The sequence below is a fragment of the Pararge aegeria genome, chromosome 13 (assembly GCF_905163445.1).
Source record: "Pararge aegeria chromosome 13, ilParAegt1.1, whole genome shotgun sequence".
Taxonomy (NCBI): domain Eukaryota; kingdom Metazoa; phylum Arthropoda; class Insecta; order Lepidoptera; family Nymphalidae; genus Pararge; species Pararge aegeria.
Window position 1 is genome coordinate 15,636,990 of NC_053192.1, and position 144,179 is coordinate 15,781,168.

A 144,179-nucleotide genomic window follows, 5' to 3' on the forward strand; every position below is an offset into this window, starting at 1 on the left:
AACCGACAGTTCTCCTGGGAATTTTTTGTAGGTTATAATAAGTACTTTAATCATGTAGTGCATAAATTTGATGTAACATCAATATATTTCACAGCACACACCGAATAATGAAGTTCATAATTTTATAGTGTTTTTTACTACACTAGGAAAATTATATATATATTTTTTTAAAGAGAATCGCAGGTTCGGGCTCTTTAGTTTCCAAAATTTTAATGTAAGTAGATACATTTAAAAAAAAATTGTAAAAAATATTTTTTATAGGCAACATTTTACTACATTAGGTAACATTATTGTAACTTTCTTAAGGATCTTAAACTTTTTTTGGATATTGGTACTACTGAAGTTTCGGAGCCAATTGGGTAAATCAAAAAAAAAATCATGTTAATATGACTACCATACCTCTAACACCTCGTTACCATTAAACATGTATTTTTAACACTATCTTATAGTAATATCAGTTGCAGAGTTAAAAAATCCGGCATAACTATTCTCACGTTCCATCATAAATACTTTATTGCACTCAAGAACAAAACAGAAAAAAATAAAAAGAACAAAGGCACAAGTCTTATAAATTTGTGTAACTTATAGTGATTTCTTCCAGGCACCCATAATGAGGAATTGCTTCACATATGAATCCTTATTGCGGTGCGCAAAACTCTCAGAATATATACATATTAATAATTACAAAAACAGTACATATTTAAAACCAGCTTTTGCCCACGGCTTCGCTCACGTGAAGTTCGTTCATTTTTGATTTGGTAAATTTAACTAAAAAGGTTTAAAAAAATGTCTTGCTGCTAAAAGAACTATACGAACGTAAATTACTTATTAAATCCAGAAACTTTCATATCAATTTTTTGCCCCCTATTTGATGCCTTTGGAGTTGGAATTTTTAAAATTTGTGAAATACGTATTTCTTTATTTCTAATGGAAAACCTAAAATCAAAGTTTCATAGATTCAAACTTGAAATATAAATTGAAAATGAAGGATTTTGTACAAAATTTTCATCCCCTTTTAGGGTTGGAATTTTTAAAAATCCTTTCTTAGCGGATGCCTACATTGTTATAACTATCTGTGTGCAAAATTTCAGCCCGATCCGTCAAGTGGTTAGAGCTGTGCGTTGATAGATCAGTAACCTTTGCCTTTTATATATATAGATAAATAATATAAACTAATACATATTCCCCTTACTAAAAACATATATAATAATGTTAACAGAAAGTCAATGTGGAATATAATAATCATAATATAGGTATTGGCGTGCATAGAGGGTATTCACAGGGTATACAGATGATATAAAATGAAGAAAATCTTCAGTACGAGTCATAAAAAACTTAAGGATAGGCGAACGAATTGTAAGAGTAATAAAAAGCCTACCCTTAAGTATTTATAACTCGTACTGGGGATTTTCTTCATTTTATCTCATCTGCATACCCTGTGCATACCCTCTATGCACGCCACTGACTATACGTACGACACTATAGTACATACGCGTAACGCCACTATTATTTGCTATGCCTACTCTTAAAGTGTAAAAGATTTTATACCGAATACTCTCAAAGTCTTAAGTTCCGGATGTTAACCCTCTACGTGTTGAGCTTACGAGGTTATAAGCCAGCGACTAACTTACATTGTACCAACTAGACGTCTAGAATACTAGGAAGCTTAAGCCGCTTAGTGGAAACTTCTAGTGAAAGGCTCATAAAGTTTTAATTATTTTTAGCGGATTATAACATGAACAATATTGTCTTTTTGTCATTCCATTTGTCATTCCACATCCTCATCATCATTCTCCTGGCACTTTCATACGGTCTTGTGTCATTTCTGGCGTTAGGCCCAGAGATTTCATGTCATTGAAAACGGTTCTATGAAAACTTTGGGCCTAACCTCTCTCATACCATATCACCAGATATGTATTTAGTTTATTATTTGTATTAACGCGGTAAGGTTTGGACTTCGGCTTCACTTTCGGGGGCAGTTCGAATCCCAGTCCATACCTCTATTTTTTTTATAAAGTTATGTGCGTGTTTAAGTAATTAAAATATCACTTGCTTCAACGGTGAATGAAAACATCGTAAGGAAATCTGCATGCGTCAAAGTTCTCTATAATGTTCTCCAAGGCTTGTGAAGTCTAACAATCCCCACTGGGCTAGCGTATTGGACTACGGCCTTAACCCCTTATCATTGTGGGAGAAGACTCGTATCCTGTAGTGGGCGGGTAAGTAATGGGTTGAGACCTTTGAGAACATTATGTAGTACTCTCAGGCATGCAGGTTTCCTCACGATGTTTTGCTTCACCGTTAAAGCAAGTGATTTTTTTGATTACTTAAAATGCACATAACTTAAAGTTAAGTTGGAGCAGCGTGCTAGGATTCCAACTCGGCCCCCCGAAAATAAAGTCCAGCTCTGGGCTATCAACGCATCAAGTTCATGTTATCTCTTTTATATATACAAAAAAAAAAGTGACCTTTCACTTTTATATATGTATTAAAAGTTCTAAATAAAATAATATTAAGTTTCTCGGATAATTTCTATAATCCATAGCAGTTTATTTTTCGATTAAATAAATCAGTTTATAAGCTTTGTCTTAACCAGATGGTCTCTTTCCACGTAATAGTTTACGACGCTGTTATCCAGTGGCTGCTACATTGTGCGACTCAGACCCCAACTTTATAGTCTTCACAAACCACGTTTCCTTATTCATAAAAGCTCAGCGAAGACTTAATTGACTCTACCGATTTGATCTTATTACTCCTATTCCTGAATTTACTGCAGTCTGACTTTATGAAACTTTGGCGCAATCTATGTATATATATGAGAAAAGATTTCATATGCAATGTATATTCATATTCAAATTCAAAATTTCTTTATTAATGTAGGCCTTTCACAGGCACTTATGAAGCGTTCATACATATACCTATGTTTACTATATAATACTATAGAGGTATATATATTAAAAAATAAATATCAATTACTAAACTGATTTTAATATGTCTTTTGGCTTCTATAACGCTATATTCTCGGTTAGTAAAATATTCTATATTTTATTTCAATATTCTATATTCAATATTCTATAGTACAAACAATGGTATTCGTAAAGAAATCGTTGACTAAATTGTCCAAAAAAGGTAAATACCGCGTAAAACAAATATTTTCTTTACTATAATTGATCTTAATGAAGTCCGAGGGAACTACGAGTATATATATGGGTTTTGACAGTCGATTGTCGCTGGGGGCAGCGATCCTGCTTTCTGGGTCTACGGCCGTGGGTTCGAATAAAAAAATTTTGTGTGATGAACATGAATGTTTTTCAGTGTCTGGGTGTATTATAAGTATTTATGTATATTATTCATTAAAATATTGATTCTGTTTAATTTAATTCCAAGTTGTGTACACATACTTTGGGTTGTAGCTTAGAACAAAACTTGTTATTACTTATATTTAGATCTACTTTTAGTTATTAACTGTTTTGTGTACTTAATAACAATAAAGAATAAAGAATAAAGAATCATCTTAGTATCCACAACACAAGCTACGATTACTTTGGGGCTAGATTGCGATGTGTGTATTGTCGTAGTATATTTAATTTGTAAGGAATTAAATAGGATTTTGGATAGCTTTTTATTGCTTTACGAAGACAAAACACCAAATAAGTTCGTCGCTCTCCAGTCAAAGATTTTCCAAAAAAGTCAAGTTTAAAGACAAATACATGGAACCGGAAACAGAACTTCTCGGTGAAAAAATCTACTTTAGTTATTTAATTACTTAGCCGTCTAGAGCTAACTTATCTACGAATAAATATTCAGAGTATTATCATTTATATCAGAGTATCAAAATAAACGAAGTAGTATTTCGCAGTCGCAATGCTAAAATCCTCTTTAAAAGGCAGTCTTTATAAAGTCGTCTACGTAATTATCAGAATTTCCTAATTTAAAGGCTCGGATGTTTCAAATTGTTGCAAACGGAGCGTTTAATCCTTTTGCCCGAACTCGGACACGATAGTCTGCGAGCTGGTGACTAAAGTTATTAAATCTGTGCTAATTGTTTATTTACATGTAATCGCAATTATGCATGAAACATATTTTTACATGAATTCCCACCCATTCCTTTTTTTTTCTTGTGGGGAAATCCTTATGTTTACCACAACAGGACGGCGAGGTGTAGTGGTTATACCGACTAAAAAACCACGGTGTTCCAACTCGTCGCCTTTGGGACATTGAAACGCTTTTGCAAATAACTGCAACCCAACACCATCGAAGGTACACCAGGTACACGGTGTGCCTTTCAACTCGAGGACTTATCTCCGGGTGACAGAATCCCTGTATCTGTCGTACACATTCTTACCCTAAAGAAGTGGGTGTGCGGGTTAATTATATAAAATGCTCGTTGCACCCACTGAAAAGCCAGTGGGTACACAGATAGCTTCCCCTATATTGTGATGCCCAAGAGTTTTCTTATTGGTACTAGTTTCTGAATATTAACGACTAGCTGTTAACCTTGTTCTTGGTCCGAGTTTATTATTATTATTACGGTTTTTTACGAATCCTGTGGAAACCGTTACTTTTCCCTTTAATAAGTAGCCTATGTTACTAAGCGTTGGTTCAACTATGCCAAAAATCAAGTTGATGGTCGTTAGTTAGGGCATGAAGGAAGGACAAACTGACAAAACAAACACTTTCGCATTTATAATATAAGTATGGATAGGCTAGCGCTTGGCGATAATCGTGCATCATGCAGTTGCCCAGAAAATGCTTATTCACTCTTTTGCCATGAAGGTATTCCAGTTATAGGTGAATAAAAACAGTTGTCCGGATGGCGCTCCACATATTAGCGGTTTATATCAGAAACTTGGATAAAAACGTTTACCCTTGACTGCAATGCGTGATGTCGAATGATGATGCGGTCTCAGATGGTATCAGACTAACATTTTGTATGGCAGTTCCGGATTCGCAAACTGGCAGGTGAAATTTAGGAAATTAAAAATTTCGGAAGTCTCTCTGGTTTCGCCAGGCCGGTGGATTCAGCCGTCGCTAGTTAGCTGTCACCGCTCTGACACGCAGAAATCGTTTAGGGGTAATGGTTTAATCATCATCACCCGCAGCCTATTAACATCCCACTACTTTGCACGGCTTAAGAGCATCGACCCACTACGCTGCTTCAATATGTTTAACAAAACTACGATACTCCTAACAGGTTAGCCCGTTATCATCTTAGACTGCAACGTCATTAAAACCAGATAAGTTGCAGTGGAGGGCTAACTTGTAGTAGTTTAAACGTAAAAAAAATAAAAATCATATCTCAATTGCCTAGAGGGATCTAGGTATCATCTCTTTGCCTATAAACCTCTCAGGCGGGTTCTTTGGGTGAATTTAATTAATTTGTCGCTAGAAAACCAACGCTTTTACAAGTTTAGTTTAGTTCTTTTTCAATCTCTTTGTGTCATGCTGTTAACTTTAATACACAGTATAATGGAATAAATAGCTTCCGCGTTTTACCACGTTGTCTCCACAGACTTCTAATATAGTTTTACAAGAATTTTATTTGAAATTTTTACTCTTTGGCAATCTTTTCTTCATTTGTATTATATTATATGAGTTATTAAATGAATCTTAATACCTTTTAACATCAAATTTCAAATTAAAGTTCAAAATTTCTTTATTCATGTAGGCCTATCACAGGCACTTATGAAGCGTTCATACATAGGTATATGTTTACATTATTGTAAAGGAATGGTGATAACTTCGTTCACCAACTTAAACTTCAAGGGTTCCAAATGCGCCCTGGTTTAAGAAGAGCCCACAACAATCTTAGCCGGGTAATTTTTTTTTGTTATCACCATCTAGATTAAATTAATATTAAGCTATGAAGTTAGAATCAACATCATCATGTCAACCCATTACCGGCCCACCATAGGGAACGGGTTAGAACCCAAAGAACCCTGAGAGAATGGGTTAAGGCCGTAGTCCAATACGCTGGCACAGTGCGGAATGGTGGACTCCACACACCTTTAAGAACATTATAGAGAACTCTCAGGTATGCAGGTTTCCTCACGATGTTTTCCTTCAACGTTGAAACAAGTGATATTTGAATTGCTAAAACGTACATTACTTAGAAAAGTTAGAGGCTCTATTTCATGTATAAATGTTTATATATAATCTGAATCTTGGAAACGACTGCAACGATTTTCATGAAATTGTGTATGCAGGGGGTTACGAGGGCGATAAATGGATGTAGCCAGGTTAATAGAATCATAGGTATAAAATCTTCCTGGCATTTAAAAAATCTTGATTGTTCTGTGTCTGATTTGTTCACTCGCAATCGATGAGTCGTTTTCGAGTTTGGAAATACTTGAATATCGGAGTAAAATGGACCTTATCGATATTGAATTAGAGCTTATATTTGGCTACTATTCTTTAGCTTTTTTGGCAGAAAGTAAAACGAATATCAGTATAGGATTTGCGACTCTAAAACGAGTCTTATTAGGTCCAGTTTACTTTGACGATACAGAGGTTGATATGCGAAAACAAGTCTAGTTCTAAGGCTAGTGTATAGGTAGTGGAGACGTGTTTAATTGAACACACATATAATTTGTCTGTGGTTAATGCGGTTGGCGGCTGCCCGCATATCGACAGCGCCGTCTAACTGCCTAACAATTAACAATTAATGACCCTTGAAAGTTCTAACTATCCCATTTATACAGTAGACAGGCTGTCCGACTACGGAATACGAGGTGCTAGGTTCGATTATCGGATCGGACCTTAAATTGTTAAAAAGTTGGTTTTTCTGTCGAAATTCTTATACAATGTGTGAATGAAAACTTAAGTAATACTTCACAGGATTTAGAGGTACATTATGTACTGTATCTAAGACTTATCTATGAAACCGAAAACCTAATTGTTTTTGAGTAAACAACTGCCATAGTTTTTACTGAAAGAAATCAGATGCAACTCTAACATCACATGCATAATTAAATTCATGTGACTCCTGTCACTTTGTTACGCGTCGCGTAGCGTAGGTAGGTGCTAACTATGCGCGCGGTCTTTTATCTTCAATAGGGTTGTCATAAGTAAACACTTAGAATGTTTTGAATTCGTTTGTATGGGAAAAGAAATATGATTCTTTTGATTTAATTAATTAAATTATATTTTTTTTTTCATGTCGATAATAAGTATTTTGTTTATCTCTAAAATATAATTTTTATTAATACATAACTATAACCTAAAATAAACTATTTAAAAACAAAATAAAATCTAAAACGTCCCCGAAACCACCGCAGCGAGGCACAGTTCCTAAGATGCTGAATTAATATAATATATTTACTTTGATTTAATATACATATTTACCACCAGACCGTGGAAAATTCAGAAATTATAAATTCCCAAAAATCCCCTGCCGGGAGTCGAACCCGGGATGAGGATGATTTAAGCTACGCTGGTCAAGTGCAGATTGGTGGACTTCACACGCCTTAGAGAACTCTTGAGAACTCTCATGCAGGTTTCCTCACGGTGTTAACATTCACAGTTAAAGCAAGTTATATTGCATGACTTAAACGCACTTAAGTTAGAAAAGCCTAAGTTGCGTCAAAGGGTTCAGGGCTCCCCCCAAAATTGAAGCTGAAATCCTAACCAATATGCTTACACCCAATGATGACGATTACAATATCAAAATTTAAAAAAGATGCGCTTTACTTATTGTTTGTTCTTCAGATTATTTCCACACTTTTGATGATAATAACACCCAAGATTATAGTGATAAGCGCGAAGCTTTTATTATTCTAGCAAAAAAAAAAGAGTGTCTGCTTGTGAAAATACAGCTCTTTTTACACCTAAAATGTACGTCAAAATAATAAAAAACCGCAAAAATGTGAAGCCGCGCCGGTGTCATAAGTCAGGGTAACCAAATTAATTCACGGTACATTTTATTTTATATTCGTAGCATGTAAGCTTCTGACACAGTGAGGAAAAAAATAACTTGTAATGGCCGCCATTTTGGATTTGTTATCACCTGATCATATCTAGTGTATGACGAACGCGACTTTTTGGTTATTCTTGAAAGTTTTGCTTAGTTACTTACCATCTGCATTGTTATTATCAAACTGAAGGGCACATATCACTCTTCAAAGACCTTTAACCACCACGCCGAATCAATGCGGGATGGCAGGCTTAGATAAAAAACTATATATTCAGTATCCATTACCGACGGCACTGAATTAAAAATATACAGAACCCACATAAAAATATACAGCCATTACTTCTTGCAGTGCATTCTGTCCAAAACCAGTTAAAACGCCCCGCGTATTTCTCACTTTAGGTACACCCGCGGAATAATGCTCACAAACTTCCATTCTGTTTACTTTTTTTACTTTTCCATTTTATGGTAAACGTTCAGAACACTGTCAACTGCTAAATGGAAAGAAGTGACTGACCGCCTGTTCGAGGAACTCTACTAAAGTAGAGTGGTTTGTTGAGTGTACACGGTTTCTGTATTTTCTTGATTCTATGGCCTACGGATGTTTTACCCGATTGCTGAGTTGGTTACTCAGTGGGTTGTGCGCAGTGGGCAAATATTGAGGAAATTATAATTCAGCTTTCTGAGTCCAAGGCTGTGGGTTTGATTTCCACAACTGGAAAATGTTTATGTGATAAACATTAATGTTTCTCACAGAAACATTTGTTACAGTAAATTTATAAAGTGGGTAAATAATTAAACTTTTGATAACTATAAATTCATATTTGCCAGATATTTTATTAAATAGTTAATAGATGGTAGAAACAATTAAAATTATATTTGATTAACAACAAATGTTCATGTCATTGAGTTGGTGGGTATTTTGATACAAATACGACTGCATTATCGGTGCACCTCAGTCCTACATGGACTCGAACGATGCAAAGATACCTCTCGGTGTCTTAGTCGTTTAACACATTAGTGGAGCGTTAATCCCCTTTTTCACCAATCACAGGAATCGCCTAAGTCGAGTTTTTTTATTTCATTTCGTGGGTGAAATCTCTTTATGAGATACCCGGCTTCTTGGGGGGTTAGCGCGGGTTATGAGGTATTCTACCACTAAAACCATTGGGTGGCCACCCTCCGCACGTGTTGGGAAGCTCGGTGGCTTGAAAATCTGGGTGTTGACCACTTGGACATAACGTAACATACATTACACTAACCTTTTTTTTTTTTCGTGGTGTAAAAGCTTTATGGCTACCTTTTGGGCAGGACAGAGGTTATGTGGGACTCGTTTACCCGAACTAAAAACCACCACGGCATGTCCCTCTCGTTTACTTTAGTGGACGTACGGGGAACCCTTTGTTGTATACTTCCCAGACGTCTACATTAAACTAGCCTAGGGTTAGAATGTTAATTATAAGTGCCGCCTAAATAAACCCTTCTCATTGTGGGAGAAGACCCGTGCCCTAGTAGGTCGGTAATGGGTTGATATGATGATGATATGACTGTAGTTACAGTGGGGGGGTAGAAACCGCACGAGGGGCGCTATGCCCCGAACATGCTTTCCCACATCCGTACGGGTACATGCTAGAAAATAGGAGATAAATGATAAAAATGATTTATTGTAAACTCAACATTTCCTGATGATGCTTCGGTGTCGGAGCCAAACGTGCGTAGATTATACATTGCTGAAGATCTGTTTGGTGTGGAGTATAAATATTGAGGAAATTATAAATAACACCATACAGATTCTCCTGCTTTCCGCGGAGTATAGCAAATTAGGCTTAAGAACTACTTCCTATTGTTACGGTCGAGCGTTGCGCGGTAACCCTAATAAACCCTTCGATCAAGAGGGGAATTTAGTTCACCAGTTCAGACAAATCGATAACACAGGCGAAACCCAGCACAGACGCAATGTTGCCAGTTTATCGGTTTTTTACCGGATATACTTCGGTGAGTGTGCTCAGGAACTTCGCAATCTTGTTCCTCCTTTCCCGTTCTACCACAGAACAGCGAGACACCGTGAGCGGTGGCATCCTTATGTGGTTGATATTCCATCAACACACACGAAACGTTTTTTATTCACGTTTCTGATAAGATGTGGAACGCCCTCCCGGCAACTGTGTTTCCTGCCACGTATAATTTGAGTACCTTCAAGGCTAGAGTGAATAGCCTTTTTCTAGGCAAGCGTGCTCCAACCTAGACCTCATCATTGCTTTCTAACGGGCATGATTATCGTCAAGCGCTAGCCTATCGTTAATAATAAAAAAAGACTATTTAAAAACGCTTTATTAATTATATATTTTTGAATTATAATGATGCACCAGAAAGCATTGCGATAAAATTTGACTCTATTATTCTCCGTAAACGACCCGCAGGTGAAATAGTCTCGGCCGAGTATTGAAACAACGTGAACCTTCCCCACGGTATAATTTAAATTTCAAATATCAGGAACAAATATAGCGCGGCCTTGTTTTTACCCCCGAAACCTCGAAAACAAGTTGAGGTCGCAAATAACGGCTCTTACTTCCAGCTGTAATTTACAGTAAAAAAGTTTGTTTGCGAACAGAGAGTGGGATTGAGCTGAACGCGCATTTTACCTTCCTGCATTCGAATTAAATTCCATTAAGTTCATTGTTTATATTTATAGCAACACAATAAGCATAAGAACATGAAGCCCAGTCATGGGTCGATTGGCGCAGTGGGCAGCAAACCTGCTTTTGAAGCAAGGCCGTGGGTTCGATTCCTTCGACTGGAAAAAGTTTGTGTAATGAACATGAATGTTTTTCAGTGTCTGGGTGTTTTTATGTTTATTATAAGTATTACTAAATTATATTATTCATAAAAATATTCATTAGTGATCTTAGTACCCATAACACAAGCAACTTACTTTGGGGCTAGATGGTGTTGTGTGTATTGTCGTAGTATATTTATTTATTTATTTAATGAATGGTTCAAGGCCCGCTGATCCACTTCAGAGCTACTTAGTGGGTTTAAGCTTTAACTGACTCTTAAACTAGGAAGGCTTTACCCAACAGTGAGACGTTATGAGGTCCGAGATAAAGATGATGATGACGATAAGGTACCATTTTGATGAAGATTCGATAAAAATAGTGCTACAAATAACCGTAATACTAGAAACGTAAAGTAGCGTAGGTATTTAAAGTACTTATAAAAGTACCTACTTTGCAACAATGTAATTCTAACAATGGGCGAACTTCTAAACGTGTCTAGATCGTTCCTTTTGTTTACTTCCTTGCGATTTCCGGGAAAAGAATGGTGTAGGGCTCCGAAGCGATATAAATAACTGACGTTCGACGCTACCGAGTTTTCTTACCCCCCTGATTTTTTACGATTTTTACGTCCTGCCTGATTTCAGTTTATATATTGATACTAGCTGACCCCAGCGCCATCTGTCGGGCTGATTTGTGAATCTAAACAATCCACGGTGCCTCCCAAACGCATACCGAAAAATTCATTCAAATTGGTCCAGCCGTCTAGGAGGAGTTCAGTGGCATACACGCACATAAGAAATATATATATAAAGATATATATATTGATATTTATATATATATATGTATATATATGTTATTCACATAATTAGCAAATTTGCATATATCCCGTTTCATGTAACATGTTTCTTCAACCGGAGGTTGTCTGGAGGAGATCGCTTCAAGCGATAAGGCCGCCTTTGCGCATATATTTTGTATTATAGCTTGTTTTGTTAACCTAGCTTTCTATGTTTATGTGCAATAATCTTCTTCTTCTTATGTTACCCCCGATTTCTTATGTCACCCAGACGGGGGTCTCATTCACGGCCACGGGGGCGTACGGAATAATCACCTACCGATAAGTCCACCAAATTCGACTTCCGCATAAGTGAAGGTCCGAGTCTCGGAGAAGCCCCAAGGAGGACTTCCGCCCGATATTACTCAAGCCCTGGGGCTCCAAATCCTTTATCAGGCGGGGCTACGCGATCGCCCTTACCCTTAGGGCCCCGGTGAAGCTGTCGAAACCAATAAGAATACCAGCTGCTAACATTCCGAATCCACACACACACAAGCGACAGAGTCAGTCTACTTTGAGAGCGAACTGAAGTTATTCCGAAGTCAGTTACTTTAGTGAAACAAGTGTTAAATGTGAAACATCTCACCACCTCGGCTACCATTCTGGACTAAGATTGACCTGCGATTGAAAGTGTGTTCTGGAACTTTATTCTGCATAAAATAAGTCTTTCATGAGTAATCGGGTTTTGATGACCTCCCTGGCGCAATGGTGAGCGCAGTGAATTTAAGTAGGAGGTCCTGGGTTCGATTCCCGGTAGGGGTTATTTGGGAATTTATATTTCTGAATTTTCTCTGGTCTGGTCTGGTGAGAGGCTTTGGCCGTGCCTAGTTACCGCCCTATCGACAAAGACGTGCCGCTAAGCGTTTTACTGACTTCCTTACTGTCTAACATGTTAGACCGCTTCCACCCTAGACTGTATTATAACCACCATGTGACATTGCAGTCAGGGCTAACCTGCAGTCGAATAAAAAAAACAGGTGTCCTTAACCTGTTTTTTTATTTGTACCCCAGATCGTAAAAATAATTCATCAAATCCTCATCAAAATGGAGGATAGAACTCCAAACTCCTCTGAATCAATCAGCGAATGTATTTGATTAGTACTTTTGACTTTACTCAATATATTAATCATTAGTTGTTAAAAATACTTTTCAACGGTTTTGATCCCATCGTTACATACTCGTAGTTAAGTGAACTAACAAAAAATCTAGTTCAAAGTTTTTATACAATATGCCTGAGAAGGCACGCGTATCTTTAATATTTCAGCAACTATTCGGAACTATTTCGAGCTGAAAATTCCCGCCCGAAGTTCACCAGTTTGTTCCGTACACTGCCACTAAATATTTTGAAGTTTTTGACAGCGGTTCAAAACGGTTTTAGGGATATTAAATCTCTCCCTACCATTATAAATTATAATTGCAATAGTTTGTTTGGTTGAGTTGAACCCAATATTAAGTTTTACATCAAAATTAGATACCTAATATGAACATAGTATGAAGTGGACAATCATGGAAGATTTAATATGTTATTTTTACTCAGTGTGCAGCGGTCTGTGAAGCGGTGATAGCGCATTGGGTAGGAGCTCGAATTCACGTTCGGCGGGCCGAGTTCGAATTCCAGCATGGAACTTTAACTATTCTAAGTTATATTTGTTTTAAGTAATAAAAATATCACTTGCTTTAACGGTAAAGGAAAACATCGTGAGGAAACCTGCAAGCCTGAGAATGCTACATAATGTTCTCAAAGGTGTGTGGAGTCCACCAATCCGCACTGGGCCAGCGTGGTAGAATACGGCCTTAACCCATTCTCATTGTGGGAGAAGACTCGTGCCCTGTAGTTGGTCGGTAATGGGTTGATATGATGGCTCAGTGTGTGTTATATTAATTTTTTTTTTTGTTTAACTGTGCTATAATTCTCTTGGAAAGCCGAATTGGAACACTTTTATGCCTCTTTCGATTTGAATGATTGAACTTCTGGCAATCCGTGCACTAAGATCATCTTCCTGCCTCGACAGAAGTTGAAGCCGAAGTTGAAGGTTCTCCAGGGCTGTCGTCACAAAAGCCCGGAATGTGGTGAATTGGGCATTTATGTTCCAGGCGGGGCTTGTTGCTGGGATGCAAGTCCTGACCTCCCTCTGAAATTCATCCATCCGTGCAGTGAATGTGACCGCCAGCTCCTCCACAGTCTTTTTCAACAAATCCATGTTAAATTATTTATAAGTGCTTGTTGTGTTTAATTGTATAGTATAGTCTAGTGACAGATGATGTGGCAAAATAAATGTATATGGAAAAAAAGGAAAAAAGGGCTTAAAGTATTCACAGGTATATATTTAATACTATTTTAATTATTGTTACTTTTTTTAAAAGAAGATAAACCAGGAGCTAGTTTACGTTCACTGTCCGTATGTTTTTTTATAGCAACAATTGACACACCAAGCAAATGGCCCAACTGATGGTATGTGGCTATAGTACTTCCCCGAACGAGCTCTGTTACAATAATCTCTACTACTCTCTCTTCGGAGAGAGAGTTTGTAGAGCATTGATCAACCAAACTGCTCCAATACGAGTTGTCGAGTTTGTAACGTGTAATATACGTCAGAGTTATTTTCATTAAACTTATTAAACCTTCCTATCACAATGAATTTCAGCGCTGGCTGATTAGCAAATTGTTTAACGATGTGATTTCGATCAGTTCACGTGGAATTTCGCCATATTAGCTTTGCAGCTTTAATTCATTGGTAGATAACTTAACTAGTTGTGACCGGTGATTTTGTCCGTGACCAAATGGCTTATTTGGTGCATATAGTATTAGTTTTATACGCTCGCAATAAGGGAGTCGTGACGCTAAACTAAAGTGGACTTTATTGAACTGGTTTTAGAGTCACTTATTTATAAAATAGGCTTTGTCCTCATGTGTCTGTAATCACACCCACAACTAGGCCCTTCACACCGAAATAAAACAATGCTGCTTGGAGGCAGAAATAAGCATGGCTTCTATCCCCGGACGAACGCTGTGCCAGGGAAAGTAAAACAATTAACACTGAATCCAGTTTATATTCAGTTCTTCTTTATTTATCTAAGAAGTGAATATTCTCCAGGGAGTACACAATATAGAGCTGACTATACCAAGAAATATAGTGAAATCAGTTGTCAATCTGAGATGTAAGTGTAAAGCCCCACCCGAAAAGATGCGCCCAGACCGGAACACAGCATTGCAACAAAGTTGCGTAGCAGCAGAAATAAGCGTAACAAACATCCCCGGACGAGCCCTGTGACAAAAAGCATTACTAAAAGGTACCCGTAAGCTAGATAGGTAGGTATAGTAAAAAAAAATTAACACTGAATCCAGTTTATATTCAGTTCTTCTTTATTTATCTAAGAAGTGAATATTCTCCAAGGAGTATACAATATAACGAGCTGACTACTCTAAGAAATACAGTGAAATCAGTTGTCACCGTTATTGCAGAGGTCGGAATGTTGAACCACAATTTATTTGCGACGTCTGTCTCGACAGATGGGCTTCCTTGGGCGTGTACATGTTGTTGAAGAAATAGCGGTTATATCTTGTCAGTTTGTGGAGAATTTATACTAATAATTCGTTATTTTTCTTTTTATTTTTACTATAAAGGACTACGTAATCGATAAAAAAGCTTAGGTTTGAATTATTGCTTTAACCAGGTTGCTCTCCTAATCATTTTAAATGTCAATGTGAGATGGTGATAACAAAAAAAAAACCTGCTAAATTTGGCTTCTTCGTAGATCGGAGGCGTTCGGAATGCTACTAGCATTTCGAAGTTTAGTTTTAAGTATACGAATATGGTTATCGCCATTATCTCATTACCGTGTACTTCTCATGTAGTGTACGCATAAAACGTGCCACCTGTGGGCCTACTTAATCTACATCTAATATACATCAACCGGGACGTACAGACTTAGTTTATTACGGTTTCCCGTGGGAACCGTTTGTTTTCTAGGTATATAAAAATTTCGAATTTTCGGTAATCTAATCTTTACCAGACTATCGACTAAGTCGTGCAAAGCGATTAGCGTTCCGCTACGCTATCGCGTAAAAACCGATTATGGTACCTTTAATATGTCTATACTACTAACAGGTTAAACCGTATTAGACTGCATCAAGGCTTATCACCAGATGAGATTGCATTCAACGGTTAACTTGCATGGACATTGAAAAAGAATAATAATGTATGAACGAATGAATGAATGAATACACTTTTATTGTACACAACAGAGAAAATTTACAGAGATACAAATAAAACAGCACAAAAAGGTAGAACGTACAATTTGGCGACCTTATCGCTAAATAGCGATCTCTTCCAGGCAACCAATATGTACTTAAGCAAGCTTGGCTTCAAATTAATGTCCTGATTATTATATTATAACTACGTTTGCAACGCCCTGACAGGGACTCATGTACCTACATACTAGCAAACTATATGAAATAAAAATTATAAATTTTAATTAATTTTTTTATGAATTAGTGTACCAAAATATTTTTAGAAACCCAAAATTTGCTCGGACGAAGGCGCGGACAACAGCTATTTTTGTGGTTACTTATCTTCATTTATGATATTATATAATAATATCTAATTGAAATCGTTGATAATATGAAAATGAAAATGATACATTTTATAGATACCGTAAAACTTACGACATACGACATAATATAGTAATAATTATGCAACTGTTGTATAAGAAGGGGTATTAAAACACAAATGTCATTATTAAACAATAAAAATATTAAAGAAAAAATTGTGTTATTCTTAATTATATCGTCCGTTTGAATGAGAATATATTGGGACGTTGGTTTTCAGTTTCAGAATCTTTCATCGAGGATTTAAATCATGGGAGTATAGATAAAATTAATTTTAATTCAATCATACTAAATTGTAAAATCGCCTAAGATTTGAAACTAAGATTTTCGTCGTTAATCAACTTTTCATAAATATAGTTCAACGGGTACATACCACGATAATATGATGGGATTTGTGTTGATATTTCGACCCAGTTGCATGGATCGTGGTCACGACGGAACAGCGGAGGTACGAGATGTTCCATAATATAATTTGGAATGTACCCGTTGAACTATATAAATATTATTATATTATATATATTATATATTATGTTAAGATTATTTAAAAAAAAAAAGCTACACTATTGCATTAGGTTTAAGTATTCTGTAATGATAGTGTTAGAATAAGAATATAAATAAATAAATAAATATTTGTGAAATGTAAATCGCTATCTCTTAACCACAATGACCCGATAATCTTTCCTAAGGACTGTCGGGGAATAAGAAAAAATGGTTGAGACGCATGCCCATTTCCCCGTGACGGGGGTCGGAGTGTCTTTTCAGTTTTATCTCGACGCTTTGTCTCAACAAAACCATTTCTTATCAAAGTCCTGTATGACATAGGCGATGAGTTCGCGAATTGTTTCTTTATCATTCGTTTATCGGGTGTCAATCAATAATATTATAGGTTTGAGCGGGGTATTCCATTATCCTTGGCATTATGCTCTCGATATTAAACTACCTCGTTGGTTGGTATGTTTAACCACGGTACACGCGGTCTTGACACCGAAAACCATTCATGTTCATCACATTTTCCAGTTGAGGGAATCGAACCCACGGCCTAGGACTATTTCTAGGGTTTTTCTAGGCAAGCGGGCTCCCACCTAAACCACATAATTGCTTTCTAACGGGCAAGATTGTCGTTAAGCGCTGGCCATCGCTCATAAAAAAAGAGAGATTAAATATCAAATTTAAGATAGCCGATACTGTGTCGGTGGTTTTTTAACTTTTAATTTAATAGTGAGCCGCAGGACCGTGGATTGTGGAACTACAAAAGCCTATGTCCAACTGTGGGCGTCAATTGGTTGAGGTGATGATGAAGATGATGATATGATAAATATTAAATGTATATGATAAGAATATATGATAAGAACTCTTACACTTTAGCAGTCCTATTTTTGTTTTTCAAAACACTTTCAATTCAACTTTTACTATAATTCCCACGCAAAATATGCTCGAATAATAAAATAATTTTTGAGTTGCCATTATTGTTTACTTCATTATATTAACTCTGTGATTGACAGAAAGAGAAAGCACGAGGAAAGCGGCTGTTTCGTGGAAATGATTTAATAAAACCTCCTTATGGGAATTTGATTCGCGTTTCGATTAGACACCGTTTAACGAGCATCCATAAAACGTTTACTGCGAATTTGGAAGTAGGAATATTTACTATCTATTCTTAATACAATATGCGTTGTATTGTATGTTTTTTTTTAAATCGTAGGTAATAATTAACAGACGAAGACGGAAAAAGCTGTACTAATACTACGTTAGCGTTTGCTCCCCCTGGCTGATACCTACGCTACGCCATAAACATGTTGTGACGTCACTACAAGATTCATTAATATAGAATTGCTTTAATAGTTCCATGTTGCTTTATATAATTCGTAATATTACGCCGATCGTGCCGCCACGCACCAGAACAGTCTTCGGCGCAAACTCCACTATCCCTCGGTTATGTAAATTATACAATAAATTCAGTCAAAATTCAGTCAGTCAATGACATTAACTTTAAGTTAAGTTACTGATAATATTTAACGATTAGTGCTATACTAATCGTTAAATATTATCAGTAACTTAACCAGTCTGTCATCCCGAGTTTAATAGTATCTTAATCATTGTTTATTTTTTATAATTAGTCTCTTTAGTATGTAGAGTAGTTAAACATAGTTCTAATTTTAATTTTAATTTTAATCATAACTTCTTTAATAATAATAATTTATGTTTTTCCGTTTGTAACTGTTTCGGCTTTTGTTGTTGTTCTTTTTATTCGTTTTTATTTATTCGCTTTGATAGCGAACTTAGCATGTAGTGTTTACCTGTATGGTTTTGCATACTCTGTGTAATATTTATATGATAAGTAATATTATTTTTATTTATGTAAAATCGCTGGTAGACCCAATAAATAAATAAATTATAATACTTGTGTATATACAAGCGCCGCAATAACGTAGTCATTACAAATAACGGAATATTTACGGCGCTTAAGCAATTGAGCAGATTCGGCAGCTGCTGCCGCTTGCGTTTGAGACTCTAGGGCATGGTCTTCGAGACACGAAAAATTTGATTAACATAGTGTCACAAAAATTGGTCCTTATAGCGCAGTGGGCAGCGACCCTGCTTTTTGAGTCCAAGGCCGTGGGTTCGATTCCCACAACTGGAAAATGTTTGTGTGATGAACATGATTGTTTTTCAGTGTCTGGGTATTTATCTGTATATTATAAGTATTTATATGTATTATATTCATGAAGATATTCAACAGCTATCTTAGTACCCATAACACAAGCTACGCTTACTTTGGGGCTCGATGGTGATGTGTGTATTGTCGTAGTATATTTATTTATTTTATAATCAAAATTTTGGTTCGTGGCAACATCCCTCTTGCAACGCCTTCGTTATTTGAACAAACTTGGGTAATTTGAAGTTTCGTTTGCGAATTAATTTAGGAAGAAACATATTTAATTAGTGAGTTAATCAATCAAAGTTACATATTGAACGCACAATTGATTTAGTTAAATTAAAAATCTAACCGACATTAAAGTGGTTTGAAAAGAGTATATAAACACTACGTTGTTAATGTTAAGCCTCGAGTCGAGGGCGAGGGCTGATCTTTAAAGTAGTGGATTCAAAATTCAAAATTCATCTTTTTCAAGTAGACCTGTAAAGTCTGTCTGTTTGTAGTGTCTCTACCACCGGAAGGCAGATTCTACCGAGAAGAAGCCGGCAAGAAACTCAGCAGTTGCTCTTTTCTAACATCAACTATTTACATTTTAACATTCATTTTTCTATCGTCATCATTATTCATCAATAGTATAGTAACCTTGCTGTAATATATATGTTTTAACATATTCATTAAAATTATGCATTTGTAGGTCCAAAATTATTTTAGGAATCATATTTAGAAGCGTATACTCAATTCCACAAATGACTTCTGTACCACCTATCGTAGACGATATGCAGATGACACTAATTTATGAGCATTTCTTGTGAGTCCACTATCCACTTTTTTGTTTATATAGAATAATATGCTTCTTACAAATACTATATTATTATAAATATATTGTGAAGCAACAGTAAGTATACCTATTTCTTTAAACTTCTCACGGAGGGACTTGGGTGATTTAAGTTTATATATTGATTGTACAGCTCTGCAAAATAAATATAGTTTTGACACAAAAGCTTTGCCACATAGCAAGATCCAGTAGGACATCACATTATAAAAGTACGCGAAATAAACAAGCCTAGCCTATTTCAACGTCAGTAATCTGCCTAATTTTTCTAACTGCATAAGCGCTGAGCTTAGTTTACCCGCTAGTGTATCTATATGGGCCCAGAAAAACTTTGCAGGATAAAATGGCTTTTCACTGAAATCCCTCGTAATTTTGTCTACGTCCATTTAATGAATTTGCTTAGTTGTATAATCGCTGTATTGTAGGTACTTGATGAACCAATCGTAAACAAATAAATAAATAAATATAGTACGACAATACACAAATCGCCATCTAGCCTCAAAGTAAGCGTAGTTTGTGTTATGGGTACTAAGATGGCTGAAGAATATTTTTATCAATAGCATACATAAATAGGGTAAAAAAAAATTTGTTGCAAACCCAATTTACATAAATTAGGTTTGCAGCAAAAAAAAAGTTGACGATGAAATAAATATCCTTGTTATACTTCAAAAAAAAAAAAACTTATTTTATACTGATAAACAGCCAGACACTGAAAAACATTCATGTTCATCACACAAACATGTTCCATTGAGAATCGAACCCACAGCCACGGACTCAGAAAGCAGGGTAGCTGCCAACTGCTGTATATCTAATCATGTTTATCAAGTAAGTTTGTAGGCTACATAACAACACACTACTACTAAACGGCGCGGAATAAAAATGAATAAAAATGTTGCAATACGGGAAAAAATATTCGTTTTGAGAGCTTCCGATGACTGCGCAGCGTAAACGGTTAAAGTTACACGAGTAAGTAAAGTAAATGTAAGACGGTGCCGTGTTGCTTCTCTCCGTAGTTATTCCGAATTGAGACTCTGTGTAGCGGTCTCCACATTACCGAACTAAATGGCGCCACAAAAATCCAGCATTGCGCTAGCGCTCGGAGCGTCACAAAGATTTAAGCTTCCAAAGATGAATGCTCGGACCTCGGTCCCCGAGCACGATCACCCGCTCGGAGGAAGAACTTACTATTGTTACAGTCTAGCGTATCAACATAGCTCCCGCACACTCTGTTTATCAAAATGGGTCTAATAGTTAGTGGGGTGACAAAAGTAAGTTTATAAAGAAAGAAACTAAGTTGCCGGAGGTTTAAAATATAAAATACGTTGTCACATACTCCCAGTGAAAGTATAATCTTGTTAACGTATTCTTATCAGAAAAAGTCAGTAAAAACTTTTAATGATTTCCTACGTATAGCGGAACTCATATGCATAATATTCCTGAACGTTCTTGCTCAGTATGTGACATTTTCAGAGAATACTTTTCGTGTCATTAACGTGAAATATACAATGTGTTCAACTACCTCTTTGGTGAAGTGGTTGGCATCACAAGTACGGATCACTTTGTGTTCCTGCCCCGGGCATAGACTAAAATTTAGACTTAGAAAAAATTGAGTAGGTATACTATGCAGGGCATGCAAATGTTACCAAATCTGTCTTTGTATGTACATGTAGTTAAAGATAAAAAGGTAGTTTTGTTCAGACTGGTCCAAAATTATCTATAGTCTATGGTCGGTATAGTTTGGATTAGGAATTCAAAATGACAGGAACCCAGATAAAAAAAAGAAAGGTCATATAAAATGGCGGGAATAATAGAGGTACAGAGGAGTACGGACAGAAGTTTCAACGGAAGATTGAAGAAGTTATCTCTTTGTAGATAATTAAAAGTATGCTATTAAATTTTAATATTTTTTTAATTTTTTGCATTATTTGCAATTTAAATTTGATCTAAGTTAGTATTGATTTGCTTATTTTCACATTATTTGTTTGTATTTTTTTTTTAATTTTGTCATTTTTGTCATATGGGTATTTGGCCTGAATTAAAGCATTTATTATTATTATTATTCGAGATTTACTCTCACGCCCGTGTACAAAATAAATACATAAAAAGAGCCAAAACAACATTAATATACTTACTTAGATACATAGAGATTAATACACTTAAATATATATTTCATAAATACATACTTGCACCCGGCAGGGGAGACCAGACGGCCGGGGGTCAGCGCGACAGGCTTAGGAATCGGCGGACTATCCTAGCCGAGTCCAGCAACACCACTTTCTGCATCTTGGCTGCCAGTGAATTGCCACGGAACCCCAGTCGCCTTAGATGGTGTTCTAGGCTAACTGGGATTAAACCATTTGCAGATATAACTATAGGGATGATTTCAGCGGACTCCACGTGCCACATGGCGGTAACCTCGTGAGTATGATAAGTTCAGATAGATTGATGTTTGAGTTTATAATGTGCCACGTTGTAATTAGAGATACTAAAACGATTAAACGTTGTAAAATATGAATATGGGGTTTTTTCTACCAGGAAAACGTCTTGCAGTTTGAAGTGTCAGTGTAAGTCTGCATTTCTCTGGTCTGGCCTAGTGGGCGGCTTCAGTCGTAGCTAGTTACCACACTACGGATAAAGACGTGCAGCTAAGCGATTTAGGGTTCCGGTAAGATGTCGCATAGAAAACGATAAGTGGTATGGGTTGAATATATCCCTAGTATTTGTTGTGTGTTTTTGCAGAAACAATGCTGGAAAATCCATGCGTAGAATTGACACTGACTCTGACACTTTTAGTAAAAATTTCTCAAACATTGACATCTTCATTCTATCTGAATTTAGCTACAAAAAAAACTATTAACTAACTAACTATTAACTCTTCAAGCTAATTGAAATATTCGTATTATTTACTTCTACTTCATCAATACTTATTAATATTATTTTCTCTGATTAGTAATTCAGTCTTCTAAGTTAAATGTGTGTTTTCTTTCTTTTCTTTTATATCAATCAATCAATTAGTTTTACTATTCCTTTGTTTTTTTTTTGTTTCTTTTTTTAGTAGCACTAGAGGTTTTTCCATTACTTGCTGTGACAGCTAATTTTTTATTTTTGATCATGTACTTTAGGTACCTACAGTTAACATTATCTGTCATAGTAAGTGTTACTTGTATGTACATTGTATCGCCCTATTGCTCTTTACAATATTTTTTTTTTGTTTAGATTTAGGAGCTATTGTTGTAATATGTAATTGTTTTCTGTCCCAAATAAATAAAAATAAAAATAAAATAAAACTGCCGTGAGCCTGCTACCATCTTATACTGGGCTAAATTGTAAAGGAAAAAGAATCGGATGAAGGAGGGAGAGAAAGTAAGTAGTAAGACTATCTATCACCTCACGAATGCGAGCAATAAACATTTATAGTTCACCTTTATTGTTTATTTTTCATCCGCGAAGATTTCCTCTATGGATAAAGCGTGTACAAATAAGAAATGATTTATTGTTACACCATTTATTTCCTTTCCAGCTATATCTTCAACGCTATGACTGGTTCACATTATTCATAGACAGTAGTAATATAAATTTGAATAATCTGATAATTCCAATAGGTTCACCAAAAAGTTTTAATTTTCGTGTAATTATTTGTATTATTAAGAAAGCCCTACTAATATTATAAATGTCAATGTAAGTTTCTTTGTTACGCTTTCACGCAAAAACTACTTAACCGTTCCTCATGAAACTTTGTACACATATTCTTGGAAGTTCTAACACTAATATAGAATACTTTTTATCCCGACATTATTTTTGCACTATATATACTGTTTACACACACAATATTGTGTATATATATATATATATATATATATATATATATATATATATATATATATAATATTGTGTGTTTAATTTTGCCCAAACTGTGGTTGGAGATAGAGGACAGAACTCCTCAGCAGACAGCAGCAAACCCCTCATTTAAGGCTTAGCGATACTGAATACTCAAATTTTCAATTTTTAAAATCAAACGCAGACGAAGTCGCTGGCAACAGCTATTTTATAATTCGAATGGCCCAGTGCGAATTGGTGGACTCCACACACCTTTGAGAACATTATGGAGAATTCTCAGGCATGGTTCAGGTTTCCTTACGATGTTTTCCTTCATCGTTGGAGAAAGTGCTATTTTGAGTACTTAAAACGTACATAACTTTAAAAAGTTAGAGGTGCGTGCATTCGAACTCGCACCCCCGAAATTTAAGTCGAGCTGTCACCGCTTTATTTGTTCTTCCTGATCGATTTCGGCCGCTGTGGTTAAACATGGGTTCATTCTCGATTGTCTTACTCTCATAGTACGATGGGACTGCAGATCCGACGCGAACCTTGAATCAACGCCAATTTTCAAACTCCGGGTAAATACTAAAATGCTGATATTGTAATAGAAAAACCCAATACTATTACGGTACCAATACCCATTGGTTGTTTACGGCCGATAAACGCAGTGGGCAGCGAATCTGCTTTCTGTGTCCAAGGCTGTGGATTCGATTCCCACAACTGGACAATGTTTGTGTGATGAACATGAAGGTTTTTGGGTGTTTATCTGGCATCATCATAATCAACAGCCTACATGCGTCCACTGCTGAACATAGGCCTTTCCAAGAGCGCGCCACCACACACGGTCCTCCGCCTTTCTCATCCAGCCGCTTCCAGCCACCTTTTTAAGGTCATCTGACCAGCGGGCTGGAGGTCGTCCTACACTGCGCTTACCGATTCGCGGTTTCCACTCTAGAACACGTCTGCTCCAACGGCCATCGGTCCTACGACAGACATGACCCGCCCACTGCCAATTCAACTTGCTTATCCTTTGAGCTATGTCGGTGACCTTGGTTCTTCTACGGATTTCGTCGTTGCGAATTCTATCCCGAAGAGAGACTCCCAACATAGCTCGCTCCATACTGCGTTGCGCAACTTTAAATTTGTGGATCAGGTCGACTGTTAGTGTCCACGTCTCGGCTCCATATGTCATTAATTTGTGTTTATATGTATATGAGAAGAATTTATGTATATTATTCATAAAAAGATTTATCAGCTATCTTAGTACCCTTAACGCCAGCCAAAGTAAGCGTACTTTAGGACTAGATGACGACGTATGTATTTAAATATATTTATTTATTTACTGGCCCAACAAGAGAATCAATGGTTCATCATCAATTGGGGATTGTCAAATTATATTTAAGGTTTCTTTAGTATGAAAACTGTCAATCATTACAGTTTTTAATCCTACTAATATTATAAATGTGAATGTTTGTAAAGATGGATTGATGGATGTTTGTTACTCTTTCACGCAAAAAATACTGAACCAATATGGCTGAATTTTGGAATGGAGATACATTATACCCTGGATTAACACATAGGTGCTTTATATCCCGGGAAAATGTATGATTTTCGCACGATTCATGGAAAACGAAGAACAGCTGGTTGGAGTTATTTCTCTAAATATACTGTTTAATAGACGGCACTCCACATGACCTTGAAATCTGGCAGTTTTCCGTGACTTAGTTTTCGCATAATTTCTTTTTTACTTTTTCCGTGAGCGCAACTTTTGCCTAGAACACTGCTTTTAAATTCTCCTTCCCGAATAACTAAAAAAGGCCGTCGACATCAGTGCAGTTTTTGTCGTGGCTAAAAATAGTCGGCCGGCATAAAAACTACGGAACCGAAGTTCGGCCGACTCAAAAATACTTGTTCAACTAAATGTATCACTTTCTAGTGGCCATTGTTTTCAAAAAGTTATGACTTTAAAACGAAAATTTATGAAAGACAATACTTGGTAAGGTCATCCTCGTTATTAATCCATAACCAGTCCTCAGGTCACAGGACTTATTTTAGGTAGAAAAGGTTTAAGATCTGATGGGCCACGCTGGCCCAGTGCGGTTTGGTGGACACACACACCTTTGAGAACATTATGGAGAACTCTCAGGCATACAAGTTTCCTCACGATGTTTTTCTTTACCGTTGAAGCAAGTGATATTTTAATTACTTAAAACGCCCCGAAGTGAGGTCGAGCTCCTACCAACTGGGCTATCACCGCTTCAAACATACATAATTATAATGGCGGGTTTACCTCAGGTACTTAATTCAGTTTTATAGCTTTAATAAGTAGATGATATATTAATATCGTATTTATTACGTTCGATAATACAATAATTACTTTTTATCCATTAACGGGGGCAAAGTATCAGAAATAAGAGCTCGTATGGAATTAACGAGCGGCAGTATTCCAGGGGGATAATAAAAGTCTTTTATGTGATATAATTTGAATATTTATTTCGTAATGTCACTGGAAACAACGCAAGAGCGGGCGACGGTGTCGCGTCGGACTCTGGAGCGACGCCGTCGCGGCTACATAAACTATAAAAACACAATTCCCAACATTGCAATCGCATAATATATCTTTATATTATTTACAACTTTAGCTAACTTATATTTACACTACCTACAGATGTCGAAGTATGTATAACATACATAATGCTAAGTCTCCACGCGTATGCAAGAGGTTAATTCAAGCGAAAATTCAAATCAAATACAGAATTTGTGGACGCAACTTCGAGCAATATGCATAATGCTCAAAGCAACTTAAACTAAAGTATATATGTAGCCTGCTTGTCGCGCATATACTTGTGTGGAAACCTACTGCTTACATAACTGGGTTCCTCAATATGGACGCACTTGGGGAAGCTAGAGCTAGTGTGTGAGGTCTCAAGGTTTGTTGGTCGTAAAGTTCATTCTAGCAAATTCGTTGTTTGGACGCAACGCCAATTGCTAAGGTCTGCTTAAAGTTTCTTGGCCAGCATGTATACGCGTGGTTACTCAGCTTAAAGCCGAAATATAATACAAGAAGAGGATAAAATATAGTCCATTCAAAGAGGCTTACATCTGGATTATATACACAGTTATGTCATTTTCGTTAGAATTTTTTATTACGACCACGGCGATGAGTGCCGAATAGTATCCGGGCGAAAGCTTGCCGAAAGTCAGGACTGAATATGGTGTAAATCACAGGGTTGAGGGTTGAATTGAAGTAGCCTAGCCAGAGGAAAAAGCTCGCGAGGTAATCACTGATTACACATGACTGGCAAATCGGCATCACTAATGCCATTATAAAGAACGGCAACCAGCAAAAGACGAACGCTCCAGTGATTATTGCGAGCGTCTTTGCAGCTTTTCTTTCCCTCTTTGCTTCGAGAGATTCCTTCTTCTCTTTCTGAGATGGAGCAGATGCTATAGCTCGTTCCGGTTTCGATCCATTCGTGACGGTCGAAGAAGTCTTTTCGGGAGACACCGATGGTGCCACCTTTTCGTTGATCGTGAACGCTGTCGTGCGCGGCTCTTCATCCAGGGTATCTACTGTCGATGTACTCTGACCTTCTGTTAACAATAGAGCTGCAGCTAAGGTCTCAGCTCGTGTTCGTTGATTGCATTTCTTCAAATTTAGGAATCTCTTTTTAACAAATCGCCTGTCTCTTGCAGATTGTACCGGTCGTCCAGAAGGTGGAGCGCCATCCGCTGACGTTGGTCTTGGGGGAGGCGGATCCCTTCTTCTCCTTATACGTCTCCGTGCTGTTTGAAATATCTTCCAATACAGTATGAGTATCACGGCTAGTGGGACATAGAAGGTTGAGCACGTTGCGAAGATCTGATAAGCTAGATCTTGACTGACGAGGCACTTTTGCTGTTGGGTTATCCTCGCGAGGTAGTCGGGGTCTTTCCAGCCCAACTGCGGAGCTAGGGAGACAACGAGCGCCGCAGCCCATACAAGGAAGATCATTGTGAAGATTCTTTTCTCGTTTCTTATGTGAATATAGTCAACGTCTGTTACAGCCCAATACCTGCGGAGAAAATTATATTTCAATCCCCAATGGAAATGGTGGAAAAAGTACTAAAAATGTACACATCTATAAGCGTAAAACGCTTAATTTGTGCAAAGGTATGGTTAATAAACACAGATCCACAACGAAACCTTCCGTGTTCTCTCCTCGACCTTTCAGGAGGTAGCTAGATCCCAAAATTAATCTCTTATGTACGAAGTAGGTCCGTTGGGCAATCCCATTAACGATCGTGCTTCGTTAAAAATGTCTCCAACTATAGATAGCATGGATCATAAAATGTCTACTTAATAAAACAATGGTATACATACCTATCAGTAGCAATAGCAACAAGGTGAAGGATAGAGGCAGAGCTGCAGAGAACGTCGCTAGAAGTCCACATATCACAGAGCTCAGGTCCTAGAATCCAACCTTGACTGACCTGGTGGAGAAATTTATCGTCATTATCTTTATCAAACTATTTCTCATTCTGAGAGAAAATCCAAACCCTGTAGTGGGCCGGTGCACTACACTGATAAACATTACACGCATTTGAAAACATTACGGAGAATTCTCAGGCAAACAGGTTTCCTCACGATCTTTTTCTTCACCATTTAAACTCCGAAACTTTAGAGTTGCTTGAAAAAGGTCCCTGCATGAGTGGATAGCAAAACAGGACTCTATTAGGATCACGTGTCTTTCTAAGCCTATTTTTTGGAAATTTATATTTGGGGCGGCCAAAACTTTTACGATTGTACGAGTACAAGAGGCAGACTGTGGAAAAGCAATTTTAAAAAGATCTAATATTAAAGGTACATCAGGTTACAGCAGTACTTACCTCATAAACTGCTCCAAGAGGCATGACGAGGCAAGCCACCATAAGGTCGGCCACCGCCAACGAAGCGACCAGGTAGTTGGCGACGTTCTGCAGATTCCTCTCTATTATGATCGCTGCTATCACGAACACATTACCTGTGTGTTAAAAACAAATATTGTTAAAAACATAATTATAAAACTTATATATTTAATATACTGTTCTGTAGTAAAGACTTTCATAGATAAAATAAAATTAAAATATTGTGTGTGTAATTCGAAAGTAGAAGAATTAGTGCTTACAGACACAACATGAGGGTCTGAGAGTAGGAGAAGTAATAAAATTCTTCTTTCAGGTTTTTTTATCAAGTTACTATCTCGTTGGTATAGTTTTTAGCATTACGATCACGAGGACCTGGATTCGTTTTCGTTTCGGTCGGGCTGAAAGTTGTAAGGTTAGTTAGTTGTAAATTTAGGGAAAAAAATGTCTATTCCCGTGCCCCGGAACGATGACGTTGAGCCAGTTGTCGCGTTTGTTATAACTTACATAAATTCTTTAGGTTTATTATTAGACCAGATCTAATTAGTATACAAGGTATGCCAGCGAGGAATAATGCCAATAACGCTGGATGTATTTCCGCGCTGAAGATCTCTGATCCTTTAACAATTAAGTTATAAAAATGTTGATTATTTAAAGGAAATTAGAGTTGAATTTTGAACTTCCCACAAGAGAGATGCAATTACCGGAATCAACGGATTAACACGCTCTCCGAGGGAGGTTCACGTAGCTCAATTTGCGCTTATAGAAACTGACTAATGTTTTTTTTTTTTTGAACCAACGAAAAATATATTCTTCTAGGGAAATTATAATTACAAACTAAAATGGTTTTATTATAGAGCTGCTGAGATTTTCGGCATAGTCTGAAGCCTACACCGAACTGTCGCGATGGTGGATTCACAATGAACATGTTTCGATAGGACTTCATCTCATCTAGGTAATAGGCGACCCACCACAGAGCACGGGTCTTCTCCCAATGAGAAGGGTTTAGACTTCAGGATTCAATTAAATTAAGTGGCTCTATGTAAAGTCGTTTCCATATTCATGGCGACGCGAGTATTTGTCGGCGAGTACCTTTATGTTTTAAATATAATTAGATTTAAGGTTTACAGCGTGCTTAGGTAATTTAATTTCGCTATTTACAAACGACTTTTTTATCTTTACTAATATTATAAATGCGAAAATGGGTTTGTTTGTTTGTCATTTCTGTAAGCCTTAATTACGCAACCAATCAACTTTGTAGAGTTAGTTGAAAGAACGTAGTAATCGTCATCATCATCATCCCATTACCAACCCATTACCGGCCCACTACAGGGCACGGGTTTCCCCCCATAATGAGAAGGGTTTAGACCGTAGACCACCACGCTGGCCGAGTGCAGATTGACGGACTTTACACACATTTGAGAACAATATGGAGAACTCTCGGGAATGCAGGTTTCCTTACGATGTTTTCCCTCATCGTTGAAGCAAGTGATATTTGAATTGTAACTAAATTTTTTGGTATTTATGTATCAACACTCTTGGCACTATCCCGTTCTCTTGCTGTAAGTCCTATCTACAAAGGTTGCCTGTAAAAGATTGCTTGCAGTAAGGCCGCCTTTGCATGTCTACATTGTGTACTGTATACTCCTAACTGTTTCTTTTCCTGTATGTTATACTTGCAAAGTGCAAAGTGTTTATTCTTCTTCTTCTTCTAAAATATAACTGATATACCCCTAACAGGTTACCCAATTACCATCTTAGATTGCATCATCAGTATTTTCGTTTTTGTCTCTCTGTCTGTCAATGTGTCTTTATGTGTCAAATTTCATTAAGATTGATACTGTGGTTTGGCCGAATAAAGGTAACAAAGAAGTTAACCCGCCAAATCGCGTTTATAATAATAGCAAAGATGCATTTTCATAAAAAAAGTAAATTTTAAAAACTATACAAATATGAATGCATTAGCAAATCAGAGACAGTATGCCATAAAAACTAGTACACAACTGTTCTAGTGAAACCCTTTTGTATTATAAATTAATCAGGTTAAAATATACGGCCCCCAACTAGGCGTATTCAGCTTTGAAACATTAAACAGGATCTGTTTATTATCCTAACACAACTGACAGACCACAATTTTAAGGTCCCCGTTCACAGACAGACATTCTATCGCAGAAACCGATTGCACGCAGATCGTAGCGATCCATTGCTTCAAAACTGCCGTCCACACACAAGCAATCGGACGCTGCTATCGATTGTTATACATTACTTCAGTTCGTGCAAGTAGAATGCACCAGTCAGCTTTTGCAAGTAGTTCGTGTTTTTCATTAATAGATAATAACCAATGAACCAAGCAGATGACCATCCAATTGTACGTGAATGAAATAGTCAAAGTCAAAGTCAAAAATATATTTATTCAAGTAGTAGAAGTATTTGGTAGGCCCATAGGTGGCACTTTTGATGCGTACATTACATGAGAATTACACGGTAGTGAGATGATGGCGATAACCATATTTCTAAACTTAAAACTTAATCTACGAGAGTTCCAAACGCGTCCCAAAGAAAAAGTACAACAAACTTAGCGGGGTGTTTTTTTCATATAGTCATCTCATATAGTCATTTAAAATTATCATTTTTAATAATAACCTATCTTTATTTTAAATTTTAGTTTAATATTACTTATCAATCTGTCTGTACGAATCAGTAGTCTGATTCGTATTTGCATTATCATTTTTAATAAATTTTAGTTAAATACTTATTTAAGTTTTTATTTTTTATATTTTGACCACAGATAATAATGATAGTGCTCAATCCAGCATAATTGATTACTGTAATCGCACTAGACAGAATTTGTAATTCTAAAAAATTTTTGTCTTATGAATAAATAAATTAATTTTTTCATAAATACGTTTATTTATTTAAATTATCCATGTATTCCTATACAATATACATTGTATAGTATATATATTAATTGTTAATCGAAAAGCTTCTTATTAGAGTTCTTAGTAGTTCATGCAAGGAACAGGTCATATAAAGGGCCGCCCTGTGTTCATCAATATGAGGCGTTGTTAAGCCTCATCATCGCCAGTCATCCAATGAGCGTCCACTGCTGGTCACAGGTCTTTGGTAGGCACTTTCACAAGTCTTGTGCCCATTGGGTCCAGCGGCTCCCTGCGACTCGGTTGTTGTCATCTGTCCACCTCGTCGGTGGTCTACCGACGCTGCGATTAACGCGGCCATGCCATCAGCTTGGGAACCTTGTGCCGTTTGTGCTGCTTGGTTCCAGTGGCTACCTGCGACGCGCTTAATATCTGTGGTCTGTCCACCTCGTTGGGGGTCGACCAACTCTGCGTTTACCAGTGAGTTTCTGCACCTTGGGACACCCCAATATTACCCCGTCCATATGCCACTTCAGCTCCGCGACTCGTTGAGCTATGTTGGTAACTCTGGTTCTTCTACGGATCTCGACATTCTCAATTTGATCACGTGATCCGTTGAGCTATGTCGGTAACTCTAGTTCTTCTACCGATCTTTACATTCTCGTTCACGTAGAGATACTCCGATACTCATCAACATCGCTCGTTAAGTGACCATGAGTATTCTTATTAGACGCATAGTTAGTTACCACGTTTGTTTAGCCTCATGGGCCTTATTACATTGGTGACCACGCCTTGATTAAGGCCGTAACACATACATGATGTTAGAATGGTATCGCAGGAGTTACACGAGTGTTAGACTTAGTTGGAGACGTGTAAGTTCCCATAAAAACCCTGAAATGACCTGTGTCGTAGGTTCAAGGAAAAATACTTGCAATCCGTCGCTTGAAAAGCTACTATTGACAAGCGAGAAATTGCCCTGTGTATAGACCCCTTTAATCTGAACGATCAATGCGTGACTTATGTAATCCGTGCAGGATAATTTTTTTTTCTTTTCGCACACCATAATGACTTAACACCAACTCTACTCAAATTTATATTTAGCATTGAAATGTAACGGTTATATCACAGAATTAAGATCACACAGAATCCTCATTGAGCTTTTATTGTATGCAGTGCATTGTGTCCAAAAACAGTGAAAACGCCCCGCTCACGTTTCAATTTACACCCGTGGAATGTAGCACACAAACTTTTTCTCATTTTATGGCAAACGTTAGAACATTAGAGATTAATAACTACCTTCAACTGCTAAATGGTATGAAGTGTCTAACCGTTTGTTCGAGACACAACTCTAAAGTGGAGAGGTTTTTAATGCAATCAATGAGTCTTGTACTCGGGTTCTGTATGTTCTTAATTCTGTGGTTTATATTAAAGCCTCAGACCGGTAACACGGATATGGAAATACCTACGAGATTTTTTACAGGTAAGACTGAAATTTCTGTATTCATACTAACTATTCTAATATTTAAATGCGAAAGAGTTTATGTTTGTTTGTATGTTACCTATATGTCAGGGTGCATCGCTAATCTTGATGAAATAATTATGGCACAAAGCTTGTACCCAAAAATCGAGATTTGAGATAGCAAAGAAGTGGTTTGCATCCTCAACATTGATTTTGGATACTTTTTGCATTGGGAGCATTAACGTTTTCCGTTAATTTCAGTGACACAACAAATGATACTAAAAATATTGCTGTCCTTTTCACTCTGTATGCACTGGAAAAGGATAGTACGAATGACATGTCTGTTTAGGTTAATTTACAGATTCATTTTCAGACATCGAATTCGTTGTGAGATAGAGAACATACCATTGAATGAATGAATTAATGAATGAATACACCCAAGCTTTTTTATCGTTTAAGTAATCCTTAATATTATAATAGGATTTTTCTGTAAGCTTACATTTTATATAAACTTTTAACTTATTGAGAGACATCTCAAAGATTAAATTCGGTAATTTGTTATCAACTTATAGACAATTGCCTTTGAATGAATTAGCAATGTTATGTAGCCTAGTAAACTGCACAGCGAGTTCATTTTTGCTTCTCATATTTTTTTTATTGCAGTCCATTTTCATTTTTAATTTAGTTATATTTTTATGGACATAAATTAAATTTTCAAATATGTAAAATCTTCAAAGGCATATAGTAATATCAGTGAATTATCTAGTACAAACAGAAAAGGTTAAACGTAATAGGACTTTCAACACGAGGTTTGGGCCAACGCTATTATGATAATCTAGACGCGAGAAAATCTCGCAAGAAGTAGCCATTTAACCAATAAAGGACAGCAAAAGGAAACTTTTCCTCTTTTCCATCGCCGGCGAGGCTAAGAGTTGGCGACGTGACTTCCCATTTTGTATCGGGGTTATGGACTTGCGGCTTAGAGATTTAACTTAAGAGTAGAGCGCCTATGAATATAATTTATAAAGCACTTACTATTTGCATTCATATAAAACTGTTCACTGTGACCGTTACTATATTGGACATGAGACGTTGAGTTGCATTCAAATTCTCGCTGCACATAAAATAAACATACGTTGTAAAGTGAAATATAATTATAAAACCCTTACAAAATGAAAGTTTATATTTTTGTAGAACTCTGTCGATTTTGAAATCACAACCATGAAACTTTGCATCGCTCTTAGATTAAAATAAACGAGCTGACCCGTGCTACTTCGTGTGCACCAAATCGGTTATTACCGGAAAACACAAATAAAATGACATTTTCTAAAAATGAATCGCCCGCGAAACCCCCTGTATACTAAATTTCATTTCATGAAATTCGTTGGAGCCGATTCCGAGATTCCAATTATACAATACAAGAATTGCTCGTTTAAAGATATAAGATGAATATGTATTTCGCAGTCTTTGGAAATTCCCAAAAGGGTTAAATAAGGAATGAAATATCTTATATATCTATATATATAAAAGAAAGTTGTGTTAGTTACACGATTTATAACTCAAGAACGGCTGGACCATTTTTTATGAAATTTGATTTTTTGGATTATTCTTAGTCCTGATTAGGATAAAAAGTATTAAAATATAGTTAAAAAAAAAAATTGTTTGGCATTACGAAGTTCGCCCGGACAGCTGGTAGTATATAAAATTCAAAGTCCTGCCCGACTAACAAATCACCGGACAGACTAAATCACTGGGATTAGAAATTTGTAATAAAATGGGGCTAACCTAACCTAACCCAACAGCGTCTTAAACTTTTAAATACATTCTGAGGCATTCATGACCTAGTAACAAAAGATTTAGAAAGGTCAACATGAATATCAAATAAGTACTTAATATTAGCTTCTGCCCGCGACTTCGTCCGCGTGGACTTCAAACAATTTTTTATCTACCACGGGAACTATTTGAGAGAACGGTATAGAAAGTACATGTCCTTTTCCATAGCATAGGTGACATGGGTACTAAATTTCAAAGCTGTCTGCCCGTGGCTTAGCTCGTAAACAATTTTCAATTTTCCTGAACTTGTTAAGAAATTCAAACGGGATACAAGGTAACCTATGTTCTTTTGCATGTCAAAGGCTACATGCATGCCAAATTTCATACAAATCCTTTCAGCCGTTTCTGCGCGATCGAGTAACAAACATCAACACTTTCACATTTATAATATTACTAGCTATCCCCGCGAATTTCATTTCGCCTTAGTTTATTTCACATCTCAATGTCTTTATAAAGTACAATACATAAAACTCATCTTACTCCGGAACCTCTCTATAGGTCACATCAACAGTTTTACGATTAGGTATAGACAACTTGACGTGCGCTGTCAATTGTGTTTTGTTACTAATGAACGGCTAGATAATTGTTTTGATTTTAAATTTAAAAAAAAAATTGTATTTTTATACTTATTCTCCTATTCCGGATTAACAGGAATCAAAGAAATCAAAAATAATGAAAATCGGTCCATCCGTTCTCAAGTTATAAATGGTGTAACTAACACGACTTTGTTTTATAGATGTAGAATATAGATATATATATAAGGACTGTCGAAAGGGATAAACAGTATCCTATGTCCGTCTCCTGGCTCTAAGCTACCCACCTACCAATTTTCAGCCATATCTGTACAGCCGTTCTTGAGTTATAAGTAGTGTAACTAACACGACTTTCTTTTATATATATAGATTTTATATTATATATAATATTTATATATATTAAGATATAGTAGGATGATGACATTATATTCGTTTATTTAATCATCCTATCCCACCTGGCCAACAAGCATATCTAATGTTAATTTTACAATTAGATAATGACTTATTTAGACTTGAAATAAAGCTTCGTAAAAATAACCATTTTATTACAGAGGAAAACGTCGCCAGGTGGTTTTTTATTTCTCTTCTACTTGGCTTGACAAGGCGGCAGAACAAACCGATTTGAAAAAAAATTTAATCGAATTATATGGACTATGCTCTATATACTAACTGATTTTATTGATTTTAAGGCATTTTCTGGTGTCTGTTGAGGAGCTCTTGACATACTTTATAAATTTAATAGAATCGAGTATTTAGATTACACAAGCTTTTATAAAACTTGGTTTTCACGGAGATGTAGACAAAAAATAAACGAACCCTTTTGGATTTCAATTTCAAGTTTAAATATCTCTGACCAGCAGACAGTTCTGGGTAAATATTGTAGTTCGCATGGAAATTGCATTACGGGCGAAATCAAGGAATGAATTTTAAAACACAATTCTACCCTTATCCATTAAACGTTAAGCCACTGGCAGATGAGAAGGGAAATGGGAATATGTGAACCCGACTACGTTCCCTCGAGGATATACCTTGTTATGCAGTGATAATAAGCATACCCTTGTTATAAGGTAATTTTGAGTAAGTAGGTATACGATTATGCGGACATCCACGTTATAATATGTATGACAAATTTTGACAAAATCCGTCCAGTCGTTTTACCAGGAGCCATTTGAGAGACTGCTATTGCAATTGTGTAAGTGGTTGGTCAACCAATTACCGGCCCACCACAGAGCACGTGTCTCCCACAATAAGAAGGGGTTAAGGCCGTAGTCTAACTACGCTGACCTACCGCGGATCGGTGGACTCCAAACACCTTTGAGAACATTATGTAGAACTCTCAAGCATGCAGGTTTCCTCACGACGTTTTTCCTTCACCGTTGGAGCAAGTGATTTTTTAATTACTCAAAAACGCACATAACTCAATGCAAGTTATAGGTGTGTGCTGGGATTCGAACTCGGTCCCCCGAAATCGAAGTCGAGTCAAGCGTTCCCATAAAAATATATTATTTATTGAATGCCAAGTTCCATATTTAGAATAATTTATTTTTAAGAACACAACACATTCTAAAAATTTCAACAGACGAATTATCTACAAAAAGCAGAACATTTAGGATCAATCGAATATATAAATGTTGGCAATGGGCTGGCTGTTTCAAAATCTTTAATAGAGGATTTAAAGCAATGGGAGTAGATAAAAATGTTTATTTTTTTTCATTGTACGATACTGGCACACAATTATTGTAATTAGCAGACGAGTCCATTGCGTTGATAGACCAGCCAGCTACCTTTTAGTTACACAACAGATAAAGATAATTATCAAAGCTTGAAAACGTTTTTACCTATCGGTTACCTAGAGCCAACTTAAAGAACTTAGAACTTTTTGCTTAACGCTTGAAACGTTTATATCAAGTGAGGCGTTTAGAGACTCATTGATCTAACGGTTTCACTGTATAGTGTGTGCTTGGAGTTCAACTTTTTTGTTGCATACAACAGTTTTCAAAGGCGGCATGCTGTTATTTTGTGGTTTATCTGATTTATATATATGTATATATTTAAGTTCTTGTGCAGCTAAATGGCCCACTATGGTCGAAGAAGGCAAAGGAAAGGAAGACATGGAGAGAGCTGGGGGAGGCCTACGCCATTAAGGTGACTTCTACCGTAACCGTACGCACGACAACCGTCAACATCTCCTGAGGATGCTCCGGGTTCGGAGCGAAACGTGCGTAGAGGGTACATTGCCGAAGATCTCTTTGGTGTGGAGTATAAGGATTGAAGAAATTATAAATTACACCATACAGATTCTCCTGCTTTTCGCGGACTATAGCAAATTAAGCTTAATTTTCATAATATATCATGGATTTCCGTAAAGTAACGCCTGTTGTGAGTGCTAAACCTGATTTCACTAACTTTAATTTCAGTTCTTTTTGTGATTCGAATAAATAAACGGTGAAAATGAATGTGTTTCAGTGTCTGGGTGTTTATCAGTATATTATAAGTATTTATGTTTATAATTCACAAGCCATATTTTTCAGTAATCTTAGCACCCATAATACAAGCTACGCTTACTTTGGGGCTAGATGGCGGTGTGTGTATTGTCGTAGTATATTTATTTATTATTATTATTTAACATTTCCAAGAATATGTGTACAAAGTTTCATGAGGATCGGTTAAGTAGTTTATGCGTGAAAGCGTAACAAACAAACTTACATTGACATTTATAATATTAGTAGGGATAGGGATAGGGATAAGGAAGTAGGGATTTAATATTTCACAAACTATAGAGTTTAACAAAAAGTCGTAGGATAAAAGTTGATAGTTTGAATGTAAACAACTACAGGCCGAGAGTTGTATGTTATTTTTCATTTAACCCTGTTGTAAACAAATATCCAACTGGCCACTATGACTTTTACTGGCTATTTGACGACTAAAACAAAACAGCTATGAGTGTTTTGTGCAATTTGCGTTGTAGTATCGATTCCATAAATGCAATGTTGTTTCTATTGTTATGAGTTTTACTAGATGCACTTGCATCTATAAAAATTGTTATAACCTGAACTGCAGCGTCGGAACGCTTTAACAACAGAAATGTAGAAAACTTTTTCCATAAAATACTTGAGATAAAAATACTAAAAAGAGTTTTCTAAAATATTTTTGTGTTACACGTAGGTACAAAAGTTTATTAAATTACTGTCCCCTAACGAGGTGGACATCGGGCGAGTAGCTGGGAGACGCTGGAGGCAAGCGGCCCAGGACCGTGTATTGTGGAACTCCCTACAAAAGACCTATGGCCAGCAGTGGGCGTCGATTGGCGTGAGATGATGACTATGATGATGATTTTGGTGTGTTTACATTACTGGCCCACCACAGGGCACGGGTCCCCTTCCACAATGAGAAGGGGTTAAGGTAAAGTGTTGCTCTGTTTATGGCGAGGATTTTCGACTGTAAGTCCGTCAATTATTTAAAAAAAAAAAACGATTCAGTATTCATGCGTACGTATTTATCGCGCAAAGGAGTAGCTTGGTCAAAAAACTAAAGTCATTCCGGACATTGGACTATGATCTTCGACATAAGTGACGCACGCATTAAATTTGACCTTTTCACAAAATCATCATAATAAATATTTCCATGAGACATTATGTCACTAGACAGAATGTTGGAGTTAATTATTCCATGGAACAATTAACTTTTCAAAGCGGGTAATTACCTGCTTTTCACAGGCAGGTCGCACCGCGCGGTTGCAAAATGGAACCATTAAAACCGAAGATTAAAACAATGGATTCAACTAAGTGTTTAATGTCTATAAAGCTGAACTCACATTTATTCCGCAGCAACGTATTTGACCAACTTCAAAGACTGTTTGAACTAAAATAGTGGATTTATAAAAAATATTGACTAAGTGAAACTGAGCTGACTCGTGTAGATTTTGCCATCGGTTCGTCTGTTATAATTCTAAATTATAGAATGTAGTAATTTTAAACATGCTTAAAAAATTATGGAACTGTCTGGATTTTAACCTGGGACTTTTTGGCAATTGCAGTCTGAGAGCTTTGACAACTATGCATTTTTTTATCAATCTTATAGCGTAAATATCATTGTAAGGACCTTTGAAAAATTGTTAGAAACTACAATGTTTCCTACTAGATTTTTAATTTTTTTATATATTAATAGCGGGTTAACGAGAAAGTGGGTCACCTGATGTTAATTGATCACCACCTCCCATAAACATCTGCAGCACCAGCACGGCTAGCATGGGCAGGAGTCAATTTCAATTATATCCCCGGGGAAAGGGTATAAACTTATCTTCTCTCGCAGTTTTATCAACTCTCAGAGCACAGGCTCACAAGTGGAAATAATGTCCAAATACACGTGTAATAAAACGGGGGTAAACTTCTACTTTTCATATTAACGTGTCCACCTACACGTTAATTATATCCCCTGGCAGGGGAACCCACGCAGTTTTAGGTTTAAATTGGCGAACGAACTTATCACCATCCCCTTACAATTATGTAAACAAATATGTATGAACGCTTCATAAGTGCATTTGATAGGCCTACATGAATAAAGAAATTTTGAATTTGAATTTACTCAAGGGGTAGGGTAAAAACTTTGACCTTACCATTTTACCAACTTATCAGAAGTAAGAAGAAAATTCGTAAATTTAATTGCAATATTTATATTTGTTGTATGTTTTATTAACTAAAATATTTGACTATAAGCTCAAAACGGATTGTACTCTATTTAAGTTCTTTTAAACTCAACAAGCCTACCTTGGTGCGCTTAAGTTTTTTTTTTAATCCGCTACTAGTTATCCCTCACTGCATTCCCATCTTCTAAGTTGGAAAAAGGGTATGGTCCAAACTTTTTACCCTACCACTTGAGTAAATTAAAAAAAAAAAAATTCGTTTTTAATTCATGTAGGCCTATCACAGGCACTTATGAAGCGTTCAAACATATATGTTTACATAATTGTAAGGGGATGATGATAACTTCGTTCGCCAACTTAAACCTAAAGCTACGAGTGTTCCCCTGGTCCGCCCTGGTCTAAGAAGAGCCCACAACAAACTTAGCAGGGTAATTTTTTCTTTTGTTATCATCATCTCACAGTAAATTGATATTAAGATATGAAGTTAGAGCAATTCACACCAAGTTTTTTTATCGTTTAAGAAATCCTTAACATTATAATAGGAAAAATTCTTTAACAAGGTATGCATTAAACCCAAACCTATGTCAGTTTGACGGCCGTCTGGCGCAGTGGGCAGCGACCCTGCTTTCTGCGTCCAAGGCCGAGGGTTCGATTTCCAATTTGTTCCGAAAATTTTTGTGTGATGAACATGAATATTTTCAGTGTCTGGGTATTTATAAGTATTTATGTATATTATTCATAAAAATATTCATCAGTCATCTTAGTACCCATAACACAAGCTACGCTTAGGTACTTTGTGGCTAGATGGTGATTTGTCGTAGTTCATTTGTTTGTTTATTTGAGTATCAAGGTAAATTATAAAAAAAAAAAAAATTGTATGTATCTCCCTATCCTCTCGGTGTAAAATAAGTAATGAATACTCGAAAAGAAATCTACAATAGCGGATCTATTTTGATACCGATCTTCAACACAGAAAGCGAACGTATGGGAAACTCGCGAAAGCCTTCCGCCTTTGAAATACCTTAGTTTGGGGAAATTGAATTTGAATAATTCAAAAAAGCTCGCGCGTCTGAAAAATAGGTAACTTTGTTACCGCCATTGTTTTAATCACTTCTGCTACGTGCGCGGCCAAAAGAATTTAATTATCCACATTGAATTATTCCGTACGTGTTAATTAACTTTTCCGTCATTAGGAGTGAATTGGCATTTCCCCGCATTAAGGCGGGGTGTTGCTCTTAGGAACGTCGTTCTGTTTGTTAAATTGATTATATTGGATTCTATATATGTAACAATGTTTATATATGGGTAATTTTTTTTTAAATGCAACGGCTCACAGGTCTTTAAAAATTTGTGTGTTCTATCGACTCTATAATGGAGAGGGTTCCGAAGAGTTGTTTGCGTTGATACCTCCTTCCCTGTTCTCTGACCGCAACACGTCGTAGAAATAAATTCCACCCTCATCATCTGGATGCCTGGTATCCTTCTACTGTTCGAAATACCAGATCATTTCTACCGCGCACTTGCAAACTGTGGAACAATCTCCCATCTGATGTGTTTCCTCAAAAATTCAATCTAGGGTTATTCAAGATGCGGATAAACAAATTCCTTAAAAGCCGGCAACGCATCGGTGGCTCCTCTGGTGCTGCAAATGTTTATGGGCGGCGGTGATCACTTACCATCAGGTGACCCACTTGCTCGTTTGCCCGCTATTAATATAAAAAAAAAAAAAAAAGAAAAACAAAGCAAATGATTAAATTTAACAAATTCTACTAAGCAATAATGTTGCACTATGGCCTAAATCTTTCTCTTTCTGGAATGAGAACCGTATCGTGTAGTTGGTCGGTAATGTGTTGATATTGATGATATGCTTTACAGTATCAACGCAGGCCTAATTTAGTCCGCCATATTGTTTTTAAAGTTAAATGAAATGGCGTGCACAGAAAACAACGCTTGGCTGTTACAACAAGGATCGCGCGATGTTTTGCGAAGGCAATTTCACCCGGATTCCCATTCTCGTTACTAATTTGGAAGAATGCCAGCATGCCGCTGCCAAATTTTGTATTGATATCAATATGATTAGATGAATATAGGCTCCGTATAAACAATTTTATGGAGTGTTCTCAAATGACTTTTTCATTCTCCCAGAATTCGATAAAGGCAAGATGGCAACGTAACTTTTTTATTATAGAAAGTGATGTTTTGAAACTCGACTTCCCTGGTTTAGGAAGGAGCAATTTATTCAGTTAATATTACTTTTTGGGCGTAGACTCACTAGCTGAACTGACTGAAATGAGTGGCGAATGGAAATTAAAAAGGGTGTAGGTTCTGAGCTTACTGATTAAGAGACATAAAAACTCCTCATTTTAAGTAAGCTAAGCCGTATTTGTACTATCCACTGAAATTAAATTTTTTTGGGAAATATCGATAAATCCTATTCCATACCCACGTATATATACAACGTGTCACAAAGCAGATCTAACATGGTAGACCTGCTTTGTGCGCACCGCGCCGCGTTAACTTATGAATGATTGTCAGTAAACTACTTCGTGGGTGACTTACCGACAATAGTAGCCAAGATGATGAGCGCGAGGACAATGGACGTGACCGCCATGAGGACGAGCGACGTGACGTCGCGTCGGTGGTCGTCGCGTTGAGCGGCTGCGATACGGTAAGCGAGCAAAGGTAGACCCAAAACACCGTGTCAACTTATGAACAATTGTCAGTAAACTACTTGGTGGGCAGGTATGCGACTCACCGACAATAGTAGCCAAGTGGATGAGCGCGAGGACAAGGGAAGTAGCCGCCATGAGAACGAGCGAGCAGTCGCGTTGTGCGGCTGCGTTACGTTAAGCGAGCAGGGTAGACCCGAGACACCGCGTTAACTTATGAACAGTTTTCAGTAAACTACTTCGTGGGTGACTTACCGACAATAGTAGCCAAGATGATGAGCGCGAGGACAACGGACGTGACCGCCATGAGGACGAGCGACGTGACGTCGGTGGTCGTCGCGTTGAGCGGCTGCGTCACGTTGAGCGAGCTGTTGCAGCCCCACGACACCGCGTCCACCCACGAGCAGTTGTCGGCGAACCACTCGGTGGGCGGGTATGTGACTTCATCTGCGAAACGAGACACAAGTTTAAATATCATTGAAGGTTTAATTGGGCCAATTGGGAGCAGTGGCGTGCATAGGGTTTTTGAAATAGAAAAATTCCCCTCCAATACGAGTTATATAAGATAATTTGGGTATGCAGTGCTTTTGTGCATGTATGAAGTGCACGCCACTGATGGGAGATAGGATTTCTAAATAAATAAATTGCGCGTGTAAAAAGAACACTGTGGTATGGCTATAAAAATTAATACCTGGCTTAATCGTGGAAATGTTCTTAGACCTTGGAATCCTTATAGCTTTAGTTCTTATTGGCTATTTGAACAAATAATGGTCGACCCGACTTGAGATGTGCAGTAGATATCTGTTTAGAAAATATATGAGGCTATCGGACCCCCTTATTAGTGGTAATGAATAGTGAAGACATAGATAGTGTAATTATTTGTGTCACAAATTGAGATACTTCCGAATACCCGCCCAAGGTTCCGGGCCCCATCGGGACACCGTCGGATATACATTTTACACAAATTGGGGGACGAATTTCCTACACCAATTTATGAAATTGGCGCATACAATTCTTTGACGTTTTAAAAGGAGTATGGGTTCTAACTAGTAAGGAGTAAGCCAAATATAAAATAAGAATTAAGTAAAACATGAGTAGAGTAAAGTGTACGAACGAATGATGATTTACTAAGGGTACAATATGATTGCATATTTATTTATTTAATGAAAAATATACATTTTTTTTTATGTTAACATAACAATATCTGTTACGGCGTAACAAAAACCCAGACGGGTTTATCCGTACACCGGTATTCATCATTAAGCGCTCGGAATTATAAGTAGGTACAGTATTTTAAAGCTACATACAAAATATGATATATGACGGGTAGTTCCAAAAAAAAAAATATAAAAAATAATGATCGCGTTTCAACCAGTTCCACATATCGCACTTTATCGTTTGAGTAAACTTTACACAGGATGTTCCAGCTATTTATTATTACATTTATTAGTTTGAAAGAAAAATGTTTTAAGTTTCTCCTTTATGTTTTTAGAGTTTATTTCCTGCTTTAGTTTATAAGGCAAGCTGTTCAGCAAAGTCGGCACTAGACAATCCTTCCGTAGCCTTCCGTACAAATTGTTACTTTGGGGAATAATGAGTTGGGCGTTTGACATACTGCGCGTTATTATTGGTAGTTTAATCTGCTTTTGGAGATTTTTCTTGAAAAAGTTCTCCATTAATAAGGTATATTTAATTTTATCGTGTATTAGCATGATTTTACAGTACGAGAATAATTCATGGTAATTACCTCTAAAATTGTTTTTGACTTTGTATGGTACAACGGTTTTTAGCAAGCGCATTTGGAGCTGGTAAATGGTATCTAAATGTGATTTACATGTTCTCCCATAACTACTAAGACCATAGGCAATAGTTGATTCGGCAAGAGCTTTGTAAAGCGATAAGCGTATACTATAAGGAATTCTAATTTTTATAAGAGTAAATTTTGCCAACATGGATCGTAATTTATCACACACGTGGTTTATGTGTGCTGTCCACTCAAGACGATCGTCAATTACGACACCAAGGTATTTATGGTAACTAACCAAGTCAACAGGACCACAATTACACGGATTTATGGTAGCATGTAGGCACGCATGGCTATGGGCAATCAGGTATGGAGTTACAGTACTTCTGTTTTGACTGGAGCTGATATACATTAGTTTCGTCTTTCTTGCATTTAGCACAAGCCCCATGTCATGAGACCACTTAGTTAGTAAATTAAAATCGGTTTGCAGTTTCAGAAGAGCTATATTTATATTCTCGCCCGCTGCTATAAGACATGTGTCATCAGCAAACTGGTAAATTTCACAATTTTTAATCAACCCAGTGGCGTCATTGACATAGGTTATGTAGTGCAACGGTCCTAATACTGATCCCTGTGCTGTACCTTCTGCAACAGGCATTCTGCTACTTAATTCATTTCCAACTTTAACTTGGTATGATCGTTCCTTTAAATAGTTTTTACACCAGTTTTTTAGAGGTCCCCTTATGCCACAATCATCAAGCTTTTCCAACAGAACATCATGCCGTAGTGTATCAAATGTCTTACTATAATCTATGAATACTATAAGTATATGTTGTTTTACATTTAGGTGCTTAAAAATTGTGTTAGTGAAGTTAGAGAGTAGTTGGGTTGTACTTTTTTGGGTTTGAAATCCATATTGGGTGTCGTTTATGATATTATTATCATCGTAAAATTTAGATATTTGGTTACCTATAAATTTTTCGATAATTTTATTAATTGTAGGTAGAATCGTTATGGGTCGGTAATTTTCATATTCTTTACGACTTCCGGTTTTATGGACCGGTCTGACTATACCAGATTTTAGTTCAACTGGGTATTCTCCTGTTTGGACTGATGCGTTTATCAGCTTTGTTAAAACTGGTAATATTTTTTGGCCTATATGTCTTAGGTCCAATGCTCTCACGCCATCTACACCTAGCGCTTTATCGCATCTTAATGATTTTATTATCTTTAAGACTGTTGCAGGTGTTGCTTTTTTGAATCGCATTGAAACATTAGCGGGATGAGCATAAGTAGATTTATCTAGTAGTGTAGTGTTACAATTTGGTATAATCTTTTTAACATTGTCGTAAAATTTTATTGCAAATTTTTTTGCAATTTCTTTAGTATCAGTATGTATATTTTGTAGTGCATTTAATATTATATTATCTAAAAATTGTTTAATTCTACCCGTAATTTCATTGAGTATTTGCCATAATATTTTTGGGTTCCTTTTATTCTCAATAATTTTTGCTTTTATTTGATTATCTTTATTTTTTTGGATTATTTTATTAGCATAATTTCTTGATTTATTATATTTAAGTTTTAATATTTTATCACCAGGGTCTTTAAGCCACTGCATAAAAAGCCTATCTCTATGGGCGCATGCGTTTTTAATTTTATTATTTATGTTAAATGAATTAGTAGTGCATTTATGTCTGTCATAATTTCTTACTTTAATTTCCGATTTTTTATAACACGATTTAATATTATTTATTATTATGTTATATATTTCATAGGGACATATAATATTCTTAATAGGCTGCCAATCTATTTCATCAAGATATTTATAAAGATTTTTATTGTTATATGTAATTCTAAATTTCGGAACATCCTGTATCCGCTGTGGTCCAATGCATGCGAATGCAATAGCGCGATGATCGGCCAGAGAAGTTCCGAGCGCTGCCGTGTAAACTTCTTGTGAGCGGAATCTAGCGAAAATGTGATCAATACATGACTTAGTTAGTTTGTCTTTATATAGTTCTATACGCGTATATTCTGAGATCCCGCACACAAGGCCGTGACCATACATAACAGTGCTATATTTATGCTTTATAGGGCAGTTGGATTTTAAATGTTAATGTCTCCTAACACAAATAGGTCTTTATTTCGCTCGACTTTACTGAGAAATGTGCTAAGTTCCGCAGTAAATAAATGCTTACTCTGACTTGGTGGTCTATATATTGCACACAGAGTGGCGGTGTAACCCAATGAAGTAGTAATTTGGCCAGAAAGGAGTTCAAAGTGTATTGATTTATAAATTTTCTTAGTGAATTTGTGTTTTTTCTTAATATATATAATTATCCCACCTCCTTTGCGTCCAGTACGCAGCTCTGTGTGCATTTCGTACCCCTGAATATTATATAAACGACTTAATGAGTCGGATATATTAGCCTCTGTGACAACGATAACATCGGGAGTATTTGAGCATTGTTGAATGCATTGCTCTAGCGATGTGAAATTTTTAATTATAGATCTAATATTTATGTGAATACATAACAGATTTGTTCTAGAAGGTATATAATCGATAAAGTTTTGTAGGTTTTTACAATCTGACACTTCGGATATATCTTCCTTATAGCTATCTAGGTTTAAATTCATTTCAGTATTAGGAATTAGTTACTATAAATAGGTTTAAAGTAGTAAGTATTATAATAAGTATCGAAATAAAGTTGTTATTTTAGATTTTTAACGTCAACGCTTGACCGAATTATTATCGCTTTTTCTTTTTCACCTTCTTTGCGAACGCGTATGATACCTTTTTTGATCCATATGTATTTGAAGGTGCTGCTGAGCTCTGATTTACAAAACCACAGCAGGTATTTCTTATAGGGTGTCAGGGCTTCTCTTAGGTACACTATTTTACTATTCTGAGTTGCAGGATAAACACGTATTTAAATTATTTTAGGATTAAAATATCAAGGATATAAGCACTAAGTGTCCCCCATAGTACGTAAAAGCTAAATAGAAAAAAAAATCCTAAAATGAAGAGATTTTCGAACAGTTTCATCAAATAAAGAACAGAAAACTAATTTATGAAAAGTTGGATGTCGGACATTTTGTGCCGAACTTTTTGGAGCTTAATTGAAAAGAAGTCCAATAAATTAGGTGTATTATGTGATTCGCTTCAACTGTGGCTTATTCCTTAAATACATAGGGCCTTATTAATTAAAGTAGGATAACATACGAAATAGTTATGTTTTGTCACGCTCTTTCATTTGAAAGTTGGTCAGTATGAGATATTTTGAAATACGATTTTGACAATCGAACTCTGTAACGTCAGAGTAAAATAAAATTTATTCCTCTCGTTTTAAAGCTCAAATTAATTCTAACTTCTTCAACAAGCGATTTTGTAAAATAAAAAACAGGATTGCACAGTTTGCGACTCTAACATGTTACTCGTGGCTAATGGTCTTTTGCCTTTGATGCTCTCATGTTTCCAAAGCTAACTACTATTTATATGCTATCGAGCTCTGGGAAAGGAGGCCTCACTCCAACAGTGGTGTGAGAAAAAATTTCAATCCCAATATATCATTAAACTAATGGCCAAAAGTCCAGATAGCAAGCCTGTAATAAAACTTCGCCAAAGCCTTCATAAATATAATGCCATAAACAGAAGTAGACAGAAACAATAAAATGTCAGCCAGTTATTCTCGACTTAAATGACCCTTGTAAAGTTCGCAATAAGAGATATCTTTTCTGAGTCTTTTAGTGCACTTTTAATTTGTCTCGTCCAGAAGTTCTCAAAGTTATACAGCCTGCCACTTCTTTTACGGCTTGTTTATATTGTTCCAGCCACTGGATCTAAGATGGTGATTTTAAGATTGTAATTAATGTTGACGTAGCAATTCTTAGGTCATTAGGTTGCAACAACTATGAACTGAAGTCTAAATTTTATATAAATTAGCGCTATTCGTGATAGTTCGCGTAAATAAGTTGTGTAGATGAAGGTAACCTTACCTTACTAAATAAATAACTACAATAAATTAATAACAACGAACCACGACATACTGAATGTATTAGTTCGATTTGTTTTAAATCATCGATGTTTAATTAATGAAGTCGTTGTTTTAAACAACCACAAGTTTTCGCACGCACAACGCACAACATCGCACAACATACATTACTGCATATGCATACTGATCTCAGAAAATCTTCACTAAAACCTCATTACTACATCAGACAAAATAGGTGGTTAAATTGTTTAATAACAATTTGAGGGAAATATGGATTTGCTTGAACTGTCCATCCAGTTTCTGGACTAAGCTGGTGTTACCAGTATAACACTACTGGAATAAAAACGCTACTGGAAAAATATGAACTACCATTTATAAAATGCGACAACTTCGTTCTCATTCAACTTCTGATAAGTTTTGTCCCATATAAACTTCGTTCAATTATATCTATTTATTGCTTTTATTTATAGCGCACAATACTGACACATTATTAGGAAGATAGGCACATGAACACTAAGCTACGCTAGGGCACTGACATATGGTTGAAGTTATTATTGAGGTTTTTTTTTAATATTATTAAAGTTATTTCGTGTAGATCTAAAAAAAAAACCAGTTAAATTTTTAATCAGCTTTCTGAGTCCTAGGCCGTGGGTTTCGATTCCCACTACTGGAAAATGTTTGTGTGATGAGCATGAATGTTTTTCAATGTCTGGGTGTTTATATGTAAATTCTTAGTATTTATGTATATTATTTATAAAAAACATTCATCAGTCATCTTAGCACCCATAACACAAGCTACGCTTACTTTGGAGCTAGATGGCGATGTGTGTATTGTCGTTGTAAATGTATGTATGTATATGTATGTTAAATAGGAAAAAAATTATCAAGAATATTATTTAATAATATTTAAATATCAGCTTATTTATCATAAATATGTAAGATAATGTAATGCTAGATAACGGCATTTTAGTGTTTAAATTACAATACTTTTATATTGCGACACACCGCGTTGCATTGGCCGCTTGTTGCCCAACTATTAACTATCGTAATATAATAGCATTTAACCTGTATCTATCAAAAATAAAAAAAGATTTTCGAAAATCCGATTGGCAGTTAAACAGTCACACTCGTCCAAAAAAATAAATAAACAAAAGCTTCGTCTTAAGATTTATTTATAATAAATCACACATTTTTATAGCGAAGTTCGGTTTATTTTCTTACTATTAAGTGTTCTTTTCTATATTATGAAATTTGCTGTCACCCGCGTTTTTCATCCGCGTTTATTACTTTTTTTCAAATATCGATGACGACGATGATAGTTCCATGATTCTTGTTCACCCAAAACGATGTAAGAAGTTTTTAATTAAAAAACTGATTACTTATTTTTATACTTGATGCAGTTTAGTTCAATAAAGGGATGATATAAAATCGGTCGAATTTCAGGCAATATTGACGGTTGCCCGTCGAATCACTCCGTGCAGTCAAAGAGTTCATAACCGTTTGCGAGAAAGGCGACTGCATACGCAAACTCTGAATCATATTTGAAGACTGTTTATTACGGTGTACATCACCATCATTATCATATCAACCCATTACCGGTCTCCTCTCACAGTGAGTAGGCAGTTGTCCACCATGCTTGCCCAGTGCGGATTGATGGACTTCATACGCCTTAGAAAACATTATGGTTAACTCTCAGGTTTGTTCCCTGGGCGTCTAACAAAGCCAACCAGAGGGACATGCCGTGGTGATTTTTAGTTTGGGTATACCTTTAGAGGGGGGAGTCCCACATAACCTCCTAGGGGTCAGAGGTAGCAATAAAGCTTTTCCACCACGCCAAAAAAAGGGTATGCAGGTTTTCTTATGACCGTTAAAGCATGGAATATTTAATTACTTAAATTAAAAACGCTTATAACTCCAAAAAGTCAGTGGTGTATGCCGGAGATCGTACTCAGTCCACCCAGAAGGGAAGACGAACCTTTACTCAAACGCAAACTATTTCGTAACGTACAAATAATAGATAATAACGAATGAATCAATATACTACGACAATACACAAATCGCTATCGAGTCCTAAATTTAAACGTTAAACAACATGATATGGTGTTTGACGTTTAAACACATTCATATAATTTAAAGAATCAAACATAGCAATTTAATTGGTGGATTTTGGTTATCGGGACAGGTTCTTATTGCCGAACTCGTCTAATTGCTACAACTAGCAACTTATAAATTCGTTGAAACTGTATCAACTGTCTCAAATTGTTGGTTTCTACCAGCAACCGCAAAGCGTCGGAGGGCGATAGTTCATTGAGGTACCTTCGAAGTCTCACTCGTATCGTCATGTTTCTTGCCTGAAACTTTCAGCAATCGTTCTTAAATAATAATGGTTTCGGTAATGTTTTCGATTGCATGTACCGCCAATTATTTAACCTGTAGCTTAAATAGGTTGTTATTTTTTTATTAATAGAGTATCGTAGGGTCTTAGTTGAAGGAGTATTACCAAATTTGTGGTGTAATAAATGAAATATGTATCACAAAAGTTGTCTTTTCTTTTGGCATGGCTAAATATGATTCGCAACGAGTTTTTATATTTTGATTAATAAGATTACCGCCTTTTAAAAAGGCCTACCTACTGCCAAGCAATTTATCATTCTAGTATAGAGCTGCGTAGAAATAAATTAGGGGAATGGCTTTAGTACAGCTATGACAGCTAGCTGTCATCCCTAACAGCTTATCCCACTAAAATCTTAGACTGCATCATCACTTACCATCAGGTGATATTGTTATTGAAGGTTAACTTGTAGAAGAAAAATATATATTATTATGGGCCGGGCTATTATTGCAAAAAACTACGCTGGCAAAATTAAAATTTTTTTCTGATAAGCGATTAGATTAAGTGATTTAATGTCGTCTCTATTCAATCTCTCCGTCACAAGGTAAACTTTTATAAAACGTGCATACGTCCCATAATGACATACGCCAGTGTTGTATTCGCCCATCGCCCTCACAGCTCTAACAAGAGCTTACAAGTTCTACAGAATAAGTTTAAGCCTGGGCGGCGACGTCCGAAGCATGTCCTTTACGACCCTGACAATCAAATAACTACCGACAATGTGTCCCAACAGCACAAAACACACAGCCAACACAGCGTCTTAACCGGCGAAGACGAGGGCCCCGATTTCTGACGGGCGTTCGGACTAAACAATTGGTCCAAAACTCCACTAACCCTCAGATTAACATCGAACCGAGCCGAGGTCCGAGCCCTCGCAGGAGGCACCCTCGGGTCAACGTCTCCCACTTCACCTTCCGATGTCCTGGAGCCCGGGGACTCCTCGCCCCATGGCCCCGGTGACGCTGTAGCAACCCCTTAGGTGGTTATCGGCAAGTGTCCATCCGAAGATCGATTTAAAGTTATATGTTTACCAGTCAGGTCTCTATACCATTTAAATTTGAATGGTTTTGTTGTTAGTACTAACAACCGTTCGGGAATGTTGACATTTGCTTCCACTTTGCTAGTTGCTACGTGTGCAAAGAGCCTTAACCTTTGAAAAAGCTTTTTCGATTGGGAATTGCGTCAGGTATAAAACCGGTCAAATAGCGAACCTGGAATGCAAATTCAACTTCGAATTCGGAAAAACAAATAGGTAGCTTTAATTGACTTAAAGAGGTTTTTTAATTGCACGTCTTTGAATAAATACACATAGTTAGGCACACGGAATTTCTAGGCTGCTTTGAATGATAATATTTCTTATTCCATATAGAATGATTCCATTAGAAGCAAAAATAAACTCGTTTTGCAGTTTACTAGGCTTCACAAAATGGCAAATTAGTTGTATATTATTTTATAACAAATTACCAAATGAATTTGAGATGTCTCTCAATAAGTTCAAAGTTTATATAAAACGTAAGCGTACAGAAAAATCCTATTATAATATTAAAGATTACTTAAACGATAAAAAAACTTGGGTGTGAATTGCTCTAGCTTCATAGCTTAATATAAACTTACTGTGAGATGGTGGTAACAAAAAAAATACCCGGCAAAGTTTGTTGTGGGCTCTTCTTAGACCAGGGCGCGTTTGGAACCCTTTTAGCTTTAGGTTTAAGTTGGCGAACAAAGTTATCACCATCCCCTTACAATTATGTAAGCATTTATGTATGAACGCTTCATAAGTGCCTGTGATAGGCCTACATGTATAAAGAAATTCTTAAATTTTGATAGCTGAACACTGGCCTCATAAAATTATATATTTATTTATATAGCACGGATAGCTTATATAAACTGTTTGTAAGGGAAATGGACTTATTTAAATGTAATATAATTTTGATTGATGGCCGTGATTGTAAATTATTTTATGAAAAAATAAAACAAAAACAATAAGGAATGTTTATCATTAAAAAGTAGCTTTTTATCTAATAATTGTGCATTGGAATAAACTTAACGGAAAAAATAGTACGTTCATATTAAATAAATTTATTTCGAATATATTTAGGTGAATTATAACCCCTATTTCGCCGCCTTAGAAGTGGATTTCAATTTTAATTCGTAGTAATGGTTACTTATCCATTAATACGAATTGAATACGAAGGTTCAGTGAAAATAAGTATTTTTAATCAAATAAAAAAAAAAAGTAACTAGAGCCAACTAAGTAAGTGCATTCTGTGGTCCAGTGAGGTATTTTACTTGGTATGATGACAAAACAAATACCCGGCTAAGATTATTGTTGGCTTCATTTTGACTTAATCTTAGACCAGTAGGCGTTTGGAAACCTCGTAGTTTCAAGTTATCCCTACTTAATATTATAAATGTCAATGTAAGTTTGTTTGTTACGCTTTCAGGCAAACTTAACCGATCCTCATGAAACTTTGTACACATATTCTTGAAAGTGTTAGAAGTAATATAGGATACTTTTTATCCCGACATTAAGCTCGGTTCCTTTGGGAGAGGGAATGAAAGTGTTTGACGATTTTACACCATAACTCCGACAAATTATATCCGATTTAAATAATTATTTTTGTGCTATAGAGGTTATAATATGTGTTTAATTTTCACCAAACTTTGTGTAGATCTGAATGTGGTTGGAGATAGAGGACAGAACTCCTCATTTAAGGCTTAGCGATACTGAATACTTTAAATGTTTTTTTTAACTACAACTTAATTGAATGCCATATCAAACAACAAAATCAAACACAGACGAAGTCGCGGGTAACAGCTAGTATTTATATTTATATAATGTACACATTATAACTTTACTTAATTTAGTTAAATAATATATGGACTCTTAATATAAAATTATTCTTAAACAGAAGACAATATTTAACTTATTATTTGTTTAATTATTTTTTCTCTTCATATTATAAGTTGTACTTTAGGCTTTTAAGTAGGCGTGTCAAAGTAAATTTAATGCATTTGTGCATAAAAGTATATACTTATATAATGTAATGTATTTAAAAAGTCAATGCTCAGAAACTAATAGGTACCTATGTAGATGTTTTTTTTTAAAATCTACTTTTATGTATACTTTCATCTCTCACAAGAAAAAGAGAAAGAATGTTAAAATGTAAAATGTAAATTGTTGATGTGGCTTCTTGGTAGAATCTGCCTTCCGAACCGGTGGTAGAGTCACTACAAACAGACAGAGTTGAAGTTCAAAAAGTGCCTATACTAGGCCTACTTAAAATAAATCAATTTTGATTTTGAATTATTTTGAGTTATTTTGTTTGTTTTAGAAATAATTTATTTGTATTTCCAATATTTTATTTTAAGGTGAAACCATCTCTGATAAAACGGCTTTGGGATCTAATATTCATCGTTTTAGATAAGTTTTATGGATTGATATAATGTATAGATACATCACATTTTCGTTAACAAAGCCCAGATTTCCAATTATAAACCACCCCGCTTTTGCGTAAATTCTACAAGTATCCATAAAGTGGTTAATAGCAGGTGAAAGTGGAAGATAATGGGACTCGAAGCTATAACAGCTTTGTTATAAATACGGTATAATCAGTTTACTATGACTCCGCCTTTAATAACCAACCGTTTATTATAACGTAAGTGTGTAGTCCAAGATGAACGTTGCTTGATACAGATTCACATAAGATAAATTAGTCCACCGTGAAATTAGTATTTCGTTGGTCTAGTGGATGGAAAGTACGTGGGTTGAAGAGCACGTAAAGCCGATGGAAAGATGGATGGTTATAATGTATTTATCGTATTTGTGTATGTATTACTTACAGATGTTTTATTCTTTTTTTATTCTTACCTTCAATTCCTTAAATTCTAACCTTAAACAATGCTTCGCCTGACCCGAGAATCTTAACCAAAACCTCATGATTCGTTATTGATCTCTTTAACTTCTTGATCAACGACGCAATAGCTATATCCATGAGGCAGTTACTAGACCAACGAGGCAGTTACTATATCAACGAGGCAGTTACTATATCAACGAGGTAGTTACCACGTCAACGAGGCAGATACTAAACCAACTAGGCAGTTAATAGACCAACTGGTCAGTTACTACGCCAACAAGGCATAATCATTTATTTTTATCACATTTTACAAAAGTGCGTTATATATTTTTTTGTCCCTAACAGTGTATGTAGTTCGTAAACTTAATACATGGATTAAACTCTTGTTAGCTCGTTTGAAATTTTCACCGTGTATGAATATACACTCTGATAAATAAAGATGCCAAGTTTAAACAAATATAAACGGCGGGAAACAGAATATTTTTCTAGACTCCATTTTAACTGCGCTCGAAACTTGGCATTTTTTCAAAGTTAAGCTCTTTTGTTCTATGTTAAATAATGGGTTGAAACATTTTAACTCGTTTTTAAAAAGATTACGTTTTCATCTAATTTATTTCTAAAATGTGAACATCGAAGCAAAATGCAAAATATCCTAAGAGAGAATATAGTATAAACTCGTTTAAAAATTTCCATAATATTGGTATTTTATATTAAAAGCTGCGCATGAAAACAATGCCAAATGTTCCAATTTGTTTGCAAAATTATCTTATTTAAACCTTTAAATAAAGATCAACTATAACTGGTGATCATATAAACTGCCTCGCTGGAGTCTTCAGTGCCTCGGAGGTTAATCTATTCTGCGCCTGATTTCTTTCCAGTCGTGTCTGACTATCAGAGTAGCGGGAATAGAGAGTAACCTAGTTGCGATCACACTTTTATTTATTTATTAGGTTTACTTACAAACACTTACACTATTCTATTTATAAGTGTAATGTTTTCTTAAAATTAAACACAGCCACATCACATTAAACACCATATAATGAAAATAAAAGGTATCGTGAATGAGTATATAATAACAAAATATCTCACACACTAAAAAACTAAATCAAGGAACAGCAAATAAGGGTCAAGTGGTCCATAATAAAAATATCTTATCTCTGAACTTATACAACGAGTCAGAGTAAATATAAATTTCAGTGCTAATGTGGTTTAGGGTCTTACAAAATCTTGGAACAGGGGAATCGGCACCAAGAACAGTTCTACGCAACGGAGGACAGAGTGGAGTTATGGGTTTACGGGGATAATTAACAGGTACCCGAAATCTTAAACTGGATAGTAATTTCACTTTTGCACAATTATATCTCCCGCGTAGTTAAAAAAAATAAAAGAGAGGGAAAAGTAGAGGGAAAGAGGGGGAGAGAACGAAACAAATAAAACGAAAGGCTGAGGTAGAAGAAGTTGGAAAATCTCTCTGGAGATTGACCATTGTGGTAAAAATTTGTATACGGTTTTTTATATTCTGCTTCATTACTGTGGTGTGGCTAGATTTTATGATCTTTTTACCTGTGCCCTTACAAACTCTGTATTGCGATGTATTTCTATCTTAATCTACTCTATGTATCCAGCGCTTTGGCATACCAATCGATCTTCGCCCGTCAGGCTGTCAAGGCTAATCCTTTTAAGTTGGCGATATTTAAAAATGCGATTTTATTCATAGGAATATAATTGGCTCACCATAGATGTTGTTAACTGTGTGTGTGTGTGCGTGTGTGTGTGTATGTATGTGTGTGTGTGAATATATGAAAGCCAGAGCGGATAAATTGATTTTGATTTCGTTTTCTCAATTGGATTATCATATTAAAAGTCGGGGTTTTTATCAATTTTAAATTAAAGCTATTTTTGTTTCGCCGTTGTTGTTACTCGAATATTAGGTAAAAAAAAATTAAAAAAACTTACCGCAGTGCGTGTTAGCTCTCTATAAACATCGACAGAATGAACTTAATATTTGAATATACAATCAAGTAATGCGATATTATAAAGCCATACTTTGTCGCAAAACTTTCCAGACTTGTTGAATTGAATATGACAATATTATATTATTCAGATTCAAATATCGCGTTTCAATATATTCTGAAACTATGCTACGCTAGAGTTGGATGGACTTTAAAGGTTGCGATATGAGAAAATAATAAAAAATTGTTATTTGATTTTCAATATTACTTAAACCTAGCTATGTATGTATGTAGTATATATGTATGTAGTATGTGCATTCTCTTTTTCTATCTATTCTCGATTATGCGGATGCAAGCTTTCTTAATCTGACCGAGGATCAGCTTAATAAACTTGAGCGTCTTCAAAATCTGGCTATTCGGTTCATATTTGGCCTTCGCAAATATGACCATGTTTCCGTATTTCGACAAAAACTCAAGTGGCTTCCTATTCGTCGTCGCCGGGATATGCATGTACTTTCTCTTCTGTACTGTGTGTTATTTCATCTAAATACTCCCTCGTATTTAAAAGAGAAGTTCACTTTTCTTGGTGAGCAATCTGGTGTAAGATCGTGCCGTGCGCTGACGCTGTGTATGCCTTATCATAAGACAAAATTTTATAAGCGTTCGTTTAGCGTACGAGCTGTGGAATTGTGGAATGCGCTTCCATTGAGCATACGACGATCCAAATCACTGGCGATATTTAAAAGAGCAGTTAAGGCCCATTATATTGTTAACGACTTTTAATAGTATGTATATATGTACTTACTCATTTATTGTATGTTAAAGTATTTAATTATGTAAGTGTTGTTATTATATATATTAGTTTATTTTTATATTTATTTATTTATTATATTATTTACTTTTTATCTATTTGTGCACACTAGTTTATGTATTGGCATGTAGTTATTTGCATGTCAAAGTCAAAGTCAAAGTCAAAGTCAAAAATATCTTTATTCAAGTAGGCCCACAGGTGGCACTTTTGATGCGTACATAAGAATTACACGGTAGTGAGATGATGGCGATAACCACATTCGTAAATTTAAAACTAAAGCTACGAGGGTTCCAAACGCGTCCCGGTCTAAGAAGAAGCCCACAACAAACTTAGCCAGGTGTTTTTTTTTTTTTTTTTTGTTATCGCCATCTCACAATGTAATTTTAAATTATTAGAAGAGCAACCTGGTTAGAGCAATAATTTACACCCAAGCTTTTTTATCGTTTACGTAGTCCTTTATACTATAATAGGACTTTTCTATAAGCTTACGTTTAATACAAACTTTGAACTTTTTAAGAGACATCTCCAAGATGTCAATTGGTAGTTTATTGTAGAATTGTATGCAATTTCCTTTAAACGAATTATGAATTTTATGTAACCTAGTATATTGCACTGTAAGTTTATTCTTACTTCTAATGTTTAAATTATTGCAGTCACATTTTTTCTTAAATTTAGAAATGTTTTTATGGACGTACATTAAATTTTCAAATATGTACTGACTATACACTGTCATTATTTTAAAATCTTTAAATTTATCTCTCAATGACTCTCTCGGACCCATTTTGTAGATAGAACGAACAGCCCTCTTCTGCAGCACGAAAATAGTGCTAATATCAGCAGCATTACCCCAAAGTAAAATTCCATATGACATAATGCTGTGAAAGTAACTAAAATATACCAGTCTAGCAGTTTCTACGTCGGTCATATGGCGTATCTTCTTTACCGCATAGGCAGCAGAACTAAGCCTGTTCGATAAATTATTTACATGAGGGCCCCATTGAAGTTTAGAATCTAACGTTATTCCTAGAAAAACTGTCGTATCCTCCAGTTTCAGTTCCTCATTATTAAGTAGTACAGTAGTTTTCACGTGTTTAACATTAGGTAAAGTGAATTTTATACACTTGGTTTTTTTTCCGTTAAGAACCAAATTATTAGCTTCAAACCACTGTACCACTTTAGCGAGAGAGTTGTTTACGTCGTCAAAAGCTAGTTCACGTCGATTTATTTTAAAAGTGTATGTATTTTAATATTTGTACCACCAGCAGTCTATTCTCCTCTTCTTTTTTTTTTCCTAATTCTAAGGTTGCCTGGCAGAGATCGCTATTAAGCGATAAGGCCGCCTTTTGTATTACTACTTCTTTCGATGTTTCTGTTTTTGTTACATTTTAAATGTTGTGGTATACAAATAAAGAGTTTAATAATAATAATAATATGTACTATACTGTAGTTTTGTTTACTATTGACATTGTGCGGAGCGAGGCTTTAGGATTACTTCTTTATCATTTCTTATTTTCAGTCTTTTTTAATATATATTAAAACACATTAAACCAATCGTGGTTAATACACGATTGATGAATCATCATCTCCGCTCTCATCTCTCACAAAACATAAAAATTCTAGAGATTGTTAAACTATAAATTTATGTTAGAACAGAGCAATCTGCTGAGTTTCTTGCCGGCTTTTCTCAGTGGAATATATATGTTTATAATCTAATACGTAGAGTAATTAGTTGTATATTGCGATTAACCAGGCGATGCTTCACGATTTCGGATCAAGTCAAATTAACTTTGAATCTCCGTTTTACAGTACCGAAGCTAGTGGTAAATTTACGGTAGATGCTTGAAAACGTTAAGCTAAGTGTGGCGTTGTTGCGACCGACAGTGCGAAAGTAAATGCCTATTTGTGCCCAAGTTTAAGTGAAGTTACTTGTGTTAAAAATGGCTGTGTGACGGAATATCAGAATACAGTTGTCACCATCTCTCCTCTTACCGCGTGTGATTACGGGCGTTGTCTGTGCTTCTAGTCCCATCTACTGTGATCAGCAAACCGTCTGCCCTGTGTGGTGATTATGGGCTAACCCCTCAATTGGGATATGCCTTTGGTCCAGTGACTTTTCTGTGTGTGTCTGTGTGTGTGTTCAAATGAAAGGGCTTGACTAGTAGAATAATGTACAGTATATTCTTATTCGGGGTTTTTTTTTAAATACATTGAAGGTTAGTTACAATACAATCCAAACCATTAACTATTGTTGGAAATTTTAAGAAGAAGAAAGAAGAAGATACACTTTATTGCACGTGTAACATACAGGAAAAGAAACAGTAAGGAGTATACACAATGTAGACATGTAAAGGCGGCCTTATACGTGGCTAGCAATCTCTTACAAACGACCAATTTGTTTATATTTATTAATATTAAATGTTTGTTTATGTATCCTTTGTTACCATATATTTACTTGCTTAAGATTCCCACGAGCTCTCGGGCTATAAGTAGAGTGACTGGTAATTTACGACAGCTATTAGACTGTAGCACTCGTAGATCTTATCTTAAGTTCATTGTTGAGATTAAACCAGGTTTTCGACTTCAAGTCCTTATATGCACGTACGACACATTCGCTTGCGACCTTCTTCCAATATACTTTCCTCTTATGTGACAGGTGGCATGACAATCATTTATTTAATGAATTTGCAGGTTTCAGTGATATTTCAAGTGCTTAAATTTAAAACGCACATAACTCCGAACAGTTAGTGGTGCTTGCCGGAGATCGTGCCAGTATCCTCTAAAAGAAAACCCGAACCGTTACCCACTTGGCTATAATCGCTTTTTGTTTTTTTTTATAATTCAAAATAAACGCAGTCGCGACCACCAGCTAGAAATAGAGAAATAAAATATCGGATAGAAGCAGGCGTTACTATGTGGAATTCCATGATATATTATCAAAATTAAGCTTAATTTGCTACACTCCGCGATAAGCAGGAGAATATGTATGGTGTAATTAATAATTTCTCCAGTCCTTATACTCCACAACAAACAGATCTTCCGCAATGTACCCACTACGCTCGTTTCGCTGCGAAACCGGAGCGTCCTCAGGATCTCCTGACTTCCCAATAAATACATGTACATTACCTGTACATGTTAGCCCTTGACTGCAATCTGGTGGTAAGTGATGATTCAGTCTAAGGTAGCGGGCTAACCTCTTAAGGAGTGCCTATGGTAGTCAAAACCCATAATCGGTTTCCACGCATATCGCACCGGAAGACTAAATCGCTTAGCGGCATTACCCCCTGCCTAAATTCACAGCGCTCACCATTGCGCCAGTGAGGTCGTCAAAGAATTTTAATAATTTATAAGTCAAACAAAAATTAAGTTAGTACACTAGATCCATTTAATCGGGTTTAAGATCAAGCTGTCCGACTTCGGAGAATTCCAAACTAACCACGAAGTTGGAAACTTCGGTACCGCAAACAAGTCGCTTCGCTTTGACGTCGTCGCCTATAACAGCTTCTGAAGAGTTGTTTGAACTTATACCACCTTCCCTGCGCTCTGAATGTACCATATTACGTAGTATAGTTATTTGTTATGCAGTGAGATATTATTATTTATTGTTTGTTTGTAAAATTTATTGGGCATACATTTAATAATACTTAACATTGTAAGACATAGTCTCTGAATAAGTTCAAAGTTTATATAAAACGTAAGCTTACAGAAAATTCGTATTATAATATTAAGGATTACTTAAACGATAATAAAGCTTGACTGTGAATTGCTCTAGCTTCATAGCTTAATATAAATTAACTGGAAGATGGAGATAACAAACAAAAAATTACCCGGCTAAGTTTGTTGTGGGCTCTTCTTAGACCAGGGCGCGTTTGGAACGTAGCTTTAGATATAAGTTGGCGAACGAAGTTATCACCATCCCCTTACAATTATGTACACAAATATGTATGAACGCTTCACAAGTGCCCACATGAATAAAGAAATTTTGAATTTGAATTTTTTGAATTTAGAGGGTCAATAGATAGTCCGGAGTTACTCACTTAATTAGATTTTATTGTACCCTCACGATTGCATGGGTATAAAAAGATTCTGCACATACCTTTAACTAAAACTAAGAACTGATTTAATTATTTTGTAATCCGTGTTTCTCGCCTTCTTAATTCTGTTTAAAATTGATTTATTTTATGGTAATATGAAAATTGTTCGTCGCAACCTATTAGATAAACAGTTGCATGCTAGGAACACTTAATTTTTAGGTATAGTTTTCTGCATTTTTGCTGGGCTCAACTAGGTACCCTTGTTTATATATAACTTATCTGTGGAAGCCTGTTATTAGTTTTCTCTCTCTACGTCGTGTTCCTCATTGCTGAGGGTCATGACCCCTTCCACTTACAACTTTTTGGACGATTTTGTGCCATTTGACTCGGCTTTGAGCAACGTTTAAAGCAGTATGCACTTTGGTGTCGAGAGCAGTGCGGATTTGATCCGACCAACGAATCGGGCTACGTCCTCGAGGTCTCTTTCCTTCCACTTTGCCAGTGACCACTATCTTTCAAGATTGTCTCCATCCCTTCTGGCAATGTGATCGAAGTACTCGAGAATCCTCTTAAGACAGGTGGTCGATAGCCTTCTTGTAATTTTAAGCTGTCTCATAATCGATGCGTTGGTCCTGTGTGCCGTCCACGGGATTCGCAGCATTCTCCTCCAGCGCCACATCTCAAAAGCGTCAATACGTTGTCTATCAGCTGCTTTAATAGTCCATGTCTCAGCTGCATACGTAAATATAGGAAAAAAAAGTGCGCGGACCAGACGCATTTTTGTCTTGATTGATATATTCCTGTCTGTCCAAGTCCTATGTTGCTGTGACATTGCGCTTTTGGCCAATCCGATTCGCCTTCGAGTTTCAGTTATTAGTTTTAAGTCAACCAATTTTTTGACTATTCAGTAATTACAACTGTTTGTTTTCCAATAAAATAAAAATAAAATACATTAAATATATGTCCAATTTCATTGTATACTCTGTATAAAAAATGTATTTATCAATTTTCTCTTTTTTTTAGTTGGTGTACAATAAAGTTGTATTATTTCATTCGTTCAATACAGAAAAAGAAAAAATACAGGCAAAAACTTAACATAAACATTTTGCGCGTAAAGGCACTCCTATCGCTGAAGCGATCTCTCCCAGAATTTTTGGCGAGAGGAAATCCGACAGAACGTATCCGTGCGACATCCATAATGTAGTAGTGTGTTTTTGTGACAGATACCTTCCGAGGAATGAATGATTGAATGAATGGATATACTTTTATTGCACACCACAAAAAGTACAGAAAAAAAGTGTGTGCGTGTAACTTTTATGCGCGATTGAAGTAAAACTTTGATCTTATATCTTTAAACGAGCAATTCTTGTATAAATATATAATTGGAATCTCGGAATCGGCTCCAACGATTTTCATGAAATTTAGTATTCGGGGGCGATAAATAGATCTAGCTAGGATTCACATTTAGAAAATGACATTTTATTTGTGTTTTCCGGTATTAACCGATATTGTGCAGACGAAGTTGCACGGGTCAGCTAGTCTTTAATTAAACTAACTGAAATAGTTATTAAACTTATTTTATATGTCATAGGTTATTTTATTTTCTGTTCCAGTCTCGATGAACAGACAGCCAATAGTCTGATATAGGACTCGGCATACTCTTGCACACGACCCTAAATATTCTATTGTTAGAGTTCCTAATCCTTTCCCAAAAGGTTGCTACACGAGGTCTAACAATACAATAAAAGTCAGGCACGCCCGATTAGGCGAACATTGTCGAAGCGCTGCAATACCGCGGTAGGCCCATGAGTATTCGGAAAGCATCGTTGTATTGCACTCTTATAGCAGAAAATGACTTTTTGAAAAAAGAATAGAATAGAATAGAAAAACTTTATTGCAACACAACACAAAAAATACAAGGAAAATAGTAATAGTACTTAGTGCTAGGGTGCAAAGGCGGCCTTATCACTAAAAGTGATCTTTTAAAGGCAACCTGAGCGTACGAAGCCGATAAAAAAAGTGGAAAGTGGATGGTGCATAAAGTATGTTACAAAAAAATAATATAAACTTACATGAACATACATACTTCATTTACATATTAACTACACAAATACCGATATAAATTTACATATACTATAATAGATATATATGATATATATTTATGTTCAAAGTTGTGCAGAAGCACTGACAGTCAGCGTTAATGTGTTATTTTGACTTCCTTGCTACATTTACCATATCTACGTGCCAGCATGTTACACCGAATTAATGCCTAGCCTGCCTACGAATCGAAGAACCTAGCCATCCGCAGTTAGCAGATGAATTACTACACCTATCAGCCAGTTATAAATATAAATGTTATGCAAATTTATGCATGGAACCGTCTCCTTTTTGCGGTGTTCCCACAAGCTTTAATGCGGGGTAATTCAAGGGTCGGATAAACAAATTCATCAAAAGCCCGCAATGCATTGGCGGTTCTTTTGGCGCTGCAAATTTTCACGGACGGTAATTACGTACTGAAAATGATGTGACCCGCCCGATATACAGACAGCCAAAATTTTAATGTGCAGTATTAAAATAATCACTCGAAACTGCCCCACATTAGTATCGGATTTGCACCCGTGCGACGTCGGAGCGGGTCGCTAGTTATTATATAATTAAATCAACAAACAATAAATAAATATACTACGACAATACACACATCGCCATCTAGCCACAAAGAAAGCGTAGCTTATGTTATGGGTGCTCACATGTTTGGTGGATATATTTTATATGAATAATATACAAAAATACTTGTAATATACATATAAACACCCAGCCAATGAAAAACAATCATGTTATGGGTGCTCACATGTTTGGTGGATATATTTTATATGAATAATATACAAAAATACTTGTAATATACATATAAACACCCAGCCAATGAAAAACAAACATTTTCCAGTTGTGGGAATCGAACCCAAGGCCTTGGACTCAGAAATCTGAAAGAGATTTTCCCATCGAATTTTCCCGCAAAAAAGTATTCTTTCTGTTTCAGCAAAATACACTTGATTTTTTAATTTTCTACTAGGCCCGTTCAAAAATCGTGTTTGACTTCAGCCAATAAGATGGCTTGATTTCAATGGCTAAGTTAAGTTTGGTTCGGCTACGCTAAGAGTTAATTTTCTAGGTGATGCGTGTTAGTTGATACGGTGCTTGGTTGTTACACAAAATCGCTTGCCAATACGTCTTCAGCAAACCTACTGAAGACGTATTACCATACCTTATTAGCTACCGCCGCTAACCGCTAATAAGGTTTGGCAGAAACCTCCCGCAAGAGTAGACCAGAGAAAATAATTCAGATATTAATTTCCCATATTTCGCCTTCTGGAGACAAAACCCAGGACCTTCTACTTGCAATAACTACTACTATAGCATTGGTCTATCGACATTAGTTTTGTTTTAATCTAAATCAAAAAGAAGAAAAAATAAGGAAACAAAATGGCAATTAACAATCAACCCTGATGCACTGCACTTATAATAAGTAGAACAGGAAGTAGATATAGAATAAACAGGTAAAAAAGGTAAAAACAGGTGTGCGATGTGACATAAGACGCCTGGCAGGTGAAAAACATCAGAATTTATATGCATAAAATAACGGAATTACGACAGGAATCACATATGGCATTATGAAAAGATTACAAAGCATTACAAAGGAGAATGCCGGATGTAGTATGGGATTTGGTTTCATATAGTTCTTATAAGGTGCCTTCTTGAAATTTATTTCATTTTGAAGAGTTTAATAATTACAATACATTACCAAAAACATTAAAACTCTAGTTCGCCGGATTTCAGAGTTACATGTAAATGAAGTTCGTGAATTAAGGTTATTTTTAACACATGCGATTATTGTACCTTATTATTGTGCCCTATTGATGGTACTGTTCACAATATATTAGAACCACTAATCTATTTCATTAAAAGATTTTTTAACCGTCGAAGTTAACGATTGGGATTTGAGAGGTTTTTTTTAAAAACAAAACTTAATTTTTGATACCAATTTAAATGAGGCATCAAACGAAACCGTGTTCCGGCATTCTCGTTTGTTCCATAAAATAATGACTATTTATTACATAAAAAATCTTAATTTAAAAAAAATATTTGATACCGCGACAAGTTAACTACGTATAGTAAATTTAAACCATATCCGATCACCACGTCTGACGAAAACGGAACGAACAAAAAAAGACAAAAAAAGAACCAAAAAAAGAACCAAAAAAAAGAACCCGCACTCATTAGACACAAGGCTTACCACTGTGGGACACAAAGGTCGTCAAAATAAAGATTGTTAAATTAACTCTTGTCTACCTATAAGATATAGGAAAACTAGTGAAATTATGTGCTACAAATGGTTAGATACATGTCTTCGTAACTCCAGTTAGCATTGCCAAATTCCGATAAGAAGTTATGCTTATCAGTTTATCTCCACACAGGGTGAGTTTTTGAGACGGCCTTGCTTTTACAGATAGGTTGACTAATCTTGAAATATAGTTTGAGTTTTACAAACTTTTTAAAAATCTCTATATACCTAGTTTTGAGTATATGGAAAATTTTACATTAGATACCTATCTCAGGAACACAAAGATTAAAGTAAGTTTCTGTGAGCTTGATCAAATCAAAGTTAACTGTAATGTGACCTGTCAAAGTTGACAAGCGATTAATTTTTATCAGTTTGTAGAAATGACGATTATTGTATCTTAACGTGACAGCGTTTGAAATACTCAAATAATCAAATTGCTATTAATTTCATTAAGAATCTAATTGTCGCAATGGGAGTGATAATCTGTAATTTAAAAACTATACTTCTTAATTCTTTTTACAATGACCCCGAAATTGACTTATTTTATGGTAATATGAACAGTGTACGTCGCAACTTAGTAGATAAACTGTTGCATGCTAGGTAAACTTAACACTTTCTTATAGTTTGCTGCGTTTTTGCTGGGTTCTATCAGGTAGCCTTGTTTATATAAGACTTATCTGTGGAAATCTGTTATTAGTTTTAAGTCAACCAATTTGTTAACTATTTAGTATCTACAACTGTTGGTTTTCCAATTAAAGAATAAATAAAATAAAATAAACAGAATAAATTTAAGTTAGGAACTAGGAGGAGTACGGGTGGAAAAAAATATTATGATACAAGTACGATATGATATTCATAACCCCAAAAAGTTTTTTGACACAATGATCAGCTACGTCGAAACTTTGGATGAGAGAGTTGTAGGTTCGGGTAAAAAGGTCAAATAAACTTACCTCTGGAGTCATTGATCCCGAGTGTTCGCGACGCGTTCATCATAGCACCCTGTCGCTCGTCCTCCTGTAATAGACGTAAGACAATTTAATGCTCAGGAACTTACATAAAGTTCTTCACGACTAGCGCAAGCAGGAGACAAAAATTGTATCCTGCCAAATTATATCCACTGACAACAAATATAATTTAACTTTCCAAAAAAAAACAGGAGGAAAAAGGAGCGAAAAAAAGGAGACGGTTACCAGCGTCCATGCGTATATTATTTATTTATTTCTTCTTTCTTTATTCATTTCCTCGTGGATGGTAGAGTAAATAATTTATATCTTACGGAAGCTTGTTGGAAATTTTAATCAATTATTTAAAAGAATTCAATATTTATTTGTATATACTTTTTTCCCGTAAACACTTGAAAAACGGTTCTAATATTGAGTTATGAGAAACAATGTTTTATTTTTACATTTTGATGCACTATTTCCATACGACCAGAAAAAATAAGGATTACGGATTCAGACGGATGGATAAACAGACATGAAGAATTTACAAGGATGAATCTGTTATAAAGGAAGAAGGAAATACATTGAGGATACAAACAGTATTATTCCTTGTTAGACTCTAAAACTTTCGCTCTCCTTGGCCTATAATATCGCACACAAGTTAGTTTTTGCTGTAGTTTTGTCAACGCTGAGAGAAACAGTTCCGAAATAGGAATAAATGTAAGCGGAGCGTGAACTGTGCTCATGGGAAAATAAGTTTTTACCCTACTTAGGATCCATGACTTTCATAACTATAGGTCATAAACATAAATGTCTTTCTGGTTTTTTATCATCTGTTTTGGACACATTAAAAGGTACAATACAGCTAATGAAGCATTTAAAATCTTTAATAATTAAACTCTGATAAACTTTGAAGTTTTTAACACCAAGTCGGTAAGTGGATGGGTTATCAATTTTGGAGTATAAATTTGGCCTTTATCTTTCCCTCGTGTGTTAAATAATTAACTGACTAAAAGTTTAACGCCTGGTAATAACATAATAATCGTTAACAAGTTCCGGTTTTGTGTTTTAGCCTCAGTTTGTTTCTTAAGCCCGACAAAGAACTTTGGAGAATAGTCGTTTTGTTCTATGTCACGCTTGACCACAATCTCACTTGATGGAAACGTTATATACCTATTTACTACTTTAAAGTAACCTGACCATAATAATATGCAGACACAGTAATTGAAAGTGTATTCTTAACTCAAGCCATGGGTAAACAAAAGGAAGACTCAAACGGTTTTTTCTAGATTTTCAACATATTAACAGCTTACAGACTAAATTGCGGTTTTCATGTTTTCAAACAGAAAGCCAATGATGATAATAAAACTTTGAAAGTTTCTTTTACTGTCCATTGTCTTGATCAGCCATTCAGTAACTGGGGGTGAAGTTTGTCTACATCTCAAAGAAATTACTTGCTGCAATTTCGCCAAGCTTGGTCAAGTGGAACAGATCCGAAATGGGAGCAAATAAGTAAGTGGAGCGTGAACAGAGTCCCTATGGAACGAGAAGTTTTTGTCTTACTATGTTTATGAGCCTTGACTTCGATAGTAAGAAGTCATAAACATAAGGGGAAATTTTTGTGTTCTGTACCTACCCTCTTTTGCAATATTTTTTTACAGATACGTGAGAAGGAAAAATAATGCAAACGTTGTTTTGGTGCAAAAGCAATCCTGACTTATACTAAAAATGCGGAAGAGTGTTTGATTGTACATCCTACCCTGTCTCTAGGCAACCATTTATCTTGATTTTTTACCAAAGAGTTGAAAGGACGAGACAAAGTTTTTATCCTGCCATTATCCCTATACCTACTTATATTATAAATGTCAATGTAAGTTTGTTTGTTACGCTTTCACACAATAACTACTTAACCGATCCTCATGAAACTTTGTACACATATTCTTGGAAGTGCTAGAAGTAATATAGGATACTTTTTATCCCAACTCGGTTCCTTTTGGAGAGGGAATGAAAGTTTTTGACGATTTTACACCATAACTCCAATTTGTGGTTGGAGATAGAGGACAGAACTCTTCAGCGGACGGCAGCAAACCCCTCATTTAAGGCAAAGCGATACTGAATAGTTAAATTTTTATAGAACTACAACAAAAATTTAATGCCACATCAAAAAACAAAATCAAACGTAGACGAAGTCGCGGGCAACAGCTAGTATACTATATGTGTGGACGGAATGTATCAGTTTTAAGGACAAAAAGTAATAAAGTCTAATTTTTGTCCCATGAATCCAGATGGTCTTTAAAAACTATAAAACGCGCGTGAAGAATTTGGGGAAAGGATTTTCACCGAAACGCGGGATAGTGCAAACTATATAGAATTAAGTTATTTAATTATTGTTAGGTAGAAATCTTGCGACGGCGTTCCAAACTCTAAAGTATCTAGTATGATGAAATTAATCCAGCTCACTAACAAAGTAGTTACTTTATTATTTCATTATTATTATTACTAGATTACTTTAAACACTTATATATATCGGACAACCTTCCTCCGCTAAACCACTGTCAGAATGCCTTATCTTTTTCTTTCCCCCCAATTTACGACTTTCCCAGCAATCCCACTTCCGCGCCAACTCACGTTGACCAATCGGAAGAGAGCTAGGAATTGACGGTTAACTGACTTGACTAAAATTATACAAATTATTTCCGTTTTAAGTCAATACACCATATTAATATTTACAAAATAATTACGAAATTATAGAAATCATTACACTAGTGAACTAATTTTGATCAAATTGTTAAGATTAATATTCAGAACAATTTGATCAAAATAGATGATAAAGCTGATATTCAGTGAATTGATGATAAAGCTGAAATTCAGTGAATATCAGCTTTATCATCACGAACCTATATTATCATTAGCAACTTATTACCGGTCCACTTCAAGGCACGGGTCTCCGCTCAGAATAAAAAGCGCTTAGGACGTGGTCCACCACGCTCGCCAAGTGCGCATTGGTATTTTGTTTTTTATTTTTTATAGCGGGCAAACGAGCAAGTGGGTCACCTGGATGAGTGATCACCGCCGCCAATAAACATCTGCAGCACCAGAATAGCCACCGATGCGTTGCCGGCTTTTAAAATTTATTTGGTAGACTTCAAAGACCTTGAGAACATCGTGGAGAATTTTCAGGCATATACGAGTAGGTTTGCTCACGATGTTTTCCTTCACCGTTGAATTAAGTGATATTAAATTGCTTTAAAGGTAATCCACTGAAAAGTTACTAATAAGATTAAATAAGATTAGTAGGTGTGTTCTAGGTATCGAACAGCGGTGATAGATTAGTGGAAAACCTTTACCCACTAACAGTGGGTTTTCGACTAGGGTATGCATAAAGCAGGAAGATGGCATAAAATGGAAATATTCCCCCCCAATACTAGTTATACAAAATAATTTGGGTATGCAGTGCTTTTGTGCATGTATGAAGTGCACGCCACTGCCCACTAAGCTATCACCGCTTATAGCTTCACAGTTTACGTGGGGTCGCTGAAGCAACGTACGAACGTACGGAATCCGGAAAAGGGCTGGCAAAAGTATTTGGAAATAATATGAGTTATGAGATGTTTCCCTTTTATCATCGAACCCTTAATACGCAAAGGTTTCTTCTACGCTTACGTTATTGCCGTTCCACGAATACCTGCGAAGATTTTCGCTTCCTCGAGTCTAATATGCACGACAAAATGTGGAATGCCCTTTGCGACATCCGTATTTTACCGGCGCAAATAATTATTTGACGGCCGACTGGCGCAGTGGGCAGCGACTCTGCTTTCTGAGTCCAAGGCCGTGGGTTCGATTCCCACAACTGGAAAATATTTGTGTGATGAGCATTAAGTGTTTTTCAGTGTCTGGGTGTTTATATGTATTTTCTAAGTATTTATGTATATATAATTCATAAAAATATTCATCAGTCATCTTAGTACCCATTACACAAGCTACGCTTACTTTGGGGCTAGGTGGCGATGTGTGTATTGTCGTAGTATATTTATTTATTTATTTATTTATTTAAAATTCCCGGTGTTTCAACCTATAGCCGTTTTATATGGGTGAACGAATTTTATATAACGTTAGACTACTTCATCACATCCACCCATTTTACAGCACGGGTCTACTTCCAATACAATGAAAGGGTGTTAAGGCCGTAGCCCACCACGCTGGCCCAGTACGGATTGGTGGACTTCACACACCTTTGAGAACATTATGGAGAAATATCAGGTATGCAGGTTTCCACAAATAAATACGGGTATAAGTTTAATAAAACTGCCAAAACCCTACCAGGTTTTTTTTTTTTTATATATATTAATAGCGGGCAAACGAGCAAGTGGGTCACCTGATGGTATGGCTTTATGGCCCATAAACATCTGTAGCACCAGAGGGGCCATCGATGCGTTGCCGGCTTTAAAAACGGTTAAACGAGCTAACATCTCACACTCATCCCTTCAACATATCAACGTATTACCGGCCCACTACAGCACGCGGGTCTTATCCCAAAATGAGAAGGGGTTAAGACCGTAGTCCACCACGCTGGCCCAGTGCGGATTGGTGGACCTCACCACTTTGAGAACCTTATGGAGAACTCACAGGCATGCAGGTTTCTTCGCGATGTTTACCTTCACCGTTGAAGCAGGTGGTATTTGTACTTAAAAACGCACATAACTTAAAAAGTTACAGGTGCAAAGAAATGATCTCGTATTGCGCATAATAGAAGAATAACAGGCATACAGATGATGAGGGTAGAATTTATTTCTACGGCGTGAGGTGCAGGCAGGCAGGAGGTCCGTTATATTTAGGTTTGTTAAATTGGCAAACTTAATTAAGTAACAAACGTATCCTAGTGAATATGTAGGCCGCCAATTATACAAATTAAGTTAATGTGCCGTTTTATGTCGTTGTTTTATGTGTTTCCTGGTGTGCAACAAGGTATAATTTATTTCTTTCTTTTGTCTTATTTCTTTATCCTTAGAATATTTAACAAAAACGTCTTGTTGGCTAAGAAAGCAAATATACGAAACCCTGCGCAAAATCACATCTTAGATTTTGAATTCAGAACGTTATATTTGTAAAAGCAGGGTTAAAGAAACTGCTGCGCAATATCACACCCCAGAATATTTTTGAATTTAGAACGTTATCTTGCCTCGGAATGGTTATTGAAACTGCTGCGCAAAACCACACGTTAGAATTTGAATTCAGAACGTTATATTAGAAAAACCGCTGCTCAGAACTACACATTAGAATTTCTACCCAGAAAGTTTCATTTGATAAGTAAGCGATTATAAAAACCTCTGCGCAACAAAGGTTATTAATAATACTGGTATATCTTTAAAAAAAAAAACTGTAGCTCGCTATTCCATTGAATGTGGCCGCAGCATAATGCCAACGTTTGATGTCGAGAGTGCTTTGGGGCGTTTACAAAACACTTTTATATAAAAGCGTTTTGGATAATGTTACAAAAACTTCAATGTTTAAATTGAGAGCGCTATAGGATTTAAGTACGTAATGGTTTTAATTTGTTACGAAAAATATCTATGTTTGACCGAAATTGTTCGACTAAATAAAATGCATATTTTTTATGTTTTTGACGACCTCTGTGGCGCAGTGATAGCTGTGATAGCGGGTCTTATAAGCGGAGGTCCCGGGTTGGACACCGGATTAATTATAAACTTAATTTAAAGTTGACTTTACCGTTTTATTTTATTTTTTGTTTTATAATATTAATAGCGCATGGCTGAGGCACTGGTGAGTTTTGATAACTGTTACGTCATTATTGACACTCGCAAGGTTTAGACAAATTGATGTAAGAATCATCAAAGTTGGCATAGATAAAAGCCATTAAAACTAATTGAGTTGAAAATAAAAACAAACCAACAGGCAGCTCCAATGCAGGTTGGTGGGCTACAGTGGCTATTATCACAACTAAGATAATGAGGAACCTACCTATGGCCTACGATGGCAACGTGCACTCGGAAACAAACACATATATGTATACAATAAACTCCCTACTTTGCGATTAGCAGTTGACTACATAAGAAAATCAGCTTCCGTATGTTAGTGTTTGCAAATCTCAAAAAGAATATAATAGATTGACTTGATATTTGTAAAAATAAATTTCATTTTTAATTAAGAGTGTTTCTACATCATTTTGAATATCAATTAAATATACCGCGATGCAAGGCGGGGCTCGGATAGTAAGTAATAAACGTTCAAAGACAGTTCCTTAACGACTGACGTAATAATTAATGGGCGCTTCTGTTTTGTTAAAAAAATATAAAAGCCGCAATGCCCGTCTCGGCGTAATTTAAAATGCCATTCGTCATAACTTTTGCAGAATTGCATACTAACATTTTTATTCTCATTTTGTTATAGGAATAAAAGAATCCTAGTTTCTCTTATAACAAACTACAAAGAAAAGCCATTAGGTTTTTCCCTCATCATTTTAATATTAAACACCTTTCACTGTTTACAAGAAAGGAAATTATGTTGCCTCTTTCTATTTTTCTTTTTTCTCTCTATTCTTTAGTTTCGAAGGTACGGATAAAAGCATTAGGCTTATTTCTGACATGTTTCCGATAAGCCTCTGTTTATAAGCTTTTATTTCAGTCAGTAGTAGGTTACCATATTACTATGTACCTATCGGTGGTCGAATCTTCTCTCAATTTTAAATCCGTTATCCCGATTGAGATGAAATTATGCACGCATTTCGTTTTACAGGAAAAAAGGTACATGTGTTTTAAATTTAATATTGTTTTTGATGGGATCTGACTAACTATTATGTCCAATCGATTCGGTTTTGTTCTTAGTTTTTACAGTTTTTTTTTTGTCTCGTGGGGCTTTCAATTTTTTTTATTTTACTTGTTGGTTGCAGCCTAGCCCTACTCTAAATGTAAAAAAGTAGGAATACTTTACAAACAGAAAAGATTACGAAGCGAACGAAATTGCTAAAGATTTCAAAGATTCCCAATCTTTCAAAGTTCCGAAGCCGATATTAAATTCGTACCATTGGTCCGCGAAATTGGTTCAATCAACGGATAAGGTGTTCGGGTCTGAATTAAGATACTTTATCGAAAAATCAAATTATGAGTTGAGTCCCAATGCGAATCGGAGATTCGATAAAGCGTAGATTGTGATTCTTATTTTGCGCTGATAAAAAATCTACTAAACTGGCGATGTCCACCTTGTTGCCGTCACGCTTAGTGGCGTGCAAAGAGGGTATGCAGATGATATAAAAGGAAGAAAATCTCCCGTACTAGTTATAAATACTTAAGGGTAGGCTTTTTATAACTCTTACAACGCCTATCCTTAATTTTTTTATATCTCTTACCGGAGATTTTCTTTATTTTATATCATCTGCATAACCTCTATGCACGCCACTGGCCACGCTTATCATATTCTATTACGAGGTTACTAAAGTGCTAACATACTTAAACACTTGCGGTGTAAAACGAAAGTGAAGGGTTATAGCGACCATCACTGTTAATTATTTGTGGCATGGTACTGGTAGCTTATTAAAACCTTTTTTTTCTTTTGTTAGTTAAATAGGTGGACCAAAAATTTACCTTCTCCTTTTGAAAATAAAAAAATCGTCTTTAGCTTTCTGAGTTCTCTTCCAGCCATGGTATTCCGGCCGCCGATGCTAAAATTAAGATATGCTTTTGTATCAAAAGATAAATAAATTACATATCCTTTAAGTTACTTTCAAAATAATTAGTACTTTCCATTTTGAAAGTAACTTCTATATATATTCCTATTAATAAAACATTCATTTTGAATTTTGAAAATAGTCAACCATGCGAATACAACTTTAAAGTCTTGGTAAATTTTACTTCACCAAGTTTTCTATCGTTCAGAAACTGATATTAAATTCGCAACATCAATTTCAGAGATTGGTCTAATTAGGGAATAAGAGCGCTGGGTGTTTTGGTTTCAAATTCTCATTATTAATACAGCAATAATTTAAGAGTTTATTTCGTCATTATTGTTTTTACTAGTTTAATAGGTATATCTCCTAAGTACCCTAAGAAAAACTTACTCCTATTTAATCATCATTAATAATCCTTTAACGGCCCTCTACAGGGCACGGTTCTCCTCTAAGAATGAGAAGGGTTTAGGATGTAGAGTACCTTGCCAAGTACGACTGCAACTTGCACCGTGCAACTTCACACATCTTTGAGGACTTTATGGAGGCGTGCAGGTTTAAAACAAGTGATATTTTATTTTCATCATTAAAAAAATGCACATAATTTTGAAAATTTATTGGTGCGTGCTGGGATTCGAACTCTACCCCCCGAAAGTGAAGCCGAAGTCCTAACCACTAAGCTATCAACAACATGTGGCATTAACAATAAAAATATTACCAGTGCCCATTAATTAAAACGCAGAATTCCTAAAATTAATAAATAAATAAATAAATTCCTAAAATTAATAATAATAAAATTGACCAGGCCTTTAACGTCCTACCTACATCCATTCCATTCTATTCATAGTTCATTCATTCATTCGTTATAAGAGCGCACCGTTAACCTCTACGCATGAGATGCCGCTAAGAAGTTTAAATAATGATTGCTCTAATAAGCAAAAAGCAAATATGAATGTTTTTTATTTGCTTCAAAACAATCTGCTAAATAAAACACCACCACATAAAACACTATTACAAATTTGGAAACAAAAAAAAGTCTATCACTTCTCGGCTTGCGGGGCTTTTGAATGCCCAAGCAACCAGCTGCCAGGGCTCCAGAGTGAGGAACCTCTTCACAAAACGCACCGTTTCAAGGATTACTCGGTGAAGTAAAACATCGTGAGGAGACCTTCATGCCTGAGAGTTCTACATAATGTTCTCAAAGGCGGGGAGTCCACCAATCCGCACTGGACCAGCGTGGTGGAACATTGTAGGAGGAGGAGATCCGTGCTATTTAGTGTGCCGGTAATGGGTTGATGTAATGATGATAAGTTGTTCTAACAAAATTAAACTTTATCACAAAGAAAATTCAGTTTATAATGTAAAAAACGCACATAACGAAACCCCTGAAACGGAAGCCGAGTTATAAACTAGCGGGCCATCTTAGCCTAGCCTAGCAGGTATATGGGGCACTGACTCTTACCGCTTAATGCCCCATATACATAGATAGATATAGATAGTTATTAGTTGTACTATGTGGGGCATGTAGTCTACTAAATAACAGTCATCCCAATTATCCAAGTCAATGAGCGAAAATAATTAGGATATAATTAATTTTCCACATCAAGTAACAAACAGCGCACAATTATTTGAAACAGAAGTTTATAAGGCCTTGATGTGAAATTGCGAATATTTGACCTACGTACACGCTTTTTGGGCTAAGCCCAGCAGTGGGAAATCATTGGGAAATGAGGATGATGATATACTTTCTTTTCCAAAAGAACTTCTAGATTTAGAGATTATTTAACGATAATTCCGGTTAAGATTTTTGTCGGCTTAGACCTAGTTGCGTTTGGAATCCTCGCTGCTTTAGTTTGTTTTAAGTTATCAAAATAGAAGAACGCTTCATAGGTGATATGGTTAGTATTATTTTTGAATAAATAATTGTTGTGTGTGTTCTCCGAGAAAAGAGGGCCAAATCGCGTTCTGGTTACAGTTTCCTGGCAGATAATTCAAAAAATACAAATCAAAATTAAAATTTCATTTATTTCAAGTAGGCCTTGTTTATAAGCACTTTTCAAATGTCAAGTCTGTTTGTTTGTAGTGACTCTACCACCAGTTCGGAAAACAGATTCTACCGATAAGAGCCGGCAAGAAACTCAGCAGATAGCTCTTTTTCAACATAATTTTACAGTTTACAATCTTTGGAATTTTACTATCTTGGGAGAGATGAGAGCGGAGCCTTGTCGTTAAGAAATTCATCAATCGTGTAGTAACAACGATTTATTTAATGTGTTTTAACACCTTGTTTGAACTTATGCATTGGTACGTCCAAACTTACATTAAGAATCCCTATCCCTATCCCTACTAATATTATAAATGTGAATGTAAGTTTGTTTGTTACGCTTTCACGCAAAAACTACTGAACAGATCATCATGAAACTTTGTACACTTATTCCTGAAGGTATTAGAAGTAAAATAGAATGCTTTTTATCCCGAAATTAAGCTCAGTTCTTTTGGGAGAGGGTACGAAAGTGTTTGACGATTTTAGACCATAACGCTGTCAAATGATAACCGATTTAAATAATTACTTACTTAATTTTTTATATAAGAATACACAACTTAAAAATTTCTGTAGAATTACACCTGAATTGAATGCCACATGTCTTTCAAAAAACAAAAACAAACGCAGACGAAGTCGCGGGCAACAGCTAGTCATACAATAAAAGCATATACTCAATTCCGCAAATGACTTCAAACCTTTCGCAGACGATATGGAGATGTCACTAACTTACGTCCATTTCGAGTAAGTTCATTTCGAGTAAGTCGGTTGGTCCGCTTTTCGTTTATAAAATGCATTGTTTTGTTGTATATTATTGTTTTTTTTGTATTTAAAACTTACAAAAAATCATTGTTTTTATTTATCTCTGTTTAATTTACTTTCTTGGCTCTATTCTTTTTTTTATGGCGTTTAGGTTCTACTTTTGTTTTATTGGTACTATACATTTATTGTTTATCACGGCATCATGTTTATTGTGTCAATTCTATAACTTTACCAATATTCTAAATAAATAAATAAAAAAAAATAAAAAAATATTGTGTCGTATATTATTTAAAATATATTGTGAAGCTACAGTGAGTATACCTATTTCTTATATTTACAATTTTGACCCAAACCGATAGTCAAACCTAGGACCTCGTCAAACATGTTAACCACTAGACCTACGTGACAGTTAAACGAATTAGCGTGTTAGGTACCTTGTTTACCTGCTGTAAGTGTTGATGCAGTCTCAGATAATTACGGGCTAATCTGTAAGGGGTATAGCAGTTATATAAAACCCATATCCTTATTGCTTACTACATGATATCGAACCAGAACGCTAAATCGCTAACCAACGCGACTTTTTCAATGGGGCGGTAACTAGCCACGACCATAGCCGCTCACCGGACCAGATTAGACAGAGAATTATTATAAAAAGAGAATTATTATAAATTCCAAAATTTCTCCTGCCGGGGATCGAACTCGGGACCTCACTTAGAACCATTGCGCCAAGGAGGTCGTGAAAATTCCTCAAAGAATGTGTTCATGCATGAAAATTTTACGTAAGAGAGTTTGATGCGACTTGGAAATATTATGTTTAGCATTTTTAAAGTCTAACGCAACTTTGTCGGTTAAATGTTCCATGCAATCTTTCTGCTTAACCTTAATGCTTAGAGAATGGAGTGCGCCTTCTACATCACGGAAGCTTCACGCCATTTATTTGCAAATATGTGATGGAGTACCTAAGTAAGTACCATTCCAAGTAGCGCCAAACCGGTCGCTCGTATCTTTTTTTTATGCGGTAACTTTTCTAAAAGTATTGACTGCAGTAATAAGTTGTAGAACAAAATATTTTCATTATTATAAACATTGTAATATCCCATCGCCTTTTTTCCAAGTGGTTGCGCCAAGTTATAATTAAGTCTTAAATAATAATTTAAAAATATCATTGGTGTTCCTATTCTACTAAAACAATCAATTCATTTCCAACCTAAAACAACACGGAACGATTCTTCACGAAGATACCGGCGCCCTCGTACGCCTCAAAAACACAAGAACGCAGAGCTGTCACTAAAATTAACGGAAGCAAACGAAAAAGACGTTTGCGGAAGACTTGCTTTCCGATTGCGAAAAGTAACGGGCAATACGAGTTTACTGGCTGCCTGAAAATAAGCTATAAAATATCATAATATACCTTAGAAGTTTCAATGAGATCCTTTTAAGAATAATTCCTTCATTTATGTGTGTGCCAAAACTATAACATAAGTGGTGGTGTTCGAGAGGAGAGGACTTTGTGAGGAATATTTGGATCAACGGACGGCGTGCTCCTACCGGAGAGCCATGAAAAATAAGGTCAAGTAAGTGCTGTCTTCCTTGTGTCCTTTACATCTTTCTTTCGTACACCAATATACCGCAAAAAATACAATTCACTCATTCGATATAAATATCTTAAATAACTTAATATAACTTGGCGCATACACCAAGTACTACCTGGTTATCATCATCGTTGTCAATACATTACAAGTCTACAACATCGCACGAGCCTCCTCTAAGAATAAAAAGGGTTTACCGCAATCCACCACGCTGGCAAAGTAAAATAATGAATGCACTTTTAAAGTGCACCACAAAAAGTACATAATACGGAAGAACCATTAAAAACGGCATACACAATTTTGCGGCCTTGTCGCTATCGACATCTCAGAGGCAACCGATGATGTAAGAATCACTTACACGCACACACACGAACGAATACTCACACGAACGAACACTCACACACACTTACACTCGCATACACACAATCACACACGCATACACGAGCAAGTACACTAAACAATTGTACTCGTAAGTTGCATTGTTTTAGTTATTAAAGATTTTAAACTAAGATTTTCGTGGTTAATAAGAAATATTTTCTTAAATATAGTTCAACGGGTACATACCACTATATATAAATAAGTAAAATAAATACACTACGACAATACACACATCACCATCTAGCCCCAAAGTAAGCGTAACTCGTGTTATGGGTACTAAGGTGACTGATGAATATTTTTATGAATAACACACATAAATACTTATAATAAACATTCATGTTCATCACACAAACATTTTCCAGTTGTGGGAATCGAACCCACGGCCTTGGACTCATTAAGCAGGGTCGCTGCCCACTGCGCCAATCGGCCGTCTACTACTAACTATATTGTTTAAGTTAGTAGTAATATTTTAATTTTCTTTGTTATTATTATAAATATTTTCATAACTACATAAAAAAGGTGGGTGGTGCATATATACATACTAGTATAAATATATGTCATTACTTAAATAAGTTTCCATAATATATATACAAACAATATTGATAAAGAAATACAAATAAATAAATATATCACTATAGATCAGAGATACTTTCTTCACGATGTTTTCCATCACCGTTAAAGCAAGTGATATTACACTACTCTAATTTGAAACGCCCATAACTCTGGAATGATAAAGGTGCCGAGGATCGAAGTTAGTCTTTAAGTGCTTTAAACGCACAAAGAACCGATTAGTATTTAATTAAAAACAATTCAGCATTTCTAGATAACTTTCAGGTTTCGTTATTACCAAAAGCGCAGCGTCTGCTCCCGCCAAACTACAAATACAATATTCCACCACTCCGTAAATCGTGACTTCAGTAAATATCCAGATAAACCTGAACATCCTTATATTAACCCAATCCCCTAAACGTAAGGTTCACAGTTAAATGGCAAGATTTCAGCAGTAAATGTGAACGATAGCGATGGTAATGGATGGCTGCGAAAGCGTAACACGAGAAATATTCAAGTCTGTAAAGAAAAATTTGCAAAGAAATTTTTTTGTGTAAGGTTTTAGAAGGGCAAATACGTCGCTAGAACGCTGCTTGTCTGGAGGTAAATTGAAATTACGTCAAGAACAGCGCTGTACTTGTCTGAGAGGTTTTTACGTGCGACATAACGTTCGGCGTTAGTTTGTTTATAAGGTACCATAATTAAAAAAAAACAATCAAATGAAGAACTAGTTTCCGACATAGCTCAGCGAGTATCCAAGCTGAAGTGGCAATGGGCATGGCAGCTCGGAGAACCGATGGACGTTGGGGTCTTAAGGTGCTGGAATGGCGACCTCGCACCTGTAAACGCAGCGTAGGTCGGCCCCCAACGAGATGATATATTATGAAAATTAAGCTTAATACAATGAATAATTGTAAAGTCAATATCTTCTGAGGATGCTCCGGTTTCGGAGCGAAACGTGCGTAGAGGGTACATTGCCGAAGATCTGTTTGGTGTGGAGTATAAGGATTGAAGAAATTATAATTTACACCACACAGATTCTCCTGCTTTTCGCGGAGTATAGCAAATTAAGCTTAATTTTCATCGTGGATTTCCCCAAAGTAACGCCTGCTTCTATCCAATACCCAACGAGGTGGACACAAGACATCAGGCGAGTCGCTGGTAGCCGCTGGAGGCAAGCGGCCCAGGACCGTGTATTGTGGAACTCCCTACAAAAGACCTATGTCCAGCAGTGGACGTCAATTGGTTGAAATGATGATGATGATGCATAAAAAGAATAAAAAAATAATATATTTTATGTAGGCTTACTAAAACTTATAAAGTAGGCAGACTTTATAAACGTCAGGTATTAACAAGTAGTTCCCTGCTAAGAAATACGTATGGGTTCCTTAACAAAGAGGTATGGGTCCAATTCCAAAGAGGTTTTTAGAATTTATACCTCGTTGGTAGACGTCCTTGAAGGTAAATATTTGTTTTTTTTCAGTACCTGCCGGGCAAATTCCTCCTAAATATCTTTGAAATCTGTAAAATGAAATCCCGCCAGTTAAACTATCAGACCTCGTATACAATGTGTAACCGAATTACGCAATAAAGTTGAAGGATGCATAAGTACATTTCATAAGGAATCAATCACCCTGTAAATAAATTAAATCTAAAGAAGCATATTGATTTTTCCATACAAATGAATTCAAAACATTCTAAGCGTTTACTTATGACAACCCTATTGAAGATAAAAGACAGATACACGCATAGTACCTACGCTACGCGACGCGTACCTAATAAAGTGAAAGGAATCACATAATTTTAATTTTGCATGTGATGTTAGGGCTGTGTCTGATTTCTTTCGGTGAAAACTATCGCAGTGGTTAAAATACTAACTAATACTCATAAAGTATTAGGTTTTAAGTCTCAGAGACAGTACATAATGTACCTCTAAAACCTTCGAAGTATTATTAGAAGGTTTTCATTCACACGTTGTATATGTGCACTACATTTTTTACCGGGACGAATAACCTCCAAAAACGCTCTTGTGTCCCTTACATAAATTAAAATAGACGTGGCGCTGCATCTTTTTGAGTCTGAGTATAAGGAAGAACGAGATTTCAGTATAACAAGATGGCTGGCGGTGAGGATATATTTTTGGTAATTTAAAACGTGAGCATTTTTACCGGAGGCGAAAATGTTAAAAAAAAGGAACCTTCTCATATCTCTCACATAAATTAAAGCAGACGTGGCACTGCATGTTAATGAGTCTAAGAAAAGGAAATTAATGGTTGATGTACCAGTGTAGTCTAAACCAATCGGGTATAGTTTTGATAATTTCCTTAAATTAAATAGTTTCAATGTTCACTACTATTTTTAGTGTTTATGTTTCCGAATCCTAGCACGCAGCTATATACTTCGATAGTAGTAGTTAGTAGAGTATAGTTTTTGAGACGTTCCGTTTTGAAATTCCCTCTAAAATGACATCAAAACGTCATTTTCATTTTCGTTCAAAAATGGATTTATCGTAAGCCCCGTAATCCAGACGGCACTCAATATAATTGTTGAGGCACGAAGATTTCGTCCCCAGGAGACCTGGTGCCTAGGTTTATTCATTTACCCACCGCACGGTGTGGAATCGTGCGAGCACTCAAAATAATTGTCGGCAAATTGGGAAAATCAACAAAATAGAGGTGCCTCTCTCAAGAGATTTTCAGACACAAGGCCGTAAACAGAATTAAGAAAATACAGAAACCTTGTACACGTCACGTTGAGCACTTGCCGAGAAAATGTGACCACAATAATTTGAACGTTAGAAGCAAAATACACTTGCAGTGCAATATACTAGACTACATAAAATAAGTAATTAATGAAGGAAATTGTACACAATTTTACAATAAATTACCGGTTGATATCTTAGAGATGTATATAACAATGTTTAAGTTAGTATTAAGTGAAAGCTTAAGTCCTATATAAAGGATAGCGTAAACAATAAAAAAGCTGGAATGCGAATTATTGCTCTAGCCAGGTTGCTTCTCAAAATATTTTCAAATAACAATGTGAGATAGTGATAACAAAAAGAACACTCGGCTAAGTTTCTTGTGGGCTTCTTCGTAGACCACGACGCGTTTGAAACCCTCGTAGCTTTAGTTTTAGGTTTACGAATGTAGTTATCGCAATCTCTACTCAGTACAATGTACGTATTTTGTATGTAATGAACGCATCAAAAGTGCCATCCATGTGCCAACTTGAATATAGAAATATTTTACTTTTACTTTGACTTTAGTCAGTTAGTTTAGACAGTTTTTCTCGAATAGGCGGTTAGAACATCATTCCATTTAGGAGTTGACAGTAATTATTTTACCTCTCATTTTGTAAACTTTTACCATAAATTGGGGAAAATGAGAAAAGTTTGTGACCTAGCAACATTCCGCGGGTATGAAGTGAAACGTGCGTTGGGCATTTTCTGGACTTTTTTTGGACACAATACACCGTATGCAATAATGGCTGAATGACGTTCTGTATGTTCTTTAATCTGTGGCCGTATATATGATTAAGACTGCTGTTTCTGATGTTCGTTTGACATTATTGTTATTAAATTATTTTTACCCGACTCTCAAAATGAGTTCTGAATTCTAAGCAATTTGTGTAACGCCAACAGTGATTAAACACAACAACTAGTGATGGCCCCAAGCAGATGTCCTAACTGATTGTCAGTTGAAAACCATTATCTATAAACAAGCAACATCTTATCATCGGTTTACAACGAACATGTCCTATAAGGTGCCACCATGTGTCCATAAACCAGAGGCGTAGGTGTTAAGTAAGTGCCAGGTAATACACCGACAAACAACAAGCAATAGTAATTCCTCGTGTAATCTCTCGTGAGAGTGAGTAACTAGGTCGTATATAATACGATTGAGATACTTCGCCACTCCATGTTTCATATTATTATACAATTATTATGAAAATTAAGCTTAATTTGCTATAGTCCGCGAAAAGCAGGAGAATCTGTATGCTGTAATTAATAATTTCTTCAATCCTTATACTCCACACCGAACAGATCTTCGGCAATTAACCCTCTACGCACGTTTTGCTACAAAACCGGAGCATCCTCAGGAGATCAATCAATAATTGTTAAGTGGACTATACAGATTCTCCTGCTTTTCGCCGACTATAGCAAATTAAGCTTAATTTTCATAATGTATCGTGGATTTCCGCGAAGTAACGCCTGCTTCTATCCAAATACAATTATGTTCATAATGCATGCACATGCATGAATGTTAACAGTAAACAAGACGAGTTCTAGAGGGGTTATTAGGACACCACCCATATAAAATATCACTAATACTCGATTATGAGTGATCACCATCATCATCATTTCAACCAATTGACTTCCACTGCTGGACATAGGTCTTTTGTACGGAGTTCCACAATACACGGTTCTGGGCCGCTTGCCTCCAGCGGCTCCCAGCGACTCGCCTGATGTCATCTGTCCACCTCGTTGAAGGCCGACCTACACTGCGTTTACCGGTGCGGGGTCGCCATTCCAGCACCTTAAGATCCCAACGTCCATCGGTTCTCCGAGCTATGTTCCCTGCCCATTGCCACTCAGCTTCGCATTTCGCTGAGCTATATCGGTAACTCTGGTTCTTCTATGGATCTCCTGTTTTCTGATATGATCACGTAGAGATACTCCTAGCCTAGCTCTCTCCATGGCCCGCTGATCCAAGCTTTCTTATGAGGATAGCATAATGGCAGTGACGCTGGTGCGATTAGTCTAGCCCTGTGATGACCAACCCGCTTGCCCAGCGTGGTCTGCCACCGGGCAAATCTTTGCATGGATGGAGAAATGAAAGCCACAGCCCCTAATCCCCGGCAGCCCCACTATTTCTGGCTCTGGCAGCGATCAAAAGTATTTATTCTAAATTATAAGACATATATATGACCAGATTGAAGACAAGTTTCACACTTAATCTATCTTCTATTCTATATACCTATATAAAAGAGAAAGTGTGTAGTAGTATGCGTATAGATAGGCTCCGAAACGGTTGGACCGATTTCAATGAAACTTTCAGGGAATCTTTGGATTGACCCGGCCAGTAATCCTGTAAAGTTTGGCGACGATCGGAGCACTCCTACTTTTGAACTGTCAAACTCTTCACCCGCTCGAGAAGAGAATGAATACGGAGAGAAATAAATGATTTAATATATTATGAGACTTAAAAATTTAATGATGTAAGTTTATTGTATAAATAAAATAAAGCAAAATCTAGCCCGGCGAAACGGGCTGGGTACGCTAGTACTATTATAAAACAGAGAAAACAGTTTAAGATAGAAGCGAATTTAATTAATGACTCTTTTATCTCTCCTTTTATGTTTAGCTATGTAAAAAATCAATTGCCGTCTGCAAATTAGATGACATTTAATTTAAAATCTAACCAATATCTTAGCCTCGAGGAAACCAATCAAGCCGCATAATTTCGCTTTAGTGGAGGGCTTTATTCTTTTAAAAAGCCTCTACAGATGTGCCAACAAGGCGATATTTAAAAACCAGGGTGTCGGTTGTCATAATTTTTGCAATGCTTTATGATTGGGTAACATTACTAGCTAAAATACGTCATTAAAATTACAGCAATTCTCTCATAATATGATCCTTCATCAACTATTGTAATTGTTCCAAGTTAGGTGTCATATCCAGTAAAGCTTTTAGTAACGGTTTTAATCACAAAATTGTGCTAAAAGAATAATCGTTGAAGCCCGCCAATCTGTATTGTTGATAGATAGATAGAAAAGACTTTATTGCACATACAGAAAAAATACAAGTTAAACAAAACAGAGGTAAATAAATATATACGCGCAAAGGCAGCCTTATATATTAAGCGATCTCCTCCTGTAAATTTTTGGTTGATGAAGCATGTAACAGCGTAGGTGTTTTATACAGAGAATTATCTACTATAAGGGAGGAGGCCTGTGCCTAACAGTGGCAAATTAATTAGCTGAGGATTATAAACTACCGCAGGTACAATACCAATTCGCAATTAATCGCAATTTAGCGATAAAACCACCTTTTGTACCTATATTTAACTAAGCTAATGCTTGTAATCTGTTCTCTTACAACCTTTTGACGGCCGATTGGCGCAGTGAGCAGCGACCCTGCTTTCTGAGTCGAAGGCCGTGGGTTCGATTCCCACAACTGGCCTGGGTGTTTATCTGTATATTATAAGTATTTATGTATATTATTCATAAAATTATTCAGTCCAGTAGTATATCTTAGTACCCATAACACAAGCTACGCTTAATTTGGGGCTAGAGGTGTATTGACGTAGTATATTAATTTATTTTTATAGTGTACAATGTGCAATAACGGCTTTAATAGTACTCATACGAGTACTATTAATTTATTTTTAATAGTACTCGTATGTCACACGCTTTAAATGTTTAATAGGTGCCACGTTACAGGACACGTTCCTTGCATACCCAGTGTTGTGTTGCTATGTTTAAAGCCAATGGTTTCCCACTTCTCATAACGTGGGCCATCTACTTGGTCCATCATTTATTACTATAGAAACAATACGGACAGTCCGAAATATTAATAATAGAGGTCAGTGGTGGTGTACAATGAAATATATAAGTACATGCATACATGTAAAAAAGTCAAGCAATAAATTGGCACGTCTATAGACGCTATGTAAATGCTATTAATAGGACATAAAAGATCTCTCTTTTGTAGTGGGGCCAGCGCGACCTAGAAAGCCCCCCGAGATGCATTTTTTGCATTCCCTGTGACCGTTTCGTCTTTTATTGCGCTCATTAAGAGCTTTGTCATCCAGTTTAATGCCTTGTTTTGCGTATAATAAGAACCGTGCCTAGATGCCAGCGTGACGTAATGGAACTGATCTTCGTCAGTCTCCAGTAAATTATTATATTAGTAAAAGAACTGATAGTTAAAATAACAAAATAATTCCCATTATATCACTGTTGAATGTATAAAATCTATATTTATAATAAAACTGTAACTGGAAGATTTCTGTACATTTAATATATTTTAAAAATTTTGACCGGGGGATGCTTTACAGATTTTTATTTAATTTTTGCTTAACAGATTTTTATTTAATTTTTGTCTGTCTGTCTGTCTGTCCGGGCATCACGTGAAAACTACTGAACGGATTGAAATAAAATTTGGTACAGTGGTAGCTGATATCCTGGGTCAACATATAGGATACTTTTTATCCCGATAAACAATAAGTTTCCTCCGGGATATGGGATGAAAGTTTTTATCAATTTTACTTCATATCTCCGTTTAATTTGCACCGATTTTATTAATTCTTTTTTTATTTGACAGTGTATACTACCAAGCATGTATTGTCTTATTTTAATGAAGATCTGATGAATATTGTCGGAGATCAAGGACATAATTCTTCACAGATAACAGCAAGTCGCAAGGCATATGGGACAACGATCGAATGCATGCGTACCATCCTACTAATATTATAAATGCGAAAATTTGTGCGGATAGATGCATGGGTGGTTGCATGTATGTATGGATATTTGTTAAGCTTTAACGCCACAACTAATGAACCGTTTTGGCTGCAATCTGGCAGAGATACCTACAATATAGTCTGGAATAGCTCATAGGCTTCTTTTTATCCCGGAAAAGCAAACAGCTTCTACAGGATAGCATCACTATTTTTTGCGCACTTGTCTTTCAAAATCGGTGCAACGGAGTTTTAGATGGACGTGGTATTTTAGATAGGCATAGTTGAAATATTATAAAGCTTTAAAATTTTGTTTGGTTGAACGCTCTAATCTCAGAAAATGCTCCGCTAGTCATAAAATAAAATAATCAAATCGAATGTAACTTTTTAATGTAGGACAACCTTTAATTAAAACTAAATTACAATAACAAAAAACACAACTTGTTAATATTGCAGAAATATCTTATAATTTTTAAAATAGATGAAATAAGATTAAATAAGATGAAATAGTGAATATTAAATTAAATGGCGGAGTCCCAGGAACATTATACAATTTCAACAATAAAAAATAATAAAAGTTTTACTTCAATCGCGTAAAGTTTACACGCACACACTTTTTTTTTAACGTACACACCTATTACAACGAGAGTATTGAGTACGGTAAAGTATTTATAAATGAATGTTTGAGTTGCTTATGAATTAATCCGGAACCGCGCTTAGCATCTTGAGTAACATTAAAAAACAATCGTTTCGAATGGATTACCTCCCGCTGTTTAGAAAACAATTAATAAATTAACTTCAGTACCGAGTAGTAGGTAATTGCCAATGTTGCCAACTTCAAACCATAAAATGCCTAATATGCGTGAAAGTTGTTACAGTGGGGTGCAAATTAAAAGCTGTTTAGCTATACAGGGTGCTACAACTATGTTTGGAATGTGGTACGGTTTCTTTGTTTTACGAGGTGGTTTGGCTTTTACAACTTCTTTGGATTGACTGCTATTTTAAAATGCCGAGTCTTATAAACGTTTATTTTAATCTGTCTTACTTGAATGAATATTTTTTGATATATCTGAAAAAAAAATGGCTCAAATACTTATCTATAGAACAAACATTGTTGTTAATTCTTAACTAAATTTAAAAAGTTATAATTTTTTTTTTTTTAAATAATGCGTATGAAAAAGGATAGCACTATATTTAGAGGTTTTTGTAAAGAATTGACACTACTATCATGAATTATCCTATAATTTTAAGTACCATAACATTGATACCTAAAAACATTTCAGCCCGAGGTCAATGAAACATATACAACACCAAAGACTAGGAGATGGAGGATGGAAGCGGTGATAACTCAGTGGGTAGGACTTCGACTTCACTTTCGGGGGGCCGAGTTTGAACCCAAGCACGCACCACTAACTTGGCTAAGTTATGTTCACTTTAAGAGTGCAATAAAAATATCTCTTGCTTCAATGGTGAAGGAACACATCGTAAAAAACCGCATGCTTGAGAGTTCTCTATAATGTTCGCAAAGGTGTGTGGTCGCACGGTCATTACTCCTTCTCATTGTGCCATGATGGGAGGAGAACCATCATGGCACAATGAGAAGGGGAGTTGTTATGATGATGATGGTGATGAGAAGAAAGAAAATAATATATCCGCTGGTTTCAGCTGTTTTGTGGCTCAGCAGAAAAACAATTAGATGAAGATGAAGAGGCATTACACACAGTGGCGTGCATATAAATTTGGACCAGGGTATGCATAAAGCAGGAAGAGGGCGTAATATGGAAAAATCCTAAAACTATAAGAGTTATATTTAAAAAAAATAGGGTAGGCAATGCTTTTGGGCATGTATGAAGTGCACGCCACTGATTACACCAGCAGCAGATTGGCTGACTTTGATGTCATTTAAAGTTATTGTATGCTTCTTAAGTATTCCCGAGGCTGTAGCGTACACGAGGGAAGCAATTAAGCAGAAAGATGGCACAAAATGGAAATATCTTCCTTCTATACGAGATAAACAGTGCTTTTATGCTTCATAGTGATGTATGAAGTGCACATCATTGTCTTTTTGGTATAAACAACCTAGATATCCATGAAGAAAAACTATTTACTATTACAGCGATTCTATTTCTCGGCTTCAGTATTACATACTAAATAACGACCTTGCGTTGAGAAAATAATAAATATTAATGGAAGAGACTGTATAAAATCACTTAACGTGATTGATTTGAGGAGCTATTTAAAGGTAGAAGTTGACTGAACGAAAGTAGAACACCCGAACGTACATATAAAAAACGTTATGAATGTGTTGAATACTAAATTAATAAAACATTAATAGATGAGTATTTATGTACGTATATTGCGCTGATTGATCCAGCGTTCTCTATTTATTAAGAAATTAATTAAATTTTCGCTTATTATTAATTTGGAGCTAAACGGGGTTTATTTTGTTCAGGATGTGGTCAGGTGGAAACCACTTTTCACTTCATATCTAAGTGCCTTATGTACGCGCTGGTAAGATGGGAACTACAAGGTTAATTATACAATTAGTGAAGAAGACCTAAGAAATGTCTCAATAGGAGATATTGTTAGGTACACAAAACTGACTAGTAGGTTAACTTGTGTTTTCAACATGCGGAATAGAGTGGAATGGTCCTCACGTAGGACCCGTCTGACAATGGCAAGCAATGACCGTTTTCTATGTGATGTGATGTTTTTTTGTGTGATGTCCCATCAATAGATATAAAAAAACAGTAAGCCTCCCTGGTACCGATTTATATTAAACGTACCTATTAATGTTTAAACGTATATTTTTTCCAAAGAAATAAAATTAAAGAAAGTTTCAATTTCAAACACCCTATACATAAATAAAGAGTAAAATCACGCGATCGTTACAAGTTTAGCACCTTGATTGCGTCCTATTACAACGCTTTGTACAAAATGGCAGTGTGCTAAAACCTGGCAGGGATTAGGTATTTCAATATAACAAATAAATTACCTACGGGCTTGTTGGTGTTTTAAGTGCTGCCACACGAAATAAGAATTAGTTTGTTTTTTAAAACATTAATTTTGTAGAAAGAATAAAAATGAAAGAGGAAAACGTCCGACTTTCACTATAATTGGCGGCCGACTGGCGCAGTGGGCAGCTACCCTGCTTTCTGTGTCCAAGGCGTTGGTTCGATTCCCACAACTGGAAAATGTTTGTGTGATGAACATAAATGTTTTTCTAGTGTTGGTACCATCGGTTACATGGAATCTGTAAATGTTGTTTTTGATACTAAATAATTTTTATTTTTTTTTCCTTTTTTCAATACAGAATAAAATTTATAGATATTATATTAGGTTGGGGAAAAAGTCTTTTCGCATTATAGTATGTATGCACTTGTAATAAAAACTTTTTGGCTATACTATTTGTATTTGGCTGGTTTTGGTGTCATTAAAAGTTTTAATTTTAAAGAAGATAATTCCAAATTCAAATAAAGAAAATTTGTGATTTTTATTTGTTTTTCGTACTGTGATGATCAGTGAATCTAATGAAGAAATTCGAAACATTTTAAAAAATGGTAAAAATGCAACCAAAGCCGCGAAAAAAATTCGCGATTTTTATGGTCTGTGAGAGTAGCAGAAATTTGGTTTAAGCACTTTTGAAACGTCAAGTATGTCTGTTTGTAGTGACTCTTCTCGGTAGAAGCCGGCAAGAAACTCAGCAGTTGCTCTTTTCCAACATCGTTTTACAATTTAACAATCTTTGTTCTATCTTGTGTGAGATGAAAGCGGAGCGGCTTGCTTCCAGGCAACCTTGTTATTAATTAAATGTGTTTTTACACATTCTTTAAACTTATGTAATGGTAAATCTAATATTACTTTCGGTAGCATGTTATAAAAGCATATACTAAGCCCCACAAAGGTTAATATAAAATATAATATAATAATATTCTACTAGTCAAGCCCTCTCAATCCGTTTACTTTTCATCTTACAAACTGGGCTAGTAATTTTAAAATTAGCGATTAACTAGAGTCAAAACGATGTTTACATAATTCCAGTATTCATATCGTTTTTCAGTAGCAATTTCAGTAGTTATTCCAATTTGCTAAGACGCAGGCATTCGTTCAGGATAGTGATCAACTGTTAATTTAGGTTATGCCAGTGTAGCGGTCTCCACATTACCGAACTAGATGGCGCCATAAAAATCCTGCATCGCGCTAGCGAAGTGTTCACAAAAAATTGACTACATATACAACTTCCAAAGATGAACGTTTTGACCTCGGTCTCCGAGCTCGATCACCCGCTCGGAGGAAGATCCTCCTATTGTTACGATCGAGCGTATCACCATAGCTCCCCTACACCAGGCTATTCAATAGATCTATTCAGACGTAATAGGCCTGGGTTTTCTAGGCTATAGGCAACCGCAACCTTCAAAACTCGTAAGGGTCGTACTGTTAGTTATGTGTTTATACACGCGAGATATCGGCATAAGTTTGGGGTATAGAATTGTTTGCAGCGTTCAAGTGGCGTTTATATTGGCAAGCATTGAAAGAGGGAGTCTGTCATTGCGTACTCCGGAACAATGAGGATCCGGTTGCTAGTGATGTGGATAACGATTTCCGATTCCATACAAATTGTTTACAATTTTTTCGTCCTTATGATCGTTGTTCGATGTCTCGAAAGATCGTAGTAAGATCTTGAAACGACTGTATCTAATCTTTTTTTACTAAGAGTACATTCTGTTTTTCTTTGTTTCAGCATAGGGTAGCACCGCTAAATATCGCCCGCGTCAACATTTTTATTGACTTAATGTCAAGGTGAGATGTTTTTACTGAGGATTCAACGCACATAATATATGTGTTATACTGCTAATCACCGGAATATCCATCTTTAAAAACATTTGTTCAACTATCTTCTGTAACTTGGCCTACACAAATTTCTCTAGGAAAAACACACTTTAAAAAATAAATAAATAAATAAATATACTACGACAATACAGACATCGCCACTTAGCCCCAAAGTAAGCGTAGCTTGTGTTATGGGTACTACGATGACTGATGAATATTTTTATGAATTATATATATATAAATACTTAGAAAATACATATAAACACCCAGACACTGAAAAGCACTTATTGCTCATCGAATCGAACCCACGGCCTTGTACTCAGAAAGCAGGGTCGCTGCCCACTGCGCCAGTCGGCCGTCAACTTTGCTAGTGGCATTGATCATTGAACTTTAGAACCCTGCTCTTTTTCATTGAGAATTGTTTCTCTTTCGACTCCGACACATTCTTCGTCAATTCTGTCATTGATTCTATCTTGAAAAGTGATTCTTAGAATTACTGCCAACATGGGCGAAACTCGGAATAAGTTAAATTTTCATCGGCCGTAGCTGCTTGAAGTTGTAATGAGACGGCTGACGTTAGGTTTAGTTCGACGTCTAGGCCGATTTTAATTTTTCCACTATATATCATAAAAAAATAAAAACGCAATTATATTTTAATCGAGAATGATAGTAATTTTATTGAATGAACGATATTAATATTCATTAGTTTTTGATGCAATTAGTGTAGGATATAAATCTTACCTTCACGTAGTGCTGATTCTCTGAACTCGAGCACTAAATACCTGATAATTCAACAAGTCGTCACCGGTGTAAGAGTAATTTGTCACTGAGCGGCCGAGAGACGACCGGCACAAGCCATAATGTATACTCGTTTTCTCAATGGAATAAGGTACAAATTCTTATGAAAATGATACTCTCCTAAACTAATTGTTTTATAATTTATTATGAAGGTGTGTAAAGGGCAGATACAAGGCAGTGACCGATATTAGTACGGCTTACCATATTCACGAAATTATTTAAATTAATAATGTTTTGTACGCAGTGATAGCCTAGGGACTTCTGCCTTACTTTCGGGGGGACCGAGTTTCATCACCGGCACGAACTTCTAAGTTTTCTGTGTTGTATCAATTTAATATTTATTAATTATCGCCCGTCTAAGTTTGTTGTGGGCTTCTTCTTAGACCAGGGCGCGATCGGAACCCTCGTAGCTTTAGTTTTAAGTTTACGATTGTATTTATCGTCATCACTACTCACTGCTACATTACATTGTGTATATAATAACGCATCAAAAGTGCCATCTATGTGCCTATTTGAATAAAGAAATATTTGACTTTGACTTTGAATATCACTTACTTGAACGGTCATTGAAAAAACCGTGAGGCAACCTTTGAAGCAAGTGATATTTTAATTTCTTAAAACGCACATAACTTAGAAAAGTTAGAGGTCGTACTCGCCTCCTCGAAAGCGAAGTCGAAGTCCGATCCACTGGGCTATCACCGATACCAATCATCCCTTCCCACCAGTGACTAACTTGAAATGAATAATAAAAGAAAATATATCGCTTTTTGAATGTACAATTAACTATACGGTTTCTTTCTTAATCCAAAGTGGGTTAAGAATTGTATTTAATCTCTTGTTTGTATTTTAAATCGATTTGGCAGGCTAGAGATGGAGATTAAATAAAGGGAATTAACGAATCCTAACTAAGTATTCACTGTCAGTGAACAACAGCTGAAGCGAATAATGTAAACTAATAAAATCGCTATTGAAACTGAGAACAACTTAGTCGCTGGGTGTAATTAAATCGGCTGATTGTGCCGACGCCTGGCAGGGATCAATTTGAGGCAGAACATTGAATACAACTCGAGACTCTGGCCTAGTTACATTATCTGATGTCTTGAGTTCAGATGAGACAATCTTGATTTATTTTAAATGTGAAATCTTCTTTAGGCGCTTCTTCTTCTTAGTCGTTTCAGTCTTGACAGACTGGTCGTGGTCGTCATCTCGGTGTTGTGCCTCGCTTGACAATACTTCGCCACTCTTCTCTAACGGTTGCCTTTCTTGCGCATTCATGTAGAGGAGCCTCGATTGTAGCCTTCACTTGGTCCGTCCATCTCATCGGTGATCTTCCGCGTGCTCTGGTACCTTCTACTTTACCTTGAACCACAAGTCGCTCAATGGACACGTCATTACGCCTGGACACGTGACCGAAGAAACTAAGAATTCGCACTTGAACTGCAGAAGAAAGGCGCTGTTTGAGCTTTAGGCGCTACGAGCGGTTAAATAAATAAATAAGCCATTTAATCCCAAGTAACAAATTAAACATTACAAAAAAATTAATAAATAAAGAAATAAACAAAAGAGAATCTAAGTAATAAACAAGCATTAGTTAGTTGGGTACCCATCTTGGGGTAAAAGCCTCCTCCATCTTGCCCCACTGCACTCTATTAGTGGCGAGCCTCGTCCAAGTGCGGTAGGATAAAGTAAAATCATAGAACTCGCGTCATCGACACCGAACGCTTTCGTAGAGCTATATGTATACCTACTGTATTCCTATCGAGGGTTCACTAAAAATATCAGATAGCTCGCGGTCCGTAGTAGTTTACATTGAAACAAACAATTTTTGTCCCGCGACTTTTTGTTCAACTCGATTATTTGTGGAATATTCAATTTGCGATGTTTTACATAGACACTCTACGTGTTACTACTCTGTAATGTAGCATCAGGCTGTAGCGCGCGTACCACGACTCGCACGCTCGCAGTGGTTTGATCTGCACAGTGTAATGTCACTTTACAGAAGTAGCACGATTAAATATTTTTTTTTTATATGAAATATATTATTACTGAGCTTTGAGAAGTCGTAAAACCACAGTAGTTAGTATTTATGATCTCCTTTTTTTCGCGGAGTATAGCAAATTAAGCTTAATTTTTATAATATATCATGGATTTTCGCAAAGTTACGCCTGCTTCTATCCAATAAATGCGAAATTGTATTTTTTGTTTTCCCTTCCTTCACGCCCTAACCAAGCCACTATAGTTAGTTGAAAGGACGGAGAGTAACATATATAACATACTACTTTTTATCCCAGTAAAACAAACGGTTATTGCGGGATTTATTAAATAAAAAGTAACAGTAAGAAAAAATGTAGCACAATGTGCAAAGGCGACCTTATTGCTGCAAGCCGTCTTTTACAGGCAACCTTTGTAGACAAGACTTATAGCAAGAGAATTAACAACGACGGACAAAAACGCGGGCAGCTGCTAGTTTTATATAATATTGCATACAATGCTATTGTTGTTTTCGGAATAATGTCTATTTACTAACAATATGTTTGTACGTTAACTATTTATAAGCAAAATAAACAAGTCATCCATTACACCAAACACACATACTGCCACTCTATTTGTCTTGTCCCATCAAACTGAAGTACTTTGATGTAAGACTGTTTAAACACAAATTACCTTCTACATAATATTTACTGCGACAATGCTCTAGAACTTATAATAACACATGTAATGTTAATGGAGTTGATAGAATATAGAGCCCTTGTATAGCTGAAATATCGAACAAACTATTATGCTCGTGAGTATAGCCACAGAAATTGCGACAAACCATCGATAATCACACTGACGTATGGGAAAAATGGAGTGGAATGTTCCTCATCACGCAGTATTGATAACTGCGACATAGTGACGTTTAGTGTTCGTTTGTGGTACAACAAAGGTCGGTAAAACCCTGGTATAGCTGAAATATTAAAAAAACGTATTTCGCTCCCCTAACAATTGTGAGTAATGCGACAGAAATTACATCAATCAGTCGACAATTAATCTGACGTATGGGAGAAATGGAGTGGAATGTTTCACGCAGTATTGTTAACTGCGGAATAGTGACTTAGCGCTGATATTTCAGGTAACAAAATTGCTAGTTTGTGCTACAACTAGGGTCGGTAAAACCCTGGTATAACTGAACTATTAAACAAACTATTGTGCTCACCTGATCGTGAGCAGTGCGACAGAAATTACGACAAACAGTCGACAATTACACTGACGTATGGGAGAAATGGAGTGGAAAGTTCCTCATCACGCAGTATTGTTAACTGCGGAATAATGTCCTAGGGCTGCTATTTTAGGTAACAAAATTGTCGGTATAGCATATAATTTAAGGCCTGTCCACACTGTGCGTTGCGACTGACGCCGGGCCGTAGCGTTGCCACTGAGACAATGCGTAGCGTAGCGTCAATATACTTTGGCGTCGCAGTGCAACGATCTGTTTACACATATTTGTTACGACATCACGCTATTGCTATGGCGTCGAGGCAACGTACTGCCCGTGTTATGCGACAAAGTTTGGCGTTGTTTGCAATATTTATAACAACTTTTTACTAAAACTATATACAATATGCCCGGGTACATGGATGGGGCACGACTTGACACGTATGGGACGGGTATGATAAAGACGCTTTTAAATTTAGTATGAACTTTCCATTCCCGTGCGTGCCACGTCCCGCGAGATCTGTTAGTGATGCGCGTATCGTACGTATATAATCCTTAGTAATGTTTTTAATGCCAAAGTTTGTTTGTTTGACTATCCTTCCTTTACGCCAGTAAGCAACTACTCAACTTGTTTTTTGGCATGGATTTAGTTAAAACGACAGTTATATACCAATGGTATCCAGGGGATTTGTAAAATATTTCGGACGAAAACCACTGGCAACGGTTGGTAAATTATACAATACAAATTACGATATATAACGGAATAAAAATTTATTAAGTTATTTTTTTAATATTCCAACATTTGATCTAGATTATTAATTTTAATAATTCTATTTACATCATATTTAAAGAAATAGCAATTCATGACAATTCTTCAATAGTAAAACTGACCTTTGCTTTCATTTCGATACCTTAAAGTCAATGTCGCGATGAATTTGTAAAATCTCACCCGCCCACGTCACGTCTGTGGGGACCCTTATTGTAATTTAGTACCTTTACACACTTGTAGTACTAACAATAACAACATAATATCACGAGAGTAATGTTGGGACTACCTCGATACTGTAATGCGTACGTGGTATGTTTGCAGATAATCGGTGGACGCCTTCTTCGTTGTATATAATGCGGAAAATGCCCTTTCTCAAAGGTAGAGATGACTGTTCCAACATCATTAGAGAGGTCTGAGCTAATCTTATACCTTTAAATGAGCAATTCTTGTATATATATAATCAGAATCTCCGAATCGGCCCCAACGATTTTCATGAAATTTAGTATAAAGGGGGTTTCGGGGGCGATAAAACGATCTAGCTAGGATTTATTTCTTTTCTCTCGGAATCTCGGGCAAAAACTGCAAAAAATATACTTTTTGAGAGATTCTGATAGGTGCGATGCATGAAGGGTAAACGTTACGCCAAACGACGGAAGTACGTAGTAACTAATCGGAATTGTCGGAATTGTTGTTTCTTTAAAGTTCTATAAAACAGTCCGCGACAACAGACGAAATGTTTTTAAGTCGGCTCATTGGAGGACGAAGTCGCGCGGGTCATATAATATGAACAATTCAAATAACTGTAGATTATATTAACATTTATAATTGATGGAATTGAAACCAAACCAACCACTCACACTCCGCAGAGCATGCAAGAATGTCCTATCAAAGTCAAAGTCAAAGTCAAAAATATCTTTATTCAAGTAGGGCCTACTTGAATAAAGATATTTTATAGGTGGCATTTTTGATGCGTACATAAGAATTACACGGTAGTGAAATGATGGCGATAACCACATTCGTAAACTTAAAACTAAAGCTACGAGGGTTCCAAACGCGTCCTATTCTAAGAAGAAACCCACAACAAACTTAGCCGGGTATTTTTTTTTGTTATCACCATCTCACAATGTCATTTTAAATTATTAGAAGAGCAACCTTGTTAGAGCAATAATTTACACCCAAGCTTTTTTATCGATTACGTAGTCCTTTATACTATAATAGGACTTGTCTATAAGCTTACGTTTAATACAAACTTTGAACTTTTTAAGAAACAACTTATCAAGTGCCGCCCTGTGTCCATGCCCTGTTAATATTTGAATTTTTGAATTCGTAAATTTTAACTGCAAAGGATTAAAATAAAGTCTTTCTGCTAATAGCAAAATATGAACAGAAATTACTTACACAATCAGAAACTTTTTTTTGCCTTTGTCTATAATTTATATTTTGATTCCATTGCCTATAATCAAAGTTGTATGGATGTAACTTGAAAAATAAATTGAATTGATTAATAAATAAATATACTACGACAATATACACATCGCCATCTAGCCCCAAAGTAAGCGTAGCTGGTGTTACGGGTACTGAGATGACTGATGAATTATATTTATTAATAGTATACATAAATAATTATAAAATACAGATAAACACCCAGACACTGACACTTGTTCATCACACAAACATTTTCCAGTTGTGGAAATCGAACCCACGGCCTTGAACTCAGAAAGCAGGATCGCTGCCAACTGCGCCAGTCGGCCGTCAAAAATAATGAAGGAAGGAAGGAAATAAATGAAGGATTTTATACAAACTTCATCCCCCATGGGTTTAATGGGATTAGGCATGGAATTTTCAAAAGTACTTTCTTAGTGGTACGTTGTAATAACTATCTGTGTGCAAAATTTGAAAGATCAGTCAGTCAGTCAGTCATCTTTGCCTTTTATATATATAGATTGTACTTCCATGACCGTGTACAAGATAAATATACGAGTATATTGTGAAAAAATTAAATATCATTAATATAATTACCTAGATACATAGAGATATATACTCTTAAATTATCTTCTTTGTCGTAACAGTCATGCCAGACTGGTCGTTCAGGGTCATGACGTTGGGACACTGTATGTGCCAGTTGTTACTTGCCTCAACATCTCACCTACTGGGCGCTCTAATGCTTTCTGCCACTCTGTGTTCCGGTCTGAAGGGCGTGGTTTCCGGTGTAGTTATAGGCCCATGAGGCTTAGCACCTACGCCTCAGCTTGATAGACACAGGGTAGAACGTTGCAGAACGTGTTCCTGGCATTCCCAGCGTATTGCTCTGTTTATACGCTATGGTTTTCCGCTTACCATCAGGTGGGCCTTGGTATGCTTGGTAAATTAAGAATATTTAAAAAAAAAACGTGTGTGTACTTATGTACACGCGATAGCCGTTAAAATTGGCGTAACAGGATAAAGATCTTTTCAAAAATTTTATCTTCCGTCTTAGTCTGCGTTTGTAGAAAACACTATTTCTACAAACGCAATATACCTTTTTCTTTTTCTAACAATAGAAAAAGGTATTTTATACATTGAAAGATTTATTATAACGCATTATCTAGTTATCTCATTATTGGAAACTTAATGTTTGCTTAAGCAAGTGATATTTAAATTCCTTAAATTAAGAAACGCACTTAACTCCGAAAAGACATTGGTAAAAGACCGGGAAAAGAACTCTGTCCCCACGAAAGGAAAGCTGAGGCCTTACCCACTAGGCTACATTCAAATATATATAATATATATATATATATATATATATCTTAATATATATAAATCTCCTGTCACGATGTTTGTCCGCGATGGACTCCTAAACTACTGAACCGATTTTAAATTAAATTGGCACACCGTGAGCAGTCTGGTCCAACTTAAGAGATAGGATAGCTTAGATCTTTAAGTAAAGTCACAATTTTATTTTATTGCAAATTATTTGTCTATAATTAATTGACAGTCACATGTTATATGTATATACAACTATACTCATTTAAGGCTTAGCGATACTGAATACTTTAAAACAAAATCAAACGCAGACGAAGTCGCGGGCAACAGCTAGTATATATATATATATATATATAATATATATAACATTAACAATAATATTGCGAAAAGACAATGACTGCACAACGTCATTTCAGTCGTTCTTCGATCGAAGTTTCCAATTTAGTTATAGCCATCAACTCACTTCCATGTCATATTTACAAGTGCCGTCGATGTGGCTATTTGAATAAAGAAATATTTGACTTTGAATTTAACTTGGATGGTCAATATAACCGTCAAAATATTGCTAGACTATCCAACTACTAAGCATACGAACGATCGTTGTCTCGACATGTACAAAAGTGTCAGTGGTACCATTAAAACACCATAATGACGACATTGATGAGATTAGTAGATCACCCGAACTTCACAAACTGACTATCATCAAGTTACAATATTCAATCTATCCGTATAAACCGTCTCAAAAAATTAAAAAAACGTTCCCAGCTAACAAACAAAAAAATACAACCGAATTGAGAACCTCCTCATTTTTTGTAAGTCGATTAAAAATAGTAAAGGTCTGTATGTATATTATTAATTTACGTGAATCAATAAAGTGTTTACACGCACATTCAAAGACCCAGTTAGTGGCATTCTCTATATAACAATGGGAATCCAGGAAAACGTCGATCAGCATTTCAAGCCACGCGGCGAAGTACAAATAGAATATGGTCACTTGTATGCTTCTAGTTATTAAATAACACAGTTTTAACTAGCTTGACCTTTTTGACAGATTTAAAAAAGGCGGAGGTTATTTAGAAACCGTGTAGGGATTAAAACAATCAAACTCTTAACATCCCTATCCCTATCCCTATCCCTATTAATATTATAAATGTCAATGTCAGTTTGTTTGTTACGCTTTCATGCAAACACTACTGAACCGATCGTCATGAAACTTTGTACACATATTCTTGGAAGTGTAAGAAGTAATATAGAACACCTTTTATCCCGACATTAAGCTCGGTTCCTTTGGGAGAGGGGATGAAAGTGCTTGACGATTTTACACCATAACTGCGAGCAATTATAACCGATTTAAATAATTAGTTTTGTACTATAGAGGTTATAATATGTGTTTAATTTTGCCCAAACTGTGGCTTGAGATAGAGAACATAACTTCTCAGCGGACAGCAGCAAACCCCTCATTTAAGGTTTAGCGACTGAATAACTTAATTTTTTTTAGAACTGCAACTTGAATGCCACATAAAAAACAAAATCAAACGCAGACGAAGTCGCGGGCAACAGCTATTAGTATATATAATAGGCAACTTCAAAAACGTGTTGGATAGAAGCAGGCGTTACTTTGCGGTATTCCATGATATATTATGAACAATAAACTTGACCATGAACAATTGTTAAGTCTTGAATTAACAATTCTTCATGGTAAAGTCAACTCCACTGAGGATGCTCCGGTTTTGGAGCGAAACGTGCGTAGATTGCCGAAGATCTGTTTGGTGTGAAGAAATTATAAATTACACCATACAGATTCTCCTGCTTTTCGCGGAGTATAGCAAATTAAGTTAACGTTTTAAATAATATAACCAACTTTATTACGTAATCTTGTGATCAATAGGAAGGGCTCCAAGCAAAGTTAGTAGCAACAGAAATTGGAAAAAAAATTGTAAACTTAAAATTGCAAAACTTTTTGAAAATTGTAATTTTTTTCTTCCACGGGGCATTATTGGTCCAAGTATTTTGATGACATAATTATTTTTCAAACGTTTTTAATTAATATTTTATACTATTAAAACAATAATGTTGTGTTAAGAGCTAGATTAAGCGTTTCTTACTTGTTGATTAGACTATAAATAAATAATTTATATACTACGACAACACACACACCGCCATCTAGCCCCAAAGTAAGCGTAGCTTGTGTTATGGGTAGATGACTGATTAATATTTTTATGAATAAGACAAACATTTTTCAGTTGTGGAAATCGAACCCACGGCCTTGGACTTAGAAAACAGGGTCGCTGCATACTGCGCCAATCGGCCGTCCTATGCTACAATGTTAGGGGTGTGGAAGTTTAAACAAAATCGGTTTCTAAATTACCTCGTCTCTTTTGAAATCAGTTCAAAATACGTAAAACTTGGTGACTAGCCTAAACAACTGCCACAAATTTAAGAACATACAGAAACCGTGGTTAAGAACATACAGAAACCGTGTACACGACTAATATTGAAGCATCAAAAACGACTCCATTTGAGAATGGTTTCTCGAACAAACGGTTAGTCACTTCATACTATTTACCAGTGACTAAAGTTCTAAAGGTTCACCGTAAAATGGGAAAATTTGAAAAGTTTTTGAGCAACATTCCGCAGGGGTAAACTGAGACGTTTTCACTGTTTTTTGGATACAATAGACTGCGTACAATAATGGCTGAATGAGGATTCTTTATATTCTTATTTCAATGCCCGCTACCATCTTAGACTGCTTCAAAAGCTGACTTGTAGAAGAAAATCGATACGCAAGCCTAGAAGTTAACCTTACTCGTTCCTTAAGCGATAAAACAGTTAACAGTAATTATTTTAATTCTAATGTTCTAAACGTTCACAATAAAATGGAAAAAAAAATTGAGCATCACTCCGCGGGTGTAAAGTGAGACGTGCGTGGGGCGTTTTCACTTTTTTTTAGGTACAATACACTGCGCACAATAATGGCTGAATGAGGATTCTGTATATTCTTAATTCAATGCCCGCTACCATCTTAGACTGCTTCAATAGCTGACTTGTAGAAAAAAAATCGATACGAAACCCTAGAATATAACCGTACTCCTTAAGCGATAAAACAAAACCATAAACAACCATTAGGTCAATAGTAAATGGTAGTGTAGGCTCGGTCGAGTGTGGATAGGTATCTCATGTCTGAGTTGACCTCAAGGCAAAGTATTTATAGGACAGGCGTCCCCGACATTGTCAATGTCGAACCGATATGCGGCATTGTTTATTTGCAGATTTAGAGACGATCTACTTTCATTCTGAAGATATCTTTTAGTAATTAAATAAATGAAACCTATAGGATGGTATGCAAAAGAGTTTATACAAGATTTTTAAGGTTTTGCGAGCGGAGAGTGTTAACGGGTGATATCATTTCACTGTTTAGATATGTTTCAGCATCATTATAATTCGCGTCCTATTAACGTCCTGCTGCTGGGCATCAGCATCGGGCATCCTCATAGGAGAAACGGTTTCAGAGCCTAGATCCAAGCTGCTCCAATGTGTTTTTTTTTATAAATAAATAAATATACTACGACAATACACACATCGCCACCTAGCCCCAAAGTAAGCGTAGCTTGTATTATGGGTACTAAGACGACTGATGTATATTTTTATGAATAATATACATAAATACTTAGAATATACATATAAACACCCAGACACTGAAAAACATTCATACTCATCACACAAACATTTTCCAGTTGTGGGAATCGAACCCGCGGCCTGGGACGCTGCAAACTGCGCTAATCGGCCGTCAAATACTTAAGTACAATAGTAATAAAAACTTAAGTACTTAGTGATAGTCTTGTCTTGTCTTATCGGTTAGGGCGTCGGCGCCCTTTCGGTGGTACCGAGTTCGATTCCCGACACGCACCTCAAACTGAACTCCTCTCAAAATGAGAAGGGTTCAGGCCGAGGTCCACCACGCCGGCCAAGTGCGGTTTGGTGGACTTCACGCACCTTTGGGAACGTAACGGAAACCTCTCAGGAGTCTCAGGCATGCAGGTTTCTTCACGATGTTTTTGTTCGCCTTTAAAGCAAGCAATACATTGATTGAGCAAATGAAATTGCATTAATATGAGTCTTATAAGACTGATATAATTGCATATACTAATTCCATTTCATGTACTAATCCACGATTGCCAGAGTGGTTAAAATCCTGTCGTTTGAGAAAATTTTAAATATGCATTTTAAATTCATAAAATTCTTCGCTTAGCTCTTCTATAATTTTTTAATAATATAATGTAAGAAGACCCAAATGTAACTTTAGGAGTTTTAATATTTTTAAAGGACCTTATTGACGTAAGAATAATAAATTAAGCACGATAATAGGCTTTGCAAGTTCGCAGCTGTTTAAATTGGTGAAAACTTCGAAGGACCCCGACTTTAGGTCATGTCAAAGATTCTTTGTTCTAACGGGGAAGTAATGTTTTAACTTTTCATATCTCGGGAGTTAAATTATGCGGAAAAATAATCTTTCGAAAGTCTTGTGGTGAAATTTTTATATTTTTAAAATTGCTAGTATTCTGACAACCATAATATAATGATATTAGAGGGGTTGGACCAGAAATTACCTTAAAAAACCATTGTAAAGCTTTAGCCGTGAACCTACCGATAAAGACGTGCCGTTAAGCGACTTAGCGTTCCGGTACGATATCGCATGCAAACCGATTAGGGGTATCGGTTAAATATAACTGCGATACATGTTAGCCCTTTACCATCTTAGACTGCACTGACCACCAGGTGAGATTACAAGGGACTTGAATTAGATTAAAAAAAAGTTGTTTCGAATGTAATTTATCTATAAATATAAAAGAGAAAATGTGTGGGTATGTTACGTATAGGCTCCGAAACGGCTGGACCGATTTCAATGAAAATTTCAGGGAATCTCCAAATTGACCTGGCAAGTAATCCTCTAAAGCTAGGTGACGATCGGAGCACTCCTATTTTTGAACTGTCAAACTGTCAAATACAGCTTTTATTAAAAATTTAATTATGTAAGTTTATTGTTTAAATAAAATAAAGCAAAATATAGCCCAGGGAAGCGGGCTAGGTACGCTAGTTATTTATAAAGTCTACCGATGAGAACGTCATAAAGTACTTTTTAATATCGTATTTTTTATCGCAAGTAGGTTGTAAATAAGTAGAAACTAGACTGTATTTTTCTCGGAGCAATGTGCCAGTCATCGAATATTTAAATTGCAAACCTAATTACAATGCCTTGGCAGTGGATGCCCATTATGAATTCTCTGACGACGCGACGTTGGAGGCAAATTAGAATTTTTAAGCGATGCCAATCTCATGAAATTTGTGTACCCTAACCGTATTACGTTTTTAAAGATATGTACAATGTAGTTACCCTCAAACGAATTTTAATTTTTGTTTAATCTAAGCTGAAGGTCAATCCTAAAATCGTCACGTATGGAAAAAGCGTTATGTCGTACCATGCGCGTTCGGATATCATTATCAAGGACCGTCTGGTGTTAATGGCACGTGTATCGTTTGTCGACTTCCGTGGCGCAGTGCACTGTGCTTTTAAGTCGATGATCCCAGGTATGGGTAGAGGTTTAATATGACAGCCATACTCCTAACAAGTTTAGTGGTACCATCTTAGAATGAATCATCAATACCGGCTCGTAAGATTTTAGGGCTAACTTGTTGAGAAAAAAAAATGTTTTTTTATTTATTTTATTTATTTATACACTTTTACTAAATCAGTAGCGACCTTATAACACAAGTACAGTCAGTAATTTTACGTGCACATAAAATTTTGGACCATAAGAGTTATACCTAAAGTCTTTTACGTTTAAAACTGTTCATAAATATTTCGCTAGCCCTTATTCCATACTAAATTCACTAAAGCTATGTAGAAAAATTCAACGAACTTGCGAATAAAGAAGTTATTAAGATAAACTTGGTCTTTGACCTTTTGATTAGTATAAACGCCCTTTACCTACGATACGATCACTTCGCGTGATGAGCCTATTGTTAACCGACTTGCAAAAAAGGAAAAGGTTGCCAATTAATTTCGCAATCATGAATGTACATTTAACTTTTTAACTGTGCATTAAAGTATCACAGACAAATTCGATTGTATTTTTCCTTTTTACCTCAGAACTCTGTCATTTATAAAACGATTTGAAAAATTATTTTTGTTGTTAGAAACAGAATACTTCCCACGTAGTCCCGTTTTTATTAGCTCAAGATTTGTTGAAGGGATCCTGGAGAAATCTAGGGATATCTTTAAATATAAAAGGGTTAGTAAGGGTACAGCGATTTAAGTATTTTTTAATGTTACTTGAGCATTTGCTCAAAACTGAAACCGGCACGGATGGCCGCTGGAATTACACAATAAGTTATGTGTCACAAGCAATTAGTTCTCGTCGCAATACTTTTTTTTATTATGAGTTTTTCTATTCTTAACTAACTTCGAAAGAGTTTTTTTTTTAAAGTAAAAACTTATTTAACGGCGTTGAGTGATTCTTGGTAGGATAAAAGGTAGGAGTAAAACTTTTGTGTTCGCGTCACAGGTGACCTCGACATGCTTGTGACGCACTAGACTAGCGACGCGTACGCAGTACAACGGCCTGTGTATATGTAATATACGCATACCTACACTAGTAAATTCTATATATGCGATGTATTCATGTAATAAATTGTATATACTGTATCATATGCGTGGTTGACTTTTTGGTCACCGATGTTCTGAAATAATGTAGCTGTGACTAAGCAGATGGCCTACCTAACGTCAAGTTGACAACCGTGGCCTATAAACAGAGAAACACATCGCAGGGCATGCAAGGAACACGTCCTAAAACTTGGCTCTCGGTGTCCATCAACCTGAGACGTAGGTGTTAAGTCTCATAATTACACCGGGCGAGTTCTGTTTCATAATTAAATATAAAAAGTTCTGTAGATAAATTGCTGTAAATATATAACCATCATCGAACGAATCACTTACAAAATGTCTAATCCATTAACATGTTTGTAAAACGCATCTGATACATTAATATAACGGGTGCTTACTTTTAAATTGCGCGTGACGTCACCTGTCCGGCGGATCTGAGATCATCATCTCGTTGACGAAGACTAACGACCCGGAACCCGCGAGACATGTGCATCCAACGGGGACTTAGAAATGTATGTATGTACACACCATTTTTACTGACTATAAAAAACAAGTCGAATAAAATAAATGAAAACAAACAAAACAAAATTACATTTTCTGTGCGTTTTTAATATTTTCTTGGCAGTTTTAATATAAAATTTGCACTTAATAGTAACGAAATGATTGTTTGCATTAAAAGACAAGTAAAAAAAATAGACTGTAGGAATGAAAATTGACCCGAAACTTTTTATCCGTACAATGTGTGTGTAAACGTATGTCTTGTAATTTTTTTAAGAGATGCAGACTCACCGTCGAATGTATAAGACATTACAGCTTGCATCTCATTTCTGCTTTTGTCTTTTTCAAGCAGCAGTTAAAGAATAATCACTATTTGTGAATAGGCTTTACACGAGAATCTACAAGCGTTTAGAAGGTCAGACTAAAGTACACTTTATTCGGGTAGACACAATTGTTACAAGTAATTTCTGCGCATTATTAAACGGGACACTTACAAAAGTGTCTAATACATTAAATGTGTTTGTAAAATGCAACGAGTATAATGGGTGATTACTTTCAAATTGCGCGTAACGTCACCTGTCTGGTGGATTTGAGATCATCATCCCGCTGACGAAGACTAACGACCCCGCATTCGCGGGACATGTGTGTCCCACGTCGGGCTTGGAAATGTTCGTGCAAAATTTAACCAAAACATTTTATCCATGCATTGTTTACCAACATTGCTGTTTGAAATTTTTGCTCGTAGTCTCACTTACGTTGCATAATATTCTGGGCTCTGTTAAATAAAATAAACAATAAAACAATCATTATTACACAACAAAACATCATATACAGTGAGCAAAAATTCATTAACTACAATTTAACTTAACTAAGGAATTTTGAAGCGTATATAGGGAATAATTTCTATGGTAAAAAAATATGTCCTCCAAAGTAAAATCATTATTTATCTATAATAGTAACACTATGAAAAATGATTACAAATTAAAACAAAATAAAATTAAAATAGAACTTCCTAATACATAACATCGACTTGATTTAACATTTCTGGCCGGACGTGAGGATTGAACCGTGAATCTCGTTTGATAAAATTCAAACGTAATGTTTAATGGAAAATGCCACCATCTTAAAAAGCTTAGTGTTACAGTAAATTTATAAAGTGGGTAAATAATTAAACTTTAGCTAAGCAGTCCTGTATGGAATCGAACGATGCAAAGATACCGCCCAGTGTCATAATCGTTATCAGAAGTCTTCGGTGGGTTTGAACTCTAATTCAATTTCTAATTCAAATTCAGATTCAAAATTTCTTTATTCATGTAGGCTTATCACAGTATTTATGAAGTGTTTACACATATAATATTTTTACATAATTTTAAGGGCATGGTGATAACTTCGCTCGCCAACTTAAACCTAATGTTACGAGGGTTCCAAACGCGCCAAAAATGGTCTAAGAAGAGCCCACAACATACTTAGCCGGGTATTTTTTTTTTGTTATCACCATCTCACAGTAAATTTATATTAAGCTATGAAGTTAGAGCAATTCACACCCAAGCTTTTTTATCGTTTAAGTAATCCTTTAGGTTATAATAGGATGCATCACACACACAGAGACAACTTACGAGACATTTTTTTAATTGTTTAAAAAAAACTTGGAAGCGGTTAGGACTTCGGTTTCTCTTTCGGTTGAAAAAACCCGGCACGCTCCTCTAACCTTTCGGTGTTACATGCTTTTTAATTAGAGCAATTAAATTACCATATAGGTACCTTAGCGGTGAAGGGAAACATAGTAAAACCTTCTTGTCTGAGAGTTCTCCATAAAGTTCCCGAAGGCGTGTGAAGTGTACCAATTCACACTTAGTCAGCATAGTGGACTACGGCCTCAACCCTTCTTATTCTGAGAGGATACCCGTGACCTGTAGTAGGATGATGATGGCTTTGAAAGGCCTATCTTCCTTTTTTTAAAGGAGTAACAGATAAGATTGGAAGACTCCTTAACCAGCGGTATGACATAAAAACTGTCTTCACACCCTTACAAAAAATTGCCCACTTGATGCGCTCTCCAAAGGATCGTTTACCATACCAGTGTCCCCGGTGTGTACAAGATCGACTTCAGTGTGGAAGCTCTTACATTGGGCAAACAAAGAGATCTATAGCCAGTCGGGTCACCGAACATATAAAAGCGGTTAGAGACAATGAAACACAGAAGTCATTCTACAAGGGGGCACCCAGCACTGGATAGAGCTACATGACCTCTCCACCGACCGTCATTACATTCCAAGGCTAGTTTGTGAAGCGATTGAAATTTGAAAGCCCAATAACTTCAATAGTGAGGACGGTTTTAAATTTCAAGTGTGTGGAATCCAGTGGTAGAGTTATGCAAATCAAGAAAGCATCGTACAGCTTCTCAATTTAAAAGTGACGTTGTCAGTGTATTGTGTCGAACCGTTCGTCAAATACCAACAAAAAGAACACGAAAACGGGTAGTCAGATTCTGCCCGTGACATCCAACCTGACATCTCGTACCTACGCAGTCCTGTAGTGACCACGATCCATGCAACTGGATCGTAATATCGACAAATCCAAAATATTATCATGGTCTGTACCCGTTGAACTGTATTCAAGTATTCTCATCATATTATTAAAAAAATCTCATTAAGGTCTTCGCACAAGGTCTGTAGGTTAGTAATAAATCTAACACTGTCTTGTAGCTTTCTAATTTATTTTCATTATATGGCCGCTTTTTTTCAGACAAGGCCATTGGCAGGAGTCTGGGTAGCTTAAATATTGTCTCACGTCTGTTTATATTGACTCAGGCTCATTTGACCGTCGTATCGACAAACAGTATCATTTTTATTAATAGAGCCTCAGAAATAGTAGTAGAAGTTCAAAATATTATATTTGATGAAAATCGGTTCAAGATAAAAAATGGCGACTCACTATTCTTTCATAACTCCTTCAATATGTGTATCAAGGGTTTTTTAAATTTTGAATTAATATATTATATTTCCATATTATTTGTTTATTATAATATGGAAGCAAGCCTTCTACTGGGTCAACCAATTACCCTTTACCATTAGTAGTTATGTAAAAAATTAAACAAACTTGCTTTGGTAGCTACAGCCTACAATACGGAGTTTTACAAAGATGACAATAAGTAGAGCGTTCGGGGTAATTTAGCCTGACAACCCTTCTACTGGGTCAACCAATTACCCTTTACCATTAGTAGTTATGGAAAAATTTAACAAACTTGCTTTGGTAGCTACAGCCTACAATACGGAGTTTTACAAAGATGACAATAAGTAGAGTGTTGGGGGCAATTGAGCGTGTCAACCCTACTACTAGGTCAACCAATTACCCTTAATTATTAGTAGTTATGTAAAACCTTAAACAAAATTGCCTTGGTAGCTACAGCCTAAAATACGCAGTTTTACAAAGATGACAAAAAGTAGAGCGTTCGGGGCAATTTAGCCTGACAACCCTTCTACTGGGTCAACCAATTACCCTTTACCATTAGTAGTTATATAAAAAATTAAACACACTTGCTTTGGTAGCTACAGCCTACAATACGGAGTTTTACAAAGTTGACAAAAAGTAGAGCGTTCGGGGTAATTTAGCGTGACAACCTTACTACTAGGTCAACCAGGTTACTTACTACTAGGTTACCCTTTTCAAATTCAAAATTCATTTATTTCAAGTAGGCCTAATATAAGCACTTTTGAAACGTCAAGTCTGTCTGTTTGTAGTGATTCTACCACCGGTTCGGAAGGCAGATTCTACCGAGAAGAAGCCGGCAAGAAACTCAGCAGTTGCTCTTTTCAAACATCAACAATTTACATTTTGTATTTTAACATTCATTTTTCTATCTTGTGAGAGCTGAAAGCGGAGCCGGATGCTTCCAAGCAACCTTGTCATTAAAAAAATCATCAATTGTATAGTAACCTCGCTCTAATAAATGTGTTTTAACAAATTCTTTAAACTTGTGCATTGGCAGGTCCAAAATCACCTTAGGAATCATATTATAAAAGCGTATACTCAATCCCACAAATGATCCCTGTACCTTACGCAGACGATATGCAGATGACACTAATTTATGACCATTTCTTGTAAGTCGACTGTTTATGTCCACTTTTTGTTTATAAAGACTTATATGTTGTCTTACAAATACTATATTGTTATAAATATATTGTGAAGCTACAGTAAGTATGCCTATTTCTTTAAACTTCTCACGGAGGGATTCGCGTGATTTAAATTTATATATTGACCGTACAGCTCTTTTCTGCAATATAAATATAGTTTCGATATCAGCTGCTTTACCCCATAACAAGATTCCATAGGACATAACACTATGAAAGTACGCAAAATAAACTAGCCTAGCTATTTCAACGTCAGTAATCTGTCTAATTTTTCTGACTGCGTAGGCAGCCGAGCTTAGTTTACCCGCTAGTGAATCTATATGGGCACCCCACTGCAGCTTATTATCCAAGGTCACGCCCAGAAAAACTGTGGAAGTCTCTATTTTTAGTGATTCACCATTTATCATTATATTTTTATCAATTTTCTTTACATTTGGTAAGATAAATTCGACACACTTTGTTTTTTTTGCATTTAATAGTAAGTTGTTAACTGTAAACCAGTGCGACACATGCGACATAATACGGTTTACTTCGTCAGAGTTATCTTTACTCCTATCAGTCTTAAAAATTAGAGATGTATCATCTGCAAACAATACAATGTCGCATGTTCCACTGACATGGTACGGTAGATCATTTATATACACTAAAAATAGAAAAGGACCCAAAATCGAGCCTTGTGGGACACCCATTGAAGTATTTGAACCCTGAGACTTTGCATCATTTATGCAAACTCTTTGGGTTCTATTGCTGAGATAAGAGGCAACCAAATTTAGTGCAACGTTTTGGATACCATAGTGGCTTAGCTTAAGAAGCAAGGTTTTATGATCAACACAATCGAAAGCTTTAGATAGATCACAAAAAACACCCATGGCGTTCTGTGAACATTCCCAGGCATCATAAACATGTTTTATAAGTTTAGCGCCTGCGTCCGTTGTGCTACGACCTTTAGTGAAGCCATACTGCTCAGGGTGTAGTAAGTTATTTACATTAAAATGATATAAGAGTTGATTTAATATAATTTTTTCAAATATCTTACTAAGAGCTGGTAAGATTGAGATAGGTCTGTAATTGTTTATATCATTTTTATTACCAGATTTAAATAGAGGAATGAGTTTACTATGTTTCATTAGGTTCGGGAAAGTACCTAAATCAACACATTCATTGAAAATTATGGCTAAAAGAGGAGCAATGACGTCAATAATTTGAGATATTACCTTTACCGACATTCCCCATATATCACCTGTTTTCTTTAATTTTAACAACTTGAAGTTTTTACTGATATCCGATGCATCTATATGTTTGAAATGAAATAAAACTTTGCACTCATTAATGTTGCCTCTTAATAAATTCTGAGCTGCAGTAGGTGAGGAATTTAGTGAATCTGTTAACAAAATAGGAACATTCTGAAAAAAGTTTTCAAAAGTACTAGCAACTTCTGTATCAGTAGTTACCATATTATTATTAATAATTAATTCAAAATTTCCGTCTCGAGATTTAGTTTTTCCAGATTCATTATTAACAATTTTCCAGGTTGTTTGTATTTTGTTTTCAGATTTTACTATCCGATCTTTAATGTATAGCGACTTAGCTTGTCTACAAACATTTTTAAATGTTTTGGAGTAACTTTTTACATATTCAAGGAAGGTTGGAGTCTGATTGTATTGTTTTTCATCATATAGCTCATACAACTTATCCCTGCTTTTGTAAATGCCTATTGTCGCCCAATCACTAAACCTCATTTTTTTATTAGAATCTATGTATTTAAAAGTAAATACTTTATTAAATGCACTTTCTATTTCATTGAAAAGCGTACGATAAAGATTGTCGGGATGACAGTTTTCAAAAAAGAGAGCAGGAATTTTGGCTGATATTTCACCTTCAAATCGCGTCAGTTTACTCTGAGTTATCGGCCTGTACTTAACAATATGTTTATTTCTATTTGTACCAACAACAGTAATTTGTTGGCCACAATGATCTGACCTTAAATTGTTTAATATCGATTTACCTAAGATATCACAGTTAAAAAAAATATTATCTAAACAAGATGCTGAAGTTGCTGTGATTCTAGTAGGTTCATCGAAAGCATTATTCAAATTAAAGCATTTAAATAAGTTTAACAACCTAGTCGTAGTAGTATTATGTAATAAGATATCAACATTGAAATCCCCGCATACTATTACATTTTTAGTAGACATACACAATCGCTTAAGGACATCTTCCATTACATCCTCGAATTGGTTGAAATCACCTGAGGGGGGATGGTACACACACACTATTATAAAACGCTCCAGCTCCACACAAGACAGTTCAATTATGCGCTCCACAGAAAGACTAACTATATCTTTTCGCTCCTTACATGTTATATTATTGCGTACAAAAATTAAGGATCCACCATGAATAGCAGTCTTTCTAAAGAACACACTTGACATTTTGAAGTTATTGATGTTAACTGCTATTTGTGCTCCAGTGAGCCAATGCTCAGTTATACACAATATGTGTATATTGAATTTTTCAACAAACAGTTCTATTTCTAATTCTTTGCCGGTGAAGCTCTGTATGTTTTGATGTACAATGTTCATATTACAGAGCTTCCCCGTTGTCTCACTGTCTAGTTTAAATAACTATTTATTATAGTACTAGAACAAGTACTAGGGTCAATATTAGAAATATTGGTGGTACTTGAAGTACAATATGTAGAGGTGTCAATAGACTTAGTTACAATACTTGTAACAGTATCATTTAAACTTTAAACAACTTTTACATTGGTAGTCATGTAAAAACTTAAAAAACCTGCCTTTAGTATCTACAGTCTACAATACACAGCTTTACAAAGATGACAATAGAGCGTTCAGAGCAATTTAGCGTGACAACCCTATTGGCGGGTCAACCAAAACTTGTATTGAAAACGACAACCATTAGGAAAGTACATGAATGAATAATTTATGGACGCTCCTTTAGTATTGTCTTGTTCTACATCTTTTATGTGGACTACTACCTTGTCATAACAATTTGTTTTATTCTGAGTGTTATTAACCTATAAAATCCCGCTTCTGAAATTGTTTTTTTTTTGTTTACGGATTTACAGATTCCACGGTCTTGGATAACGTATGTTTAACAGATTGATATCGTTAGCTATTATTTGCTAAAGAAAGGGTCTCGAACGCATTGGGGCTGCCAGTCGAGTACCTAGGGACCAACAACTATTGAACATCTGATCACTATAATACCTTACTAACAGCCACTGCTGCTTCCAAACTCGGTCAGCTATGTATTTTATGGCCCTGACCTTGCTTTCTGAGTCCACGACCGTGGGTTCGAATCCCACAACTGGAGAATGTTTGTGTAATGAACATGTATGTTTTCAGTGTCTGGGTGTTTATATATATGTTATAAGTATTTATGTAGGCACATTATTCATCAGTTATCTTATTACCCAAAACACAAGCTACGCTTGTGCAAAAACAACACTAAATAAAACACAGGTACAATGGGCGGCCTTATCGCTAAAAAGCGACAACCATCAAAGGTAAGAGAAAAAAAAAACACTTAGACTTTTAGAGCTAGGTTGTAGACAAGAAGCAGTTCTAAAGTTAAATAAACATATATATATATATATATATATATCAATATTATATCATACAAAGTTTAAAACCTACAACACAAAGAAAAAAAGACCCAAGACAAAAAAATGACTAATTAGGGTGGCATAAAATGCTTTTTAAGAAGTCTCTTGAAAATCGGTAGTGACTGCGCGCGCCAAATTTGAAAGGGGAGAGCTCGACAGATTCGACTGAAAAGGATTTAGAATAGAAGAGTGAAGTAGAGAGTAAGAATTTTTAGGATAAGGTTATCTTCAAAACGGAGAGAGCTACAATGAGAATAACTGAGAAACTCAAACCGTTCTTTCAGATATGGAAACTACGTTAAATAGTTCCGGGATAACGGGAAAGAGCCTGTCTGGGCTAATTTTAATTCGTGCCGTAAAACTTTTTACATTACACACTACACTTAAACTGTTGAATAGTATTAACCTAATTTGGATAATACCGTCCTCAACTTTGCGCTTTTGTTGAAACTTTTTCTCCGTAAATTTTCTACTCTTCTCGAATGTTGTAGGTTTCATGTTTTATTCAATGTTATTTTAAATAAGATAAAGTTTAAAACTAAAACCCGTCTAAAGCGGTCCTTTAAAATTATCACCACTGTTAAATGATTCATAATCTTTTCAACAGACTTCGTTCAAAAAGTAGTAGGGTATCGATTCGGCCATATTTTTTTAATGTATTATTTCGTATTATGAAAATTAAGCTCCACACCAAACAGATCTTCGGCAATGTTCCCTCTACGCATGTCTATTATGCTTAGTCCAGTCATTTATTTATATATATTTTATTTATATATATTTTTTCAACAGTGAAATTATAAAAGAAAAATAAAAAAACACTAATAAAAATATATAAAAAAAACCACTCCTCCGCTTGCGGGGCTTTTGAGTAACCTCCTCACAATACGCGCCACTTCAATTATGTGTAATTATTTTCAATGGGCTATCTTATTATTATTACTATTAATAAGTAGGTTGGTACGTTGTTCAAAAAATTATGAAAGATTTTATATCACAGTTATTCATCACTAGCGATTGCATTTAGATTCGCTAGCGTGAAATCCGGAAGACATAAAAACAACAAACTCATATGCGAAACGTAATTCAGCTGACAGTGAAATGTTTACAGAAACGTAAATTCTATAGAATTGGCAATTTTGTTTATTTTTATTTGTCGCTTAAATTGCGTCGAGGAATATACAAAAAACCTATTGGATGTCAAAAAACAGAATTCGATAGAATACAAACATACTAGCAATTCCACGCAACTTTGCCCACGTACAACTACTGCTAAGTAAGTTTTTCTGTTATTCCACACAATATACTCGTACCTCGACCCACCGCGTAGCGTCACCATCGCTTTAACTCAGCTTGGTGCCTAATCAAGATTTTTACGATGTGTGATCGAGATGGGGCTGGAATTTTGAATTTGTCTCGTAGCTCCAGAAGCTAGCGTTTAAAAAACAAACATGTATTAAACTATAGTGTACATTACATAACTACTAGTAGGAAAAAAAAAAAATCGTTATTTTGTGTTGGCGGCCATCTTTGATATTAAACCTAACATAGTGTATAGTATTCTAATAATAAAAGCCTTTCATTTTATATCTATATCGAGAGTTGTGAACACTCCCGACTAATTCACGTCACACACACATACACACACACAGACACAGAAAGACACAGCAACGTCAAACGTAAATGATTTTGCGGTGGGGGGTTAAGAACGACTCCCATGGCAGGATTTCATTGCTATATAAAGTTTAAGAGGTATGAGCCGGAGATCGAAGTCATTACTTCTAGGCTATCGCCGCTTTACTAATCATTATGAATGAGGAATTGGTAATGAACAGAAAATTGATATAAATACCTTGCATAATATCCTTGTGAACGTAATCGCTGAAGCGCCGGTGAAATTTATGAGATTTCAGAACAATTCTGAAGATAATCTTCCTAAAGTTTACCCATAGAATTGTGGAGCTCCCATAACTCTAACTGGGACACGGAATGGATTAATTGCTCGCAATCGTCGAGGACGGGCAAATTTATTGTGAGATACAGGAATGCAGAATTGAAACGGGTATTTTGGCGATATTTCATGCCAGCTTTTTGTTTTAGCTTAGCTGATAACGGATAAAGCTCAGTGGGGTAAAAACAAAAGTGGAAAGAAATTTAATTTTTGTCCGTTTTATTGGCGAGCAATGCGAGCTCTTGTGTGTATTGTCCTTTAAGTTGTTGATTAAGGCATAATGTAATTAATAAATAAATAAATATACTACGACAATACACACATCGCCATCTAGCCCCAAAGAAAGCGTAGCTTGTGTTATGGGTACTAACATAGCTGATGAATATTTTTTTTATGAATAAAATACACATAAATACTTATAATATACAGATAAACACCCAGACACTGAAAAATGTTGATGTTCATCACACAAACATTTTCCGGTTGAGGGAATCGAACCCACGACGTTTGACACAGAAAGCAGGGTCTCTGCCGAATGCGCCACACGGCCGTCAACATGTAATTACGCCATGTAATTACACATTTATAAACAGCGGTGATAGCCCAGTGGGTAGGAATGTTCGAATTCGGGAGTTCGAATCCCCGCACGCATCTCTAACTTTTCTTAGTTATGTGCGGTTTAAGCAATTAAAATATCACTTGCTTCAGTCCATCGTGAGGAAGCCTCCATATCTCCATAATATTCTCAAAAGTGTGTGAAGTCCACCAACCCGCACTGGGCTAGCGTGGTGGACTATGGCCCCTTTTCGTTGAGAGAGACCCATGCCCTGTAGTGGGCCGGTAATAGGTTGATATGATGGTGATGACATTTATAAAGAAATCCTTCCTAATATATATCTATATAATATAATAATAATTCTTTGTTTGGTAACTTTCACCCATATAACAGAATAATTAAAAACAGTAACAATCAAAAACTAAATCAAAATACATGAGATATTAATATTAAATATACAAAGTAATTACAAATTAGAATTTCTGCCTTCAGGCAGCCTTACATGGAGTTTAATATGAAGCATGTAAGTTGCTTGTTATAATGAATGCGAAAATGTATTTATTTGTTTTCCATTCTTAACGCTCTAATCCAGAAACCAATCGTTTATTAGATTTTGTTTAGTAGATTGATTGATTTTTGGTATTGAGTTAGTTGCAAGGACAGCCAGTAACATAGGCTACTGGAAGGGTCAGAAAAACAAACGGTTGCCACGTTATTTCAAAAAAATCGGTGAAAAAAAACGCGGGAAACACCTAGTAAGAAATAAGTATAAGCCGAATATTAATTAAGAATTGTAAAAAAAATAAAAGTGGTCTTTTTACTTTGATCAGATGTTGATTAGCTAGTATAACGAAGTTGTGACATAAAATTCACGTCATAAAATGCATTTCGCGCGTAGTTAGATTTCAATGCCATAGAGAATCAGTCCTTAGGCGATATTAATATTACAGTACATAAACTTCGGTTAACACAGTATGAGCGTGTAATTGTTTGTGCCAAACTATATTATTCATAGTTATAGCTGCCTATTTCAAGTAGCTATTCTTAAGGAAATCCATTGTGCTTTTGAATTTGAAGGTTTATTACGTTGCATTTGAAGCGGTGTTGGTAGTCTAGTTGATACGACTGAAGCGGTCATAGCCGGTTAGGACTTCGACGTCACGATCGGGGGAGCGAGTTTGAATTCCAGCACGCACCTCTTTTTAAGCAATTAAAATATTACTTGCTTTAACGGTAGAGGAAAACAACGTGAGGAAACCTGCATACCTAAGAGTTCTCTATAATATTCTCAGAGGTCAATAGCCTACAGTCGAGACCCTATTGTGAGCTGTGAAAAGCTTTTATTATACAAAATTTGATAAAGCATAGTAATCGCACTCTCAATTTGGTCATTTCCCCGTTTCGTTTTACGCCTCGCGTCCCTGACTCCGGTCATGAATACGAGTTCGAAAAGGGCGTATAAAAGGCGAGACCGACCACAATTTTACAGTGACTTTTCTTTAAAAAAAAATCATTTATTTATGATCAGTGACAACAGAGACGATGGCGTCAGGAAAAGTTTAAAACTGCGTTCCAGCTGCCACGCCCACCTCCGAAACTTAAGCTAGGATTATAATATGTTCCAAACCTTTCCAGATTATATATTGTGCAGCATGCAAGGAACAATAGTTGTTGTGTATGTATGTGTGCGTGTGTGTGCATGTGTATTTGTGTGTGTTTGTATATGTGTGAGTGTATATATTTGTTGTGAGTTAGAGTGATTATGCGAGCGTATGCATGTGTATGTATGTGGCGCTCACGAGGCCAGTTTTCATTAAGCAAACACAGGAAAATTTCTTCTTACTATTTATAGGTATACTGTAAAAAAAGAAAAGCTAGCTAGTATTTTTTTTCGAGTTGCATAACTGAAGTGGTGAAATGCTGAATGATTGGGGATTTAGGGATCGAGAATCTGGAATGGTGTCCCCTTGGTATAGTCACTACAAACATACAGCTTTGACGATAGAACAAAGCTCGTAAGGCACTACTTGAAATTAACAATATTTGTATATAGTTAACGTCCAGCGTCTGTGACGACAGTGACTTGATTGAAGTTGCTTAGAGTACATATGCTGGATTATTCATATGTTTTGCCTGCCTACTGGGCAGCTATTCTTAGTACTATATGTTTCTGACGTTTATACAGCAAATGCTTTACTTACGTCCTTTGTGTGGTACGCACGTAGTTGATGGTTATTTCAATGACAAGGGGCAGAGACGGGCTTAAATGGACGATAATAAAAGTAATAATCAGAGGATTATGTTACTTATCGGCTAATATTAGGACTTTTGTTTGAACAATGGGCGAAAAGTATTTTTGTTGTTGAGTAATTTGGTATTGTTCGACCAGGAGATCATCACGTAAATTTTGAAACAAAAGTGTCTGAGATCATCATGATTTTCTTTGTCCTATTATAACTATACATCTATAGATTATATAGTTATATCACACACTCACACATCTGTCTCTGTGAAACACATTACGATAGATGAGAGACGTAAAGAATACGTCAAAAAGCAATTTTAAAAAGGGTTTTCTGTTTGTCTTTAAACTTGTTCAACATTTCGTTCAACGGATTAGAATACAATTTCGTATAGGTATATATCTTTATATATATCTTATTCATATATTTCTTGTGTGCGTGTCTGTCACTGAACTCCTCCTAAACGGCTGGACTGATTTGAATAATTTTTTTGGTATGCGTTTGGGTGGCACCCGGGATGTTTTAGATTCACAAATCAGCTCGACAGATAGCGCTGGGGTCCGCTAGTATATATATATATATATATATCTATATATAATTCTACTGTACGTGTGTATGTCACTGAACTCCTACTAAAATGCTGGACCCATTGGAATGGTTTTTTTATATGTGCTTGATTGGCACCCTGGATGGTTTAGATTCACAAATCAGCCCGACAGATGGCACTGCAGTCGGTATTTAGGTTATTTATCTATACTGCCTCTAAACGTCTGATTTATTCAGGTACGAGTCTCGATTTGAAAAAATCTTTCAGGGTTTGCTCCAGAGCCCATCTTTTGAAGAAGGCTTTGGAGTATATATCATCGCGCTAAGACTAATAGGACCATAGAACCAATAAAGAATTTCCAAAATAAAGACTTTTTTTCCTTTTGAGAGCTTACGTGCGCTGCGGAGACGGTTAAAGTTTAAATAACTTATGGAAAATGGTTCAAAAGTTCTAAAAAAAAGCCTGGGACAGCATTTGCAGTGGCGTGCATAGAGGGTATGCACAGGGTTATACGATTTATAAATACTTAAGGTAGGCTTTTTATAACTCTTACAATGCCTATCATTAAGTTTTTTATAAGTCGTACTGGAGAATTTCTTTATTTTATATAATCTGCACCCTCTATGCAAGCCACTGAGCATATGTGTATCTTTTAAGGTTGACTTTTATGCGGATGAAGTCGCGAGAGACCTCTACTATATATATATATAAAGCTAATATCTCTGTCCTTTTCAGAGGGACCTACATCGATCCCCAGCACTCGAGGTTATCGCAGATAGGTGCGTTCTAAGCGAATACTTAATCATCACTCGCTTTAAAGGTGAACGAAAGCATCCTGAGGAAACCTGCAGAACTAAAAGTTTCCCATAATGTTTTCAAAAGTGTGTGAAGTCGTGTGGAGTCTAACACTCCGTACTTGGCCAGCGTGGTAGACTACAGATCCCTTCTCATTTTGATAGGGGGTCAGTGCTATGTGGGCGGGTAGTGGGCTGATAATGACGATAATAACGACTCACATAAAAAAAAGGTTCTTCGGCTCTCCGTGTAAAAATAGGTAAATGGTTTTATTCACAAGAAATCGTGTAAAACATTAATGATTTATCCATTCTTAGGTAACTCCGGCAAATCGAGTTTACAAAATAAACCGACAAAAAGGTTGGTCGTGTGGCGAAATCATATGTTTAGGGTAGGTAGGTATTTTGATCCTGAAAAACAATAGGAATCCTTCGAGATTGGCGATAAAAGTTTTTTTTTTTTTTGAATTCCTGATCGTTCCGACATTTCTGAACCTTAAGGAATGTAGAACAAAGTGAAGAAGGTTATAAGTTTTTATAGATTGAGGAAATAATTCTATTTTCAATCATTGTCATTTTTTTTTTCAAATAATAAAGTTTGCAACGACAAACTGGCAAAAGTGGTAGTGGGCAGGCCAGGGAATTAATGTTAATTAATCCAGAAATATAGTCAGTAAAATCTATTAAATTTAGGTACTAAAATATAATTAAACACTGATTCATTCTGAATGTGATTGTCAAACGAATAAACTGGGATTTAAGAATATTTAATTGAATTTGAGCATAACGTTACACCTTTTTATCAATAAAATAGAAAGTATTCAAAATAAATTCATCGGAATCCTTAAGCACAAGTTTCACCTTCCTAAAACTTCCAACGAAATATCATGTTCGGACCTACACCTTGTACCCCGTATATACGTAGAAACATTGCCAACGTTTGTCTCTTACTTAACATTGTTAGAGGGTCAATAGATAGTCCGGAATTATTTACTAAGTTAGACTTTATTGTACCCTCACCATTACCTGGGCATAAAATATTCTGCACATACCTTTAACTAAAACTAAGAACAGATTTAATTATTTTGTAATCCGTGTTTCTCACCTTCCTAATTCTTTATAATAACCCGAAATTTATTTATTTTATCATAATATGAATAGTGTACGTCGCAACATATTAGATAAACTGTTGCATGCTATGAAAACTAAATTTTTAGGTATAGTTTGCTGCATTTTTGCTGGGTTCTACCAAGTACCCTTGTTTATGGTTGCTCCAACCAGGTTGCTCTTCTAATAATTTAAAATGACATTTTGACATGGTGATAACAAAAAAAAAACACCCGGCTAAGTTTGTTGTGGGCTTCTTCTTAGACCAGGAACCCTCGTAGCTTTAGTTTTAAGTTTACGAATGGGGTTATTGCCATCATATCACTACCGTGTAATTCTTATGTACGCATCAAAAGTGCCACCTACTTGAATAAAGATATTTTTGACTTTGACTTTGACTTATGTAGAACTTATCTGTGGAAATCTGGTATTAGTTTTAAGTCAACAAATTTTTTATCTATTTAGTAACTACAACTGTTGGTTTTTTCAAGTAAAGAAAAATAAAATAAAATAAGAAATAAGCAAAATTAAAGGTGCATGATGGGATTCGAATTCGGCCCCCTGAAATTGAAACCGAAACCCACTAGCTTATCACCCCGTCATTACTCCCTATGTATGTGTGAAATTTCATCAAGATGGGTGCAGTCGTTTATTGAGCCAGACGTTGATAACAAATAGACAAACAAAAAAAAATTGATACACTTTTGTTTTTATAATATTATTTTGGATTTAAATCTCAATTGAGGCCTCTCTTTTAGGCTGAACTTATTGTATCTAGTTTTTACACACGGGCAAAGAAGAGTTTACAAAATATTCTGAAAATGAATACAAGAGGCTGCATCCAAACAAACAATGCTTATTGTGCGAGCAACAATGTGTTTTCTAAATGGGATGTGCCATTTGCAGAAAATAAACGTCTACTAGCGGGAAAATTAAATCTATTTCAAATTAAAAAATAACCAAGGAAAAATAGAAATCTAAGAACGAAATAACTTTCTTTAAATCAATCAAGAGATTGGAAACCAGCAATGTATAGTTCTGCTAAATGCATATTAAGAATTTTTCAATAGTACTCGTTTAACTTTTATCTCATCTTATCAACCCATTATCGCCCCACTAAAGGGCACGGGTTTACTCAACTCGTTGCTTACTTACTCCTAAACAAGGCCGTAGTCCCCCACGCTGGCCCAGTGTAGATTGCTGGGCTTCCCACGCCTTTGAGAACATTCTGGAGAATTCTGTCGTTAAAGCAAGTGATATTTTAACTCCTTAGAAAGCACATAACTTGGAAAAGACAGAAGTGCGAGCTGAGATTCGAAATCAGCCCCCTGAAAGTGAAGCCGACATCCTAATCACTAGGTTGTCACCGCGATTGGCAAATATTTGAGAACGTTATCAGGAAAAGAAACACATGCACCGTTTAACCGAACAATCTAGGCTCACACAAAAAAAGCTATGTTTCAGGAAACGTGTTGTAAGCGTTGACTGGGTTCACTGACCGCTCACGTTCGATCTATCACCTAGCATCATGGCAGGAGTAGCAGTTTGCGCTTGTATCCTTTCTTCCGAAGTTTTTTTAACCAATGCATAAGACAGTTGCCAGAAACCAATTTAAAAGTGGTTGGACGTATAAATTTTTTTTGTTAAACATGCCTTGATTAGTATCAGCAAGTATTCAGCGCATGCTGTCTTCATCTTGGCCGCCCCTAAACTCCCCGTTATGCAAGACATTACAATACACCTATATTGAACTAATTATTGTGGAAGTTTGCCGTAAGGAGTTCCGTCCTTCACTTCCGAACACTTGAAAGTCAACTTTCAAGTGTTCTGAAGTGAAGAACGGATTATTTGCAATAATGTTTAGCATTAAATATATTTGCCATTAAATGTAAAAAAACTAGGTCTTAGATGCAATCACATCAGATTGTCAGTGATGATGCAGGCTAGCGTTGAGAGAGTTTTACCTAGATGCCTTGATTTTAAGGTAGGCACTTATATCAAAGGTGATGCAATCTAGATTAAAATTTTATGTCGCGTATAAGAGACGAGGATGCAGATAATTTCGTACGTGACTAATGGAATATCAACTGCGTAGAGTTGCACAAGTTTTTCGACACTTTTACCCATTTATACTATGACTGTCCGAATACTCGTACCTTGCAAAATGTTTATTCTTTATCCCTCGCAAAGGATACATTGGTGGGCGATAAAGAATTAATTCCCCATACAAAATATGAGAATAAAGTATGTCCTTTTATTCCAGCTTATAGGATTACAGCGTCCTATTAAGTTGAGCCTGAAACATTACGCCACAGTTACTCTTAAGCCGGGTGCGGGTAAAAAACGGAATTAACCAGAAAGATGGTGTATCCATAAATAAGGTGCCGTCAGAATCACATCGGCGGTCCATAAATTTGCGTTAATTAAAGATCAGGGTACGATAGACGGGGCAATTATGTTACGCGCTGATTTTTAATGGGCCCAAAAGTTGGGGCAGTTTAGAGATCATTTGCATAGAACCGTGTAGCAGACGGCTGTTCGTGCTTAAATAAAATGGGTCCCAGAGAGTTATTAAGATGCTGATTATTCTAAAATGAGTAATGTGTATGTCTATATTTGTAGTACCAACCGCGCTCTCAAACCAGATCCCATGGATGGTCCGGCCGGTTCTAACGATTATAAACTAGATTTTCTTGTCTACTAACTTACTATTACTATTAACTAGTCTAGTTCTATGGTGCGAAAAATTCTTGTGAGATAGTATAAGGTGGTTGAAATCCTCATCTGGTGACAGAAGAGCTGGCTGATTTTTTGCGGAAAAGGACAGCCTGGCTGTATAGCGTCAACAGCATTTTTGGCATTCATGCGGGCATGTTGTACAGTGATTAGTTTGGTCAAGTTTTATAGTAACATTGTCAAATTAATAATTTTTTGGTAATATTCCCTCTATTTATAATAATATTAAAAGAGTTATTTGAAGAGTTAGAGGTCAGGCAACTTTTTATACAAAGTCTATATAATTCTTAAAAAACATAAGACTATAGATTTGACTTTGATAAGAGAACTAGAAAAGAAAGGAAGAAAGAATGCAATATGCATGATACCTAAACTTGAAACATCATTTTCTCATAAATTATAATGCTCTGCTGCTTACTATGTAATAGGATTTGTAAAACACACAAAGAACCAAACTTAAATCCTTACTAATGTATATTCAAAGGTGATTGCGGCAATATACCTAAGATGACACAGAAAACTTACTAGTTATTCTAAAGTAAACCTTATAAAACCTCGAAGTCACAAGCACACATAAGCGCGCGCTCACACTCACATACACACACGCACACACACACGCACACACACACATACACACATACGCACACACACACATAAACGCGCGCGCTCCTTCACATACAATCATACGCGATTCTTTAAACGGCACACTTAAAGCATCTTCATTAAGTAAAAACTTAGTAAAGCTCATTAATTTTATAGCGCTGATGGTTATAATATGAGTTGATATAAATACTTAGTTTAGGCATCAGTGGTCAACCTACTTAAAGTGTTGTAATTATATGGAACAGTAAAGTTATTTTTATTTATTTTTCCTTACATATTCTATTATTTAACCTACGATCAATGTGAAAACGGTAATATGTTTTTCTTGGCCATCTTTATGACTATATGGTTATTCGCTGTACAGTATCCGACTAAGTAAAATATTCTTGACGGAAATACAAACTTGGAAATGGAAAAGTGCACTGAGCTGCCACGTAGCAATTTATACGGCGGTTTGGTTTGCAACATCCTTAAATCAACGATCGGTCATGTCAAGAGATAAAATTAAAATAATGTCAACAGATAACCAATAAAGACGGCCGACTGGCGCAGTTGGCAGCGAACCTGCTTTCTGAGTCCAAGGCCGTGGGTTCGATTCCCACAACTGGAAAATGTTTGTGTGATGAGCATTAAGTGTTTTTCAGTGTCTGTATTTATGTATATATAATTTCATAAAAATATTCATCAGTCATCTTAGTACCCATAACACAAGCTACGCTTACTTTGGGGCTAGATGGCGATGTGTGTATTGTCGTAGTATATTTATTTATTAATACATACGAATATGCAAAAGCACAAAAACGTCACAGAATAATTATTGCGGCCTGATCAAAAATTGCTGAGTCAATAGTATTGGCGCATATATTGGCAAAAGTGAAGAGGTGCCATTACATGCACACCGCAATTTATAGCAGAAATTTATAAAATCCATGTGTCCAGTCAACAAATACTCCGCCGTGTAGTGAGGTCGGATAGTAACAGGTAATAAAATAAATATCCCACGACAAAAACAAACATCCGCAGCGAATATGGTTCCCTGGTATTATCCTACTAATATTTTAAAACGTGATTATATTTTAAAATGTATATATGTATGGATGTTTGTTTCTCTTCCACGCAAAAACTACTGAATAGATTTTGATAAAACTAAGCAGTTATATACGAGTAGCTTATACATTAGTTTTTTTCCTCATTACGAGTGATAAGAAAGTTTGCATCATTTATAATTTATCAGAAGTTGCAAGTAAACGACGTCACCACTACACCAGGGTAGGGTCTCCACCTACAATGAGAATGGGTTAAGGACGTAGACCACCACGCCTGTGTTGACTCCAAACACCTTTGAGAACATTATGTAGAACTCTCAGGCATGCTGGTTTCCTCATAATACTTCCCTTCACCGTTGATGCAAGTGATATTTAAGTTACTTAAAACGCACATAACTTTGAAACTTTAGAGGTGAGGTGCGAGCTGGGATTCGAACTAAGCCCACCGAAAGTGAAGTCGAGCTCCTACCCAATGCGCTATCACCGTTTTCCAGGTGTAATAAAAATATTTAATTGGCTTAGTACTATGTTAATCTCGGAGATGCCTCTTAAGGTTTGGGTATACTTACGTCAAATGGGCTTCATTAAGTGTAAATTAAAACCATTTTTCTCCGAACCTTTTATCGGAAAAGCTAGCACAGCGCATACCGTTGCGCCAAAGAGGCTGAGGATGTGTAATTCCATCAGATGTAAAACTATGAGACATAAAAATATGAGAGAATCTAGTGAATAGTGAAACATACAGGTAAAGCGAATGTCAACATTGATTGCTTCTGTACATTTAAAACGATATAACTGAAGATTTTAATTAAATTACTGTTGGTTCAAGTACGAAAACCAGCAAATTAATGCTGCCAGCACATTGCCATGACTTGTTCGCTAGTTATAAATATAATAAATGAATATATTACGACAATACACACATCGCCATCTAGCCCGAAATTAAACGTTGCTTGTGCTTTGGGTACTAAGATAACTGATGAATATTTCATGAATAATATACATAAATACTTATAATATACAGTTTACCTGGCCATGCTGCCAGTATGATGGGCACTTTTGGCTCGAGTTACCAGGGCGGGGGGCTTTTTGACGAGGCGTAAGCCTGCTACATGTTTTTTTTTTTATGAAGTTGACATTAATTTTTATCTTTTAATTTATTAAATGTATTACGTACATAAATACACAGATAAACACCCAGAATATGAAGAACATTCTTCATACAGACATTTTCCAGTTGCGGGAATCGAAAACACAGCCGACTCAGAGAACAGGGTCACTGCCCACTGCGCCAATTGACCGAATAGTTGCTCCAAAGCTGGTAACCTCAGCATCACACGGGTGGTTGGCGAAGAATGGCAGTGAAGTAGGCAATCGCAATGGACAGTTAGTCAATCAGTATTTTACCACTATCTATGACGATTTCCCCGCGGTTATAAATACTCTTTTAAAGTACATTAGTAAAACTTTATTGTAACTAATTAGTAAAAGAATATACATTAGTAAAACGTAGGAAAGGGCATAGTCAAGTTAGCACTTCCAAAGTTACCACCTCCACCAAGTTATCATAGACCCATGTCCAGGTGTGCTCCACTCAGTTTAGTTGTTATATACAGTCAAGTGTATACATTTAAGAAGAACTTATGTGGTACTTTTTTACTTTGTTGTTTAATAAAGTGAATTAAGTGGGTATGTTGAAATATTGTATGACAAAGTCAGTTCGAGTCAAGCTACCTAGCTAATACATATTGTTATTGCGAACTCTCTAGTTTTATTTATGTTCTTAAACATATTAGTAAACAAATCGATTGATTTGTGATATTACCGCGACAGGCGAAGATAAATTTGATAATTTATTTTCTTTATGCACTTTATTTGTACAACACAAAAATAAATAGACATGGATAGAATAATTAGAAACTTAATAAGAAGTATACAAAAGGCAGCCTTATCGCTAAGTAGCGATTTCTTCCAGGCAACCTTGGTATTAGCACAGTAGGATCTTGAAATCCAAGAGGCACAGTCTATTACCATTTTTAAGAACTTGTCAAAGATCATTTTTTGTCTGAATCTGCGGATCTTTAACATGCCTATTCTTAATGAGAGATCGCTCGATAAAGGTATATGGTACAGGACCATTCAATCTGAGCCTCCTCATATACCCTGGTTTATGAATAGTAATATTAGTAGGAATAATTTAATTCTAGCATTTAGACTTAGATCTGGGCACATGCCTTTAGGCAAGTTCAAATACCTAATGAGGAAAGTTGATTCTCCCAATTGTGATTTATGTGGTGAGGTAGATGATGTTTTACACCTACTAATGGCGTGTGTTCGGAATCACAGCTTGAGAGAAACACTAACCTACGAACTGAATATTAATTTTATGAACATTGGCATTTTTAATTCTATTATTAGCGAACCGTTGAGCACTTCGGCAATGAAACTTTATAGATTCGTTGGTGATTCTCTCAAATTGTTGTAGTTTAAGATTTATGTTTATTTAGGATTCATATTGTGTGTAACGATGGGGCTGACATATAGGTAACCTATTAAAGTCCCTTAAAAAAATAGAATAAAAAAAAAAAAAAAAAAAAACATGCCTATTCCCTTTTGTTTTATTTGTGGTTTGACAATATTGTATATATTTATTTATTATTGATATTAATTATACAGGTATATATTAAGGTAGGCAGGTAAGTTTATTATATGTATATATTATATTTGTATATATAGGTATATATGCATGTTTATTTAAATGCACCACCTACCTCTCTTCTTGAGCTGTGTTCAACGCCTTGGGTTGCCTGGAAGAGATCGCTATGTAGCGATAAAGCCGCCAAATTGTATACTTTTTGTTAAATTTTTATTTATAATTTTACTATATGTTTATGTGGTGTACAATAAAAGTTTATTCATTCATTCATTAGGAAAAACCGAGAGAAGCCGTACTGTGGGGTGTATTATAGTTTCATACATCATCATATGAGCCTCTTACCAGACCACTACAAGGCACGGGTCTCCTCCCAAAACGAGAAGGGTTAAGGTTAAGGCCGTAGTCCACCACGCTGGCCCAGTGCAGATTGGTAGACACATACATGGTTACATACATCCTTGAAAATAATTTAACAGTAATACTTATCCATATTGAAAAAATAAAATAATATTAATAATAAATCCCTATCCCTACTAATGTTAGTAAGTTAATGTAAGATTGTTTGTTACGCTTTCACGCAAAAACTACTAAACCGATCCTCATGAAACTTTGTACACATATTCTTGGAAGTGTAAGAAGTAATATAGGATACTTTGTATCCCGACATTAAGCTCGGTTCCTTTGGGAGAGGGGATGAGTGTTTGACGATTTTACACCATAACTCCGACAAATTATAACCGATTTAAATAATTATTTTTGTACTATAGAAATTATAATATGTGTTCAATTTTGCCCAAACTGTGGAGGGAGATAGATGACAAAACTCTGCAGCGGACAGCAGCAAACCTCTCATTTAAATAAATAAATATACTACGACAATACACACATCGCCATCTAGTCCCCAAGTAAGCGTAGCTTGTGTTATGGGTACTAAGATAATGGATTAATATTTTTTTATGAATAATATACATCATCATCATCTCAACCAATTGACGTCCACTGCTGGACATAGGTCTTTTGTAGGGAGTTCCACAATGCACGGTCCTGGGCCGCTTGCCTCCAACGGCTCCCAGCTACTCGCCTGATGTCATCTGTCCACCCCGTTTGGGGCCGACCTACGCTGCGTTTACCGGTGCGGGGTCGCCATTCCAGCACCTTAAGACCCCAACGTCCATCGGTTCTCCGAGCTATGTGCTCCGCCCATTGCCACTTCAGCTTCGCAACTCGCTGAGCTATGTCGGTAACTCTAGTTCTTCTACGAATCTCCTCATTTCTGATTTGATCACGTAGAGACACTCCTAACATAGCTCTCTCCATCGCCCGCTGAGTGACTCTGAGCCTTCTTATGAGGCCCATAGTTAGCGACCATGTCTCTGATCCGTAAGTCATCACTGGCAACACGCACTGTTCGACGACTTTAGTCTTCAGGCACTGAGGGATTTTGGACGAGAAGATGTCACGAAGTTTCCCGAACGCTGCCCATCCGAGTTGTATTCGGCGGTTTACCTCTTTCTCGAAATTGGACCTACCAAACTGGATCGTGTGTATACTCGTCTACAATTTCGAGTGCAGAGCTCCCAACAATTATTGGGTGGAGCGGAACATGAGCGTTAGACATAATTTTCGTCTTGCTCATGTTCATACGAAGGCCCACCTGTTGAGAAACTCTGCTGAGGTCATTGAGCATCGCATTAAGGTCTTCCAGAGTCTCTGCCATTATGACTACATCGTCGGCAAACCGAAGTTGAATAATATACATAAATACTTATAATATATAGATACACACCCAGACTCTAAATGAATGAATGTTTCATGTTCATCACACAAATATTGTCCAGTTGTGGAAATCGAACACACGGCCTTGGACTCAGAAAGCAGGGTCGCTGCCCACTGCGCCAATCGGCCGTCAAATTTAAGGCTTAGAGATATTGAGTACTTTAATTTTTTTTTAGATCTACAACTAAATTTAATGTCACATCAAAAACCAAAATCAAACGCAGACGAAGTCGCGGGCAACAGCTAGTATAAAATATATAAACTAATACAATCAATCAATCATCGAGTCAACAATTTAAAGAGCGCACTGTCGCCTGTAATACAGGTTTTAGCCAAAATCAGGAATCATCATTTTAACTCATTACCGTCCTACTAAAGGGTGCGGGTCTCCTCCCACAAAGAGAAGGGGTTAAGGCCGTAGTCCACCACGCTGGCCCAGTGCGGATGGGATGTAGATCTCTCAGGCATGCAGGTTTCCTCACGATGTTTTCCTTCACCGTTGAAGCAAGTAATAATTTCCTTCACCGTTGACGGCCGACTGGCGCAGTGGGCAGCGACCCTGCTTTCTGAGTCCAAGGCCGTGGGTTCGATTCCCACAACTGGAAAATGTTTGTGTGATGAGCATAAGTGTTTTTCAGTGTCTGGGTGTTTATATGTATTTTCTAAGTATTTATTTATATATAATTCCTAAAAATATTCATCAGTCATCTTAGTACCCATAACACAAGCTACGCTTACTTTGGGGCTAGGTGGCGATGTGTGTATTGTCTTAGTATATTTATTTAATTATTTATTAATATTTTAATTAAAACGCACATAACTTAGAAAAGTTAGAGGTGCGTGGATTTGAACTCGGCCCCCCGATAGTGAATTGGAGCTCCTACTCACTGGGTTATCACTGCTCTAAAGCCATCTCTGATTTATTCATCATAAATCAGGGATAGTAGATTTTGAATTGCACAAGTAGGTACATACATTTATCACAAACTCACCAATACACACATCTGTAGAATTAAATGAAACTAACATCATTTTTAAGCCTACTGCGTTATTTATATGCCTTGTACAAGTTAACATGATTCTATGAACATATTCCTACCCTTTTATAATTTTAAGGATTACTTAAACTTGGGTGTGAATTGCTCTAGCTTCATAGCTTAATATAAATTTACTGGAAGATGGTGATAACAAAAAAAAAAATACCCGGCTATGTTTGTTGTGGGCTCTTCTTAGACTAGGGCGCGTTTGGAACCCTCGTAGCTTTAGATTTAAGTTGGCGAACGAAGTTATCACCATCCCCTTACAATTACGTAAACAAATAAGTATGAACGCTTCATAAGTGCCTGTGATAGGCCTACATGAATAAAGAATTTTTTGTAATTTGAATTTATTAATTACATGTAATATTATTTATTATGATACAACAAACATGTGTAAGCGTGTTATTAAACGGCACTTCATGGTGTCCACTCCATTGCAATTTCCTAGCATGCCTCTTATGACGTAAGAGTCGCCCTGTGACTGGTAGGGGCTATTGTCTTTTAGGCGTCCATAAGAGACGAGTACTTAAATTAGTGGTAATAAAAAATGTTACTAGCTGCGTTCAAGTCTTTTCTTGCACAACATTCCTACTATAAATACCTAAATATGAGTTAGAATAAATCACTTCGTTTCCTCTGTATTGATAAAGGATAATGGGCTTTAACAGCATGGTTGAATGTAGCTAGTGTCATTTTTTTTTAACAATATGCTTTCAGCCTTAACGTTAAATAAGCTTTGCGTGGAACGGAGTAAATTACAAAGCGAAAATTCCAACCGAACATTATACTGTCCACCCTCATTAACGAATATAAAGGTTTATGGCGACCTTGGCACTATTTAATATGCGGGGACAGTACGTGCTTGGAATTTTACAGTACATTTGTAAAGCAACAACTAATGCTACAGATTCAAATTTATGGCTTACTAATTAGCTTAGAATATTTCTTTTTTGAATCAGGAATACCATTTTACCATGATCTATGGTTTCTAAACGAAGCAACTACATCTCTGGTACAGTGGTGTGCGCTCTGGTATTATGAATGGAGGTTCAGAGTTCGATACACGATACCGACAAATAAGTGGCGCCAAACATTTAAGAGTTACGGTACGATACCGTTTAGAAACCGAGTAAAGGTTTTAAATGGCTGCTTTATACTTATCAGGTTACCCGCTACCATCTCAGACTTAAAAAAAAACCATCTCAGACTGCATTACTACCAGTTGAAATTGCAGCCAAGGGTAGTAGAATAAATAATACTGAAAAACATTATGAAGAGGTTTCAAAGTTAAAACCTCCGCGTCTTTTTCTAATAGCATTTGTTCAAAATTTTGGTTATACATTTTTCAGAAAATACTGATGATGTCAATGTACAATTGCTTAATCCCAGCTTCAGAGATTTCTGTGTATCTAACAGCTTCTTATGATGCAATTTTGATTCGAATTGGGAAGCAGTAACTAAGAATAATAACACCTATTCAATAACCACAGCTAGAGTTCCCTCCAAAACATGATCAAGATGTAAACCGGAAGAAAGTTTATTAGAGATTATTTATATCTTTTTTTATGAGTTCTGGAGTTTTATCAAGAGAAAAATTATAAACTTGCTTCCATATATCACTTTGTGACCCGAACAAACCTTAAATCCATTCCACGGAACCTATAAAAGCTACAAACAAAAGCCCGTATGAAATATTATGCAAAGTTTTTAGCACGTTGTGCCAAAAAAGTTGCCAGGGGGTTAAATAGCTTGAACGTGACCTGAGAGATTTGGCGGATTTGGGGTGTTTATTAATTTATTTAAAAAATACCTTAAATATGCCAACAGAAAATTAATTTATCAGGACGTACAATCTTTTTTTTGTATTCCACCACAAGTTAGCTCTTGACTGCATTCTCACCTGGTGGTATGATACAGCCTAAGATGGTAGCGGGCTAACCTGTTAGATAGTGTGGTACTTATATGTAACGCATACTTAATACCCATAATCGGTCTGTACCACCGTACCGCTAAATGAACTGAAACGCTAAAAATTCAATCGCTTACCGACATATCTTTGTTGTTATGGTGGTAACCAGCCAGACCAGACCAGACCAGAGAAAAATCAGAAATTATAAATTCCCAAATGGCTGCCTACCGGGAATCGAATCCGGGACCTCCAACTTGAAACCATAGTGCTCACTGCGGCTTAGGGAGGTCGTAAACTTAGTAGCATTTTCTGAACTACAAGAAAAAATATACAAAGGTGAAATAAAAAAAAGGTATTGTTCATTAAAACTTTAACATAGCTTATGCCTAGAGACTTAATAATGAGCTTCCAAAGTATTTTGAGATAAATCATGAATGAATTGACGAATGAGTATTCATTCATTCATTCATACAGACTTTTATACATAACATACAAAAAAAATTAAAATAAAAATTTAACGCAAAGTAAACGATTTGGCGGATTTATCTTCCAGACAACCAACAGCGTAAAATACAGCTCAAGAAGAGAGGTTGGCGGTGCATATATCTATTTGCATATATACCTATATATACATAAATACTATACTAAATCATCCTTAGGGGTGTGGGAAAACGATTATTTTAATCAAGGAATAAAAATAACAAATGAAAATAATATAATATTCTATTCATTTAAAATGCATATAAAATTGATAATTCCTCCAAGTGTAGGTAAAATCACTAATATTAATTACAAAATTATTGCATGTGCTTATGTTAGGCCTACTTGAAATATTCAGTTATTTCAAGTAGGCCAAACATAAGCACATTTGAAGAAGTCTGTCTGTTTGTAGTGACTCTACCGACGGTTTCGAAGGCAGATTCTACAGAGAAGAAGCTGAAACATCAACTATTTACATTTTACATTTTAACATTAATTGACCGGATGATACCAACTTTCCAAGCAAGCTTGTCATTAAGAAATTCATCAATTGTATTGTAACCTCGCTTTAATAAATGTGTTTTAACATATTCTTTAAACTTATAACTTTATACTATAACATCTATATCATGTATATTTCTTGTAAATCAACACAACATTGAGAGTATGGAATTTATTTTTTTCTATTCAGACCTGATGATTAATTTCAAAAACGCTTCTACATAGCAAAAATTACAATGCATAACTTAGGGAGTTCTGTTTGCTGAGCAAACCTCACCGAGAGATTTCAAAATGTCGATTCAATAATTTATGATTCAGAATCAGTAAACATTTATTCATTTAAATATTATCACCAGTAAGCAGTCCATGAATATAAAGTACGTTTAGTTTTATGCGAAATTCGATGAAAAGAAACTCAAAAGGACGTAAGAGCTATCACTAGACGTAAAAGTTAAAAGGTCATCATCATCTTCATCAACTTTTTACCAGCCTTCAATAGGGCACAGATCTCCTATAATGAGAATGATTGAGCCATAGTCAGCTACGATGGCCCAGTGCAAATTGGTGATCTCCACACACCTTTTATAACATTATGGAGAACTCTCAGGTATGCAGGTTTCCTCACGAAGTGTGTGCATGGATTCGAACTTGGCCCCCTGACAGTGACACCAAAGTCCTAAGCACTAGGCTATCACCGCTCCGCAAGGACATAATTTCTATTTAACTATTAATCCGATCGATAAAATCGATTGAACTAAAAATGTAATTTTTCTCATAAGTTACATTTTAGGTTAAGTAAATTAGGTTAAATTAGCACCACAAAAACCACTCAGATTTAACCGGGTGCCCAAACGGTCTACTCATTTAAACATTAAACAATCCGTAAGAGATTCTGAAGGCGGTAAAGCCATCCTTGCGATCCGAAAGAACAACAAGAAGTTCAGAGGCGCAAAATGTGTAAGAATCGGAAGAACTGCAAAAGTTTTCATAGCCGTCAGCGGTGCAAACCTAGCCTATTATGAAAATTAAGCTAAATTTGCTATACTCCGCGAAAAGTAGGAGAATCTGTATGGTGTAATTTATCATTTCTTCAATCCTTATACTCCACACCATACAGCAAATATCTTCGGCAATGTACTCTCAATATTAACTATTAATTATTTGAGAGTAGTTATATGAGAGTACATTGCCGAGGATCTGTTTGTTGTGGAGTATAAGGATAGTGTATAGCAAAGTATAGGAGAGTAGAAAATTAAGCTTAATTTTCATGATATATCATGGATTTCTGCAAAGTAACGCCTTCTTCTATCCAACATTCAAACCTAGCCACTCAAAATATGTAAGAGCCACAGAAAATTGGACCTTTGCGCGCGAATTTTGAACGATAAATATACGGAAAGATATAAAAAAAAATTACAACGACAATACACACATCACCTAGCCACAAAGTAAGCGTAGCTTGTGTTATGGTTACTGATGAATATATTTATGAAAAATATAGTTAATACTTATAAAATACAGATAAACACCCAGATACTGAAAACATTAATGTTCATCATACAAATATTTTCCAGTTTTGGGAACCAAACCCACGAGCTTGGACTCAGAAAGCAGGGTCGCTGCGCCAACCGGCAGTCATTAAAAAAGTCTCTTAGAGGTAGTGAGACGAAAATTTTCACAGCTGTTGTTTTGTTTGCAGTGTCATATAGTCTCGAAAATTTATTTTTTTTATTGATCTTAACCAAGAATCAACCCGGGGCATTAGACGCAAAAAAAAATCTGAGTCCCGCTGAGTAAACACACTCGATATCATAATGTAAGAAGTCACGTAGACTTTAGTCAACCTCCCCCTCCCAACCCCTCACCCCATGTGTGACGTAATACGTAAATGGCTCCTTAAATCTCGAACAGAAAAAATATTGCAACCAAACCTCTGTTCGGTGGCCTCAAATCAAATCTTTGAGTTTTATGCCTCACATAAATCAGCTTCTAGGGTTTTTTTTTTAAATAGAAAACTATAATATCAGTATAAAACAATATTATTTGTTTGTTCACTTGTTTATGATTTTTAACTCCGACACTAATGAACAGATTTCAATAGATCCTTCACTATTAAAAAGTTATGTTATAAGTTGTGTCACTAAGAAGATTGTAGCCTGAATTAATGATATTTGTTAAGCAAGCTTAAAGTCAAAAAGCGCTACAGAGATGTTTTACCGCTGTGGGAAGACTAATTGGTCTGTATCCATAGTCAATATTTCCTCCTGGCCGTATCCGACCACAGCGACTCCTTCTAGATATTATGAACGTACCTGATGTGCTCTCAGGTGACTGGTATAACAACTCTTTGTTTTAAATGTGCGATCACATTGACAGCACGTCAGTACGCCACCAATTATATTGCAATATATGGCCGGCGATGGTCTGGCCTTTATCTCATTACGCATAGCATCTTGCTCTGCGAGCCTTTTAACTTCAAACTCCGATCCTTTTTTATTTACGGATATTACGGACCCAAAGAACTAAGTGATCCGACACTAAGTAAGCTATGCACCAGAGAAAATATTCTAAGAATGGTAAAATGTAACTCTCGCAGTTATTCGGAGTCCTTTACTGTAAAAGCGGCAACGCTGTGGAATGCACTCCCTGATGAAATTCGACGTTTCCCTGGCGGTTTTCACTATATTGGTCACTATAATTATGTTAATACAATATGTGTATATATGTGTATTTATGTATATACATATATATAAATTATAATATTTAGTATTTTATTTTATTATCTATATAATTTTAGTGTGTAATTATATGTATACAATTGCGATTTCCCGTCACTCATTGCGTTATACCGTTAGCTAAGGTAGCAGAGAGATAAATTTTATTGATAAGGCCGCCTTTTGCACATAATTATATTTTAGTAAGCGTTTTCTGGATGTGTTTTGTTTGTTATGCAATAAAGTTGTTTAAATAAAATAAAAATAAATAAGCCCTTTGAAATAACTAATTTTCAAAGAAAAATGTTATAGAATATTATTCAGTATGCTGTTTGTACGAATAATTAGTGAGTTAATTAAAAACTAAAATAAGTTCTGGAAGGGAGTTTACGTCTATAAGTACTTTAATAATTACCTATAGCTACTGACATTATTAAACTGATAATCTTAAAGAAAACTTAATTATACCTCGAACAAACTTCGATTAGCTAAGACGTTCAGACACATTCTCACCTATATTCCTGAACTTGGATTATCGATTTCGGAGATTCATCGACAATTCTGGCGCACAATCAGTATTATATTATAGTAGGACAAGTTTATCTGGTCCGATAGCTAAAATTTTAAATGATTGACTCCATATTGAAATGTCAATCGGCCTGACTAGTTGCTGACATTTACTATGCGATAACATCGACGCTGACACCGAGCCAGTAACTGTATTGATAACCCTACATGGGAGTAAATTATTTAATTGCGATATTAATAATAAATTCACCGATGCTTGTTAAAGTGTTTAAATATATATAAAAGGCAAAGGTGAATGACTGACTGACTGACTGATCTATCAACGCACAGCTCTAAATACTTGACGGATCGGGCTGAAATTTTGCACACAAAGAGTTATTACAGCGTAGGCATCCGCTAAGTAAGGATTTTTAAAAGTTCCAACCCTAAGTTTTAAATGGGAGATGAAAATTTTGTATAAAATCCTTTATTTATAAATTTTTCTTTTAAGTTTGAATCCATGGAACTTTGATTTTATGTTGTCGATTAAAAATAAAGAAATACGTGTTTCACATATTTTAAAAATTCCAACTCCAAAGGCATCAAATAGTGGATTTTCAATGTATATGAAAGTTTCTTATTGTTCAAGTAATTTACGTTCATATTTTTCTTTCAGCAGCAAGACATTTTTTTAAACTTTTGTAGTTAAATTTAAAAATTAAACTTAACGTGAGCGAAGTTGGGCAAAAGCTAGTTATAAATATTTTTGTTATGCTTATATCATGTACTTTTGATGTATTTGTGTAAACTAATTTATGTATTAGTATGTGATATTCGCATGAATGTAGTTTAAACATTTTTACCACCAGCAGTCTATTCTCCTCTTCTTTTTCCTAATTCAAAGGTTGCCTGGCAGATATCGCTATTAAGGGTTAAGGCCGCATGAATGGAGAAAGAATTAATATACAAGAGGTATACTAATTCGTTTTTTATGTTTCTGTTTGTATTATTATTTTCGTATATGTTAATGATATGGTATACAAATGAAGAGTTAAATATATATGTGTGTCGGCAACAGGGCTCCTTGCAGAATGTGAAGGGGGATAGGCCTTAGTCCACCACGCTGGTCAAGAACGGATTGGCAGACTTCGCACGCCTTTGAGAACGTTCTAGAAAAATCTCAGGCATGCAGGTTGCCTTATGATATTTCATTCACCGTTAAATCACGTAGCATTTCATTGCTTAAAATGTGCGTAGCTCAGTCCCCCCAAAGAGAAAGCAGAATTCCTTTCCACTAGGCTATCACCGCTTCTAATAATTCCATTACAAATACAGATTCGGTGGAACTTTTGGTGTATTAAAAGCACCCTATATTATCAGCGGCGCGGTGAGGCGGCGGTGACAATTCATTAATTGTAGTACTTTGTCAACTAATCAATCAAATTGATTTATTCTTAAAATATTAACATTTCAACCACGAGTATGTGGACGAGGTTCACTGTAAAAGTCAAAACTACCCTCTTCGGAAACTTATAAAGCTACCACTGTTCATTAATAACATACAATAAGTTCAAAGCTTATATAAAATGTAAGCTGAACTATAAATTCTATATATTAAGGATTACGTGATTGATAAAAAAGCTAGAGTATGAATTTCATAGATAAATATTAATTTGACTGCGAGATGGTGATAACAAAATTAACCGGGATAAGTTTCTTAGGGCGCGTTTAGAACCATCCTAGCTTTAGTTTTAACTTAACGAATGTAATTCAAATTTGTTTTGTTCACATGAATAAAACAAATTTGAATTATTAGTATATTGCGTAGTTCGGTAGCATTGATGAAATGATGTAATGCGATGCGACAGTTTACCGCCATTGCTATTTATAATTCTCAATTTTGCATTTGCTAGCTAGGCTATTTACGTTTAGTAAATATTCGATTAAGCATTGCCTGAATTTGCATGTGTCTGAAAAGTGTACCTCGTACTCGAGTGGTTATATTTGTTTCATATTTAAATTCTTTTTTTTATGGGTTGGAATGCGGTTATTGTTGCTTCTGCGAGAATTATTAAATTTTCAGGAGTAAAGTATTTTGGTCAATTAAAAAGATTAGCCAATAGATGTATTCGGTGGCCATATATATTCTATTAAGTTCCAACGAAGTTGGTGGTTTTACGTTGTCACAATAATTAAGAAAGCCAACCTATAATCTATGGTGGCCACAGACTACGCTTATTTTTAACACAGATTTTTGTTATTTAATTAGGGGTTAAAACTTGTTTTACGCTTTTATAACAAGAATAGTTTAAGATTATGAAAGAAAATTCTATGTTCTATAAATTCAATTTCAAATTCAAAATTTCTTTATTCATGTAGGCCTATCACAGGCACTTATGAAGCGTTCATACATATTTGTTTACATAATTGTAAGGGGATGGTGATAACTTCGTTCGCCAACTTAAATCGAGGGTTCCAAACGCGCCCTGGTCTAAGAAGAGCCCACAGCGAACATAGCCGGGTAATTTTTTTTTTGTTATCACCATCTTCCAGGAAAGTTATATTAAGCTATGAAGCTAGAGCAATTCACACCCAAGCTTTTTTATCGTTTAAGTAATCCTGAATATTATAATAGGATTTTTCTGTAAGCTTACGTTTTATATAAACTTTGAACTTATTGAGAGACATCTCAAAGATTTCATTTGTTAATTTGTTATAAAATAATATACAATTGCCCTTGAATGAATTTGCAATTTTGTGTAGCCCAGTAAACTGCACATGTGTGCCTTGCTGTGTGCTATGTGTAGTGCCTTTTACACTAATAATATTATAATATTATGAATGTGAAAGTGTGGATGATTGTTACTCAATCACGCAAAAACGGCTGAACGGTTTAGCACGATATTTGGCATGCATTGCCTTTGACATGGAAAAGAACATATGCTACCTATTATCCCGATTCCTTAAGTAGTCGAGTGCCGAGGTAAAATGTTTATGAGCTAAGCCGCGGGCAAACAGCTTTGATATTTGGTATGTATGTCACCTATGCTATGGAAAAGGACATGTACTATCTATACCGAACTCTCAAATAGATCCCGTGGTAGGATTCAAATTTGTTAGCGAGCGAAGCTTTAAGCCACATTCTGAAGTCTTTTCTGCAAAAATCTTTTTACTTCGGGAAAACACGTTTAAAGCGTGATAACCGCATTACACGCGGATTACTTTATACTATGTGCGTGTAACAAAAATATAAATTTTCCGACTCTACCATAAATTACGTAATAGCTGAAACGCAAAACTGCAGCTATTTTTCTCTATTACAGCGCAAGCGATAACACGGGTGTAAATTCTATTCCATTTTTTATTACTTTCACATTTTTCATTTCTTTTTGGACCCAGTTCTGAAGCCACGCAGTCGAAGTCGCGGAGAGAAGCTTGAATATTATAAAGGCCCTTTGCCTTTATAATATTCAAGCTTGTTACTTATATTCAAAATTGTTTTATTGTTACTTAAATTTTAATTGAACGGATTTGGCTGGAATTTATTATAGAGATAGATTGATTCCAGACGAATAGCACATAGGCTACTTTTTATCGGGATTAAAAAACCTTGATCCAAGCGAACGAAGTCGCGGGCATCAGCTAGTAGTAATATAAAATAGCATCAAAAGTATGTTGTGTGTAGTGTTGACTGCTATCCAACTAGCCTACATTCGCAAAAACTAGGAAAAATAGGGTATACCCGAGCCACATTAATCTTAAAAAAGTAAGTCCGAATTAAAAAAGGATCATTTACCAAGGTGCCAGTAAAGCTTGGTGCCAAACAATTTTTTGCCCATTCTGTCGGATTCAAGTTTTGAGTAGGCACTTGGCCTTGGCGAAGTGCGCTGTAGGGTGCTAATGGCTTCATAGTTTCGGTTGTGCGACGTGTAATCGATTAACCTCTCCAGTCAACCCGTGAATTGCTTAAACTTGGTCACCAAGATAATACAAGATCTAACAACCTAAGTAAGCACTTGGGTGTGACTTGTTGCTCTTACCAGGTTGCTCTTCTAAAAATTTTAAAAGACTATGTGAGATGGTGATAACAAAAAACCACCCGGCTAAGTTTGTTGTGGGCTTCTTCTTAGACCAGGACGCATTTGGAACCCTCATAGCTTCAGTTTTAAAAGTTTGTTGTGGGCTCTTTCTGAGACCAGGACGCGTTTGGAACCCTCGTTGCTTCAGTTTTCAGTTTATGAATATAGTTATCGCTATCACCTCTCTACGTAATGTGCGTACGTAATTATGTACATGTAATTCTCATGTAAAGTACGCATCAAATGGGCCACCTACGTGCCTACTTGTATAAAGATATATTTGACTTTGAGCAACCAAAAAACTTTAAAAATCAGATTATTTTTTATCCCCACGGGATTTCTAGAACACTGGTATTCATAATACAAAAAGATGAGAGATGCCAATCTAATGTTTAGGTTTACAAGATATAGGTATAAACAAGTAAAAAAAAAACAAGTAAAAACAAGTTCTTTGTTAAATTTTTATACTTACTCAACAGTAAATACATTTTTATATATGCTACAAGCTAAGCTTGAATATGTGCTACCAGCCACAACTTGCTTGAAAAGTATGCAACTACCACTAACTTTCATAGAAAATGTGGGTGTAGGTACCACTATATTATACTGAATATATCTACGTAACTCTTTCGAGTGCACCTACAGAGTTTTATGTTATGTGATTGCGTTAACAGTACATTTTATGTGATAGCATAAATCCGTCTATAATTGACGGAGTTCCCGTATCTTGTGGTCACGATAACGAGCGATATACTTCACTTATCGAGTTGGTTTTTTTTTATAGGCTTCAGTATTTTGAGGAATAGAAGCCTATTACTTTTCACGGTATAATTAGATTTAGTTTAACTATTATTTAGAAATAATCTCAATTTTACTGTAATGAATGAGATTATGAGGCGTGCACTTTTGGATTTTCCAACTATTTAATGTATGTCATTATGAAATAAGAGTGAGTGTAACTGCGTAACGTAACACTCCAACATTCGATGTAGGTAACAAACTCCTTTCCATTGTCATCTAAGTTACGCTATTTACTGATCAATTCCAAGTAAGGACTTCCATTATGCTATAAGATCTTCACGTCCTTATATGCTCGTCGTTCTTAAGTTCATTCAAGGAGATATCTCTCAATCATTAAGTTCAGTGCTTTAGTGTTTGTATACTCTTTGGTATTTGCTTTGCGTCAGTACTTTATACCTACTGCACTAAACTATTATAAAAGTTTCATAATAATTTAGTGTAGTAGGTATAGCTGATGTTATGCCTACGTATAGCCTCTACTATTAAATAATAGATTTATGAAAGATGGCCGATAATATGCTATCTCTTTCGCTCAAGCATATGTTACGTGCGAATATTGTGAGAATGAGATAGCATGGTAGCGGTCTTCCTTTATAAATCAATTCTTTAATTGCGCGGGTTATAATGATTCTACGAAACAAAGTTGACTGATTGCTTAGTTCGGGCGTAAAGGAAGGGCAAACAAACAAACATACTCACACATAATACTAGTAAGGATATAGACTATCTAAATATTCAAATTCAAATTTCATTTATTTCAAGTAGGCCTAGTTTATAAGCCCTTTTGAAACTTAAAGATTACAAACTAAGATTTTCGTGGTTAATCAACATTTCTTGAATATAGTTTAACGGGTAATAAATACCACGATAATATTTCGTAATTTGTTTACATATTTTTATAATAAAATACATGAAACCATTAACATATATCCATTAAATGGAAATAAATGTAAAAATCGTGTCAAAGAATGGTTGCTCACGCAAACATATGCAGAAACTGAAAAGTTGCTTGAAGTTTTATCTTAGTTCGGTAATATTCACACACACACACACACACACACACACACACACACTCCCACCCACACACACCACACACACAGACACACACACATATATGTATAAAACGTTCAAAACATGTTACCTAGTACAAATATGATTACCAGCGTTACCTGCGAATTGATATCTTTATTTTTTTCTTTTTGTTTTAAACGAGCCATATTTATAAGGAGATCACTGTCGCCTATAACACAGGTTTATACCTAGCTTAGGGACAGTTGATTTCTGTATATCCGTGTTAATTTTAACATTAATATAAGTTATACCTATTGTGCAGATGTAATGTAAATTGTACCTATGTTTTATTGAACAATAAACAAATATTATTATTATTATATTCCGGCCCGTACCGGTTAGTAGTTAAAGATTTTAAACTAAGATTTTTGTTGTTAATCAACATTTCTTAAATATAGTACAACGGGTACATACCACGATAATATTGAATTCTCATTAAATGTGCATTCTAAAAATTAAATATAAACACCACATTACCCTTTCCTTGCGTCGCCGTAGTCGGGTAAGAATAGATAATACTGGCTTATGTTCAAGTTTCCGCTATACTTGTTTTGTTTGGCCTAACAAGGCAACAATGGACTGAACTAAGATAACGAAATCAGACCCTTTGTTAACGAAGTTACGCCGTTTATCCTTGATTGATTGCAAATAAAGAGGTTTACGGGCGGGACCGACCGAGGGAATAATCGATTACCCATCGTGTAATCGATTACATGTAGTATAATTAATAGAAAACCCATCGACCCGAAACTATGCTATTTTAACACTCTATACATACATGCAACATTGAATAGAAGCAAGTTACTTTGCGGAATTCCATGATATATTATGAAAATTAAGCTTCTTATAACGACTTAGATGCCCGGATGTCGAGGCCCGAGTTTGTATAGGACTGTAGTGTATTTAAATCAAAATACCCACCAACTCAGTGTCATGAACGACAAATAAACTGTTTCTTTAAAACTATTTAT

General features: G+C 35.9%; 1 protein-coding gene across 2 annotated transcripts; it reads right to left on the reverse strand.

The window, feature by feature from the left end:
- Positions 1-25,929: 25,929 nt before the first annotated feature.
- LOC120628970 (5-hydroxytryptamine receptor) lies at positions 25,930-78,255 on the reverse strand. Of its 2 annotated transcripts, XM_039897676.1 has the most exons (6): positions 78,078-78,255; positions 66,399-66,462; positions 42,586-42,777; positions 28,304-28,437; positions 27,798-27,907; positions 25,930-27,489 (listed from the first exon to the last, which is right to left on the reverse strand). In XM_039897676.1, the coding sequence occupies exons 2-6, from the start codon at positions 66,439-66,441 to the stop codon at positions 26,568-26,570; spliced, it is 1,401 nt and encodes a 466-aa protein (XP_039753610.1). In that variant the 5' UTR covers positions 66,442-66,462; positions 78,078-78,255; the 3' UTR covers positions 25,930-26,567. The 2 variants fall into 2 exon arrangements, with proteins under 2 accessions (XP_039753610.1, XP_039753611.1); XM_039897677.1 differs by lacking the exons at positions 42,586-42,777; positions 66,399-66,462; positions 78,078-78,255 and adding an exon at positions 42,221-42,288.
- Positions 78,256-144,179: the final 65,924 nt, after the last annotated feature.

Coding starts and splice junctions, on each gene's coding strand:
- LOC120628970 (XM_039897676.1), bottom strand. CDS start 66,441: ATGATGAACGCGTCGCGAACACTCGGGATCAATGACTCCAGAG. Junction 42,778..66,398: donor CGGGATCAATGACTCCAGAG/GTAAGTTTATTT, acceptor CTCGTTTCGCAG/ATGAAGTCACATACCCGCCC. Junction 28,438..42,585: donor CATCTTGGCTACTATTGTCG/GTAAGTCACCCA, acceptor TTTAACACACAG/GTAATGTGTTCGTGATAGCA.